At 52.7% G+C, this 128,510-nt stretch overlaps 8 protein-coding genes across 12 annotated transcripts; 2 read left to right on the forward strand and 6 right to left on the reverse strand.

Annotated features, from left to right (window-relative positions):
* Nucleotides 1-13,757: 13,757 nt before the first annotated feature.
* KAZALD1 (Kazal type serine peptidase inhibitor domain 1) lies at nt 13,758-20,340 on the reverse strand. The gene is made up of 5 exons (XM_058029186.1): nt 20,274-20,340; nt 18,188-18,788; nt 16,818-16,978; nt 15,696-15,843; nt 13,758-15,483 (listed from the first exon to the last, which is right to left on the reverse strand). Exons 2-5 carry the CDS (start codon nt 18,687-18,689, stop codon nt 15,398-15,400), a joined length of 897 nt encoding a protein of 298 aa, XP_057885169.1. The 5' UTR covers nt 18,690-18,788; nt 20,274-20,340; the 3' UTR covers nt 13,758-15,397.
* Nucleotides 20,341-26,185: 5,845 nt separating this feature from the next.
* On the reverse strand, nt 26,186-30,995 carry SFXN3 (sideroflexin 3). The gene is made up of 11 exons (XM_058028760.1): nt 30,976-30,995; nt 30,257-30,423; nt 29,865-30,035; nt 29,611-29,709; nt 29,275-29,350; nt 28,750-28,835; nt 28,307-28,434; nt 28,133-28,182; nt 27,928-27,977; nt 27,429-27,476; nt 26,186-27,178 (listed from the first exon to the last, which is right to left on the reverse strand). Exons 2-11 carry the CDS (start codon nt 30,418-30,420, stop codon nt 27,082-27,084), a joined length of 969 nt encoding a protein of 322 aa, XP_057884743.1. The 5' UTR covers nt 30,421-30,423; nt 30,976-30,995; the 3' UTR covers nt 26,186-27,081.
* Nucleotides 30,996-31,155: 160 nt separating this feature from the next.
* Nucleotides 31,156-40,872, forward strand: PDZD7 (PDZ domain containing 7). Of its 3 annotated transcripts, none has more exons than XM_058028756.1 (18): nt 31,156-31,174; nt 32,169-32,314; nt 32,955-33,362; nt 33,544-33,684; nt 34,048-34,222; nt 34,557-34,733; nt 34,954-35,101; nt 35,327-35,387; nt 35,840-36,265; nt 36,750-36,953; nt 37,138-37,179; nt 37,367-37,524; nt 37,701-37,792; nt 37,938-38,029; nt 38,126-38,197; nt 38,567-39,058; nt 39,364-39,464; nt 39,606-40,872. In XM_058028756.1, exons 3-18 carry the CDS (start codon nt 33,170-33,172, stop codon nt 39,753-39,755), a joined length of 2,724 nt encoding a protein of 907 aa, XP_057884739.1. In that variant the 5' UTR covers nt 31,156-31,174; nt 32,169-32,314; nt 32,955-33,169; the 3' UTR covers nt 39,756-40,872. The 3 variants fall into 3 exon arrangements, with proteins under 3 accessions (XP_057884739.1, XP_057884738.1, XP_057884741.1); XM_058028755.1 differs by having other exon boundaries at nt 31,159-31,174; nt 32,134-32,314; XM_058028758.1 differs by lacking the exons at nt 31,156-31,174; nt 37,138-37,179 and having other exon boundaries at nt 31,897-32,314.
* Nucleotides 40,873-40,913: 41 nt separating this feature from the next.
* On the reverse strand, nt 40,914-46,454 carry LZTS2 (leucine zipper tumor suppressor 2). The gene is made up of 7 exons (XM_058028759.1): nt 46,419-46,454; nt 45,361-45,537; nt 44,817-44,885; nt 43,355-43,795; nt 42,481-42,996; nt 41,685-41,954; nt 40,914-41,594 (listed from the first exon to the last, which is right to left on the reverse strand). The coding sequence occupies exons 4-7, from the start codon at nt 43,754-43,756 to the stop codon at nt 40,917-40,919; spliced, it is 1,866 nt and encodes a 621-aa protein (XP_057884742.1). The 5' UTR covers nt 43,757-43,795; nt 44,817-44,885; nt 45,361-45,537; nt 46,419-46,454; the 3' UTR covers nt 40,914-40,916.
* Nucleotides 46,455-47,504: 1,050 nt separating this feature from the next.
* TWNK (twinkle mtDNA helicase) lies at nt 47,505-52,477 on the reverse strand. The gene is made up of 5 exons (XM_058028932.1): nt 51,217-52,477; nt 50,473-50,713; nt 49,703-49,810; nt 49,218-49,359; nt 47,505-48,648 (listed from the first exon to the last, which is right to left on the reverse strand). The coding sequence occupies exons 1-5, from the start codon at nt 52,475-52,477 to the stop codon at nt 48,394-48,396; spliced, it is 2,007 nt and encodes a 668-aa protein (XP_057884915.1). The 3' UTR covers nt 47,505-48,393.
* A 195-nt stretch (nt 52,478-52,672) lies between these two features.
* On the forward strand, nt 52,673-53,717 carry MRPL43 (mitochondrial ribosomal protein L43). Its single transcript, XM_058028933.1, has 3 exons — nt 52,673-52,827; nt 53,165-53,277; nt 53,461-53,717. The coding sequence occupies exons 1-3, from the start codon at nt 52,697-52,699 to the stop codon at nt 53,673-53,675; spliced, it is 459 nt and encodes a 152-aa protein (XP_057884916.1). The 5' UTR covers nt 52,673-52,696; the 3' UTR covers nt 53,676-53,717.
* A 21-nt stretch (nt 53,718-53,738) lies between these two features.
* SEMA4G (semaphorin 4G) lies at nt 53,739-83,290 on the reverse strand. Of its 2 annotated transcripts, none has more exons than XM_058028931.1 (17): nt 83,126-83,290; nt 62,057-62,270; nt 60,768-60,916; nt 60,187-60,249; nt 60,009-60,107; nt 58,787-58,880; nt 58,483-58,596; nt 58,139-58,305; nt 57,821-57,990; nt 57,513-57,657; nt 57,213-57,435; nt 57,011-57,126; nt 56,535-56,686; nt 56,283-56,344; nt 54,939-56,186; nt 54,632-54,749; nt 53,739-54,549 (listed from the first exon to the last, which is right to left on the reverse strand). In XM_058028931.1, exons 2-15 carry the CDS (start codon nt 62,178-62,180, stop codon nt 55,345-55,347), a joined length of 2,520 nt encoding a protein of 839 aa, XP_057884914.1. In that variant the 5' UTR covers nt 62,181-62,270; nt 83,126-83,290; the 3' UTR covers nt 53,739-54,549; nt 54,632-54,749; nt 54,939-55,344. The 2 variants fall into 2 exon arrangements, with proteins under 2 accessions (XP_057884914.1, XP_057884913.1); XM_058028930.1 differs by having other exon boundaries at nt 53,740-54,549; nt 54,939-56,201; nt 83,126-83,289.
* Nucleotides 83,291-85,793: 2,503 nt separating this feature from the next.
* SLF2 (SMC5-SMC6 complex localization factor 2) lies at nt 85,794-115,296 on the reverse strand. 2 transcript variants are annotated; one of them, XM_058029532.1, is made up of 20 exons: nt 115,050-115,296; nt 109,017-109,060; nt 108,391-108,533; nt 107,198-107,255; nt 105,388-106,529; nt 102,937-103,019; nt 101,852-101,962; nt 101,412-101,579; nt 99,355-99,457; nt 97,910-97,985; nt 96,494-96,635; nt 95,945-96,053; nt 95,143-95,316; nt 94,479-94,576; nt 93,787-93,874; nt 93,163-93,288; nt 92,260-92,337; nt 90,585-90,671; nt 89,141-89,209; nt 85,794-87,985 (listed from the first exon to the last, which is right to left on the reverse strand). In XM_058029532.1, exons 1-20 carry the CDS (start codon nt 115,157-115,159, stop codon nt 87,953-87,955), a joined length of 3,042 nt encoding a protein of 1,013 aa, XP_057885515.1. In that variant the 5' UTR covers nt 115,160-115,296; the 3' UTR covers nt 85,794-87,952. The 2 variants fall into 2 exon arrangements, with proteins under 2 accessions (XP_057885515.1, XP_057885514.1); XM_058029531.1 differs by having other exon boundaries at nt 108,379-108,533.
* Between the last annotated feature and the right edge of the window lie 13,214 nt (nt 115,297-128,510).

Below are 128,510 nucleotides of genomic sequence, written 5' to 3' on the forward strand. Positions count from 1 at the left end.
ATTCACACCAATAACAGGAGTTGGGAATTGAAAGGAAGCATCTTAGATATTTGTGCAAACTTTGCTGTTTGTCTGGGAAGCAAAGGTGTTGAGTTTCACATGTGGGGAAAAGAAATAGAGGGAAATGCATGTCTTGTCTTCTTCTTGGGTGCCAGGGTCCCAGAGCACAGCCATGACAGGCTCTGGTAGCCTCCTGCCCTATCTACCCAGGCACCACTGGCAGAGGTAGAAGTGCCCCTGCCAGACCCTTGGAAGAAGCAAACATGCACCCAAGGCAGATGCCTCCCTTCCCTGTGCAGCCTCTCCAGTGCCATTCCAGGTGCTGCTGTACCTGAGCTGTGACCAGCCTGCAGGGATGGCCATTCCTTCACACGCTCCCACAGCTCTGCTCTCACAAACCATGGCCCTTCTCCAGCTTGGGTTGGGACCATCCTGTTAAACCTTCTGTTTTGTGGGATCCTGGAGCGCTGGGAGATGGCTCTGGTGGAGCACAGCAGGGCCACAAGGTTCCATCACTTCAGATCCTCTCCCCAGCTCAGCAGCTCCTTGCCTGCATGCAACAACCTGTGCTGGAGCCAGTTTCCCATAAGACTGCTGGACAAGCCTGAGATGACTCGATCCCCAGAGTTTGTCTTGCAGCCAGCCTGTGCTGCCATTTGTTGTGAAGGGACTGAGACCCCCCAGCAGCTCCCTCGCCATCCCCATGCTCAGCCAGGCTCAGCAGCAAGCAAGGAGCCCATGGTCCCACACCTGCATCGAGCAGCGCTGCCCCTCTCAGCATCCACATGGACTCGCAGCCCTGCACGATTCCCGAGTGATGAATAACCACCCTAATGAATGGAGGGAAATTGGATTAGTGCTGAACACCCATGTGCTTGAGCTGAGCCTGATTAAACCCCCATCTGTGCAGGGAAAGGCCGAGGCTTCCTGCTACTCAAGAGCCAGGGAGCTGGCAGCACTTGGGCACGGTCTCATCTGCAGCCTGGTGGGACATCTCAGGGCTCAGAAGCTTTTTCCCCTCCACCACTGGCAAACTGGGCCCTGAAGGCTGAGCTGGAAACTTTGGGACTGTTTTTCTTCACTGTGCTGACCTGCTCCCAGTGGATGCTTTTGCAGCTGGAAGAGGGAAGACCTACAAGACTTCTGAGCTGTCTCTGCACTTGCTACCAGGTCCTTCCCTCAGCTGGGAAAGTCAGTGTCATCCTCCTTGCCTCAGTTTCCCATTTCCAACTAATACAAACAACACCTTCCTACCTGCAAATACTGTGTTTTCTTTACAGTAGAGGGTCTTCCACTAGGAATTTGGCCCAAATGGCAGAAGCCACCTCTGTCTTTCTTGATGGTTTTGCATAGACCCCTTAGAAACAGTCTGGGGACACTGATGGGGCTGACAGTTTCTAAGACATGGGTGCCAGGACTCGGAGCAGGCAATCTGCCAGGACCAAGGCTGCAACTAGAAAATTCAAGGCTGGAAGAGATGCCAGGATCCTCTGTAGGTGTCTCAGAAATACTCAAGATGGATCATATCAACCTGTCTACAAATACTGGCAGCTTAACTTGGGTTTGCATAAAGAATCCCCATGTCAAAAACAGAAGGCAAAGGATCCCAGTTTGCTCTGCAGATCCCAAGAGCTGGCTAAACCACCTCTAACCTTAGTGGAAAGGCTTATTTCATCCCCTTTCATTGCTAAAACAAGTGAAAAACAAAATAGATTTTATTTTTAAGTGGTTTTCTCTTTGCTTTGGTCCCATTGACCCCCCAATCCAGCAGGCTCAAGCCCTTGGATGCCTGCACCTTTCTGCAGACCCTGGGAACAGCAGTGGGACCAGATACCAGGTTCCCACTGCTCCCAGTCCTGGGACAGCTTGGGGGTGTTTCTGGGCAGAAGCAGCAGCTCCAACCCATCTCATGGGCAAATAGGACATGCCAGTGACACCCCAAAGACATCCCAAGGAGTTCTTTCAGGTCTCCTCCCCACACACAGGACCTCCCATGTCCAGGCCATGGCAGAACATCCCGCGCCAGGATCTGGACCTATACCCAGCTCCCAGCTCTGCTCAGTGCTCTCCCCTCCTTCCCCAGCCTCTGCACATGCACATGAGGGACCAAGATGCACCACCAGCCTGACCATGAACCACTTTGGATCAGCACAACTTAAGGTCTGACTGCCAAGTGCTTTTGGCACTAATGTTTTCCTTGCTCTTGTATAAGTTGAGGCTGCAGCATCTGCTGAATGGTATCAGCATGTTATGAAACAGTCATTGCTCCAACTGACAGCACAGCAGTCCTGCAGAAGAACCAAGCCAGACACCAACCCTTGGATGCTTTTCCTGATTTCCATGAGGAGTTAGGCTGTTTTTGTCCATGGGCTCCATTGGATTTACAAGAACAACTGTTGCCTTTGGATCTCATGGAGCTTGGGCATTGATGCTGCTTTAATTGCGGGGCTCCTTTTTTCCAGGCCCCAATCAGGCAGGTGAGTGGCTGACATTTGTCAGCTGTGCAGTGTCACTGCTGTCCCAGCATTGCTGGGAGGTGGCTGTGAGGCCACTTGACCCTGAGAGTGCCAGGACAGGCATAAGCACCCATGGCAGAAGGGTGCAGGGACCAGGGGGATGTTCAGCACCAAGATGGCATTGTGGTCCAGCACAGCATCACAAGGGGATCCAAAAACCCCCAGCCCCTCTCTCCACTTCATGGCCCCATCAAGGAAACTTTCAGGTGTGGGACAAGGTTGACACCAGCGATCTGTCACATTTTCATAACACCTGGGGTCCTGCCCTAGATGTCTGGCACCTCCTGGAGCTCACCCTGGGGGTGGAATGACACAGCAGCTCTGTTTCTGCACATGTGTATTACACCCACACAAGAAACACCTTCAACTCCCAAATCCAACCCACACCTTGTGCCCACACCAAGGACTGAGCCATGAAAACCCCTGCTCAGCCTGCAAACACCCCAAATGAGTTTTCCCCTCCAGCTTTGCCAGGAAGGGTGGTGGGGAGCCCTCACTAATGCACCCATAAAGAAAGGCTGCGGGTGCCAGCAGCTCTTCAACCATAATGAAAGTCTCAGGTATCCCAGCCCGGCCAAATCACCTCCTACAGACGCAGAACGGCGCTGGAGCGGCAATAAAAGTGTCAGGGATGTCTCCTCGTGCATCACCAGGCTGCAGCATTTTGGGAACGGCCTGCACAGAGGTTAATTATTGCTTCCCTCTCTTCCCCTCTCGCTCCCAGTTTAAGATGGATCTGACTGTCAGGAGGGGTGACAGATGAAGACAAAGCACAGGTACGGCTCCGTGAACTCTGCGCCTGCCGTGTCCTCCTAGAGCAGCCGGGAGCGCGCGGGGTGGAGCTGGGGAGGGAGAGGAGGGGGAGAGTGGAGAAAGCAGCAGCCATACCAGTGCTGGAATGGATTTGCAGTGAGGGACGTGGGATGGCTGGACTGGGAGAAGAGAAATTACAGCTCCTTCTACCCCACTCTTGTGGAAGGAATTTATTTTCCTCCTCTGCTCTTCATACAGCTTCAAAACTTTGCTCCAGTTTGGCAGAGATCTTTTCCCAAATATCAAGGAAAGTATGAGAATGAGCTCATGGTCAGCTGCCTCCTGCTCCACAGAGCTCCTGTCACTGACAGTACACACATGTATTTGAGCATCTCCCCTTTGAGAGTTAATTTAAGAAAATCTGGATGAGGGTCCCAGCTCTGCAACAATCATGAGTCTCTGAAGTCCTGCTCCCTAAAGCAGCCTCTGGCTGGAGCAACACTCAAGTCTTTTGGGTGGAAGAAGCATTGCAGATGCTGTTACAAGCAGTCCCCAGCAGACAGATATCTCTGAGCATCCCTTCTCCATGTGCAAAAAGAGGTGACTCGTCCTTCACTTTCCTTCCTGGTCAGTGGCTGCAGTGCCAGCACAGTCATTGCCATTAAAGCCTTGTTTTGGCCTCTGAAGGTCAAAGAGATGACCATGACCTTTCTGTTTCCCAGGACATGTCCCTCTTCCTCTCTACAGAGCAGCTGGCCTGTTTTGACCCCCTCTGTCCTCCCAGTGACCAGACATGCTGCCCAGGGGGTGCCAGCCCTGCTGCCCCCAGCAGGGACAGGGCACAGCTGCTTTCAAAGTAGCTTCTTTCCAGCCAGCTGGGGAAAATCAGTTCCTATGCAGCGGACAGGAGAACATTGGTCTTTCCCAGGAACAGCCAGCTGCTTTGCCTCCCAGGCAGTTTTTTGGGGTTTGTTGTTGTTGTTTCTTTGGGGTTTTTGTAGTTAAGGGATGCTGTGACAGTGTAGCATGTGCCCCACTGTTGCTGTTTTTCCCCTCTGCCCCCACACAGAAATTCCCCAGGCACTGGTAGCAGCGGCCTTCCTCTTCCACTCCAAGAGGGTTTAAAGGTATTCATCAGGAAGATGGATTCATGCCCCCTCCCCTGGTACCCCCTGCAATCTGGTTTAGCTCTCACCTGCGTTCAGGGGCTGCCAAAGCACCTTCAGCGAGGCTGCAGGCTGGAAACAACAAGCTGGGGAGATGCACTGGTTCCTCAGGGCAGAGCAGCACCCACATCTCCATGTTTTGCCTTCCCCTTTCTCAAGGGCACAGAGAGGGATGTGGCTTTAGCCACTTGAGAGGGATGGAGCCACCACAGGCACCCAGGATGAGAAATTTTCCTGTTCCCAAAAGGGTTTGGATTTTATCCCATGCTAGGAGCTGAGGGATGGGAAATGACAGCACTGGCAGTTTTTATCCCTATGGGAAGGCCTTCAAGGCTGACCCTAATGGGAAGATCTGCCTTGAGCCATTCCCAAACAGTGCCTTCTCTTTCCAGGCTTTCCAGCCATTTCAGCCTGGCTTGATACCATTTAACTGCAGATGCTGAAGGAAACATCACTTCAAATTAAACCAAAGGGGAGCACTTCGGCTGGACAGCTTTGAAGTAGGAGGCTTTGATAAAAGAATGTATTTCCTCCCCCTCTTGATCTTTCCTTCTTCCCCCTCTCCTCTCCAAATGGTGAGTTTTGGCAAGGCTGCTCCTGCACAGCCACGGGAAAGGCTGTGACTCCCCCTCCAGGGGCATCTTCCATCACTCAGCCAAACAGCCTCTCCTCTACCAGCAGCTGAACCCAAGTTCAGCCTCTCCGAATCACCCAGCAGATTTAAAGCAAAACCAGATTTAAAGCACCCAGAGCTCTGTTGTCCCTCCATGTGCACCCTGAACAGAATAACTGTGCAGAGGCCAGAAGATATTTGCAAGGATATCAGTTCCTAGAGGAAAGGGGCTGCACAACTATCCCGACCCATTGCCAGCCTCACTCTATAAGTCATACTGTATATGACTTATACAGTAAGGTTATCACATTGAAACCAGGGTAGGATGATCTCTCCAGAGCCACAAATGTTCTGCCATGGGAATAAGCAAGGAGATACTTTTAAGCTGTCATTTCGTTACCCTGTGTCTTCCAGGCAGCTCCCGCAGCCCCAGGAGGCTCCCATCTCTCCAGGTGCTTTCCCGAGCCCCTTTGAACCCCAGTGCTCAGCCCTGAGCGGGCTGGGCTGTCAGAGCACCAAGCAAGCCCCCAGTGCTGACCTTGGATGAAGGCTCATCCCCATGTACTCCTCACCAGCCCTCCTGGAGGGCAGCAGGAGCTGCCAGGATGCAGGCAGCACGTGTGGAGGGTGTGTAGCGAGGGCTGAAGGGCTCGGAGCTCATCCCTCCCTGCGCGACAGCTAAACGAGCCGAGACAATTAAATGTGCTGTTTGATGGCTGCCTGGCAGAGTCACAGCCTCTCTCTCTTTTAATAAAAGGGCTCTTCCCCAGGATCGCTCAGGCTGCAGGGAGGGCTGCAGCTTGTGAAGTGTGAGAGCTCTTCACATTTAATTAAACAGGTCCAAGCCTGCCTCGTGTCGGCAGAGCTGCCAGAGATGCCCTGGCGCCTTGCTCCCACTGGGTGAAGCACCCCTGCCTCCTTCCATCCTCACCCCCAGCACGGACAGAGCTGTGTGCCAGCTTGCCTGGGCTGCCTGAGCCACCCCAAACCGCTGTGCCCCCAGACAGCAGTGCCCACAGGGTATTTAACCCTTACAGAGCCGATAACCCCCTTGATGTGAGCCAGGCTCTCCAGGGGGCTGAGCTCCAGCGGCTCACTCAGTGTGTGCTGCAGAAATGAGGAGCTGCTGCAGTACCCAGGGTGTGAGACAGCCAGGGATGGGGAATCTGCCAGGGATGCAGCCCCACGGTGACCCATAGCACCCCTCCCCATCTCTGCCCTGCAGCCACACAGGCCACCCCACGGCTGGGACACCACGGCCTCCCCGAGCCCCGCGCTCTCAGCCAGCTTCCGCCTGTCCCAGCTCTGCTCCTCGTCAGCCGAGCAGGGGAAATGCCCTGCTCTTGCCCAGGGCAGATAAGAGAGATGGATAAGGGTGGGGCCAGAGGGGAGGCCAGCATTTGGGTAGCTTGGCTGACTTTTCAGAGAGCACTTGTTTTGCTGAGCCCTGTGGCTTAACCCTTCCTTCCCCAAGGCCAGGGCAAGCTGGCAGTGGGAGAGACCTGGAGCTTTGGTCAACTCCTGATAACACCATCCTCGTGGGCTCAGTGCTGTTGGACCTTCTCCATGTTTAAAGCTCCCTGCTGAGCTGGCATCACTCATTTCTGGTTCCTCCATCCCTGGGCAGAGAAGGCAGCATCCTCCCTCCCAAAATGCTCGCAGGGGAAATCCCACTCCCATCCTGCAACACAGCAGCCTGGTGGCTGAGGGTTTGCTACCTACAGGCATGGAGGCCTTCACTCCACTGTCTGCAGCTGTGCTTGCAGGACATGCCAGACCAGGCTTCCCTGGACCTTCTTGGTCCCCTGACACCAGCTGAGAGGCAAACCCAGAATTTTTCTGTTTTATTCTCCCCATCTGAACTCTTCTGTGAGGGAAGAACTGGCTCCAGTAGGTGTCCTGGAGAAATGCTGAACAGCCACCCCAGCCCTTCACCACATACACCCACACATGGCTGCAAAGTGGGAAAGGTGGATGGGTGGAATGGGATATACAGGTTGCAGCTTCTGCCTCTCCTCACAGCCACAGCTGGGAGAGGGAGGGTATTAAAGGGGAGGGCTCAGACTGTGCTTTGAATGTGGACATCCAGCCAGGTGAATATTTGGGGTTTTCACAAGTAGCCCGAAGTTGCTGTCCCCTGCTCCCCTCCCACATTCTCGAACCAGCAGAGCAGCTGGGGGAAGCTGCTGACGGGTATGAACCCTTCCCAAGCCGCCGGGGCTCGGGGCTGCTCTGCACAGACCCCATCACTCACACTTTCAGGCCTGCCAAGCCAAAGGCACAGTAATTGCACGGCAGATCCCCCCCCCACTTCCGAGCAGTGTGCTCTGGAAGGGACCAGGCACGGGGGCTCCCATTTCCGCCTGCCTCCAGCTGTTAGGGAGCAGAGAAGTGACAGAGAGCAGCCCCGGGCAGAAAGGGCTGCGAGGAGAGACAGCAAGCAGCGCTGCGATAAGGCGGGTCCCTGCTGAGCACCGCCTGCCTGGGAGATAACGCACCCCGGGCGCTTCCTGAGGGATACCTGAGCTCCCTGAGGGATACCTGTGCTCCATGCAGGGGTACCTGTGCTCCCTGAGGGGTACTGTGCTCCCTGCAGGGGTACCTGTGCTCCCTGAAGGGTACCTGTGCTCCCTGCAGGGATACCTGTGCTCCCTGAGGGATACCTGTGCTCCCTGAGGGATACCTGAGCTCCCTGAGGGATACCTGTGCTCCCTGAGGGATACCTGTGCTTCATGCAGGGATACCTGTGCTCCCTGCAGGGATACCTGTGCTCCCTGCAGGGATACCTGTGCTCCCTGCAGGGATACCTGTGCTCCCTGCAGGGATACCTGTGCTCCATGCAGGGTACCTGTGCTCCCTGAGGGATACCTGTGCTCCCTGAGGGATACCTGTGCTCCCTGCAGGGATACCTGTGCTTCCTGAGGGGTACCTGTGCTCCCTGAGGGATACCTGTGCTCCCTGAGGGATACCTGTGCTCCCTGCAGGGTACCTGAGCTCCCTGAGGGATACCTGTGCTCCTTGAGGGATACCTGTGCTCCCTGAGGGATACCTGTGCTCCCTGCAGGGGTACCTGTGCTCCCTGAGGGATACCTGTGCTCCCTGAAGGGTACCTGTGCTCCCTGAGGGATACCTGTGCTCCCTGCAGGGATACCTGTGCTCCCTGAGGGACACCTGTGCTCCCTGAGGGATACCTGTGCTCCCTGAGGGATACCTGTGCTCCATGCAGGGATACCTGTGCTCCCTGAAGGGATACCTGTGCTCCCTGCAGGGTACCTGTGCTCCATGCAGGGTACCTGTGCTCCCTGAGGGATACCTGAGCTCCCTGAGGGATACCTGTGCTCCCTGCAGGGTACCTGTGCTCCATGCAGGGATACCTGTGCTCCCTGAAGGGATACCTGTGCTCCCTGCAGGGTACCTGTGCTCCATGCAGGGATACCTGTGCTCCATGCAGGGTACCTGTGCTCCCTGAGGGATACCTGAGCTCCCTGAGGGATACCTGTGCTCCATGCAGGGTACCTGTGCTCCCTGAAAGGTACCTGAGCTCCCTGAGGGACACCTGTGCTCCCTGCAGGGATACCTGTGCTCCCTGCAGGGATACCTGTGCTCCCTGAGGGATACCTGTGCTCCCTGAAGGGTACCTGAGCTCCCTGAAGGGTGTGCCCTCACATGGGTTATTGCCTGCTCCAGCTCAGCCCCCTCTCTCCGTGGAGTCAGCCCCCAGTCCCAAATTCCATGCCCATGAAGAGGGGAAAGCCCAGAGCACAGGGAGCAAACCTAGGACATCAGATGAGCACACAAGAGGAGATCCAACCGGGGCCATCCCCACACACTACTAAGGACAGGTTTTTCCCCCACCTGACCATACATGAAGGTCAAAGAGTCACCTGTAATGCAAGGAGAGTGTGGGGACCCTCCAGCCCTCCCCGGGCTGGTGCTGCTCCTGAGGAATCTGCACAGGGATCATCACCTCAAAGGGACAGGCAAGATACTCTGTCCCTTCACTGGTTCCAGATTCAACATCCCACTCACAGCCTCACTAATGGTCATGGGTACAGTCACATCAGCAGCTCTTGGGCTTTTCAAGCCAGAGGAAGTGGAGCTTTCAACAGACAGAGCAGAGAAAAAAAAAAGCAGTCTCAAGTTAAAACCTTTTACAGGCTCCAGCAGGCACCGGTGCTGGCAGAGGCAGAGGGTGTTACCCTGCATCAATCCCAGCATAAAAGCTCTGCTGTCAACACCAGCTAAAGAGTCCACAAAAGCTGCCCCATGCACAGCCCTGCCAGCACTTCAGCCAGGCTGGAGGACAGAGGCTGCTGCCATGGCTTTATCTGCCTGGAAAGCCCTCCTTAAGATAGGAGGAGGAGGCTGCTTGCCCTGCTGGAAGGAGCTGCAGGTGCCTGGAGCTGGTTCAGCCCCAGACTGTCATCTGGCTGCACTGGGACAAAGCTCCCCATCTCCCACAGCCTTGCTAGAGAAGGGACTGTCTGCTGTCTGATATTACACAAGCAAAGCTTGTGTCAGGGGAACTGCTTCTCCTTGAGACCACTCCCCAAACCAAAGCACAGGGCAGTCATAGATACCCATTTTCACAGGGAAACAGTATCTCACATCTCTTCCACCGCCTGTGCTGTTCTCTGCAGGAGTGGGTACTGGGGCTGGCAGGATTATTCCCAAACAGAAAGGGCACAGCTAGCATGCAAGACCAAGGAGAGGAGCAAAAAAAGCCACAGGGGGGAAGTGCCAGCATTCAAGTGTCCAGGTAGGCCTACACCAAGGACAGGGAGAAAGCAGCACCTGGATCCTGCTAAGTGGTGGATATGGCATGGTACAATATCCTTCAGCCCTCACCTCCACACAGAGGTGCCTCCAGACATAGCTGGACCTGTCGAGCCACCTCAGCTGAGCCACCTCCCTGACAAGCTGTCACTTTTCACCAGCCCTTGAACAAATCCATGTCTGGAGGGGCCACCCATGCAGCCCAGCAGACAGCACACAGGCTTGCTGCAGCACCAGGCACCAGCTGTTCCCCGTGCCTTGCACCATCTCACCTTGCAGAGCCTCTCTGCCTCCAGGAGGCTCAGCTTTCCCTCTACCTCCTCCTAAAGGCAGCCCAGGGCTGGTAAGGGCGGAGCAGAAAAGGGCTGCCCAGGCGCAGCTGACTTAGGAAGGGATGAGGGTGAGAAAGTTTTGCAGAGAGGGGTTGAACCCAAGGCTTTAACCTGACCTTGCAGGCAAGCTGTGATGCCAGGGCAGAGCTCTTCCCTGGATGGCCAGGCAGATGTACAGGGTGCAGCATTTCACACCTTACCCCTGTCCTGCAATAATCCCCATTTCCCTCACTCTGGCTCACATCCCCATGCCCTGCCCAGGATTCCTGCAGTGCCAGACTGAGGGGCACTGAGCAAAGCAAACCCAGCTCTGTGTCCCTGCAGCCAGCTTGCCCAGCCTCCCCCCACAGCCAGCACCCCGCCACTTGCTGTGACTGATACAGGGAACCTGGTGCTTTTATTAAACTCTTTGCTTCCTGTTTTAAGCTTAATAATAAATTGCATGTCACATTATGGCTGTGTTTATTAAAACCCATTGGCGTGGGCTCTGCTCTGCAACAGCATTTGAATTATTGAAAGCAACCCCCCATGGAGACCTATTTGCTGCAAACGCAGGAGGATTTATTTCCATTTTGTTTATCAGGCAGTATAAGTGCTGGGTGGAGGCAGGGAAGCCGCCTTGATGCTTTATTTTCTCTCTGAGCCACTACAGCAGGGGGAAGAGGTGCCGTGCAAAAGATGGGGGGAAAATGCCACTCCCAACAGAGGTGGGGACAGGCTGGGGACAGAAGCCCTGGGGGTAGCTGGTCACTCTGCTGTGAAGGTCTCTTTGGCTCTGGTTGAGTTTTCCATGCACAGTTGCTTTGTGCCTCAGTTTACCTGTTTGCAGAGCGAGGTTACAGCACTGCTTCCATCCAGGCATGACCAGTGATCGGCTCAGGCTCAATGAGCCTCTGCCAAAGTCACTGATGTCCCATGGGAGGTGCCCATGGCGTGGGGGGGTTGTCAGGGTGGCCACGAGGGGTGTTCACCCTTTTGCAGCCCTAGCTCAGCGCAGACACCCAAGGACTGCAGCCGGACATCTCCAGCTCTGCCTCACCCCAGCTCTGCGTGCATCAGCCACCCAAAGCCGGTGACAAGAGGATGCTCTGGCTCTGGGACCATCCCGAGGGACAGCTCATACTCGTGTCCCTTGTATCACCCCTCCCCAGCAGGGCAGAGGCTCTACCAGGGGCAGGCACGGATGGATCCGAGTGTGGGGTGCTCCGGGGGCGCCCAGCCCGGCCCGGCCCGGCCCGGGTGGCTGTGCCGGGAGGTGGCAGCACCGTTTAGCGGATAATCGCCGCCCTGGCCCGGCACGGACCGGCGGGAGGCGCGGGTGCGCCGCAGGAAGCACGGCCGGCAGGTTGGGATAGGCGATTCTGTCCCTCTGCTCTGCTTTGTGGCACCCTACCTGAGTGCCGTGTCCAGCTCGGGGGCTCCCAGCATTAGAAGGATGTGGATATGTTGGAGCGAGTCCTGAGGAGGGCTGTGAAGATGCCCAGAATGCTGGAGACAGGCTGAGAGAAGAGTAGGCTGGAGAAGAGAAGGCTCCAGGAGCACCTTAAAGCACATACCAGAACCTAAAGGGTCTAAAGAGACCTGGAGAAGGACTTTGGACAAGGGCATGTAGTGATAGAAAAAGGGTGAATAGCTTTAAACTGAAAGAGAGTAAGTTTAGGTCAGATATTAGAAAGAAATTCTTTTTTGTGAGGATGGTGAGGAACCGGCATAGGGTGCCCAGAGAAGTTGTGGGCTCCCCAGCCCCAGAAGTGTTCAAGACCAGGCTGGGTGGGGCCCTGAGCAACCTGGCCTAGTGGAAGGTGTCCCTGCCCATGGGAGGCATTGAAACTAAATTACCTCTGAGGTCCCTTCCAATCCAAACTATTCCATGATTCCATGTGCCTCTGGCCCAGGCCCATACAGGGAAGCACGGGGGCAGCATGTCTTTGTTACAGGGGTGTATTTACTGTCCAGACTAGGTGGGTTTTCCCTGCAGACCATGAAACCCTGTGATTGGCAGCTGCTCAGAGGGTGCATCTCCTGGGTCTTTCAGGTCCTGGCAGGACAAGCCACCTCTTCTTTGTACCCAGCTCTCAGTGACCTCTGGTGCCCTGGGAAGTACCCACACCCTGCTCCTCCCGGGTGGCCAGGAGGTGTGGGTGCTGTGCCTGGGCCAGTGGCCATGTCAACACTCCCCAGTCCAGCTCTCCTGGTCCCTGACATCAGCCTGACCTCTGGGCTCCCCTGAGCAGGTGCTCTGAGTGCTGGGCTGGCGGGAGCTGCTCAGCTCCCCCTGTCCCCAGAAAGCAACTGCACCAAATTTCAGCCAGGAAAGGAGTTTGGTGCTGCATGCATTGGGGCACAGCCTCTGAACCCACCGGGACACCAGGTTTGGTCAGGTCCCCGGGACCCTCTGCATGCCTGGAGCTGAGAACAGGATCTGCAGAGCCTGGGGTTCCCCTCCTTGGGGCTGCAGGAAACATGTGAGCAGGCAGCAGCAGAGGTGACCAAATGTTGTGAGAGCCAACAAATAACCTCAATTAAGTTCTGTGGCAGTGACCGATTCCAGCTGTGCAGCAATACTGGCTTCTTTAATTTTTAAGTGACTGGAAATGGCAAGGCTGGGAGCTGGGATGAGGAGACACCAGCCCTCTCTGTGCCCCTGGAGCCCTTTGCTGCCCTTCACCTTGGAGTGCAGCTCAGCTACTGGCTGAGCTCCATCCTGCCAGTCAGACAGTGGGATCTGAGGAGTCTGGGACCCACAGCCCTTGGTTTGGTTAATTTTGGCCAAGAGCTTTTGCTCAAATTCCCCCTCTCTCGGTCACCACATCCCCACTGCTTTTCCTGCCAGGCAGGAGCCACCAGCATTCCCTGCCAGCTCCCTACAGGGTGTGAAGGCACTGGGGGTGAGGCAGAGGGGGGCAAGGGCTGCCCCAAATGCAGATGCCCAGGCAGGGCATTGTCCTGCAGAGCACACGGAGAGCCAGGGATGGAGCTGTGACACATCCGACTCTCTCCAGCCAGACCAAAGCTGCACCCACAGCAGCACGACCTGGGTGTGTGCCAGCACAGGCAGGGCAGGCCTGGCCCTGAGGAGGGTTGGCATGGCAGCCCTGGCTGGGGGCCAGCCCCGGGCACCGGCAGGGAGCCCAGCAAGCAGCTCCTGACTGCCCAGGCTCCAGGAGGCTCTCGGATTTCCCCGTGGCAGCCTCAGCCTGAGTGTGGCCCACTTCCACCAGCTCATTTGTGTGCAAAACAGGAAGGGGATCGGGATGGATTAAAAAGGCCCAGCTTCTCTGAAAGAATGTTTTACACCCAAAAAAAGCAAAATAAAAGCCAATGGCACACTTCTGTCCCCGATCCCTCCTGAACACTCTCCAACTCTGATTGAGCAGCTCAGGAGGATTCTGTTGTGCTCTTAGATGGAAGGAGAAGCTGAGGCATCAATGGCTTTTGCATTTCTCTGCCTGAGAAGGGGTTTTCTGCCAGAAAGGGTAGGCACCCCAGCAGGCAGGGCAGCAGTGCCCCGTCAAGCTGTGGTGCAGGGGGCCAGAACTGGCCCAGCCTCACTGTCTGCAGGAATTTTGCTCTGCTGCCAGTTCCAGACAAATCCCTTTTATTTGCTTGTTCAGGTTTCAGTGCCGTAATTGTGTCATCTGAGCCAGCTCTCAAGAGAAAAAGGAAGAAAAGAAAAGAAAAAACATGTGAAGGAGAGTAGCACGGGATCCGAGCCACCATCCTTATTGCATCCTGCCTGCTCCTGACCGGGGTCTCCCAATTCCTCTCTCCCAGGGCCTGGCTCTCTGCCGCAGATCTGCACCTCCCCAGAGCTGGGACTGAGTAACTGGGCGGGGTTTGGTCCTTATGGAGCTTTTGAGCACCAGAAGTCCTGTAAATGCTGCTGCTTTGGGGGATAAAGCACCCCTTGAATGGAGCTCAGCCCCAGAATGCTCAGAGGAAGGGTCCTGACAGCCCTCTCTGGGCAGTGAGCAGCACAGTGCAGTTCTGAGCTTCCTTCCTGTGCCCCCAAATGAAAGTTTGCTCCAAATCACCAGCTCTGGGAGGTAGGTGTTTTGGGGTTTTTTTTAATATAATGTTTCCAGTAGAAACTGGAGCACCCCTTTACTTCACCAACTAGTCACAGAGCTGCTCCACACTTGACAGAGCTGTGGTCACCTGGGTGGAGACCCCAGTGTCACAGAACTCAGGACCCCAAGATGAAAATGGGCAGCAGTGGGATGGGATCCAAACACATGGGAGTGCAGTGGTTGGAGCTGATGCATCACCACTGCACAGGAGATTGTCTGCTGGGCACCCCCATCCCCAGGTGGGGTGGGAAGGGCAGGACCCACAGCAGGACCAGCTGTGAGCACTGGGATGTGCAGGAGGGCTCCTCAACTCAAGCACCCCACAATGGACAAGGCAGCATCCACAGTTTTTGCACCCTTCCTCACCCCCATAATCATCTTTGTGGATGCAGACAGTCAGCCAGCCTTGGCTTTGACCTACACGTATATTTTAAATAACATCAGCTGAAATGACAAAGGAAAGCATGAGGTCAGTCAAAGGCATGGAAGGGAAAAATTAAGTCAGTCAAAAAAAGGCCAAAGTGTTTCTGACCACAAGGGTGGTTCAGCTGGAGAAAAGACAGCTCTGAAAGCCACAAGTGCCTGGTTTCCTCAAATCACTACTTTTCTGGTTAAAAACAAAACAGAAGAGAAGGGTGTTTTGGCAGCAGGTTCCTCAGGTTCTGGGAGAAGCTGGGATGTCTCTGTGCTTGGGGGATACAGAGCAGATGGAGGGGGGCAGGGGACTGTGACATGCTGGTTATCACAGTCAGGTCCCAGCTCTCTGCTCGAGCTTCCCCAAAAATTATTCACACAGGACACAATGCTCCTGCCCTGGCCTCACTCTCCCAGAGGAGGCTGTCTCCATCTCCAGCACCAAGTCCTCATCACACACAGCACAGCTGTCCCCACAGTGTCCTACCTGCCATTGTGTCTTCACTCAGTGCCAGAGGACAAATCCAGCCTGACGTGTCCCTGGTCCCAGCCCTTGCCAGCAGCCAGTATCCCATCCCCCAGCACCCCAAAAGGTCGTGTCACCCTGTCCCCCACCCCAAAAACCAGGCTGTTGTGCCAGGATTGTTCAGAAAAGGAGTTGTGGGCCGGAGGAGGTTTGCTCCAGAGATGTCCCCAAGCCCAGGGAAGGGTCGCTGTGGGCAAGGTGGTCTCTGCAGCTGAACATGCCATCTCTGGGCTAGTAGTAGTCCTCCTCACTCTCCCTGTAGTCCTCAGGTGTCGTGTGGGGCTTCAGCAGGGAGAAGTCTGTCAGGTTGAGTTGGTCTGGAATGGCAGCATGGGGACAGTGTGACATTGCCACCCTGCTGTGCCTGTCCCCTTCCCCAGCAGGACCAAAGCCAAACCATGCACAGCAGCTCTCTGAGGCACCCCCAGCACAGCCCCACGTTCCAGCAGCTCCTGCCACACCGTGCACCGTGCCCAGACACCCCTTCCCACACCCCCAGGAGATCGGGGGACCAGGACGTGCTGCTCACCCGGAGTGAAGACAGTCAGGCTGGCCAGCGCCACCACCTCCCCGAGCCTGTTCCTGGCGAAGCAGCGGTACGTGCCCTCGTCCGTCACCCGCACGCCCTGGATCTGGAGCCAGCCTGTCACCTCGTATTTCTGGGGGCCGCCTCTGAACTGCGAGAAGGGAGGGTTTCTGTCAGCACTGGTGGCAGAGCAAGGGGGAGTCTGTGCCACAGAGCCCCGGGTCCCCTTCCCGCCGGCACTGAGGTCCCAGGATTGCTCTGGCAGCAGCCATGCTATTTTCTGTTTATCCCCAGGAATAAATAAGCTTGTCCTGACCCAGCTGGACTGCAGCTGTGTTTGCAAGCTGCTATTACGGTCTGGCAGCCAGGGGTGGAGGACAGTAGAGCTTCCTCCAACCAGGCAGGGTAGTCCTGCTTGGGGTGAAGATCCTCAGCCAGACCCTGCAACAAGCTGTGGGGAGGCTTGAAGGGCAGAAAGATGGAAGGGGGCCATGGTGCAGGTTCCACCTGCTCCTCTGGCTCCCTCAGTCCATCCCACAACAGTTCCTTCCTCATTGGTGCCTGGCTGAGGTGCATGCCCACACCCTCTAATAGCTAGGTACACTCAGCTGGGTGCTATATTTGGGGCTGGCCACAGGCAGGATGCTGCCCCCTGGGCCTGCCAGCTCTGGAGAGAAACCCTGCTGATGGGAAAAAAGGGCAGGAACTGCCTGAGTGTGCTGGTAGGACCAGAGGACAACCCAGGCTGTAAGGCACTAGGGAAGTCCTCTTTTCTCTTTGCCTCTCTCTTTCCAGCCCTGCCAGCAAGACTGCAAGTGAAGCACACACAGCAAACTAAAGGCAGCAAGTGGCAAACTCCCAGCTGCAGGACTCTATGAATAAGTTCAAAAATTACTAGAGGAAATCACAGGAGAGAGCTATGCTGATGGCTCCTACCACTGAAACACCAGCCCTGGCTCAGTCAGTCCTCGTGTTACTGAGCCTCCAGTGACCCCTTCCCATCCCCAGGCAGCCAGACTTGGCCATTCCCAGAGTATGGCCACTCTCAGGTCTGGTTGTCCATGAGCTCTGAGAAGCACTGGATCACTCTGGGGTTGTCTTCAATGCCCTGGGCACACCCCTCACCTGGACAGAGATGTGGGGGTCATCTCCAGGCAGCAGCATCTCCGTTCCATCCTTCCTCCACTCAATGGATGCCATGGGGTAGGCGAAGACCTCGCAGCCGAAGATGACATCCTGCCCGGTGATGTTCCATGTGTCATAGGGAGGAGAGGTGATCTGAGGCTCTGGGAGGGGGGAGAGGAAAGCAGGGTGGGCTCAGAAGAGGTCCCAGCCTTGGCATGTCCCACAGACTCTCTTGAGCTGCTCTCTGGAGCCTTTGGTTCACACAGAGATCCTGGGACCCTTCCCATGTCTGTCTCCTCTCCCTCCCATGGCAGACCCCCACATTTCCCAAGGACATGGTCCCTCCTCACAGCTGGGACTGGGAGCTCCCTCCCCGAGCCCCCCAGTCCATGGAGGGTTGCCATCCCTGCTGGCCTCAGTTTCCCTGCCTGTGCAGTGGTGCTCAAGCAACACACGCAGCAGGAAGAGTTGCAATGAGTTCTGTAACATTGCAATGACAGCAATGTTACAAACAAAGCTCTCCTGAGCCATTGGAGCACGCTCTCCTGTGGGGGAAAGGCCAAGGGGTGCTCATCCAGCCTGAGCTGGTGAGCATGGATGAGGTAGTTGAGCTTCCAGCCAAGTGAGGCCTCTGCTCTGACACAGGGCTGGTGCCAGCAATGAAGGGAGGCAGCAGGTCCCCATGTCCTGGATGGAGCCAACAGCTCCATGTTCCACATCCCTTCCCCGGAGGGACAGAGTGAGGATTGTCCTGCTCACACACTGCTCCATGACCTGGCCCATAGCATGAGCCAGAGCTCAAGGGAAGGTTTCCACCTCCAAATATACCTGGGAAAATAGATGATAATCTACAGAAGATAAGGTCAGCCTTGGCACCCCTCAGGCTGCAGTGACATCACTGGGTGACCTGTGCTGGGCTGGGCAGGATGGGGCATGGCCTTCCTGCTAGAATGTCCCCTCTCAACTCCCTCCTGAGTTTTGACTGGGAGGTGGAAATCACACAGCCAAGCCAAACCAACCCTGGTTTCTATTTGCAGGAGGCAGGCACATTTCTCGGGAGCAACAGGCCAATGTGAACCCAGCCCTGCCGCCAAGAATTCGCTAACAATTCCCTGGAACTTCCCCATCTGCTCCAGCAGGATTTGTTGCTTCCATAAACTCCACTCCCTCTTGGCAAAGCTGCTCCCAGATTTCTCCAAGCACTGGATCTGCAAGGGGCTCCCCCAGAGCAGCAGGATGGGGGCACTGGTGGGAACCTGGCACTGCAGGGAGCAGCCCCCAGCACAGTCCTGTCCCTGGTTTTGCTGCCAGGTGAAACAGTTAAGCCAGACCCCCTTGCTTGGCTCTTCCCACAGCTCTGGGGCCACTACCTGACTCGCAGGGACCTTCATGGGCCACGGTGAGGTTGGCATCGGGGTGGGCACGGGCAGCCTCCAGGAACCGGCAGATCTGGGCGTAGGTTTTGCCGTCAGAGCCGCAGAGGGCCAGGTGGGACAGGCAGGCGCACTGGGGCTCGGGCACCTCCCCGTGCCGCAGGTCCCCAGCATCCAGCCGGCACTCCAGGTGCTCCCCACACTTGCCGTAGAAGTGGTTGGTGTTGTCCAGGTCACAGATCTGTCCCTCCAGGTTGGCACATTCCCAGCAGCAGTCGCAGGCGTCCCGCACCGTGCCCGCCAGGCACCCGCGCGGCGTCGGGCACTCCTCGGGCTGGCACTCGGCGCAGCCCTCCCCTTCCTCCAGCAGCCGCTGCCAGCCCCGCTGCAGGTAGTCAGAGGTGCTGGGAAAAGCCTGGCCCAGCTGGAGCAAAGCCCAGGGCAGGGAGAGCAAGGAGAGCACGAGGCAAGAGATGCTGAGGGCCTTGGCTTCGGACATCCTCACGGCAGCTCCTCTATCCCAGCCCCACTGTCACTTGGATGGGGATTTCTGGCACTGCTCTGGTCTCCCTGTCTAGATCTGAGGAGCCATCCTGGCCTGTGAAGAGGGAGAAAGTGTGTTACTGGTGCAGGAAGTGTCTCCCACTCTGCCTCCTGGCTGGCTTGCTCTGAGCAGCAGCACTGCATGATGTGCAGGGCAGGGTTGGTCCCAGCCCCTCTCACCCCCAGCCCTGCAGTCACGGCCTGTGCACGCTGCAGCTCCCCAGCCAGCTCCTGCCCTGACACTGAGCATCTTCTGGAGAGATAGTGCTGATGACCCCAGCCCAGGAGGTTTCATCTTGATCCCTTGGCAGCCCAGCACACAAAGTCCAGCCTCCTCTGACCCCAGCATAGCCTGGGAAGCCACAGGGTGGCAGGGCACTGGACAGGCTGTTCTACAACATTGTGGTTCAGCTCCTGGTCTCCTGTCAGAAAGTTGCTCTCAAGCCCTTTTCCTTTCCCCACTGCTTTGCAAGAGTCACGAACAGTTTTTTCCTCCCTCACCATCCGTACGAGCACAATGGAGTGGCTGATCCTGCAGACAAGGTGCTCTTTCTGTGCTGGAGGCAGCCAAGCCAGGAGGATGCTCCCACTCATGCCTGGCTTTTGTTCTACTTCTCTCCCTCTGCTGTAACCCCTCTTTTTAGGCACCACCTATTTGAGCAGTGGAAAAAACGTCCACTGCCCAGAAGGTTTTGTGACCCCCTCAGTTATCACACAGGCAACTGAAGCTGAGCATGGAGGAGCTCAGTGCACAGGTGAGCAACCACTGGGCTGACAGCAGACCCAGTGTGGTCAGTGTGTACCAGCACGGCAGGGACCCTGCCCTCAAACGCCGAGCCTGCATTACCTACTCAGGGGAGGAAGAAGCTGATCTACTCCGGGCTTCCCATCTCTCCCTGGGGGGGAAAACGTGGCATCTCAGAGCCTGTCCCCAGAGAGGGTGACAGTGAACCAAATCCCTTTGCCAACATCCCTCCCTGCCCCTGTTACACCCTGGCTGCCTTCCCTGAAATGGGTGAAATTGTGGTCCTCCGCCCCGGAGCGACTCAGCATGAGCAAGCGGGGCTGGGGAAGGGACCTGGGGAGACAGACAGGCTGTCCCCTCCCCTCCCGCTGGGAACAGCAGCGAAGGGCAAGCTGCAGCCCCCCAGTTACACGGCCACTCTCGGGGCTAACACAGCCCAGAGACGGGGTGGGGATGGCCCGGATATTGGGTTACACATTTGCATCCCCCGGATAAAAAACCGTGAAGATTTGACCCCTTTACCAGAGACCAGCAGGCGCCCCAGGGGTGGAAAGGGGCAGAGGGTCCCAGTGCCGGAGCCCTCCCGCCGCTCACCCCACCGCAGTCCGTACGCAGCAGGGCTCCACGCCCCGATGGATGTGGGGGGCCGGAGAAAGGGTACGGGGGAACTGCAAAGTTGGTCTCTGGCTCCGCAAGCCTGGGGTGCAGGCGCTGGGGGTGCTGGAAGAGCTCTGGGAAGGGGCGCGACGTCCCTTGGGGTCCCCCCGGAGCCCCCCGCCGTCAGCCGCCACTTACCGGAGGCGCCGGTGCCGGGGGTGCGCGGCGGCCGTGGCTGCGGGGCTGCCGGCCCCCGGGGCTGCTGGCCCCCGGCCGCTCCTGCACCGCCGTGATGTCAGCGAAACGTGAATCCCCCCGCCCCTCTCCGGCGGCCCGGCCCTGGACCGGGACACGGGCTGGCTGCCTGGCACCCCTTCCCTGCCGCGGGCCCGCCACGCACCCAGCCTGGCCCCGGCAATCTGCCGCTCCGCTCCCCGGCACCGGCACCTCCCCGCTGGAATCACCCCGTGGTGTGCGGCACCTGGGCTGATGCTCCGCCCCGGAGTGGGGCAGGAAGGGACTGGGGTCCCCTCCTTTGCAGTCCAACTTGGCAGCAGTCCGTGGGGACAAGTGAATGGGAGAGGAGGGCATGGCTAAGGAAGCGGCCAGAAGCATCTCTTAGGCTGTAATTTGGTGAGGAAACACAGACTGAAAAGTTGAGCAGCTGCTGTAAGCAAATGGGGGGATAACTCCTGGGAATGTCTGCACTCGCCTCACACCAGGAGCCGAGTGTGAAGGGGGCATTGGGATGTGAACCACGGTGCCCCCTTGGCTGGAGTGGAGCCATTGGGAGCAATGGTGGGGCTGCTCCCTGCTACAGCAGTGCAAAACCTATGTGCACAGGGCTGGGGATCCACACCTTCCCAGCAAGCTGCCTCACTGCTCCCTGCCTCAGTTTCCCTCTGGAATTGGCACTGAGGAGTGGGGGAGCCAGCCTGCCTTTGCAGCACAAACATACACAGTGCCTTTGCATCTTGCTCTGGATGCCATGCCGGGAGGGATCACACAGCCCGCTCCTCTCCAGGCAAGGAATTTGTGGGATTTAGTTCCCCCATGAAGCTCAAGCAAAGCAGGACCCCTCTAAGGATCTGGTTTCCTTCACCACGCTGCAAAAATCTGCTTTTGCTTTCCAACACCCTCCTGCTAATTTGTTCTGGGTTCCAGGTTTTTGCTCGGTGACATTGTGAGTCCAGCCATGTCTAACGAACGGAAAATGCAGCAAACTTCAGCCCCCTTAAATCTGCCTCTGCTGGCCAAGCTCCCCTCCCCAGCCCCCTGCTGCAGAGTGGGGTTTCCTGCCAGCTCTGCCTTCAGCCTCACGTCCCACTCCCCCTCTGTGGCCCCCAGCCCCTTGGCTCAGGGCTGCCTCCTCCCCTGGCTCCCCTTGTCCAACCTATTGAGTTCAGTCCCCACATGCCACAAGTTTTCAGGTCCAGCATCCATGAATTGCTGAGCAGCTGGGGCTGCAGCTGTTTTGGGAGCAGGGAAAAAGTCAGGAAGGGCTGAGGTTTTCCTACATGCTGGGTCAGAGCCTGAGCAGAGAGGAGACAGACTGTAGTGCTGAGCCTCCTGGGCTATCCCTGCCACACCACCCTCTCTGCTTTGGGATGAAGGACTGCCTGCATGTTCTGGCATTCCTGCACACCCTCACTTGTCCCTGATCCACACAGGGGGCAAGGCAGTGAAGCAAGCCTGGCCCTGTATGCCTTCTCCTGCTCTCAAAGCTCCTTAGCCAGCACAGAAACAGAGCCAGCACTTAAATCCCAGGCACTGCTGAAAACAGTCCATCAATGTTTTGGGTTATTTCTGTGTCTTGCCTTTGGCAAGGGGGAACAGGCCCCATTGCCGCTGTCCTTTCCCACACGTGGTTCCTCCTCCCATGTGCCATGGCCCAAACACTTGGTGTGTCTTATCTCCATGGGATTATCATGGCCTCTGGGTGGCTGAATTCACCTGAGCATCACGGCAGCATCAGCCACTAACTGGGGAGAACCCCTGGCCAAAGGTGAAATCCAAACACAGGTCTGAGCAGGAGCAGCTCCGGTTGTGGAGGAATACAACCCAGCCTCAGAAAGCCAAGGGCAGCTTAGCTCAGCTCAACAAGATGGAGCTCAAACGTGGCAGTTAATTAAACCTCCCGCTTAATGAGACTATTGAATGTGTTAATAGACAGTAGCAGCTATGAATGAGAGGTGGAAGATCTAACCTGTGCTTAACAAGGACTTCTGCTCAATCACACCTGAAGTCAATCAACACAGCCATGGCTGCAAATGGGGTTTGTGGCTGCAAATGGGGTTTGTGGCTTAGGTTGCTTGACAGCTTTGTGGGGAAAAGGGTGATCGCAGCCCTGCATGGCCTGGCACTTGGGTAAATTGCATTCCTGGCTCCCTACCAGTGCTGGCTGGTTATCTCTCTTTCCTCACTTTTCATGAGCCCAGTGAAGCTCCTGGAACTGGGCTTTGAAAGCTGAGCCTAAAGCACCGAAGTCTCCTCCTCCCTTCCTGGTGGGCTGCTCCCCATCACTGTTTCCTCATGTTGTGATGGTCCCATAGAAGCCAGGAGTCCATGGGTGCTCCTGGCAGGCCCCCATCCTTGTCATCCCTCCAGAGCTCTGCCATCAGAATGAAACATATCTCATCCAGTCAGGGGTACCCCACTGCTCCTGGCCCCACTGACCCCCCTGCAGCTTTGGGCTGATCCCCCAGACACCCCATAGCAATCTGGGGTTTATGGCAGACAAAGCCAAGAGAAGAATCCACTCTGGAAAAAAAAAGCCCCAGGCCAAGTGACTCAACGTACGTCATGTCAGGCAGGGCTGGCGAGCAGCACTGGGGCTGGGCTGGCGGGGCTGGGAATGTGGGTCATGTCACAGCAGAAGCACGTGTCACCAGAGATCCTGGGACAATGCTGCCAGCACACCGCCTGGGCCATGGGGGTCTCCTTCTAGTAGTAAACCAAATCTCTCTCGTTTCACATCAAATACACTCTCTGCTTGCTGCTGTCTGACAGCCTGGAACAGCCCGGTTCTGGCCAGCCCAAGGCTGTGGTTCTCGAGGGGCCCAGCCACATTCCAGGGTTCCACTGTGGGGACAAGGCAGGGGAACAGGCAGGTCACCCCGCCTGCGTGCCAGGCCGGACCTGCTCTAGGAAGCAGCCAGGCTCAGGTTTCTCCAGGCTTTTCCAGACCAAATTCCTCCGAAGAACCAGCCCGTCAGCAAATTCTTGGGGAAGCGGTTGCAGCTGTGCGCAGGGTCACCCGGCCCCGAGGCGCGTCCCGAACGGTGAGGGACGCCCCGGTGTCCGGACTGCCCGGGGTCCCCGGCACGAGCCGCGGCTCAGCTCCATCCCGGCAGGAATCCTGAGGTTTTCCCACCAGCGCCATCCCAGCGCAAGTCCAATAACCCGGGGGCAGGAACCGAAAAGACGGCGGGGGCCGCATTCCCGGGATGTCCCCGCACTGGCACGACCGTGCCAATTTTGACACCGCGGTGCCGGGTGAGCACGGGTTCCGGGGCCCGAGACCCGCCCGGCTCCTCCCGCAGCCCGCGGCAATCGGGGCCCGGCGGTCCCGCCCGGCCCGCGGGGCTGCACGGCCCGGGGAGCGGTGGCGGCTGCGGGGTCTCTGCTGCCACCTCCAGGGCACCGCTGGCCTCGTCCCGGCCCCTCGCGGTGCCACTGACCCCGTACCTGGGGGCTGCAGAACCTGCAGTAATGCATGCACGCCTCAGCCCCACCACCCTTATCTTCCTGCTCGCTAAAAGCCCCACTGTGAGCCGAGCCTGGGAGCGATGTAATGTCCTGAGGGTCTTGGGCACATCCTCCTGTGACAGTGGGATCCTCTGTTCAGCCCGCCCTCGTGCTCAGGGCTGCACGGCCCCCCCAGACGGGGTGGGTGCTCCAGAGGGTGCTGCCAGCTCAGTGGCACCGCGCCCGCTGCCGCCTTTGCCACCCTCCCCTTCCCCAGGCTCCAGGAGCCCGGCAGGGCTGGGACACAGCCAGGGAAGGTGACCCGCTGCCAGCACCCCGGCACCCGCTGCCACTGGGGACGGGCGCTGGGGAGGGGGAGCCTGCCCGCTCCCCCCCGCAAGAGGCTGCCCATTTCCAGGCGTCATTAAAGAGCAATTAGCTGGAAATTAAGCTGAGAACAAGTATTGATTAGCTCATTAAGGCTGGGGGAGCCGGCTGAGGCGGTAGGAATTGCTGCTGCTCGCCCTCATTATGGGCAAGGTTAAAGCATGTGGTCGGGCAGCTCATTAAAAATGCCAGGGACCAATCGATGTCCCCAGCCCAGCGCCGCCCAGCACCCCCAGCACCCCTGGGGACATCCAGCTGCTCTTTCTGGGACTGGCCCTTGACCTCTGTGATGAGCCAGCTCGGGAGGGACTGAGCATCCTTGCTCCCCTGCTGCATCCTGGGCTCCCATGCAGAGGCAGCAGTGCCCCTTTGGGGCTTGTCAACAGCCCAAAACTCACCGGCCAAGTGAGATTTCTCTTCCCCAGTCAGGGGAATCCACGGTTCCCCCTAGTGCAGTGAAGTGGCTGAATCTGCACGGCTGCTGGCTCCAGGAGACAACAGACCCCATGGCTGAGCAGCCCAGAGCTGCAGTGCTCCACTACTGAGTTTTTCATGTCTCTGCCTAGTGGTGCCAGCTTGTGCAGGTGTGGGACAGACCAAAGGGGGTCTCAGGGATGGAATGAAAGAAGGTGACAGATGAAGGACACGCAGTGGCTCTGTGTGCCACACCACACTGCCCTGTATCCCAGCCTCACGGCTCTTGGGGTTAGCCCAGACTCAGCCTGGCCAGACCCATGCAGCCAGACCCAGCCATCCCAAGCATTTGTGTCTCTGGTCCCATGGCCCTCCCATTTCCATCTCTGCCTCTCGTGGCCACCAGCAGCTCAGGGCCAGCTCCCAGCTAGCACACACAGGGAGGGTGGCCCTGCAAAGCCGGGTGGTGTGTGTGGGAGGAGGCAGGTGTCATCATTATTTTTGTTTTCTTTACACTGCTCTGGAAATATATTGCATTCTCAGATAATCCCGTTCAATTATACCACAATAAAACACATAATAAAAACGTAATTCATTTTTCCTGAGCGCTCCATCTCCCTGTGCCTTGGCAAGCTATTAAAAATTTGTCTTCATTTTTCTGGCAAGAGCCTTGTACCTTTTCATCTTTAATTTATGAGAGCAGAATAGCTACTGACAAGCCCTTATTGCACGGCAAGGGGCTGCATTATTTATAAGCTGCCAATGGCTGGCTCAGGGGAGATATTTCCAATATTCTGGGGCCGGGAGAAGGAGGGGGACAGATCCCTGATGTGCCTGTCCCAATCCACTCCCTTGCCCACCCTGGGCAGGTGCTGGGTGCAGGTGTTTTTCTGGCTGTCCCTTGAGGGGAGCAGTTCCAGCCTGGCCTCTGCCAGCCCCTGCCAGCTGTGGAAGCTGTGGCACAGGGTGCCTTTGGGCTGCCTGGCCTTTGTCTCATCACTCTGTATCTGCCCATCTTGGCCTTTGCAGGGGTTTCACTCTGTCATTCAGCATGGGGCACTGCAGAGCACAGCTGCCTCCATCCCTCCTCTCCCTGGCTGGACATCCACTGCTCCTTCTGGCTGCCCTGTCAGACAGAAGGCTGAGGGGGAGCACTGCCAGGGTCCTGCGACAGCAGCGATGTGCTCTGCAATGTGCTCTCTGATAGCTGTGCATAGAAAGTGGGATAAAAATAGTCCTGCAGGGAAGGCACAGGAGCAGGGCCAGAGCTGTCCTGTGAGCAGGCTGCAAGAGGGGGTGTGAGTGTGGGCAGAGCCCGGGTGACACTCTGGCCTCTCCAAACCAGCAGCATCCAGGGCAGCAGCTTAGCAAAGCTCTCTGCGCAGCGGCGAGGTCCAAAGCCGACTGTACTAAAAAAAACCCTCCTGACAGCTGGATAAGCTTAAACACATGCCAGGCCAGCCAGAGCTGCTGCAAAGGCAGCGGGCTGGAAAGCAGAACCCAGCCCCAGGAGGTGCAGAGGCACCCCAAAAGCCAGCCTGCCCCTCTCTCCTGCTCCCATCCTCACCCCAATAGCAGTCCCTTTCCACCGTATACAAATTAGGGAGCAGCACACTTTGCTGTTGGTTTTGTATAAACAATCTGCCTTTATTGTTTGGTATATATAGGTACATTTATATGTATATCAAAAATACCTAGAGGAAACCACAGTGCACTTAAAGCTATTTGAGAAGGTCCACCTGAAAGCAAGCACTCCAGGAGGGGGTAGAGTAACCCCTCAGGGGAAGCCCAGCCCTGAACGCAGATGGCATTAAAATGAGAATAAAAACCAAGACTCTACTGGGATTAAAATGTGCCATTTGCTCTGGGGATGGAAGCAGCAGAAAGCCAGATTAAATCCCCAGAGCAGCCTGGAGGAGAGCAGAAGGTGAGCTGGGAGCACGTGCCTGGGCTGGGAAAGCCCCCCACTCCGAGTTCCAGCCACTACGTGCAATCAATCACTCACCCCCAGCTAGTTTGGGCATGGGGAGTTTTCCTCTCCAAAAGCTGCTCTGCCATCCCCAGGCACCAGCTGCTGAACTGCTGGGCTCTGTAGGGTGCCTGCAGAGGTTCTCTACCTTCAATTGCTGATTCTCTGCTGCCTCCTAAAGCTGGGGAGCACCATTGTCTTCCTCATCTCACTTTTATTTCTCCCTACACCACAGCTCACAAGGTCCCTGGTGTTGCTGCCCGCACTTCCCTGCGCACTGCACAGAGCCACAGGTACCCAGAGAGGAGGAGTGCACCGGGGTGCCACCAGGAGGTCCCCAGAGCAGGGCTGAGCCAGGCACAGGGACAGGGGTTGGTGTGGTGCTGCGTGGCTGCCGGCACCCCGGGAAGCAGGGCTGAGCACCTGGGACCTATGGACACACAACAGCCAAGGGAAAGCGGCAGCAGCCCCGAGGGGACCCAAGGGCAAAGCTCAGCAATGCGCTGGCCTGGCAGCTCTGTGGGGCACATCAGCCACCCCAGCAGCTGCTCAGAGCCCTTTGTTGAAGTACACAGTCTCCAGCCATGGATCTTTCTTCCGGATCTGATCTTGGACTTCAGGCTCCAGGCTGCTCACAGGCATTGAGCTGTAGAGGAAACACGGACACAGAGGATGGAGGGGTATAGCCACCAGTGGCCTCAGGTTGGAAACTACTGGCTGCACCCACGGGGAGGCTGTCCCCATGGCCCAGCACAGACCCTTGCCCGTGCACAGAGATGTGTGTGCACTGGCTTAAGCCCCCAACTGCCCAAAGAAGCAGAAGAATCTCTTGGGAGTCAGAGAGCACCCCTACCCCACACAGGAGCCACACGTGCAGGCAAAGGGCCTGTCTGTACCTTTTCTGTGGGAAGAGTGCGCAGCACAACGGGGTGGCAAACACCAAACTGCAAAGGAAAGACAGGGAAAGGTGAAGCTGGGCTGCATAAATCACCCACACCCACCCATGGCCTGATCCCAGAGCAGCAATGAGACAGGCCAGAGCTGTGCCGGGTGTCCAGCCAGGAAAGGGCTACAGAGATGCCCTCTCCAAGCTCCAGAGTCTGCATTTGGCTCCTGAGGAGGGGCAAAGTCTGTCCCCCGATGATGTGGGGGAACAGCAATGCTGAGTAGGAGCCCATGATGATGAAGCAAAACAACTCCTGGCCCCAGAACCTCATATCCCATCCCATCTGTCCGGGGTGCAACTAGCCTGGCCAAGCTCTTGCATCGCCCCAGGAAACTTTGGGGCAGTTCTCTCCCCCCACTGCCAAGCAGGGCTCCCAGCAGCACTGTACCATACACCTGGGCTTGGTATCTGCCCAGGGCAGTGATGCCCATCGGTGGAGGAGGACTTACCAGAGTCCCACCAGGCTGACCTGCAGGGGAGCATTCAGGTACGGGTACCGCTGCCAGGGACAGGGAGAGGATGTGTGTCAGTGCAGTGGACAGGGCAGGAAGGTGTCTATTCACCAACAGGGTGCCAGCCCTGAGGGGTGCCAACAATGTGCCAAGCTTGGTGAGCATCCCTACGCCCACCTGCCCAGCCCAGGTTCACTGGTACCTTCAGGAAAGCTCTCTTCTCCAGCATGTTCATGATCACCGGCGGAATGGCTGAGGCAGGGAGGAAGGAGATGAGCTCCCAGTGCTCACAGCCCCCTGCCAGCAGTGGGACCCCATCCCACGCTGCCAGGGATCAGCTGCAATCTCCCAGCACAGGTGGAGGAAGGGAACTCACCCATGGCGGGCGCTGCCATGCCAATGCGGGACACCACCACCTGGAAAATGGCCTTCTGGGCTGCTGCTGTGGATTCACCCAGGCGGTTCCCATTCTCATCCGTGACAGGGATCCCCAGCTTGAGCTCTCTGCAGGGACACAGGGGGCCACAGGGCACAATGGTGAGGGGATCAGGACACAGGACAGGGACATGTCTCCAAGGGAGGCTGGCATCCTCCAGTACCCCATCCACACAATAAATCAGAGGGGTCTCAGCTGGAGCCACATTCACATTTGGCAGCAGTTCCAACAGGGCTGTACAGGGACCAATAACCCCCTGGGTTGCAACCAGGCCCTTGTACCCTCAAGCCAACCCCCCATGCTAAGGATCAGCAAGGAAGTCCCTGCATTCCCCACCAGTGCCTACAAACCCTGAGGGCAGCCTGTCCCACCTCGGGGCTCACCTCTGCCTCATCAGCGGGATGTTGATGCAGTTGGCAGCTGCCACAGCCGCAAAAGGCACATACCGGCCGATGATGGCTGGCAGGTGCTGGGGGGAAAAGCAGGAGAATGTCACATAGAGGCTCTGGGGGCAGAGCTGGCTGTCCCTGGGTCAGTCTCTGTCTTCCTGCAAGACCCTGGGGTGTCCCAGCCCCACTGGGGAAAAAGCGTTTCCTCCTCGCCTGCAACCCTCAGCTGGTAAAAGCTGCACAGACCAAAGGGTCTGGGGGAACCCAGGTCCCCTGCCAGGCCTGGACAAAGGCTGAGGGATGGAAGAAGCCTGGAAATACATCCAAAGCCTGGAGGGACAGGCCATCTCCACAGCCATCACTGGGGAGAGCAGTTGCCTTGTGTGGGCAACCTCAGCAAACCCCTTTTCTTCATTTTCTCCCCCACCCCAGGTGAATCCCTTGCTCAGCTCAGAGCTCAGGGAGATCCCGTGGGGAGGGTCCACCTCCCCCGGCTGCGATGGCCAAGGATCAGCTTACCTTGGTGAGGGATTTGAGTCCCAGTGCTGTGACAACTGCCCCCGTGGTTGCACTCACATAGGCTGTCCCCAGCTGGCTGAAAGAGCAGGAAGTGACACCCTTAATCCAGGTTCTTCCCATTCCAGTTACCCATCCAAAGGAAGGAACAGCAAGCCCTTCAAGAGCATCAGGACATCTGGGTTCCTCTCTCAGCTCTACCACTAACCCTGACAGCCCCAATGGCATCCATCTCTGCCTTCACCAGGTCTCCATTGTCCCATCTCACAGTACCCTGCTATGCAAGGCACCCCCTGGTGTTTTGGGGTGCCTCGAGGACGTGGTCAGAGAGATGCTCACCTGGGGGTGATGGGTGCATCTCCGCTGCGGTTGGTGTAGTTGACAACGGCATTGAAGGACTGGTTCACCCACTGCCAGAACAGCACAGCTGGTGTGGTCCTGCCAGAAAGAGGAGGGTGCTGGAGACACTGGGGGATGTCACCCATGCTCCTACAGCACGAGTGGGGTACGGGACACGTGTCCCCTTCTCACCCCAGAGCCAGGAGGATCCTCCAGGCATCCTCTTGGTCCTGAGGTGAGGAGAGGACAGGTACCTGTAGAAGGTCAACATGCAACCAGTGATGGTCATGTTCATGGGGACCTGAGCAGACATGCGTCCCACAAGGATCATCTTCTCGCCCGTGTCAGGGTGGAAAGCCGAGTCATAGATGTACTTCGCCCGCCAAAGCTGGTCCTCGGTCAGCCCAGGGTGTACAGTGCCTGCCCTGCCAGGTAAGGGTAACACCTGTTGAAAGACCCCCTGCCAGCACACATGGCCAAACTGGTCCCCCACACCCTTTGGGGCAGCTGGGAGATGCCTTAGGGACCAGCCAGGCAGTTTTGGGGGCTTTGGCCGGGGGGGCCAGCATCGCTTCTATTCCCACTCCTGGGAATGGCTCCTGCCTGGGAGCAGTGCTGAGGGCACATCCACCCTCCCAGTGGGTACCTGTAGTCCTCCACCACCCGTCGGGCTTCCTCCAGCGTGGCCCCTGAGAGCAGCAGGTTTCGGGGGTCGGTCACCATGAAGAAGTGCTTGGCCCGGCCCTGAAAGGTGCTCTGGTCCCAGCGGGGCTCCCGGATGTTGATGGTGGCAGGCAAGGACGGTGGCATCTTCTGGCAGGGCAGGGGATGAAAGGGTTATATGGGATGTGGTGCCTGTGTGTCCCCCCCACATCCCTGCTGCAGCAGCTCTGTGCTCCCCCAGCCTGAGGGGACAAGGGGTGAACAGAAAGCCCCTTTGTACAGGAGCTCAGCAGCGACCCCTGAGCCCTCCCAGCACATGAAGCATTTTGTGGGGGGTGCGACCTGTAAATGGGACTGCACCTTGCAATGCGCCAAAGAGAAACCCCCGACCTTGCCCACACCAGCCACCAGAAATCAGGGAGCCCCCACCCCAGCAGAGCACCCCGGTCACACAGGAGGGGACGCGGACCCACCACGTAGGGGCCACAGCTGCTGCCAGCACCGGGAGAGCGGAGTGAGGAAGGGCACTGGAAGGAGGAACGTCCCTCCCGGCAAGGCACCGACACACCCGGCGCGGCTTTATTCCACACCCGCCCTGCCCCGAGGGAAGCGGGGCTCGGCTCCCTTCCGTCCCGCGCCGAGCATCCCTCCCGCCACGCGTGACCCCCCTGCACAGGGACCCGGGGCAGCCCCCGCACTCACGGCTCCCGCGACAGCGCCCGCCGTGCCCGCGCCGCCGCCGCCGCCACCGCCCCACTCCCGCCCCTGCGCGCGCTGACGTGCGGCCTCGTCACGGGTGGGCGGCCCCGCGCCGGGCGGGCGGGGCGGGGCGGGACGGGGAGGGCGGCGCGCGGGGGGCGGCGGGGACCACGCGTGACCGGGGCCGGCGGCGGGGGGAGCGGTACGTGCCGAGCCACACGCGGTGCCCGCGGCCCTCCCGCGCTTCTGTGGGCGTGCCCGTGGGAGTGCACGTGCCTGCCCGTGACCGCGCGCGTGTGCTCGCGCGTCGGCTCGGCCTCCGCTCGCTCGGGTGCTCGCGCGCGCGTGTGTTCGCACGTGGGTGTTCACGTGCGCGTTTCCGCGCGTCCCCGTGTCAGCCGCGCGCGTGTCCCCGGGGTCTCGATGCCCGCGCCACGAGCGCGCGCGTGTCCGTAGCGCCACGGTCGCGCGCGCCGCGTTGGCGTCCACGCGCGTCGCGGTTGTTGCGCCGGAGCGCGCGGGGCCCGCGCCTCCGCGGGAGCGGGCGCCGGCTCGAGCGTGGGGCGGCGCGTGCGGCACACGCGCGTGTGAGCGGGGCCGCGTCCGCGCGTGTGCGGCGCTCCGCGGGCGTCCGTGAGTGCGCGCAAGGGCACGGACACGCATGCCGTGGACGTGCGGGTGCATGGGGTGTGTGTGCATGTGGGTGCGTGTCCCCACGCCGGCCGTGCCCCCCCAGCCCCTCACCCCGGCGTTGTCGGGGCGGCCCCCCCGCGCCGGCCCCCGCCGCCCGTCCGCAGCCCCCCCGCAGTCCCCGCGGCCGCCGCGCATCACCTGAAACCGCCGCGGTGTCGGGTTCGCGCTGGCGGCGCCGGGCCCCGCCGGGGGGTCACGGCCGGCCCGCGCCGGAGGCGATGCCCCCCGGGAAGGGGGACACGGGGGGATACCGGCTCGCGTCCCCGGAGTGAGCGAAGCGGAGGGACGCGACACCCCTCCTCCCCTGACCGTGCCTCAGTTTCCCCCGTGTGCCCCCGGGATGCTCCGCGCTAAGGGAGGAGGTCAGGGGGGACGCCACATCCCTTGCCACACTCAGCCTCGCCGGGGGTCGCGCCCCCGGACCCCCTCGCGAGGGACACCCACGGGACTGTCCCCCCCCCCCGCCAGCTGCAAGGCCAGCCCCGGCCGCTCTCGATTGACAGCTCCCGCGCCCGATGGCCTCTCCGGTCCCACAGGGAAAGCCAATCCCCGCGGCCGGGGGGGCAGGAGGCGGTGCTGCCCCCCGGCCTCGCCTTCCCCCCCGCGCTGCTGCCAGGTGTCTCTTTCGCAGGTGGCACCATGGGGACAGGTGAGGAGGGCACGGGGCGGGGGCGAGGGAGGGACGGCGGTAGGGGGTCCCCTGCACCCCTTCGGGGAGGGGGCACCCGCGTCTGATGCTGGCGGGGGGTAATGGGTGGGCGCTGTGGGGGGCTGGCAGCGGCGGGGATACCGGCGTGTCCCCGCGGCCGGGGCCATCACTTATTTATTGAGGTCAGGCTGGGGCGAGCGGGGAATGAAGTGGGGGGGGCACCGTGGTGGCGTTTCACCCACGCCTGGAAAATCCCCGCGGGAACTGCCTTGGGGACTGGTGCACCCATCTCCAGCCGCATCGCGTTGGGAATTCAGAGGGGCTCCGGGGAGGACGGGAAATGGCCAGAGGGATCAGGTCCTGCTGTGTAGCATAAAGCTGATGTCCCCGTGTTCCCTCTCTGGAGCCTTTCCGGATTTGCGCTGTCAAGTAAAGCCCCTTTGCATCCCCTGTTCCAGATTTACGCTGCGAGGGAGAGCTCCTTTTCACCCCAGCATCCTTACCCCAGGGCAGGGCAGCCTGTGCCCACACCCCCATGGTAGTACCCAGGAGCTATGTGACAGTTTGATCCTTGGGACAGCATAGCACAGGACGGGATCAGGCTGGAGAGGGGGGATCACAAAGCTCCTTGTCCCTCCAGGCTGTGCTGCTGCGCCTGGGATCTCTCTTGCCAGCGGCGAGTGGCCAGGCCAGCTGCCCCCAGCATTGCACTGCTAAAAAAGAGCGGTGCCCAAGCCCGGGCATGTGCTTCTGGACTATGCCATGTCCCCTGCTGGCTGACGGGCAGCCCTGGCCCTGTGAGGACGCAGCCAGCCCTGAGGCAGACGCCAGGACGCCGGCGTGCCCAGCACCACCATGGCCCAGGACTGGGACGCGGTGCTGTCGGGGATGACGACAGGCAGCCGCTCACGGAGCTCCAGCAGCGAGGCCAGCCTGGCTCCCGGCTACCTCCTCAGCAAGCAGAGCCGCCTGCTCAATGGGACCACCCGGAGCAGCCGTGCCGCCTCCCCCATGGGCCGTGTCATCCTCATCAATGCCCCCATCGAAGGTGTGTGGGGTGTCCCGGCCCCCTGCCTGCCCCCGTGGCCAGGAGGGCCCCAATGGCTGAATTCCCTGGGTATAGGGGCAGGGAGGGCTGTCCTGGGCCTGGGGATGTTCCCAGGGAGAGAGACACCCCTTGCCATTGCACACACAGCGTGTGTGACTTGTCTACTCCCCTGTCCCCACAGCCAGCAGCAATGAGAGTGATGTCATCAATGCCATCACAGTGGAGAAGAGCGTGGACGGCAAACTGGGCTTCAGTGTCCGTGGCGGCTCCGAGCATGGGTTGGGCATCTTTGTCAGCAAAGTGGAGGAGGGGAGCACTGCCGGTAAGAGGGTCAGGGTGAGGGACACCAGGCACATGCCAGCAAGACCCTCTCAAGGAGCTCCCAGTGACATGGGATCACAGCAACAATGCCTCCCTTCATGGTGGAAAGCCACCATTTGCTCCCTGCTGCCTTTGGCCATGACATCTGCAGGCTGCCCAAAGTGAAGGGCAGGACATAGGAGTAGACAGCCTTGTGCCAATGACTCTGAGCTCCATCCCCAAGACACTCAGTGCAGTTGTCAGGCACCCCTGCCTCTGTTCCCAAGGGGTTCAGAGCAGGTTGAGGAGACATTGAGGGAGGGGATGTCAAACAAGGGCATCAGTACCAGGCCAGGTGCCCAGACGAGCCGTGTGTCCCCTGTAGAGCAGGCCGGGCTGTGTGTTGGTGACAAGATCACAGAGGTGAACAGTGTGAGTCTGGAGAACATCACGATGAGCAGCGCTGTCAAGGTCCTCACTGGCAACAATCGCCTCCGCATGGTGGTCCGGCGGATGGGCCGTGTGCCAGGAATCAAGTTCTCCAAGGAGAAGACGGCGTGGTGAGCAGGGCATCTCCCATGCCAGTACCCCAAAACCCAACCCCCTGGAAGGCATGCTGGAGGAGGTTGGTGAGGGATTCTAGGCAACAGGGAGGATCCATGGGGGACCCCCAGGGTGGAGTGGCATCAGAAATCTCTGGTAAAGATGGGGAGAGATGAGGTTGGGATACAGGATGGGATAGGAAGGTCTGGAGCAGGTAGGGTGGGTGCAAGCCCCATCCTAAACATCCCCCATCCCCATCACTTTCTTCTGCTGGGTGCCACCAATGGTCCCATCCTGCTGGAGGACAAGAGCCAAATCCCTGAGACTACCTACACTGTACCCATGCTCCAGGGTGGATGTGGTGAACAGGCGCCTGGTAGTAGAGAAAAGCGGTTCGACACCATCGGAGAGTGGCTCCGAGGACGGGCTGCGGCGCATCGTCCACCTCTACACCACCTCTGATGACTACTGCCTGGGCTTCAACATCCGCGGGGGCAGAGAGTTCGGCCTCGGCATCTACGTCTCCAAGTACGGCTGCCCCGGGGCATGAAGGGATTGTGACACCCCAATCTCTGCTGTGGCCATGCTGGGGCTCAGCCCCTCCTCTCTGGCTGAGCCACCCCACTATCACAACACTTTGGGCATTACCACTGTGGGTGCTGAGCCACGGGGCCACCAAGTGGAGGCGTGGGGCAGGAGCAGGATTCCAGCAAGGGCTCGGCCCCATCCTGCTCCCCTGCTTCCCTAGGGTGGACCCCGGAGGGCTGGCGGAGCAAAACGGCATTCGGGTAGGAGACCAAGTCCTTGCAGCCAATGGAGTCAAGTTTGAAGACATAAGCCATAGCAAGGCAGTGGAGGTGCTCAAGGGGCAGACCCACATCATGCTCACGATCAAGGTACCCACACCCTGCCCCATGGACCCTCGGGTGAGGCAGGGTTGGCACATCCCTTCACTGGCACTGCCCCTGCTCAGCCCAGTGCCGGGGGCTGGTGCAGCTGCTGGCTGGTTGGGTTTCAGGCGGGTGGGAGGGGGAGATGCATTATTCATGGCTGGCACCAGATCGAGTTCGCTGGGGCAGCCAGCACTCACTGACCCCCTTGTCCTCTCCCCCTGTGCCTAGGAGACAGGCCGGTTCCCTGCCTACAAGGAGTTGGTGGCCGAGTACTGCTGGCTCAGTCGCTGTAAGGGCAGTGCTGCGCGGGTGCTGGGTACTGGCAGGGGCGCTGGGCTGGGGCACGGTGAGGCTGGGACTCCCGTGCTTGTGATGTCTGACCACTGTAGGGAGGGAGAAGGTCTGCATGCCGTGGGGTCCCAAGGCCTTGGAGGGAGCAGGGAGCTCCCTGTGACACTGTTACCTTACCCACTGGCCTGATGGACTTGCAAGGTCCCAAATGTCCCCCGTCCTTGGAGGAGGCGTGAAGAGCCCCCTGCCATGGCCAGCAGCCTTGTGGTCCCCATGATCCCACAGCATCCTACATGTCTGCTTTCTTGGAGAGGACATGATGCAATGGCCAGTAGTCCACAGGTCCCCATGGCCCTGCAGGTTCCCGACATGTCTGCTGTCTTTGGGAGGGACGTGGAGCTCTGGGTGGCCCACAGTGTGTCACAACGTGTCCCTGCTGTGCCTTTGCAGTGACCAACGGGCAGCTGCAACAGCTGGCTCAGACCTCGGAAACCAGCTCCTCCATCTCCTCCTACTCCTCAGGACCAGCCCCAGGGGCGGTGAATGGGCTGGGGGCAGCTTCCCCAGTGCCCCCAGCCCGCACCGTGGATGTGGCCATCTCCACGGAGGACGGGCCACGGCGGGGCTGGGTGCGGGAACGTGCCGAGCGGGCCATGCAGACGGAGCCAGCCACGGAGGGGCTGCCAGAGACACGGCGCACTGTGCGGCCCCCCGAGCTGCTGCGGGACACGGCCATCCGGGGCCAGGGCACCCGCGAGGCCCCCGGCACCCACCCTCGCCGCACCTTCACCCACTCACCCAAGACGGCGCTTCTGCTGGCGCTGAGCCGGCCACGGCAGCCCATCACACGCTCCCAGAGTGACCTCACTGTCGCTGGTACGCACTGGGGCACAGCCCCACACATGGGACTGAGCCCTGGCTGAAGTCCCCTTCCAACCCTGCACACCCAGCCCTGGGAGTCCCACAGCTCAGGCCCTGCCCCATGTGGAGAGCCTGTCCCCCACTCAAGCATCCTATAGTCCCTGACACACATGGATACCTGCCTCCCACTCCTGGGCTTCCTATAGCGAATGTCTAGGTCCCTACCCTAGCACCCTATAGCCCATATGGCCCCCTGGCCACCAGTCCTGGGTATCCTATAATCCCACATTGCCCCAGCTCTGTCCCTGGGCATTCCCAGGCACCCCAAAGCCCAGCCCCATGGCCCCTGGTGATTAACTGCACCCCACAGATGGACTCTTTTCCAGTCAGCGTCTCCCAGTAGCCCCTCCAATCCCCCAAAGTTCTGTGTCCCCAGGCAAGATTTGGGATGGCATCCCCTCACCTCTCCACTCCAACAGCCCCTTCTCTCTGTCCACAGAGGAGAAGCGGAAGAAGGAGAAGCCAGAGGGACAAGGGGCACGGGGGGCTACCCCAGGATTGCACCGCTCCAAGACCCTTGTCAACCTCTTTTTCAAGGGGGGCCGTGCCACCAGCCAGAGCTGGGCCCCCCCCAGCCAGGAGGCCCCTGGCTCTGAACGCCGGGCACACTCCAAGTCCCCAGGGCGCTCTGACGGGGACAGAGGTATCAGCCTGGGTGACAGGGCAGAGAGGGACTCGAGCTGGGACTGTTCCCCCTTCTATGGGCCTTGTGGCATCCCTGGCATGAAGGGAGCACAGGGAGGGGTTCCCCAAGCAGGCAGTTTTAACAGTGGGCGGTGATGCTGCTGTCTGCCCTGGGCACTCACCGCTCTCCATCTCCCTTGCAGTAGGCGCTGTGCAGAAGTTTGTCATCCGGAGCCTGAGGCGGGGTAACGGGGGTGCCGTGTGCCTGGGGGGCTGTGGGGCAGGCTCTGCATGCGCCTGGCCCTGCGCTGCTTGTGTCTGTCCCGCTCTGGTGTGGAGTGAGCTGCTGGGGTAGTGGGGATGGGGAACTCCCTGGGCTGGCTGGGGCAGTCCTTGCCCCCCTGGCCACCCCTCCTTGTTGTGCCTCCCCAGAGAAAAGCCGGCGTGCCAGCATCCTGGGCCCCATGGGCATGGCCACCCTGCAGCCCAACGGCAGCGACCCTGAGGCCCGGCTCCCGCACATCCAGGACACTGCTAAACGTCTCCTCAGCCCCGACGAGGTGACAGCCGTGCTCCGCCACTGCTCCCGGGTATGCACCGAAGGCAGGGGACAGGCAGGGCACAGGCAGGCAGCACTGCCACCCTGGACTTGTCCCTGGGAAGCTCCTGCATCCTAGGGGCATGGTGCCCACTCTGTGCCCATGCTTAACTCTGGGAGGTAAACCAAGGAACAGGTGATCCACTGATCCCCCTCCTGTGCCCGCAGTACCTGCACGAGGGCAGCGTGGAGGATTTGGTGCGGCCACTGCTGGCCATCCTGGACCGGCCCGAGAAGGTCCTGCTGCTACGGGACGTGAGGCAAGTGCTGCTAGGAAATATCTGGGAAGCCCAGTGTTGCCCATCCTGGTGTGATTGAAGTGGAGCCTCACACATACTCCTCAGCCCTGATCACACTCCACCCCAGAGGCTGCTACAATCTGTCCTCACCTTTTTGCCTTGGCAGGAGCGTGGTGGCCCCCACAGACCTGGGCAGGTTTGATAGCATGGTGATGCCGCTGGAGCTGGAAGCCTTCGATGCCCTAAAGAGCCGCTCAGGTAGATTTCAGCCCCCCAGGGACCTTGACTGGGGGCTGGTAGTGGTCAAGGGTGGGTGCAGCTCAGGAGGTGACTGGGGGTTCTCCCTGACTGCAGTGCGCTCACCTGCCCTCCGCCCGGCCCACCATGACGCCCCCCCCAAGAGACACCTCATCACACCAGTGCCTGGTAAGTGCCACCTGTAGGGTCTGCCTGGACACCGGGCTGCAGGGTGGGGACAGAGTGGAGGGAGTCTGGGGGAAGAGAAGGGGGACTGGGAAGTGCAGGGGCTCCCAGGGAAGAAGGCATCTGGCATCTCTGGGTGTTGGGAAGACTGGGAGCAGCAAAATCTGTGGATCTTGGGTGCTAGGGTTCTTGGGGAGGAGAACATGGAGTGCTTGCAAACAACTGGGGTGTCCAGGGGTCTCTAGATGAGGGGGGCACAAGGTGGCAAAGGACCCAGGGCTTTGGGGTACTCATGGGAGGCCTGCATGGCAGGGGTCCCAGGGAGCAGGGATGTGGGTCCCTGGGGAGATCCCTGAACCCCTCTCATTGCAGACTATCGGGGCGGATTCCTGCTGAAGCCAGCAGGGAGCCCAGAGCTGGAGGAAGCGGGGGAGCAGCAGGCGAGCCCAGCCCGTCCAAGAGCCTCCCCCAGCCCCCGGCGGCCTCACCCCCGCACCTACACCCCGCTCCCTGACGTGCCAGTGGATGCCTATGCCTCCACCAGCCGGCCCCTGCCCACCCTCAGCCCTCAGCCCCCAAACTGGCTGCTGGCTGAGCCCTCCCCTGGCAAGGGCCATGGGCACTCTCGCAGCCCCCGGGCCACCTGGCGCAAGGAAGCCCCCAGGACAGCGCCCAGCAGACAAACCGAAGTGCTGGGGAAGCCCCAGCGGGCACGGCCTCCTCTGGCCCCTCTCTTTGGGGGGCCAGGGGGTGAGGCAAGGGTTGGGGCAGCCAATGGCCCTGAAGATGCTGGCAGGGAGGAAGAGGAGGAGGAAGAGTACCATCTGCTCACCGTCACCCTCTCCAAGCTGAAGCACTCACTGGGTGGGTGGCACATGTGTGGGTGGCACATGGGTGGGACTCCAAGGGTGGGGTGAGGACCCTTCTGCAACCAGCATCAGTGGGATGGGTGGCACCCTCTTGGCAAGAGGCAAACCCCAGAGCATTCCTCCAAAATGAGAATGGGAGGGAAGAGCTGTCCCTGCCCCAGTCCCTCATCTCTGTAGGACCTACCAAAATAGGGCAAGACAGAGGTGCAGCTCACCAGGGAAATGTGGTGCCATGCTTGGGAGTGAGTGGGTGGGGGTCCCAGCCTACCGAGGTGTGAGGGTCTCATGGCTCCCTTGCAGGGATCAGCATCTCTGGTGGTATTGAGTCACGGGCACAGCCAGTGGTGAAGATTGAGAAGATCTTCCCTGGTGGAGCTGCCTTCCTCAGTGGCATCCTCAAGGTATGGGGGTCCCAGCACATGCCAGGGGGTGGGCAGATATCCAGACACTCCCGTCCCCTGGTGCCACTGGCTTGCTGGCAGTACTCTGGCAGTCCAAAAGCAGCTGCACTTCACCCTGTGGCCTTCCCTTCTGGGACCCAGGCTGGGCAGGAGCTGGTGTCAGTGGACGGGGAGAGCCTGCAGAACGTCACGCACCAGAGGGCTGTGGACATCATCCGCCAGGCCTACCGCAACAAAGCCAAGGAGCCCATGGAGCTGGTGGTGCGGGTGCCTGGACCACCGCCGGAGTGATGCTGCAGCCCTTTTTCGAGGAGCCATGCTGTGTTCCAGAGGAGCCAGATGGCTCATTCCTGCACTGAGCTGTGGCTGGCCTCAGTGCAGCCAGAGGGTGAGAGCCAGACCTGCCCCAAGGGCATGGAGCAGCTGCCCACTGCAGGACCCAAGGGAGGGCAGCACTGGCGACACAGGGGAAGGACAGGTGGTCCCTGACCCTGCTCTGGACATGCAGACAGAGTCCTGAAAAAAACACAGCCAGGGGCTTGTTTTTAATTGCTGTTTCCGGGTGGTACACTGATGAGCCAGGCTCTGGGAACGAGACATGACTGAAATAAAGTACAAAAAATCCCCCCCTGGAGCCAGGGGTGACCAAGCCACAGCTGGGCACATCCAGACTTTTCCTTTGGTTTGACCCCCCCGGGGTGCCCAGCGGGGCCCCTCACCTCTGCCCATCCCTGGGGGTGTCCCCAGGGTGTCCCCAGCTGGCACATGGAGCACCATGCCCCTCTCCCCTGGCAGGCTGGGCATCACAGAGGCATGGGCTTTTCTGGGGGGGAAACAGAGGGATGCTGGGGGGCAAGAGCATGGGAAAGGCACTGAGGGCAAGCTGCCCTGTGGCAGGGGTGAGGGGGCATGGACTGGTGAAGTGTGAGCTGGAAGAGGGTGATATGTTTTGGTAGGTCCTATAAAAATAGAGTTATTTAAAATGGCACAGAAACGAATTCCCTGACAAACACACAAAAGGGCATGAGGGAGGCTGGCATGGGCAGAGACGGGGCACACGCCAAGTGACTGGGTGACAGTGCCAGCAGGGATGAGAGGGAGGGGACAAGTCAGCCCTCCCTCTGCCCAAGGTGACCCTGGCTGAAGCCAGTGCTGCTAATCCCCAGGAGCTAAGAGGATCAGCAGAAACCAGTTCCGGGCGGCCCCAAGGCCAGGACTCAGCGCCCACCTGACCCCACATCTCACGGGCAGCCCTCCCTGGGGGCACCGATACATCCTCGCCCCAAGACCTCAATGCTGGGGAGGAGCAGCACCTGTGGTCTCCCCTGCCCCTTCACAGTGGCTGCAGTTTGCAGAGCTGGGGGAGAGCAGGGACCCTCCCACAGCTCCCAAAATCACAGAGGCTGGAGGCCCCTTCAGCCCTCCAGGCATAGGGCGAGGGCAGGCAGCATCTCAGATCTCGGTGGCTGTTATCTCCTCAAAGGGCAGGTCCGGTGGGTCACAGGGCTCGGGCAGGGGGTCCTCGCCCTGAAGCCGGAGATGCTGGAGCCGCTGCTCGAGCCGCCGGTTGCGCCGGTACATCTGGATGTAGCTGTACTGCAGCTGCTTCTGGTAGCGGATGACGCGCTCCTTCTCGCCCTGCCACGTGCCGCGCTCCTGCTCGAAGGCATCCCGCTGCTCCTGCCCACGCCGCCGCTCCAGCGCCACCTCCGCCCGCAGCCGCTCCAGCTGCCGCCGCAGCCCGGCGCTGCCCCGGGGCTCCTCGCTGGCAGGGGGGCATCCTTCCCCAGGCGGGGGGCACCCTTCACCGGTGCCTGGTGGGCATCGCCCGCGGGCAGCTTCCCGCAGCCCCACCACCTCCTGCTCGAGCCGGCCGGCTTTGGCGCGGAAGAGGTCGGCCTCGCTCTTGCGGCGCTGCAGTTCATTGGCACAGACCTCCAGCTCCAGCGCCTTGAGGCGGGCGGCCTCCTGCAGCCCCTGCGCCCGCCGCTCGCCCGCCTGCAGCTGCGCCCGCGCCTCCCGCAGCTGAGCCCGCAGCCCCAGCAGCTCAGCACCCCGCTGCGCCAGCTCCGCCTGCGCTTCTTTCAGCTGCTGCTTCAGCAGAGAGATCTCCCCTGACTTCTGGCACACCTGTGGGGATGATGGGGTTCAGGCACCCGCCGGGACCCTCCAGCCACAGCCTGCGCCCCCTGACGCGCCTGGTGCTGCTGGGTGACTCACCTCCCATTTGGTCTCCTCCAGCCGGGGTGCCAGCTCAGTGCGCTCCCGCTGGAAGGAGGCACAGCGACGCTCCAGCAGTTCATGCTCCTGCAGCAGCTGGGTCAAGTCCTCCTGCAGCTGCTTCTTCTCCTGCTGCAACTGCAGCACCTGGAGCTGCAGGACCTGCTGCCCCCGATGTGCTGCGTGGGCCGCCTGCCGCGCCTGGGCCGCACAGCGCTGCCGCAGCCCCTCCAGCTCCTGCTCACACCGACGCTGCTTCTCCTCAAACACCTGGGCCAGGGGATGCACAGGTGCTGGGAGGGCAGAACAGCACCCTCCCACTTCACCTGCCATCTCCAAGACTGGCATCACAGGGAAGGGGCAGCACATCTACCCCAAACGGAGGAAGGGTCCAGGAAGAGTGCAGTGTGGTGGTACACACCTCCTTGTGCTCCCCTGTCCTTCTGCATAGGCCCCCCATGTTAGCACCCCCAGAGCTTATAGGGCTCCTTCAGCTCCATCACAAACAGGGAGAAGCCACAGGTCCCAGGTTCATTCAAAAAAGGGCATCCCAAGATAAGGCACCCCAGTCTCTACAACTGGTCCCATGGGTCATACAAGGCTCCCCCATGGACTACATCAGACCACCCAGCTGGTGGGAAAAATCCACATACCCAGACCCACAGGAAAATGTATCCCTCTGCAAGGATCTGTAATGGGTCCTTAAAGTAGGTCCCTACTCCCAACCAGGGGTTATGTCAACACCTGTGTCCAGGGAGAGGGACAAGTACGGGACATGAGGACACCAGGGACATACCTGGCAGATGGCCACCTCATTCTCATCCAGGCTGTCCCGCAGGAGCCGCAGCTCGGCCTCTCTCTCCCGCAGCTTGTCCTCCAGCTCCCGCACCAGCACGGCCTCCTCGCCAGGCAGGGGAGAGCGCCCGCAGGAGCCACTCTCTGAGGAGGGCCGGCCCCGGCCGCTCAGAGAGCCCGTGCTCTTGCTGGAGGATGAGCGCCCGCTGTCCGAGTTGGAGGGGCGGCAGCCCCCCGGAGGGTCAAGGGGGCCGTGGGGGGTGGTCGGCAGGGCACCCACCTCTGGGTGCTGGCTGCAGCCCGTGCTGTAAGTGGGCAGGCTGGAGAGGGAGTTGCGCCCCGAGTCCGAGAGGGTGCTGGCACGGCAGCTCAGAGAGCCAGGCTTCTCAGCAGCCAGCAAATGGGTGAGGCTCACCTGGCTCTCTGAGAGCCCTAGGCGTGTGCCTGGCTGGGCATTCCGAAGCTTGGATACCACTGGCTTGAAGGCCATGGGGCGGATCAGGGTCTTCTCCACACTCTGCCAGGAAAAGAGGGAAAAGCGAGGGGATGGGGAGGATCCATTAGCCCCAAAAAGGGCTGCCTAGGAACGTTACAGTGGGTGTGCTCAGCCCTGATGCCTTCACACTCCAAAGGACGCAGAGGCCAGTCACCACCCACTTCATTGCCCTTCCATGCGTGTTCAGGTGAATTCCCCAGACACCCTTGGCATGATGGAGGGGACATAAAGAGCATAGAGATTGCCACTTTTCCAGGGACACCAGAAGTGTGGCCATATGACCTCATTTCACACATCTGAGCCAACAGTCCCAGTGTGGCACAGGGTGGAAAGTCAAGACTGCAGCACACGCCCACCCACCCTGCTGCTGCTCCCCTACCTCTTCCAGCTTGCCAGAGACAGGTACAAGCTTGGGGGGCGGCCCCCGAAGGTGATCACTTGGTGCTTGGTCATCACGGAGATCATCTGAGTCGCTGCAGGGGCTGGCAGGAGAGGAGGCCTCAAGCCAGTCGCCACAGAAGCCCCCATTGGCGTAGGAGTGGGTGACACCAGGCACAGACACGCGGGGCTCCTCGGGAGTGGCTCGGAGTAGCCCCTCCTGCTTGCAGAAGGAGGTGGCGGAGGGGTCCCCGTCACTTGCGCAGTCATGGCGAGGCCGGACGGGCAGGAGGCTGCCCACGCTGCCCATGGCGGCAGGGGGTGAGCGGGCGGTGGCGCGGAGCTGTGTGGCCCCCTCAGACACGGCCTCAAGGGGCACTGGCAGCGTCTGCACGATGGCCATGGCGGGGGGGCCCCCGGCGGGCAGGGGCACGTGGGCAGCCTGCAGGCAAGGGAGACAGAGCATCAGAGCCATGGGCACTGACAACAGTGTCCCACCACCCACCCAGGTGGGCATGGGGGCATCCCCAGGTCCCCAGTCACCATCCCCAAGCTTTTAAGTGAAGGTTGGCCCAAGGGCAGCAGATGCCAAATGAATCAGAACAAAATCAGGATTAGCTGGGGGAAAGTGGTACTAGGAATCCCCATGCCAGCCTCAGCACTCCAATGGAGCAGCCTGGGGCTGCCAGGGGCTATTGGGTGCTGGTGGCACAGTAGGGCAGTGGCGATGCAGTCCTGCCTCGTGCCGTGCCCTGGCGTGACCCTGCCACGGGAAGTGTGCCAGGATTGGAGGCGAATCCCGAGAGGCCTGCAGAGAGCTGGCTCACAGGCAGCCTGCCCGCCTGTCTGCCTCATGGGCATCACAGAGGGCAGGGACAGCCCCGCACAGCAGGGTCATCCACCTCCTCTGCCCCATAGCCTCCATCTCTCAGCAGTGACCCCACAGAGCCTGCTTTCCACCTCCAACCATCCACAGTGGGGCACAGGGTTCCCTGGAGAAGGCCACCAAGGGGGAAGCTGCCAGGTGGGCACCAGGCTCTTTCCCAGCCCCAACACACGGAGGCCTGTTCCCACCCCCTCCAGCTGGGGGGGCTCTGCCGGTCTCTGCTGTGACTCCCCCTGCCCCAACCCACGCCATACGCCCGCGTGACGGGAGCCGGCCGACGGGCCGGATCCATCCCCTGCTGCCTCATCGCATCTCGCACATGGCTGCGGCTGGCACAGGGCGCGGGCGGGGGGGGGGGGCGCTGCCCGCACGGTCTCGCCCGCCGAGCTGTCACCTGAAATCAATCCGCCTGCCAGCGCCCGGGGAGGGGCGAGCAGGGCAGAGATGCCGGCGAGCCAACCCCCCCGCCACCGTCACCCCCACCGGCACGTGCCATCCGCAGGCACCGTGACCTCACTCCGTGCTCGTGATACCCCTTGGGGGGGCAGGTGGGGACCCCCCCCACAGCTCCGCTCACCTCGCCAGCCGCTGCCCATCCGTCCGGTCCTCTCGGCCCCCCGCACCGTGAACGCGGCTCCGCCGGCCCCTGAAGCGGGGAGGAGGAAGAGGAGGGGGTCAGGGGGCTGATCGGCAGCAGGGTCCCTCGCGCTGCCCGCTGCCCCCTCCCCCGCAAATGCCCCGGCCGGCAGGGCCAAGGCAGGTGGTGCCAGCGTGGCACTGAGGGTGGCACGGGAGCCCGGCGGCGGGTGCGCTGCTCCTGGCACCCAGGGTGGGCTGCAGTCAACCCTGGAAGTGTGGTGAGGACAAGAGCCCGCCACTGGGGACCTGCTGCTGCCAGAGGAAAGGGAATCGGGGATCAGGAACACCAAAGGGACATCTAATGGCTCCCCCAGCCCAGCCAGGCAAGGCACAGTACCCCATACCCCAGCGAAAGTCCCCAGGATGTGCAGGTCAAGGGGACAGACAGCCCTGGGGACAGGACAGTGGGTCCCTGCACAGCCTGCAGGGGACACGGTCACTTCTTGGGGCCCCGCCAGGCAGGCGGTGGGAACAGACTTTACCTTCTACCTCCCCCCAGCCCCCCGGCCTGCCGAGAGGGTCCCAGGGCCGCCCGCGGGGGGAGGGAGTGCCCAGCCCGGCCTCCAGCCACCCAGTAAAACCAGTCACCAACTGGGGTGGCGTCACCTCCAGCCACTCCGGCCGGAGCACAGCGCTGCCGGATCCCACCGTTCCGACCCCTAAATGGGAAGGGAACTGTCGGTCCCTGCTCTGCCAGACCCCCACCCTGAGCAGCTGCGGGGATTCGGGGCCCCCGGGACCCCCGTGCCTCGACGGCATCTCAGGGCCACCCCCAAGCAGACGGAATGAGGGTCAGCCCCCGTCCCTCCCCACACACCCCATATGTGGGACGGACACCATCTGTGCCCGGCTGTGCCCCTCTCCAGGCCTCCGGCATCCTGAGGTTCCCTCAGTGATGCTGCCCCCCTTGCCCGCCCTCCCACCCACCTTCCGCTGCCCCATTGAGCCCCAGAGCGCCGAGCCTGACCCGCGGTGCTTCCACCCATCCCAACCCCACAGCACCCTGAAATGCCCCACGGTGCCCGTGGGCCCCACTGCACTACAGCTCACCCACTCTGCACTAAACCATCCCCAAAGTTCCCCATGACACCCCTAAAATGCTTCACGGCGTTCCTGGGCCTTTGCTGCACCACCCCGCCCCTAAAGTGCTCCTAAACCACCCCAAAGTGCTCCAAAACACCCCCAAAGTGCCCCACGGCGCGCCTAGGCCTGCACTGCCCCATAGTTCGCCCCTCAAGCACCCCATAAGTGCCCCGCGACCCCCTCAACTACCTCACCGAGCCCCATGGTCTCTGCATTCGCAGGACCGTCCCGAAGTGCCCCGAAACGTCCCCAAAGCACCGCACAGAGCTCCAGGGCCGCCGCTGCTCCCCCAGCCCCCGGACCCCCCCAAACCGGCCCCGGGGGGCCCGGCCCCACAACACCCCAAGGGCCGGCAGCTCCCCCCGAAGCACCCCGCCAGCCAACTCCTCGGAGCGCCCCCGCGCCCCGCCGGCCCCACGGGACCCCCGGGCGCCCCCGGCCCGGCCCCCGCACTCACCGCGGCCCCGCCGCCGCCTCCCGCTCCGCGCCGCGCCCCGGCCCCGCCCCGAACAGGCCCCGCCCCCGACCACGCCCCCGATGCTCCGCCCCCTCACGAGGCCACGCCCCCCGGGCAGGGGCCGGGGCACGGGGGCACCGTGGGGGGCGCGGGGACCCCGCCCGGGACATTCTCGGTCACCTCCGTCCCGGGGGATTCCCGAAGCTCATCCCCTCTCTCCCTCAGCCAAGCCCCCCCTCTCAGGATTCTGTACCCCCAAAGTATCCCCGGGTCTCTGGGTTGATTATGTTCCCTCTCTAGACTGCGCCCCCTCCGCAATTATTTGGTGAGCCCAGCACTCTGCTAAGGGGCCGGAGGGCCTTTGCCGCGCTTGACATCACACTGTGCTTCCCCAAGAGTCGTTACAGCTATTGCCATCCTCTAGCCTTTCGTGGAGACCCAAACCGGGGCAAAAGGAGAATAAAATAAACCCTCAAGATACCACCTGCTCCCCAGGGTCTGGGAGCAGCCAGCATCTTCCCACAGGCTCAGCTTATTCACCCCCTCTAGGGCCCATGGAGGGACAGGTAGGAGATGGGGCCCTGGGCTATCCCACTGCCTTACTTCCACTCTAGTCCCCCATGACAGCACCTCACCTGAACCAGACTGGGTCAAATGGAAGCCAGCGAGAGGGAGGGAACCCTTGGGCAGAGAGGGGAAACCCACAGCCCCTACCCACACTGCCATGTGAACCCTGACCCAGCTCCACTCCCCCCTGCCTTACCTCTGCTTCCCCAGGACCCTCCTCTGCCACCACCCCTGTCTTGCCTCTGGGTGCTCACACCTGCACTGACAGCACCCAAGGGTGCTCTCCAGGTGAGCTGGTGCACCCCGGAAACCCAGGGCTGGGTGTGTACCACCTGCCTGCTCTGGGCCCTCATTATGGCTCAGGTTAAAACTATTCCCAGCATGGAAGCTGGTAATAATCCCGTGTGCCAGGGCTGGGGCAGGATGCTCAGTGCAGCAGGGACATCATCGGGGGGGCACCTCCTCCCTGGCCAGGGTACCCTCCCCAGACCAAGGGTACTCCAGTAACAGAGACAAAAAGACACTCATATTTATGCTTTAATAAAACTAGAAAGAGGGAAAAAATCAAAGGGATTAGACCAAGATCCAGCCATGGACACTCCCTACCATGGCAAGGACTAGTCAGGTCACAGTATTTGCTGCCCGCAGCCCTGAGGACAGGGGGGATGGCAGCTCCCCCAAACCCAGCAGAGCAAGGCAGGACTGTTCCCCACATGGTTTTATTGCTGGTGATGTCCCCCCAGAGAAAGGGGCTTGGGAGACCCTGAGCAAAGAGGGCCAGGTCAGGCACCAGCCCAGCAGGTAGAAACAGCAAGTTCCATGTAACACCTGCTCCCACCCTGGAGCATGAGCCACCCACAATCTCCCACACTTTCCTTCACCATCCTTCCCTTGCTGGCTCCATCCCATGCAGGATAGAGCCCACAGACCCCATCTGTGACAGGGAGATTTCTACTACGTGGCCCTCTGCATAGTTGCCTCCCACAATCCCCTCCCACTTTAGTGACAGCTCAGGATTTCAGCTTCATTTCAGACACAATTTAACGACCTGCTCCAGGTCCAGAGACACCCAAGTCTCTGACCTGCAGATCATCTCCATCATCATCCAGCTCACTCTGCCTCCACTCCCACCATGCTCCCAGCACTCAGCACCAACGTGGAGCAGCCAGTGTTTGTCAAAGCACCTTCCCCATCCACTCTTCACCAGGATGGGACCACTCTTCCTCTCATGGTGGTCCCCCATCTCAGACACTGTGCTGGTGGTCAAGAGGTTTGTTCATGCAGGAGAAATGGCCACAGAGCCCCATGGCAGAGGCTCCCAGGGAAGAGAAGCTGGCATATTCCAGCCTTGGGCTGCCAGAACTAGGATCTGTTCCCCCAGACAAGCTGAGGAAGAGACTTGCTGGGCTCATGGCTTCTTGGAGGCTCCTGAGCCTCCCTCCACGATTTTGTTGGCTAAAATCTCCTTCTCCTCCTTCATCTTCTTCAGCCTGACCTTGCTTTTGGAAGATGAGAAGGAGAGCGAGGCCTTGCTGAACTCCAGAGGGAAGATACCCACGTCCCCGTCAAAGCGATTCTTGGACACCTGCAGGTAGCGCTTCCCTGGCCCGGTCACCAGCTTACGGTCCTGCAGGATCAGGACGTTGTCAGCCTCCTGGCTGGCCTGGGGAGAGGAAAACATCTCCAGGAGGGTGCCAGGAATGCCGCCAGAGTCACAAACACTTTACCAGCTGCTTTAAACCCTTTTACAGGGCACCCCATGCCACAGCAACTCCAGCATTTCCCCAGTACCAACCCCTTGTGTTCCCCGGGAATGCCCAGTGACCCACCAAGTACATCCTGTGCCACAGCCCACCCTGGGGAAATGGAATCACTGGAGGGCTGTGCACAGAGAGCACCTCCTGCCCACAACTGCAGGGCTGGTCAGCATCACGGAAGAGACTGGAATACTCAGAGCCCGTCCCCACACCCTCCCTGCCTCCCTCTTTAATTATCTCCTACTACATTCCACCCACAGTCATTATTAATTAAATGCACCTAAAGCCCCAACAGAGCTTTAGCTGACAATGGGTTTGCTCTCTGCCTGCATCAGGACTCTGGGAGACATTCCACACCTTTTAAGTCCCCAGTGATGATCCAGGGCACTGATGGCAGCTGAGGACAACCGCTCAACACATCTTAGCCCCTTTCTGGGAATACACTGTGCCCAAGGGACAGGAAGGGCCAGCTCACCTTGGCAGAGCCGAAGATGGAGGCTGTCTGCAGCTCCTTCTCGTCATCCTCCTTGCGAGGATGGATGATCAGGGTGATGTGGCACGTGTTGTCCGTGGCAAACTTGCGGAAGGCACCAACGATGAAGTCCTGGGCAGCGAGCCTGCCACAGCAGCAAGAATGGGGTCAGGGGCTGGCACTGCTCAGTGGCAGGAGGCAGTGAGGTGCTGATCCCCACAGCAGAAACCACCCAGGAACGTGAGGCAAACAAGCCCACACAGGAAGAGGGATGTGGTATGGCAGGGATGGCTGGTGACCTCTCACCCCTTCCCACTTCTTCCTCCTTAGGGCACTGGTTGCCCTTTAATGAAACAGAGTGGCCAGAGAGAAGTAAAGGTGACACCCTGTGCAGAAACCCTGTGCAGGCTCTGCAGTGACAACTGACAGATACAGCTTCAGCAGTGAGGGTGACAGAGAAAGGAAGGGTCAGACTGAAGGAGGACTACCTGTCCACAGAGAGGTGCTCGTGTCCCATCATGAACTGGAGATTGTCAACAACCACGTGGGTGATGTCGTACATGTAGACTGCGTGCTGCATGGTGTCAATCACTGTCCTGAGCAGAGGAGATCAGGATCAGGGATTAGTGGAGGTAGGGATGGGAATGCTGAGCCAGGCAAAGGGATGCAGAGAAAAAGCTGGAAGGTACCAGGTCTTGATGGGATGTGAGTGCATCCCACCTCTGCACCTCCCCCACTGTATAGCAGGTGCAGCTCCATCCCCCAGGGAAAGGTAGCTGGGATCAGAAGGACCCAGCACTGCCCACACAGTCCCTGTCTACTGCCCTGCAATGCCCCCAGCCCACCGGGATCCTCAGGGCACACAGGGATGCATGCAGGTGAACAGTGCCTGATGAATAAAAGGGGTTAGAGGTGCCTGTTCTCCCTCTTCAGCAAACAACAGCACTGCAGGTAAGCAGGGTGTGACGGGACATGTCCTGCCATGGGCACAGGCTGGCTTCAGAGCAGCACGGGATCAAGTCCCCTCCTTCACCCCCACCCCAGAGAGAATCTGTGAGAGTCCCCATGACAGGAGGAACAAAGGTGGTTGGCCACACAGTCCCCACACACCAACCCTGGGACTTGAACAGTCCCAATGTGACTCCTGCCAGCCCCAAATCTGTGACTCACTGCGGGGGAAGAGCCCCAGCTCCCCAGGGCCCTGCAGCACATGCCGTGAGGGGTAAATGCCACTGGGAATGGAGGTGCAGGACCATACTTGATGTTCTGCTGGCCATGGAAGGTCATGAAGTAGAGTGGGAGCTCCTCGAAGCGATCAGCCCACTCATCATACAGCTCTAGCTGGTCCTCCAGGCGCCGGCCAGCAAACTGTGTCAGCATGATTTTGGCCAGACGGACGTTGTTGATCTCAAAGCTGCCCCACAGCGTGCACACGCCCTGCATGCACAGGTCCAGTGCATACTCGCTGATAAACGTGGTCTTCCCACTGCCCGTTGGGCCTGGTACAAGGACAACAACATGAGAATTAGCTGGGGGAGATGATCTGACCCTTCCTGACCGTGTTGGGGGGTTGTTTAGAGGTGGAAGCACCAGGGACTGGGGCAAGAGAAGACCATCTGAAGCACTCAGACTATAAACAAACTTCTCATGCCACACGACACACCTGGGTGCTTGGGCACGGCCTCCCACAGCTTATGGATCTCCACAGGTCCCTGTGAAGGGCTGGGCAGCCAGTACGGTGAGCACAGGGAGGGGAGCAGGGGTAAGGGACAGCCCAGAACTTCCTACACTGCCCCAAGCAGGGAGCCCTTCACCACATTGGCATGCATGGTCCCACAGAACTGAGGAATGCACCCCAGCCTCTCACACACCCGCAAGACAGGCTCAGCAAAAGCCTTGAGCAGAAAGAGACCTGGAAGACTCGTGAGGCACCACCCGCAGGAGGGTGAAGCCAGCAAACACCCCTCTGCTCGCCCTGTCCGCCAGTCGTTGTGCCCGTTACCTGTGAAGATGGTGAGCTCCCCTCTGCGGTGCCCTTTGAGGAGCTTGTTGAGCTCAGGGAAACGTGCCCACTTGACACCAGACACCTGTTCAGTGTTCACCAGCTCCCCGAACACCTCCTCGCGCAGCTGCCGGAAGGAGATGATGGATTTGTGGCTGGCAAGCAAGGCAGAACGCAGGATTTTGGTGACGTTCAGGCCCTGGTTCAGAGCCTCCAAGGGCCGGGGCTGCAGGTTGCCAGGGCGCACCAGAGAGCAGCGCTTGAGGCTCAGCTTGCGAGCAAAGAGCTTGGCAGCTTCCCAGGAGCGCAAGTCCTCGCCGAGCCACAGCGTGATGCGCTTGAACTGCTCCAGGTAGGGAAGAAGGGTGGGAGGCAGGGAGCTGGCACCCCGCGGCAGGGCCAGGCTGGCCACTCCTGCAGCTTGGTGCAGGGCCAGGGCATCCAGCTCCCAGCCGGTTAACACTAGCTCTGTGTCTCGGCGGCCTATCAGGGGCAGCCCAAAAAGATTGCGATAGGAATCGAAGCGGGGTAATGTCTCTTCCACGTAAGTTTTTGTGCCCCCCTTTTTCTCCACCCTCAGGAGCTTCAGGCCCTTCAGGGTCGCATCTTGAGGACTGAACCAGGGGAAGACGAGAGACCTGGCAGCCCTCAGATAACGCACACCGAAACGTTTCAAGGTGGCATCTGTCACCTGGGAGATACCAAACAAAGCCTTGGTTTCCCTGGTCTCCTTCTCATCCAGCAGCTCCCAGAGCGGCAGAGCCCGTTCCCAGATGCAGCGGGCATCCTCGCGAGCCTGTCGCATCTCCTCCTCCGTCTCCTCCGAGTTGGCGGGGGGAATGGGGGTAACGCCATGGTGCCGCATTTCCACGTTAGCCTGGAAGTCCTGCCAGGTGCCCTCGGCCAGGGTGGCAGTGCACAGGAAGCTGCCCGTGGTCTTGTCAATGAAAAGCGTGAACGGGGCATTGGCGGACAGCGGCTGGTCCCCGCGGTCGCCGGTGAAGAGGCTGGGGGTGTGCAGGCAGCTGTACCCATCGTGGAAGGGGATGTCCTGCGCCCGCAGGTACTGGCGGATCTCGGTGATGGAGACGGAGGGCGCGGGCCCGTCGGGGGAGGGCAGCACGCCCTTCTTGTAGCGCCGCTGGCCGAGGCGGCCCGGCGCGCCGGGGCTCAGCGAGGCTCCCTTGCTCCTGGCCCCCCCGCACAGCAGCGGCAGCAGGCGGCTGGCGGCTCTCCCGGGCCGCAGGGGCACCAGCGCCATCCTGACCGCCCCGGCACCCGCCCGCGTCGCCGCCGCTCTGCATGGGCGGCTGCCCCGCGGCCCCCGGCCCCGCCGAGCCGCTCAGGCCGCAGCCCCCACGTGGGTCCGCACGGACACCGCCATTGCCGCTCCCGCTCCCGGCGCGTCACTTCCCGGCGCGGTCGGGGCTGCCCCGTCCCGCCCCTGCCGCCGATTCCGGCTCCGGGTGAGCGCGGAGCCATGACGGGCCGCGGGTCTCCCAGCCGGTTCCTGACCGCCGTGCTGCACAACGGCGTGGGCCGGTACGTGCGGCAGCTCCAGCGCCTGCAGCTCCTCTTCAGCCCCACCGCGGCCGACGCCCGCGGCGCCAGGTACCGCCGGAGGCACCACCCGACTGCCGGGGATGGGGCGGGGGGAGCCTGCTGACCCCTTAAGCGGCAGGACGGGTCTTCCCCGGGCCTGTCAGCGTGGGGAAGGGACAGTGCTGCTGTCGCTGATCACACGGGGGGCAGCGGCGGGGTGGGACCCCCAGCCTCCTGCGAGACGGGACAGGAGCCGGAAGGCGGCACCGGGGACATCACCCCAAATTCTGCGCTGTGACCCCTCCCGTGGGCCCGGCACGGGCGGACGGTGACCCATGTCTGGCGGCTGTGGCGACTCGTCCCTTCTGTGGCCCGGCTGGGGCTGAGGGTCCCCTCTGGCCCCCAGGCAGTTCGTGGAGGAGGCGGCACAGGACTTCGCCCGGCAGCACCCCGATGTCGTCCTCTACGTGAGCCCCCACTCGGGCCCGGGCCCGGCCCCTGTGCTGCGGGCCGAGTACTGTGAGTGCTGGGGGGCTTGGGGAGGGGACGGGGGGGGGTCTCCCTGCCCTGCCCCGGCTCTGTACCACCTCTGCCCGGCGCAGATGGTGCCAGGGCAGCTGCTGTGGGATGGGGGAGCAGCAGCTGGCCCCCGGAGGCTGTGGAGTGGGGGGATCGCAGCCTGACCCCCTCACTCTGCTGCAGTGAACGGGACGGTGCGGGACGAGCTCATTGCCAGCAAGACGAGTGAGGAGATCGTGCAGCTGGCCACCAAGCTGGCCAACCAGTCCGGCCTGGACATCATCCGCATCCGCAAGCCCTTCCACACTGACAACCCCAGCGTCCAGGGCCAGTGGCACCCCTTCACCAACAAACCCTCCATCCTCACCGTCCAGGGCCCACGCCTGCAGCCCCAATAAAGCCTCCTCCACCCTTACGTCTCTGCATCCATTTCTCCTGCCTTTAGAAGAACACTGCTACACCACGTCCAGACAGAGCCATTTTTATTGCTGGGGGAATGTGGAGCTGTGCTTGAGGAGTGCCAGACACAGAGTGATGCTCCTCCTTGGAGGGTTGTGGGTGGTCCTTGGGGTAGTCCTTGGGGGTGGCTCACACCCCCCTTCTTGCAGCAAAAACAAGGGCTGGGGCAGGGTGACAGAGTGTGCAACTCTTGCCTTTTCCTGCTAAGCCTCACTGTCCTGGAATAGGAGGCCTGAGCTGCAGCTTGTGAGAGACCCTGGGGGTTGTCACCCATCTCCTGTTTCCCCTGCAGGGCTGAGCCCTTGGCCATGTCCTGATCATGGAGCTATGAGCAAGGAACATGGGGGAGGACATGGACCCCCACAGGTGTGTCCCTCCCCAGCTTCTCCAGTGTCACCACACTGTCCCTGGAGCATGAGATGCTTTTGTCACCCCCATCTCTCAGTCCCCAGGAGGTGGCAGTTGCAGAAACAGTTGGGAAGATTTAGGAACTGTGGCTGCTCCTGGAAAGTGCCATGAAGAGAAGGCTCCACAGGGAGGCAGGCCCTTGTCCAAGATTCTTCTTCCTCACCATGTGAGGACATTTCCCTGCCCACGCATTTTGCCATGGGTGGCAGGGCTGTGCCTGAACTCCAGTTCACCAACGGCTCTGCACAGGAGGGCAGAAATATGTTGTGCTTGGAGCCACAGGGGCACTGCAGACATCAGGGGCATGTGGATGATGTGCCGGTCCCTTCTCATGCTGTAGGGCACGGTGGTGGCTGCCAGTCCTGCTGCTAGTGCATCTTGCTGCCTGCTGCTGCATCCAGTGCCCTGGGAAAAGGGAGCAGAGCCCTGTCAGGGTTGGAGGCCCTGGGGGTGCCACCTCCCCAGTGCACCCAGCCCCGTATTTCACCTGTGGCCTCTGCAGTGGGCACATGTCCCTTCACCAGCTGCTCCACGGTATTCAGGACATCAGCTCCTTGCCCTGTCTCTTGTGCCTCGCCAAACCATCCTCTCCCAGAGAGGAAACCCTGAGGGGGCAGATGTAGAACAGCAGGTAGGGGCTGGAAGCCACTGAGACCACCCCTCACAATGTGAGATGTGTCCAGGGCCCCTCTCCTGCCTGAGGGCTGGCAGCTGGGAAAAACCCACCAGCCCTCTGTCAGCAAGGGATCCTGTGCCCTGTCAGCCCTCAGCCCCCCTCCATGCTCCTCACCCACCTCTCAGCAGCTATCCAGCTCCTGTGTGCCAAGGGACACCCAGCCAAGGCTGGCCAAGTCCACACATCCACAACAGCGTCTCTCTCACGCCTGGGTGAACAGACAAAAACTGTCCTTCCCCATGGTGTCCACCTTCCTGGAGCTCCTGTCTCCAGCTCGTGGCCACTGTCAGTGAGTTTTTATACATAAATAGAGCTCAAAATTTAAATAGGTACTTGTTCCTTTTTTTCTGTACAGCAAGTCTCAGAAGTGAATGAATGCCAAAGGAATGGCTGAGCCTGGGCCCAGCCCAGCTCTGCCATCAAGGAGGTAGTTTTGCCTGAGACTTGTAACACTGCTGGCAAAGGGTGGGAGAAGGGGCTGCAGGGGAGGAGGGCCCCACTGGCAGGACCCTCCTCCCCAGCCCCTACACAGAGCTCTCGTCCAGCTTTTCCACCAGTTGCGTGTGTTTTCGCTTCTCCAGGATTTTGCTGAGCTCCTCGGTGAAGGACGCGCTGTAGAGCGGGGAGGCCAGTGGCTCCTCCTGCTGCTGCAGCAACATGTAGCTGTTGCCGTTCATCTTGCGCAGGACGTTGGGCAGAGCCCCCACGCCGTTGGTGAGCTCAGCTGGCAGCGGGGGTGGCACTGGGGGCGTGGCAGCCGGCAGCTCCTTGGCTGGGGAGGTGGCAGCCGTGGGCGCCTCGCCGGGGATGATCCGCAGGCAGCCGTCGGGGTAGGTGAGCTCTTCCTCCTCCTCCTCCCGGTGGCCCTTGCGCAGGCAGTTGGCCGAGACGGTCTGCAGCTCCACGCTGGCTGGCCGCGGCTCCCCTAGCACATACTTGCCCTTGCGCTTCTCCAGGCAGGACATGTACAGGAGGATGATGCTGAGCACGGTGCAGAGCACCACCAAGGTGACGATGGCAGAAATGTAAGCCACCTTCATGTCGTTGGTCGTCTGGCTGGCGGCATGGGGTGATGGGGCAGCCGTAGGGCTGCGGGGCAGCTCGGGCAGCACGGAGAGACTGTAGGTAGCCAACAGTGTCCGGAGACCCTGCTCCTCGCCGTAGCAGCGGTACTCGCCGCTGTGCTGGGGCAGCGTGTCCGTCACCAGCAGCCCGTCCACCCCCACGCGCAGCCGGTCCTGCCCCGTGCCCAGCACTTCGCTGCCGTTCATCATCCACACGGCTCGGGCCAGGTTGGAGCGCTGGTCACAGGGCAGCAGCACATCGTCCCCCTGCAGCACCGTCCGGTTCTTCCACAGCACGGAGCCTGTGGGGACACGCACTGCCTTGCACCTCTCCCAGCTATTCTAAGGGAAGCTGGACACCAGCGTCCCCGTGGTCCCGAAGGGCAGGAGAGACTCACCCCGTCCAGAGCTGCTCCGGCATCCCTTGTTGCCACTTTGAATGTCCTGCACCAGCCCTGTGCTGCAAGGCATGGGGGGCTCAGCCATACAGCCTCAGCTGAGCCTCCCCTTATGGGGGTCATGGCCACCAGGAGACCCACTGTCAGATGCCAGACCTTTGGGGTTGGCTCTGGGGTGACGTGAAACAGCGTGGGATTGGGCAAGTGGAAGGTTCATGGGGACCCATCTGCAGATGGGCAGCCCATCCCTACCTGTCTGTGGTGGTGATGGTGCGGCATGCCCTGCCATCCCAGGCACAGTAGGGGTCCCGGGCGAGGATGCAGTCATAGCAAGAGGAGTACTTGGCACAGGAGGCCAGGGGCACCTGCACGATCCCGCTGGCTGCCCCCACGTACAGGCTCCTCTGAGGGGGAAAGGGCTGGCTCAATATGGATCTGGCATGGTGCTGCTGGGCTGTGGAGTGCCCTATGGTGCCCAGAGATCCTCCCCAGCCCCACAGCACAGCTCTCCCTTCATGGGTGTGCACGAGAAGGGCCCCCAGTTCCCAGTCAGTGCTGATGGCCAGGCTGGTTCATTTCCCCAAGCTACCCTCCGGGGCTCCAGCACATATCCTGAGCTGGTGTGACCCAGGAGTCATGTCCCCCCAAAACCCCAAACAGCACAATGGCAGCTTCACAGCACAAGCATGCCCCATGTGTAGTCTCCCCCTACTTGTTCCACCCCTCACCTGGATGTGGGAGATCACCAGGCTCTCCACAGGCTGCAGGTCCCTGAACACCTGCACCTCCTCCACAATGTGGATGCCAGAGTTCACCACCACAGCCTTGTGGATCCAGCCGTCGCCTGGAGAGCAGAGCAGGGGATTCAGGAGGGAATGTGAGATGTGGCCTTTGCCCAGCAGAGGCCCATCAAACTCATCTCACACTCACCTGTCCCCATGAAGAGCACATCGTAGGAGCGGCCATCCAGGGCCTGCACCCTGTCTACAGCCAGCTGGCTGTACACCACGTTCTTCTTCACCAGGAGCGGCTCCCCGCCAGCTGGCTTCACCTCCTCAAACATGAGTGGGTGCAGCTTGACAAAGTCCAGGACATTGTTGGGCAGGTCCTGCGAGGAGTTGTAGCCCTTCCTGCGGGAGTGGTCCGTGATGCACTGCCCAGGGGAAACAGGGGTCAGAGAGGAAGGCAGCTGCCCCATGCCACCCCTGCTCTGCACTCCTAGGCACTCACGGAGCCGGGCCGGGGCTCGGGCACTGCGCCGTCGTAGCGGGACCATTTGCGAGCCCAGTCCTGGTACTCCATGTAGGGGCCCTCGAATGCACGCTGCACCGCCGAGATGTCATAACGGCACACGGCCGAGGCCTCCATGGTCCTCCTGAGGAGCAGAACCTCACCTAAGCCTGGGCAGATACATGGGTGCTCCCAACCAGTGCACCCCCAGGTGCCCAGCACCCGCCTGCACATCCCCTCGCACATCTCTGGCTCCCCTGGTGCTGCAGACTTTTAGCCCTGATCCTTCTGGCTGCTGCCCCACTCACCACTGTGCCGAGAGTGTGAAGGCAGCATAGAAGACAGTGCTGGCCCAGCCGCCCCCGTCCAGGCTGCAGACACTGCGCAGCACCTCGTAGTAGGGGATGTAGCAGACCAGGCGTGCCTTCATGAAGGACGTCCACTTGCGCTGCAGAATCTTCTTCCCCCCCACATCGCTCTGGGAGGGTGCAGAGAGCATTTCTGCACAGGCTGGACAGTTGCTCATTCCCCTCTGCCTGTACCTCAGTCTTCCCACAGGCGGAGGCGTGCTGCCCCTGCACCAACAGGAGCAATGCTTGGCTCCCTGTGGCTGGGAGCATGCCTACCTTGCAAACACGGGCCACCCGGGCCACTCGGGCCACCTGACTCTTGTCAAAGAAGGATGTGGTCTCCTCTCCTGCCCTCTCCATGAAGAAGTAGTAGATTTTGTCATCGTCACCCACAGGGCTGTCCCTGCTCTCCCGGACCAGCACAGAGGTCACAAACTCAGCGTCTGGGGACATGGAGCAAGAGGTGGTGATTGGAGACCAACACAGAATGGGGAATCCCTGCCTGCCTCAGTTCCTTCTCAGAGCAAACCACACAGGATTCCAGAGCCATCCCCCACACCTGCTCCACTCTCCAGGGCAGTGCCACAGCCCACGAGATGGGAGGGACAGGGACATCTCACCATTCAGCCAGTGCAGTGGGGACTCCTCCGTTTTCAGTGGCCGCTGGTGCAGGTTCCTCCGAATGTCAGGCAGGCTCCGAAACTCGTAGCGTGTTGCTGTGTACAAGCCTCCATCTGTGCAGGGCAGGTGCCCATCAGCATGGCCCTGCAGCCTGAGGACAGCCCCACAGGCCACCAGCACCCCACTGCCCCAGGCAGAGGAGTGGGGGGAGGACCACTGGCACCCCCTGGAGAGGTGTTGGGATGGGGCCATGGTCAGTGGCATCCTGCATGTCCCCACCAGCCCCAGAAAGGTGCTGCTTACCCACAATGAGCCCAGTGTAGCCACGGGCAGGGTCATATGGACACTTCTCCTTGCCTTCTTCAAAGTGAGATGGCAACATGAACCTGTTGGCATCCTTGAGGGGGACAGGGAATCAGGTTAGACAAGAGGGGACAGATCCACCTCACCTGCCAGCCTCAGGTTCTCTGCTGAGGCTGCTAGCAGGGACAAAGTGATGCCCATAGCCATGCCCTTGTTCAAGTAAGAAGAACCCCCCTGGCACCCTCCAGCTGATCAGAAACCACACAGCCAGCCACAGCCCCCAGCCAAGAGTGGGTAGAGGGCTCTGGGAGGAAGAGGAGCCCAGCTGGGCTTCGCACGGGCACAGGGCAGGAGCCAGCCAGTGCAGCCAATATTCCCAGACAGTGCCTGGTTGGCAGATGTTGCTCAGCCAGCCTGGAGTCCCCCCAGGTGTTGTCCATGTCATAGCAGGAGTTACTTTCTTTGGGGTTTGCAGTTCAAAGCATGTTAAATAATGACAGGGCCCTTCCAGCTTGGCAGCTCCTCCACCCAATTTCCAGTGTGTGCGAGGGCCAAACCGGACCAGCAGCACAGCCATGGGAACAGGCACAGGCTCTCCAGGGCTCCCTGGCCACACTGCAGGCATGGTCACGGGGCCCCTTTGCCCCCCAGCTCAGGAAGGGAGGTGGGCAAATGGCAACTGAGTCTCCACTGACTCAAGGAGCTACACTGCCAATAAAACACGGCTGCTCTCGGACACATGAGTCACAGCCATGTGTGGACTTTCAGACTAGCACAGGAAATTCCTGGGGAGGGGCTGCTGAGTCAGTTCTGCCCCTGTCACCTTTCCCTGGGCATGCATACCACCTGCCATCAGCCACTCTGCAGCCCCTCCTCTGGGAGGGCATTCTGCAACAGCAGGCAGTGGAGACCAGGTCCAGGGCTGGTGCATCCTCTCCTGCTGAGCTCACATGTGTCCCCCATGGCACTGATCCATCCCCAGCCCTCTTGTTTGGGGTCAGAGTGCCAGGGTGGGGACTCATGGCATCTGCATCACGGTGGCCACATCCTCAAACCTACTCACCCCAGCCTGAGAGTCACTCACCTGGGAGTGAGCCAGGCAGGGACAGCAGTAGAAAGGGAGTGGGGCTGGGTGGAGATGGTGGGAGAGGACAGGGCTTGCACCTCTCCGGGGTGACACAGTGGCAGGGGACAGGGGCAGCTGTGGGTGACCCGTACTCACGATGGCGGCGCAGAGTGGGTGGAAGGCGTAGGTCCCGCAGGCGTAGAGGTGGGTGCTGTTCAGCCGCTGCAGGAACCGCACGTGGTTGAAGCACTCGGTCTGCAGAGGGGGAGGGCAGGTGTTACAAGCCAGGAAAAGTGGGGGCAGCCCCTCCCTGGCACCCACCCAGCGGCTCTACCTTGTTGTTTTTGCCCTTCTGTAGGCAGTCCATCCTCTTCTCTGGGGAGGCTTCCCAGTGGATCTGCAAGGGGAAGAGAGACTGCTACTGCATGACCCCCCATCACTGCATGGTCGCCCTGTCGCTGCAACCTCCAGCTTTCATCAGAGCCATCAGAGATGATAAAGTCCTTATTTATTTGTTTGGGAGGGATGGTTGCTCAGAACACAAGATGGCACCCTGCACACATCCCACCAGCCTGGGGCAAGAGTGGTCCCACACCCCAATTAGTGGACAGACATCCCAGGGCACTGCAGGAGCCTGGAGGATTTGGGGATATCCTTCCCTGGGGGAGAGTGTGGTTCCCTCCCTGCCCTTCATTCTGCTGGGGTGACCCTGAAACAGCAGCTCTGAGCTTGGGTATATCTCCCACTGCTGTCCCCATGCTGGGGAGAAGGACCAGGTGTCCACAGGGGACCTGGGGACTGATTTGGGGACATCACCTCCAGGCAGGACCTGAGATGGTGAGGGGGAGGTTGAGCAGGGATAGAGTGGCCACGATGTGGACGGGGATTGGGCAGCGTGGCAGAGGACAGGCTCACCGTGTGGTGGGAGCCGTCGGCCACGTCGCTGGAGTTGAGGGCGAAGATGGCTCCCCTGGCGCCCACGTAGAGGATGCCCCGCTCGTCCTCCAGCAGCAGCGTGCTGTAGTTGAGGGTGTGCGCCGTGAAGCGCCGGACTCCCGACAGCTCTGCAAAGGGAACAGGGGGCTGAGGGGGACACCGGGGCAGGCACAGCGCGAGCCACTGGGAAAAGACAAGAGAATGGAGCTGGAAGTGGGTGAGATGGCACTTGCTGAGGTTATCAGGCAGGCAGTGCTGGGTGACAGCAGTTACAGCAGGAGGAAAGGAAGGGAGAAGGTTTGGTAAAAGGTAAAAGGCACTAATTGGGCTCGGGCTCACAGAGGAAATTTCTCTCCGCTAATTAAAGCACAGCTCAGGGGTGGGAGCTGCAATGTCTGTGCTGGGCATGAACCTGCCATGTTGTTTGGGAAACTGCTGAAGAAAGCAGAAACATGCTGGCAGTGACTCTGTCTGTGAACTGAGCCCAGCCAGCCCAGGGAAGGATAAAAAACCTGAACCAAAACTGTCACACAAGGGGAGTGATTCTGATGTGAGGCTGAGTGCTCCTGTTCACCAAGCCAACGAAACCATCCAATTTGAGGTGCTGAGAAGTGTGAGGTAGGACTCAGTCCTGGCCAGCGGGACCAGCAGGAAGTGAAAAGTCTATGAGGCTTGGGATCCTGTAGACAGCTGGAAAAGGAATGACTCCCCATCTTTCCCAGAAAAGGGCACCCCACCTACTAATGAAACTCTCCCACCATCGATTGCTGAGTTGAGCCTCACTAATGAGGTCAATGATGTCCCCCAAGGGACAATGACATTGCTGGGCTCACTGACACCACAGAGGCTGGAGGTAAAGAGCTCAGGGGCAATTAGAGAAAATAATGGAAGAAAGTTTCGTGCTAACAATCTGGGCCATAAGATGCCAGCTCAGGTGTGATGCCCAGCTCAGAACACCCTCCAAGGGCTGCTGGGCAGGGCCAGGGGTTGGTCAGGGCTGACTCCCTGTACATCCTCATCCCCCTCCGGCTTTAGGGGAGATGATTTTGCCATGCTCATTTATTTGGGGCACTCAGTACCAGACAGCCATGTGGGCCCTGATTTCTGGAGCCCAGGGGATTAGAAGCCTCCATGTAGCCACTCTCCTCCCATGCTGAGCCCCCTGCTCCAGGTGGGTGGCAAAGCTTAGATGCAGTCACAATGCACCAAGGCCAGTGCCAGCAAAATCCCAAACCTCACTGCCACCACCAGGACCCACACCCCCTTACCATCAAAGGTGACTGTTGTCCTGGGGGTGGCATCCAGGTCGGAGGCAGAGCGCCGTGACGGGTAGCCCATGGCTGCCGCTGCCATGAAGAGAGTTGTCAGGAGATGTGCCGGCCCTGCGCTCATCTTCCCGCTCTCTCAGCCGCCGGGCCGGCACAGCCACTCCTCAGCACGGCCTCTCCAGCTCTCTGGGACAGGGCTGGCCACCAAACCCTCCTGAAACACAGAGCACTGGCTCAGACACGCCTGCTGTCCCAATGTCTCATGAGCAGGCAGGCTTGGGAAGGAGCCAGCTGCATACACGCATGGATGCTTGACCCAGCACGGCCTCAGACCAGGAATGGCTTCAGGGAAAAACAAACCCTCATTTGCTCAAGGGGAAAGCGAGGCATAGCACAAGGCACGGAGCCTGCAGCTGTCATGGAGCACGGAGGGGAGTTTGAGCACAGTGACCTTCTGCAGCATCCCCCTGGGTCAGCAACCGTTCTGTCACAGCAGGGAGCTGCTTGCTGAGCACTTGGGTCAGCTGCCTGGAGGTACATTTTCCCCCAGGTCTTCTCTGGGTTCATCCCTCATTCACCCCCAGCCTTTTGCTCCTGCAGATCCCCCTGACTGAAGGATATGTTTCAGCAGAGGCACCTGGTCCCCCATTGCATATCACACCAAAAAGCAGAAACATTTTTCCCTCAAAAGCAGAGAAAGAGAGCCCCTCTGTGGGTCTCTTGGCACACAGGGGTACCCCAAGTCCCACTGCAGCCCCAGAGTGGCTGCAGCAGGAATGGCAACAGTGAGGGTCCTGGGGAGCCCAAGGTCTCCTCTCCTTCCCAAAAGCCCAGCTGACCGTGTCCTGCTGTTCAAGGACATGGTCCTTGGTCCCAGCTTTGGCCCCTCTGAAGTGATGACACTCCAGAGGACCGAGGCATTGGAAAGGATGCTTCAGGCACACAGGGATGTAAGGTAAAGGAAAATCCATACAGGAACTGCTTGGAATCTTCGGCAAATCTTTTCAAGATGAAACAATTTTTCCCTACTGTGTTATTCCACAAGATTTCAGGTTCTCTTTCATCCCAAGCTGCCTTGAAGCTCCACATCTACTTCAGCTCTCACTTTCATGCATTCGAACCCCACAAATATCCCCCACCTCTCCCAGCTGCACTGAGCAAAGCCACTAGCTCATCTTGCAGGCACTAAGGAGGAAAAAGATGACTGGGTATCTCTGAGCTGGAGAGCTCCCAGTAAGCAACCAGCACCTAAGTATTTGCTTAGAGGTTTATAAATATATATATACACCCACATATAGATATATATATATGAAAAACCAAAATACCTGACCCTGTAGAGAAGCTGCTCAAACACGCTCACTGCAAATAATTTCCCTGAAGCAAATACTTTGCTGAGTCCCAAGAAGAAGGGAGGTAAAACCAAGGTGAAGAGGGCTTTGGGACTGAGAAGGAGAAGTGAGGGGCCAGATGTGGATTCAGCCCTAGTTCTGGAGCTTGCATCAAAGTTCTGGTTCCTTCAAGGGCTTTCAGACACAAACCTCACACCTGCACTGGCGGCTGCCCGAGAGCATTCTGGGAAGTGTGGGAACTCAGCACATCCCTCCGGATGTTCAGAGCTGCTGAGAACCCTCTCGGGGGGCTCGGAGACCCTGGCATGTTGCCCAGAACACCTGGTGGCTTGATTTTGGTCCTTCTAACGAAGTGCCACCTGTGTATGAGGACATGAGAGCCACACAAGTTTGAATGGTGCAAGAATGATGTGTTCACAGGGTGAAAATATAGATTTTAGAATTTTTGGTATAGGGGTTATGGGGACAAGATGGAGGAATCAGGGCGTGTCCAGTCCTCCTTCTTTCTTATTCTTGTTCTCCATTTTCTGCTGTGATGTTGGCACTTGGGGATTGGTTTAGAGTAGAAGTGCACTGTGTAACATAGCTGATAGGTATTTGGAATTAAAAGTAAATATGATATACGTAGTTTGTAGTATAAAAGATGACACTGCCTCGGGGGCAGTCAGAGTGCCTGTAGCTGCCTTGCTGAACAGATCTCAGCTGGGCAGAGAGAAAAATTTTGTAGATAAGAAATAATAAACAACCTGAAGACCAAAAAGTGAAGAGTCCAGACTCATTCTTTGGAGCGCGGGCTGCCTCAGAACCATCCCATGCATCTCAGGGCAGAGACCAAACAGCCAAACCCGAGAGGGAATGAGGCAGATGGGAAATATTTCTCCCTGCTGCCCCATTGTCCCCCCAGACCAGAACAGAGCACCCAAGAGCATCCAACCCCTGGGTTTAGGCAGGGTGCTGCATGCAGGGCTGAGCTCCCTGGGGAGCAGATCCCAGAGCAGGCGCATTCCAGGTTACTCCTGTTTCCAGGACAAGCCCTGTACAGACAGAGGGTCTGCCCATGAATGACAGCACAGCAATGCAAGGCAGGTGAGTGCAGACGGACATCAAGAAGAAACAATTTGCTTTGGTGGCACCATGTCTAGCACGAGCCAAACCCACCAAGCTTTGGGCAAAGCCAGTGGTGGGGTCACACCTGGAGCACCAAAGCACCCTGGCCAGCCCCATGCTGACACATCTCCATCCCACCAGTGGGAACAGGACCACTCTGGAAGTTACAGGGACCCTTCCCCAAGAGTCCACATGGGGACTCAAGTCTGGAATCATGCACAAGCCACAAGAGCTGCTGCACCTGGGATGGGGAAGCAGAGTAGAGGAAAAACCTCCTTACGACAAGGCAAACAATGATCTCTCATAAATGAGTAACAGCCCTGCATGCTGCTGGGCGTCCTCAGCTTATCTCCCCTGCACAAACAAACCCTGAACTTTGCCTGCTGCTTGGCTCCCGATGTGCCAGGGAGCGGAGCTGGGAGTGCGGCCGGCCAGGGTGGCAGGGATGGTGTCTATCACAGGCCCAGCGTGGTGCTGCGAGCCAGCCCCAGCTAACATTAACCATTATACACACCGAACCAGTACAGGGGGAAAACAAAAATATATTAAACTGGGAGGTTGCGCAGGGTTCCTGGCTGGGCAAGGGGGAGCAGCTTCCCATGCTGTCAGGGCTGGGCTCTTCTGCTTTTTCCCGTGAAGCAGCTACACCCATTTCCAAAGGTTCCTTTGACTGAGATCAGATGTAACTTTGTCCTACAGAACATTTAATCAGTTACGTTGTAAGAGCCAGTTAATATTTACTCAAAGAGAAGGGCTGTTCCAAGATTCTCTATTTTTTTTTTTTAATTTTCTAGTTCTTATTTTTCATACCTAGAGTGGGGGAGAAAAAGCAGGAAGGAACTGAAACAATCCTTTGCTCCCCTCAGGTCAATACCCTGGTGTGCAGCCACACCAAACACCCCCAAACCCATCACTTCCCCCTTGTCAGGATGCAAGCTCTAAGCTCAGGGTGAAGCTGAGGGCTCAGGCAGGAAGTAGAGGAGGTCTTGATCTGTGGGACTCACCACTAGGACTGGGGGCAGATGGATTACACAAGTCCAGCACTTCAATGAGAAATAGAAAAAAGCTGGGAATGGAAACGAACAGTTTTCTCTAGGGAAGGGAAACAAAAAGTGGAGATGGACAGGCTAGAAAGCAGCAGCAGCTCCAAGAAAGCTAGGAGTTTAAGAGAAAAACGTCCCAGAAAAGCCCACCCCATTCCCCAGGAATGAGCTCCCAAGTCCCGTGGCACCTCACCTACTTCCCAGCACCGGGGGCCGACATAGGACCTGATGGTCCGGCCTCAGCTCCCACTGAGGCTCCCGTCGCTGGCTGGCGACGCTGAAGAAGCAGGACGGCGGATGCAGGACCCAGGCACAGGACTGACGGACACCCCAAAAGGGGTGAAGCCAGGAACCAGCCGCTCTGCTCACAACGTGCAACATCCACAGAGGCAAAAACCCACCCTCCTACCACTGGCTATCAGTGCTCCTACGGGCTTCAGCCACAGCTCCCAGCACGGAGCCAGGTACCGCCTCTCACCGGTGGGATGTTTGCCGGTCCCTGGGGAATGCAGGAAAGCAGCGGGGCAGCAGAGGCGTGCAGGCGTGGGTGAGAGCACAGGGGAGCGAGCGAGCCCCGGTCAGGTCTGACTGGGTTTACTGGGTCACCACGGCAGCTGTGTGAGCATGACTGTGCTGGCCTCAGCCTCCCACCGGCAGCCAGGCACAGCACACCCAAACGGGCTGGCCCAGTCGGCACCTCCTTAAAATCCCCATGACCAGCGTCTCCGGAGGAGAAAAAAGCTTTTGATGAGTGAATTTCACACTCTCACCAACCTGAATCTGGCCAAAGAAACTCGCCAAAGAAACAAGCCAAAGCTGCCATACACCTCAACTGCAGCAGGACATTCTGTGGGCATAGGAGCTCCTTCCCAGAGCCCCATGGTCCTCAAAGTCACAAGGCAGCAAAACCCGGGAGCACAAGGTGTTTGCAAGCTGCACTCCAGGAAAGCTGTGGTGTCTGTGGGGCTGCCAAACATGGAGAGACCACAGACAGGGTCTCACAGGCCCCCCATAGACGTTTCCTCAAAAAAAAATTATGCCAGCTTTTTAATTTCAAAGGAACTCAGGAGAAAGAATGGAAGTGGTGCATGGGAGCAGCACTTCTCCAGCTTACCCTCAGCATCTATTCTGGATGGCAGGACAGATTTGCGGAGTGGGATAAGACACTTTCACATCCCACTCCTCCCTAGACAGCTTATAGTTGTTCCACCAAGATCTAGTAAAGCCCAAGCAGGCTCCCAGAGTGGCTGCTGGACATTCCCCCTCCCTCATGGGCTGCTCCCCTTGGCATCACAGACTACAAGCAAGCACTGCCGGTTTCCCAGTGAGAGACAGGGATTTACAGTGGGTCTTCTCTGGGTTATGGAGCTGCAAAACAGCCTTAACAAAATCTCCATCTGGCACTGCACCAGAAGACACCAATTGCACTTTGCTTTTTTTGGAGCCTGGGCACTCCCTTGCAGCCGATTCCACTCTACTCACTGATGCCCAGCCTGGCACAACCCCCTGCAGCCACTCGCATTCCCACTGTCACTGAACTGTCCCACCCCCTAGGAGACCCACTCAGGATGCTCTCAGGTTCAGCTGAAACAGCCTGGCCCGTTCCTGGGGCGGGCTGGGGGAAAGGCACCTGCCCCAGGGGATGGTGAGGTGGGGAGAGCTCCGGGTGTGGGAACAGCCAGTGAGTTATGGCAAGGGAGACAGGGCTGGCCCCAGCCTGATGGGAGCGTGGTGCATTTCGGGCCCCCCTTCCCTGGAGGCGGCAGGCCTTGGGTGGGAAATCCTGCGAGATGTGGGAAGAAGAGCCGGGATGGAGGTTGCCAGGCAACTTTAATTCAGCCCTTGACGAACTTCCAGCACTTCGCTTCTGCTGCAGATCCCAACCAGCAAATGATAAAACATCAGATCCACCCCAAGCCCATAGTGTCCATCCATTTGTTCGAGGAGTTTGCTCCTGGCCTCGTGCCCAGATTGCCCTGCAAGGACACGGGTCCCCCGTGGCAGCACCCCCAAAGGCCAGCCCAAAACAAGCCGCTGTTCCCGGCACAGATCTGCAGGGGCAGGATTTGACCCGTGGGACTGGGCTGGCGCTGCTGCACAGATATTTCTCAACCAGACAGGATTTTTGTCAACAACACAAGAAAAAAATGCAAACTTGCCAAATGCCCTCCAGGAAGAGGGGACCCGTGCTGGGTCAGGGAGAGAAGGAGCACAGTGACCTCCTGGGAGCCCCTCCCTGGGTTTATTTTTGCTTTCCTTAAACAAAACCATGCGTGACCCTGAGGTGCTTCAGCAGACACACACTCGAGCTTCCGCCATTCAGGAAGCAGATGTACTTCTCCTTTACCCAAATTTGGGATTTGGGCACAGAGAAGGGGAGGAAGAGCTGCAACATTAGCTCCTCTCACAGAGTATCCTGCCCTGCTCCCGATGCAAAGCCCCCACGCAGAGCACACCCATCGTGGAGCCAGGGAGGCGGGTGGGAGGCTCCTGCAGGCCATGGGAACAGGCTCCGAATTCCCACAGCAGTCCCCACCAGCCACCAGCAGAGGAGAGCACCCAGCTCTGATCCCAGAAATGTCACGGCAGGGAGTAGACATGTGAAGTAGCAAAGTGATGGATGGGAGAGAGAGTCGGGACAGTTGGGGATGTGGGACAGTTTAAGGGGCCCCAGTGCTGGAGGGAGCCAAACATCCGTGGAAAGACAAGCTGAGTAGTCAGCAATAAAACTAACAACAGCCCAGTTTCCAACACATTTGCCCCCCTCGCCCCCGCCAGCCCCACGCCTTTATCGACATCCCCCTGCTGCATTCCTGTGGGGAATGTTGCCCACCCCACAAGGGGCAGGGATACATGGTGTCATCCCTGCAGGGCTGCAGGGATCAGGGCGTGTTAGCTTCTCCCAAGCTCCCTGTTTTCACTAATCTCACAAGAACTCGTTCCTCTCCTCCATCAGGTCGGGTCTGATGTGAAGCAGGAGATTCAAAGGGGCTGCCGGGCAGCAACAGAGCTCAGTGCCAAGTCCCCATGAGAGCTCTCCAGCCATTCCCACCCAAACCCACCCAAAAAAGTCCGACTGAGAAAATAAGGAAAGCTGCTCTGCCCTGTGCCACGGCACAGGGACAGCTCTGCTCCAGCTGCTCATGAATCGACACAAGCAGACAGCAAGAGCACAGTGCCCATGACAGCAGAAGAGATCACTCCTCCACTGCCCACCCAAATGGAAAACCCACCAACACTGTCTGTTAGCTGAAACAGTTCCTTGCCTGGGTCCAGAGGCCTTGCCAGGAGATGGTCCAGAAGGGTGCAAGGAGGGGAGGCTGAAGGGCAAACCCTCGCAGCTCAGTGGCTGGACTGAGAGCACCAAGGGATGCCACAGCCAGTCCTGGACAGAGCAGCAAAACTCCCCCCACAGGAACAATTCCTCACACACTGGAGGCCATTAGCTCTTGCAGGACAGCAGTGAGGACGCAGTCCCTATGGCTCTTCCCTCTCACAGCACATCTGTCCCCTTTGGAAAGGCCACAGCAGCAGCCCTGGGCTGACCCCACAGCCTGGGAGCACCTGAGAGAGCAGCAGGGAGTCGTGCGACAGCCGGGAAGTGAAACCGGATGGTGCCGAGACTTTGTGGCTCGCTCTGACTCCACTCTCACGCCTCCAGCCCAGGACACGGGGGAGGCAGAGAGAGCCACCGAGCCCTGAGATACGGGATGCACGGCCCTGGGGCTCCCACCTCCCCCATCATTAGGCAACATCACCTCCAAACCCCAACAGGCTCCATGCTTTTTTCATTTGCAGCATGACAAGCTGCACCGCTGGCCGGCAGCCCCTCGGCAGCCTGGACAAACGAACAGACAGACAGCCCTCCACATCACAGCAAATTCTCCCAGCAAGGGGGCGTCTGCATCCAAGTGGCTCAGCACTGGATGTGATCTGCAATTCAGCCTTCAAAGGCTTTGTGGCTGAAGCACATTGTCTCCTCAGCAGAAGCAGCAAAATAATTGTAGAATTAAATTCCCAGGAACAATTAGAAAGAAAACAAGGAAAAAATCCCAACCCTAAATGTAAAAGGACATCTCAAAGCCAGCAGATTTCAGGGCTTTTTAAAGCATTTGAATCCATTTGCCCGTCCCTGTGGCTGCACTGTTTCATTTCACTGGGCTCATACAATGCAAGACACGGAATTAACTTGGGTGTTTGTTTAGAGCCGGTTTGTCTTCCAGTTATTTTCCAAAGCCAGGTTTGAGTTTCAAAGATGTTTCTTGGCAATGCCTGGGGTTCCCGCCGTCGGGACGGTGTGGGGCTTTCCCCAGGGGAAACAGAGGCTCAGAAATCCCACACAACCTGGGGTCCCCTTGGAAGCGGGGGCAAGAAGTGGAGCACAACCCAGCTTGTCGGCAGTGAACATGGGGCTTTCTGCTGCAAGCCTGTTCCTCTCCCTTTTATTTATTCCAAAGATAAACTGTTTTCTTTTCCAAAGTCCAGCAAAACCAGATGACGGGAGCAGTTTTGGGGCTTCCAGTTTCAACATCTTCTTGTTTCCTTTGCTTTCCCTCCAACAAAGCTTCAATTCGGGGTCAAACCTAATTTTGATATTTCACTTTGCATTCAAAACTGCACAGCACAAAGCAGTAACATCTGGCCTTTCCCACAGTTGTTTGCATACCGCCAGCTTTGTTGCCCCAAAATCAGATCTCCACATGATTTACATGGGCTGGGCTTTGCAACAGGCAAGCAATCTCCCTCTGTCAGGTAACGGAGGTGGGATTGTACCTGGAGGCAGCTTTTAAGCAACAAGAAAAGCAGCACCCAGAGCACACCCTGAACCACGAAGCTGCATCCCGGCCCCCACACAGGTTACCTGGAGCCTGAAACCCTGGGCCCCCTCGGTCTCTGGGCAGCAGAGCTCAGGCCCCAGGAGGAAGGAGGGGGTGGCTTTGGTGATGACCTTGCTGTGGCAGAGCCCTCATGCTTGTAAATCACAAGGAGCTGGTGGCAGAGCCGGCCAGGAATGGAGGAATGGAGATGGCAGCGTTTCCTCCTGAAGCAGCAGCCAGGCAGGAGCTCTCACCTTTGAACAGGAACAGGCACCCACCCAGCACCACTGTCGGGGGAGTTACATATAAAAGTCTGGGGGCATCACCTCTCCTCTCGGACGGGAAGCAGGTCCCCAGGACGGGCCCCCTCTCACGAAATCACCCATCACATGAGGTGCTTCCCAACAAGTCTCATCAGGATGCCAAGCAGAGCCGGCGGGCAAGTGCAAGGAAATTCCCCACACGCGGCCAGGCGAGGCTGGCACCACATCTCCCCTGCACAGCCCAGCAGAGGCCCCTCAGCAGCCTTGCTAAGCACACCTGCACCTTTATCCCAGCACATGACCTGCCAGATTTGCTGAATAAACCTCCCAGCTCCAGCAAACCCGCTGCATTCCTGGTGGGTAAAGTGGTGAAATGTTCAAATAGATGTTGGAAAAGGCAGGGGGGGAGAACAAAGCCTCGTCTGCAGCAGCTGAAAGGGTGGTTTGGATTTGTTGCCTTTTTTTTCCCCCCTCAGGTTGCAACACAAAAACAAAGTCCTGATAGGGATCTCTCCTGCTGGGGGGCAGCTCCCTGCCCCTCATTCCTCTGGGCACAGCAAGCCTGGCCAAACCGAGATGAAGCACAGACCTGTCCTGCAGGGCACACACGCAGCATCTGCGGCTGCCAGGGTCACCCTGCCCAGGGTTCAGGGGGGCCCAACCAGTGCCTGCCGCAGCGAAACAGCCAGAGCCCGCAGTGGCAGCCCAGCCAGCACCAAAAATGCCGCTGTTGTTATTAATAATTTCCCTGCATCTGAGCAGAACTGCACTCCTCATCCATTTTGGGAAGCCTCTTTGTCTGAGGAGACTGGGTTTTTTTGCACCTGAAGAGGCTTTTCATGGTTCCCCCTCCCATTTCACGCTCTTGGTTTAAAGGCCACGCACAAGTCACTGGCTCACCTGGGCACTACTAGAGAGAGCAAAGAGAGCCCCAAATTCCTGTGCTGCAGGTACTTTCTACCTTTGGATTGGCACGAAGAAGCAGAGAAGCTCCAGCACAAGCTGGTCTGCTCTGCCTGGGGGCCATCTGCAGCCCCCAGAGCAATGCAGCCCCAGGAGATGAATCTCGACGAGTCAAGGCTCAGACAAGCCACATTCCATGACCACCCTCTGATTTCCAAAGGGAAGGAGAGGGGGCAGGGATTGCACTGCACCACCTGCATCGGTTTAGTACCTCATCCCAGCTATCTGAAACACCAGCTGACCCCAGGTAATGCTCAGCCTTCCCAAACACCCCCAGCAGTTCTCATTCCCCCAGGCCTGCTGGGGAAGGACAGGGCAGGATCCAGCCCTCCCTGCCCAGAGCTGGTGCCCTGTCTGTCCGTAACTCCTAGAATCGTGTTCCCTCACACCCCCAGCATGTTCCCCCATTGCTCCTACCCAGGTCCCCCAGACCCACCTCACTCCACACCCCAAACCTGTCCCCAGAGAAAGTTCCTGCACTGCCACCACATCCAGCATATCCCACCTCCCCTTCGGTTCTTCACCCTCAAATCCTCACCTGCATCAGACCTACCCTAAATCCCTTTCCCTGTTTCCCCAAACGCATTATTCCCTGGATTTCAACCACAGCAGGTCAGAGCCCTGCTCCTCTTTCTCTGGACCGTTCCTGTGAGCAGCACCCACACCCAGCACCCCAGAACCTGCCTGTGGACTCAGCACCCGGATCCAGCACCCGAGCAGACAGAACCAGCATTCCAAACCTCGCTTGTGGACTCCAACCAAGACCCAGCACTCCAAATCCAACAACCCAACCCTTCCTGTGGACTCAGCAGCCGGACCCAGCACCCATAATCCTGCCTGCGGACTCAGCAGCTGGGATCCAGCACCCCAAGCCCTACCTGCAGAGCCATACCCGACCCTGAGCCAGCACCCCAGGACTTACCAAGCGATTCAACACCCGCACCCAGCGCTTCAGATCCTGCCCGTGGGCCGATCACCCGGCCCCAGCCGTGTGCGCGCAGTACCCGCACCCCGCGCACGACCGACCCAGCTCCCGGATCCTGCCCGCGGACGCGGCGCCCAAACCCGGCACCCCCCTGGCCCGCGGACCCGCGCCCGCCCCGAACGCCGCCGCTCGCGGCCCCTCGGTGCTTGCCTGGCGCGGTGGCGCAGCCGGTGCGGGCGGTACGGCGGGCGAGGGCAGCGTTCGGCCGGGCTCGGCTCGGCTCGGCTCGGCTCGCAGCGCAGCCCGGCTCGGCTGTCGCGGCCCCGCCGTGCGGAGCGAGCCGAGCCGGGCTCCGCAGCGCCCCCTGCCGGCAGCGCCGAGCGTGGGGGCTCGGCCCTCAGCGTGGGGCCGCGAGGAGGAGGAGGAGGAGGAAGAGGAGGGGAGGGGAGCAGGGCCGGCCCTGCCTGCGTTGCGTGGAAGCAGGTGGCAGCACGTCCCTCGGCAGAGTCGCGGCAGGCAGGGACGGGATGCTACCGTGCAGCCCCCAACACGTAGGGTGGGCCGGGGGCTCACTCAGCACAGGTGGTTTGTGTGATGCGGCCCCCAAAAGCCCGTGCGAATTCCCTTTGCAAAGTCAGAGAGGCAAAGGACTGATATTGTGGACTTAGTACTGTGAAAAAGCATGACTGAACACGGATAAGTGCCATCCTACTCTGCCAGCACAGCAAACACATGCTACCTGTACCATCACGCCAAAACCCCAGCCAGAGGCACCCATGTCAGCACAGCACAGCCCCCCGCCAGTGCCATGGTGCTCACTAAGGTGTCTTGCCCCTCAAAGTCACCCCAGCACCCTGCACTGCACGCCTGGGTCAGGCACTGTGCCCCATCTTCTCCCTGCTCTCAGCACGCCTCGCCATTCACGCATGGCGGAAGGTTGTTTGGAAACACAGGCAGGTAATGGTTTCTCTGGGGCCCTGTGTGGAGCCTTTTTATCCTGGGTGGCTTCTGCAGCTCCTCCCCATGTGGAGGAGCTGCCAAGTCCAGGCCTGTGTTTGCTTTCCTTTCGTAAGCTTCCAGCACCTGGCCAACCCTCCCTCCTCAACCCTCGCAGCAGCAGCAGGCCTCCCAAAGCCAAACCCTGAGCCAACATTGTGTGTAATCAGCAGGTTGGATCTAGGGCAGTTGGAAATCAGCTGAAGCAGGAGGTGGGGAAATGCTGTACCTGTGTATGCTGAACTGCAGCTCTCTTGGAGCTGGCAGGGTGGCCGGGTGATGCCAGCCTGTGGTCACAAAGCCATGTGGTGCCCAGTCCCAGCACCAGCGCCTCTGGATGCCAGTTCATCCCCTCCCCTCTGCTCCACACCATCCCATCCCAGAGGTAAGGTCTCCAGAAAGGGGACAAAGACCACCCCAACCCCACACCCTGCAGACCTGGAGCCAGACCCATAGCAGGGCATAGGGCTGAGCAGGTTGTGCTACAGCTGCTGAGCATTGTTTGGGGGTGAGGGTCAGCCCTAGCTGAGATTCCACCACCTTCTGGACCTCAAGGGTCAGTGAAGATGGCAGGGCCAAGGTGATCCTGTGGGGAGCCTGACTAACATGCCATTCCCAGGGCCTCTGACTGCCAGAATCCTGACTCCTACAAACACTGTAGGTGGGAGAGAGGGAAACAGAGGTTTGAATCCCCCAGCCCTCACCCACCAATGGGTCTCAGCTGAGGAGGGACTCATCCTGGTGTTCTTAATGACAGGTGGTTCTGTCACCCTTGCACACACTCCCCAAGCAGCCACCACCCGCTCTCCCAGCATGACATCCCAAGGCCCATTCCTTGTCCCCACTCTCAGAGCAGAGCTGCCCACCTCCTAGAGCACTCCCTGCCTCCCCGCCCTTGCCTCCTCTGTGCTCCAGAGGCTAATTACCATTTCCTCCTGTCCTCGGGCAAAACCCCAGCGTCTCCTCCGCGCCTCGCCTTGCCTCGCCCCTCTGCCCACCCTGCGGAAGTGGGAGGCCCACGCACCGGGAGCCAGGCAGGGACAGGAGCCAGGCAGGGACGTTCTTGGCCAGCCTGTCTTACCTAGGTATGGGGTGCTCAGGTGCTGCAAGGCAGCTGGTTCTCCACATCCTCTCCAAACCCCATTCCCTACCTCAGCAGAGGCACAGCTGGAGTCTGTGGGGCCACTTATGGGGAGAGCTGGTCCATGAGCGCTGGGGAAGGGGTGCCAGGGCTGGGACAGCACTGCCCAAAGCTCCCCCTTGCCCAGGGCACTGTACCCATCCCATCCTGCAGCAGCACTCCCTGCCTCCCACATGGCTGGAAGCCGAAGCCAGCGCAAATTGGAGCTTCGTTAGCTGCTGGCCTTGCAGCAGGATAATTAGTGCGTGAGTGCAGAGCAAGCTGAGCCTGGCGCGACCAGCACTGGGCTTTTAAAGGCCCGAGCTTGCAAGGCTTTAATTAATTAACACGAGTCATTGGCAGCTGGAAACAGATCTATTTTCAGAGCTTTGGTAGCTCTGCTGCCCCCATGAGATTAACTGAAGGAATTTAGGGCTCCAAGAAGTTGAAGGCCAGGACCTTCCCCTTCTTTGCATGGTTTTCCCAAGAGTCAGAGAGGCACTTTTCCAGGCAGCAGGAGCCCAAACAGACCCAACCGTCTCCTATGCTTGTATCCCTCATATTAATGGATTGGTTCTGCTTAGCAGGAAGGTCTGGCTCTGCTTCAACCCTAGCCCAAAGCCAGGAAGGTGCTGGAAGGGGAATTTCCTATCAAGGCAGCTCTAGAATCGCAGAATCATGAAAGTTGGAAGCGATCTCCAAGATCATTGAGTCCAACCTTTGACCCAAAAAGACCTGATCAACAAAACCACAGCACTAAGTGCCATGTCCAGTCAATTCTTGAACATCTTCTGGGATGTTGACCCCACCACTTCCCTGTGCAGTCCATTCCAATACTTAACAACACTTAGAGAGAATAAATTCTTCATGATGTCCAACTTGAACCTCTGCTGGTGCAGCTTGAGGCCTTTTCCTCTTGTCCTATCAATTGTTACTTGGGAGAAAATGCTGACCCTCACCTTGCTACAACCTCCTTTCAGGCAATTGTAGGGAGTGACACGGTCTCTCCAGAACATCCTTTTCTCCAGGTTAAACAACCCCAGCTCCATCATCTGCTCCTGATAGGATTTACAGCCCTACAACTCCTATCCCACCCCAAAGCAGGGGACCCTTTGAGTCACGACATGGTGCCTTGGGAAACCCCCCTCCCCAAAACCATGCCAGATTTTGTCTGTAGTGCTCTCTCCCTGTTACTCCAAACAGCCTTTAGGAAAAGGAAATGTTTTGTGCCCTCATCACCAGCCCAGAGACTGGTTACTGTTTAATTTCTTATTGTTGTCACTTAAACACCGTGCCCCACAGAGAGAGGACCGAGTAGAGCAGGCTCTGCCGTGTCACAGCCCCACCCGTGCAGGGGCCAGCTGCCCAGCACAGCACAGCCCCACCACTCCAGCACACAGCAGAACCAGGCAGATGCCAAGAGCCAGCATTTCTGAGTTCATCTGTTTCTGCCACACCACTCTACCTGTGGCAGCCAGCAGAAAAGCTCACAGACAACCCCTCTCACCCCCCAGATGCCCAGGGAGCCAGGGCAAAGCCATGGCAGCTCTCATGTTTCACTTGGCACCACACCCCCATCCCAGCCGGCATCCCAAATGATGCGAGGAATTATAACAGGGCCAGGACACCGTGAAATATTGATGGGATTAGCGCGGATCAGCTCTCCCAGCACGCAGGCTGCGCTCGCCCCGAGCAGGGAGATGCGACCTGCCCGCACTCAGGTTGCAGCTCAGCTCCCAGGGCAGCAGCACTGCCAGCTGCTCCCTGCCAGAGACACTTCCCCAGCCAGCACAGCCTTCAGCCTTCCTGCAGGGCCGTGCAGACCCCTCAGAGCACACAGCGATGTGATTCAGGGTGCTTAATGCATGACACTGCTGTGCCTCAAGTGCCTCAAGGCTGCTGGGGATGAGCCACTGTCTGGCTTGGCTGTAGCTCAGCACCAACACTCACCCTGGGCCCCAAGGGACCCTCACCCTGCCTGCAGTCCCAAAATGTGCCAGCCCCCAGCCCTCTTGCCCCCTCTCAGGCTTATCCTGCACAACCAAGATCTTATGGATGTCCCACACACAGGGGTGTCCAGGGTGGCTGCCAGAAGACCCCCACACTCCCCACTGATCTGTGTCCCCTCTCCCACGACTGGAAACCAGGTTTGGTCAGACAGAGGATTTCATTATGGATCAGAGAGGTGTAAAGACAAACAACTTAACAGGATCAAATAGCAGCCAGGATTACATTAGAAATACACTGGCAGGGTGCAGACCATGGCAGCAGTAAGTCACAAAGGGTTCTCTTTTGGGATTGCAGCACTAACAGGGCATTGGTGCTTATCAGACCCATGGGTTGACCAGGATCCCCAGCATTTGGTAGGACACTGCTTCCTAAGGCAGGCCTGGCTTCTGCTCAGCAGTACCTGCAGCCTGTCTTTGCCTTGCCCCAGGTAAGAAACTGAGATAAAGCTCCAGATCTGGGATTTGGTTTGCCTGCCTCTGTAGTCCGAGAGGCAACAGGCATCCAACCATTTCAAGCTCCTCTCCAGACTGGTTTAAAAGCCAGCTGGGAGTTACAAAATCACGGTGCTCCAGCCGCTGGGGTTTATGAAACCCACAGAGGAGTTGCGAAACTCAGGCTAGGGCCGTGCCAGCCCACACCGCAGCGAGAGGCTTGTTATAAAGGCAAAACCACCAGCGGAAAAACGGGTACTTTCCCCTTCTGACATGAGAAAGTAACAAGCAAAACAGCCTTTCTCCAGGCCCCTCCATCCTTCAGCTACGCTGTGAGACCTGCACTGCTGCTTTACCTGCCTCCGTGGAAAAAAAGCCCCATGGGGAGCACACCAGCCCTGTGCCACAGGGGAGTGGGGAAACCTCATCAGTCTCCTTTGTCCCCCACAGGAGCAGCCTGCCCAGATTCCAGGCCCACAGATCTGTGTGGAGCAGAGGAACAGAAAAGACCGCATGGTGTTGCCTGGACTCTGACAGCAGCACTTGGGGCTTCCCAGCAGCTGAGTACACACTCACCAGGCTTGGCTTTGTTTCTTGAGAGCGTCACGGACTCATCAAGCCAAGTGTGATGCTCCACAAATTAGCCCCGGGAAAAAAAATATTCCAATGGGCACAGAGCATGAAAGGCTCAGGAGTCTCTTCCCTTCAAGTCATTGAGCAAACTTAACAAACCACTGTTTCTTCAGGCTGAGAGCCAGCGGGGAAAATTACAATTGCAGAAGAATTTGTCTGAGAAAGTTATAAGGAGATGGAAAAAGGCAGGGGCAGACCAGAAGAGCCAGCCTGTGCTGCAGCCCCTCCAGCCCAAGGCTCAGCTTCAGGGAGGGAGGGGACATTTTCCCCCAGCTCAGTACAGAGCAGAGTTGCTGCCTCCACTTCCTGCAAGATCACATGCAGCGTTTCTCCTCCCATAAATGCTTGGCAGTGGAAATTGGGATGTTCTGCCCAAGGCCATTTGTTGATGAAGGCTGCCAGGTGCCGGCAGCCCCAGCCGCAGAGCCAAGCACCGTGCCAGGGCAGATTTTCTCAAGGGAGAAGCAGCTGAGTCACAGCAGCTCCGATCCGTTCCCACAAGCCCGGCTGCAAGAGGCGCACGGGAGTTCACGGGGGACGGCGCTCCACAGCGAGCTGGCAGGCTCGGCTTGGTTTGCTTGTCTGCAAACCTCTCTAAGCCAGCGGAAAGCATCTCCCTGGCTCCGGATCTGTCGGCAGCGTGCCCTCAGGGAAGGGCTGGTGAGACTGCGGGAGGGCAGGGTCCTGACCTGCCTTTCAACCAGGCAGAGCTGCTTTGGGATGCTCCTGCAGCATGGAGGGGGAAATGCCAGCAGGCACTGGGAGTTCCATTAGAAAAGGGAGTTTTGAAGCTCATTGTGGGGTCTTGTCCCAGCTCTGGGGCAGGAGCAGGACAAAGGTGGCTGCACACAGGGAAGAGACAGAGGCATAGCACCAGGAGAAGTGATTTGCTGGGCTGGACATTGACAACCCCTCTGCCCATGATCCCAGCTGCTCCCAGTAAAAGCAGGCAGGCTCCAGCCTGGCCAGGGAGCACAGGGGTGTCTCTCTCTGTTTCTGCAGTGGGGCACAGACCCTGTGTTTCCCCTGCATGGCAGGTCAGGTCCCTGCCACACACTGCCTAGAGCAGTAGCACAAATACCTGGGGCTGCACGAGGGATGGGATAAGACTGGTGGCTATTAAAAGCTGCCCTTTTGGGTGAGCCAACCTGCACCCCCCAGAGCTGGAGTCAGGAAGGTGTTGTGGCCCCCAACATCCACCCCTTGGGCCAAGCCCCCAGACAGGATCCATGTCCTCATGGCTTCACCTTTTTGCTCTCGGTGTCACTGTGCCCAAGCAACCTCTGTCCCAGCCCTGCCTCCTCCAGCCAAATGCTTGGATGGTCCGTGGGCATCCCACCCCTCCTTCCCAGGCACCGAACCCCTACACTGCTGTCTCTGTCACCAAAGAAGAAACAACCCCAGCAGTGCAGTAAATAACCCCCCCACACAGCAGAGCACTGGCAAGCAGAGCTGGGCACATCCATCACTCTCGCAGTTTTTCTTCAGCTCTGACACTTTGATAGGGGCGAGGGGGTGGGGAAGGAAAGGAGCTTCCAAAATTTATGAGCTAGGATTTAAAAATACAGTCTCCCAGAAGCACTGCAAAACCCAGAGATGGTGAAGGCAAGTGACTTAGAGGTTGCTTTTGGAAACGAATGCAAAAGCTGTGCCTGCCTTGGAAAGAGGGACTGGAGAGACCTGCATGGCTGATGTCACAAACCACGGCCTCAGTGGGATCATTTTGCAAGTCACAGCTCTCCGTGCTGTGCATTACAAGTAAAGTGCAAGGTAGAGGTAACAAATGATGGGCTAAAATCCCTGCAGCCCAAAGGGTAATGTCACCCTCAGTGCAGACAGGATTTGGACTGTCACCTTCAATCTCCCGAAGTTTCTCCTCTACAGCCCTGACCTTCCACTGGTACATGCATAGCCAGCCTTCCAGCCCTTTTGGAAGCAGATCCCCTTCATGCAAAGAAAAGAGCTTGTAGCTGTAAATTTAGCTGAAAACATCTCTGCCACAGGGAATCACGAATCAAATAATAAAGCTAAATGAATGTCAGTAAGAACAACCACAATATTGGAGTCCTTGGTCTTTACAGATGGACTGTCCCTCAGCAGGGTGCTGCAGAATTAACAGCTGAAAAACGTTACCCAGTCATTAAAAACATCTAAAAGTAATTTAGGCTGAGTGACAATGATGCTCAAAGCAAGTTGTTTGTGGAGATAAAATGAGCTATTTCAAGCTTGCCTTTTGTTGAAGTTTTTCTGTTGAAGTGGGAAAGGACTGAAAAACGCTGAGCTGACAGCCTTGCCAGCAGAGCCCTGGTGCTATGGCAGCGCTGTGAGGAGCATCACCATGAGCTGCTCTGATCCCCCCTGCCATCACTCTCCCATATTCCTTGGAAGGATGCTCAGAAAGGTCCGGGAAGATGGTCCCCGGGGCCACCACAGCATCTCTGCTGCATCACAGTGCCATTTATGATGATGGTTTTGCTATGGAAACATCTCCTCCTAACAACAGATCTGTCAGCACATGTCCCAAAAGCAGACCAGCATTCATTACATGGTAATTTCTGCTTCCCTGTGATGGAGGCGAGGGACTTACCCTTCCCATGCTTTTCTTAAGAAAAAACAGAACAAAAAAACAACCAAAAAACCAACAAAAACCCAACAAAACTGATCAATGTGAAAATCTGGGTTCACCCATCAACAGCATGGCATGAGCCCAGGGTTCCTCTAAAATCTTCTCATAAGCATATTTTTGGTGGGCTCTTTGGACACACAGAGCACTTCAATGCCCAGTGTTAAATATTTCAGGTGAAACATAACTCCTCTAAGTGCAGCCAGCCTTACTCTGAAGCTTCAATTCAGTGAGATTTCCCAGCAGCCTTCAGGAATTGATTTGCTTCTTGCTGGTACTTTCTCTCTGTGCTGTTCAGCTAAGTTAATGTATTCCAAAACCTGTTTTTTTTTTTTTTCCTCCCCCTACATAATCAGATTTTTGGAGGCTGCAGTGAGATTTTTTGTCCTTAGGTGTTTTCTGAGCAGGCTGCATCCATCACGTCCTGGTGCTTTAGCACATCTCTGTACGAACGGTTCATTCGAGAGTCAGCTGAATTCCTTTGATTCATGTTCCTGCATATCCATATAGCTAATTTACCTTTATTAAAAGAAAAAAAAAAAAAAAAAAAGGGGGAGCTATTAAGAAGGACAGTGTCAAGGCCAGCAGAGCAAGTGCTGGAGGGCTGGGTTAATGAGCGGCGTGGTTGCTGCTGTCCAAGTGCCCAGGCTGGCTGGAGCCAGGAGCTGCTGCCCCAGCAAGGCTGACTCAGTCCCTCACTGGGCAGACACAGGCTGCAGGCCCTTTGGAGTAGACTACTCCCCCTTTGGAGTGGTCCCTATGCTTTGGGGTCCATGGTGAACCTCACTTGCTCCAGCTCCTCCCTGGTATGTTCCAGAGGACGGGCCCTGTGTGTGTTCAGCTTGGGCCAAGCCCCATGCCCAGCCCAAGCTGCATCCCTGTGCTTTGGGGAGAAGGTGAAACACAACTATGGATAAATGGATTTGCCCTCACAGGAAGATCACTCTGTTCAGTCCCATGGGCCAGACAAGGATGCTGTCCCTCTGCTGCCTGTGCCAGCAAGGTCACTGAGCTGTGCCCTGGCAAGGACACTTCCAAGGAGAGGGATTTGCAAGACGCTCATCACAATCATTTATTCTTGTCATTTCTGACCCTCAGGGTAGGAAGAACATCAGAGCACTGCAGGCACAAAACAACAAGCTTTGTAGGTCATATCAGCATGTAAAGTACCATTAGGAACCACAGCACGAAGCATGAATAATACTTCCTTTATTCCATCATATACCTCAACGCCCTTTAAATAAATGCAAATGGTTTTTTGTGGACAAGGTTTGTATGAGATGCCTGCTCAGGAACTCAGGGCTGAAATGGAGCTGGAGCAGTAATTTTTGCTCTCCCCCTGACAAGTCAGAGTGTCCTCAGCACTATCTGATAGGCTTAGTGACAGTCCAAGCCAACCCAGGCAGAAGAGCCAGGAGAACACTGTAAATCTTCCTTGCAGAGATTTATGCTCTACCCATTAAACCAGAACCACAAAAGACATGTCCTTCCATACTACCCTCCTCTCTCTGAAGGACACCAAGGCAGGAAAAAACTTTGAAGGACTCCAAGCCTGGAAAGGGACCTTCAAGAGCCAATCACATCGTTTCTGAAAAGCCACCAACAGTCACAGCCTCGACGGCTTAAATCCTAAAATCCTTTCAGCAAATTATGACCTCGATTACTAAAAATGATCAGATAACGCAAAGGCAGAGAGAGATGCGCAGTGAGTCATCGCCCCCAAGCACTTGAGCTCCCTTTGGTCCCAGCCGGAGTGGGGTGAGGTTGCCCCCAAGAGGCAAATCTGACACAGCAAGTAGAGAGGAAAATGCTGAATTGTGCTCTAGTGGTACCACATAGGAAAGATTCTTTAAAAAAAAAATCTCCTCATCTGCTCTTATTTGTACTTCTCTCTACATCTTTGGACAGGGTGGGAGGGGAGAGGAAGGAGGTCAACTCTGGCATGTGGCTGGCTGTGTTCTGCTGGAGTTCCTGAACCACACAACTCGTTTTCCTAGTCTGGCTCACAGGGTCATTAGAAAGATCAAAAAATGTCACTGAGTTTTCTTCAGCCAAATGAAACATTTGACCCCATACACCTCAATAGGCTCCTCCAGAGCAAGGGCTGGCACCACCTTCAACAGCAACTTCTGTCTCAGGAGTGGATGGAGAGACAGAATGGTGGACACGATGGACTGAGAGATGACATGAAATCCCTCAGCTGTTCACATAAAGCATACAGGCATTAACAGCACACTGGACCAAATCCTAGCACCTTGCAGGGGGTGAAGGAATGGGACAGACATCTGGGATATCTCCCCAGCACATGCTCCACCCTCCAGGGATCAGCAGCCTGAGCTTTCTCAGCCAGGGAGAACGGCTTTCATTTCACAGACCCCTGCTGCATTTTTCTGCCATAAAATGCTCTTTGAACCTCTAATCTTTTAGCATCCACATCCTGAGGCAAGCAGATCCCCAGCTCCTGTCTCCTTTTGTTTGCTTTGAGCTTTCCTGCTAATAAAAGAACTATGGAGTCTGAAGCCATATGACAGAGCGCCATTGAATGGCTTCTCCTTATTTGCCCTTTTTCAGGCCGATTGTTGAGCTCTCCATCTTACTTTCCAACATTACAACTATTTCAGAGAGATGCAGCCGACTTAGGGCCACTGCAATTTATTCCTGTCCTTTACACACACACAGAGACACCCTCACAAAGGGCTAAACCTGTGACATAACCACAGATTTAACCATTCCTGCAGCTGCTTTTCAAGAGGACACAGATCAAACACCCAAGCACCCGGGGTACTCACTGCTCCTGCAGCAGGCTCCTTGTGGGTCCCCCTGTCCTGCTCAGCCGGAGAACATTCCTGCATCCCCAGCAGCAGCGCCTGCTGCAGCACCTCAGCTCCCTGTCAGCTCCAAACTGGAAGCGTCATCTCCAAAATTACTGTTGCGCTGCCTCCTGCCAGACTCTTAATTAGAGGAAGGCTGACACAGTTTCTCAGCGAACGGCGTTCGCATACTGCGGGAAAAACAGAATGAGGGCAAGAGGAAAAATGGGCTAATCAGAGAAAATCAACTGGAGGGAAAAACACGTTGCATTGTGCAAGCCTTGCCATAACAATGCTGGAGCACAAAATATTGAGGGGGAAAAATGGGTTAGTACACAGGGGAGGCAGGCAGTGCTTCACAAAGGTGAAGGAGAGCTGACATGCAGTGCAGCAGCTCAGCATCCTCACCTGGCAGGCCTCTCCCCACAGCCTGCTCAGGGCAAAGGGACACGCTCAGTTTCCAGCATGCAGATCAATGTGTCTGAGAGCCTGAGCGATGCTGTCTGCAGAGCCCACGGCTGCTCTGCATGATTTACACTGCCTTTATAAAAGCCTGCAGTGTGAATAAAGCATGAAACTGGATGCCTTGCCCCGCTCTCCCCACCACTGCCCCTGGCAGCTTGAAGCTATTGTTTTTATTTCAGCTGCAGTCCAGAGAGGAAGGGGACCCTCTGCTCCTGCATCTGCTCCGAGAGCCAGGAGTTCCAGCCTCGGGAGGGGAGAGCCTGAAACCCAGAGGCAAAGCCCCGGAGCCTGTGTGCCCACCCCAGCCCAGAGCACTCACTGCTCCGGTGAAGGAGCCCCCGCAGCACAAAAGCTGCACAAATGCATTTACCCTTTGTGCTCCTCTCTGTGAGAGGGAAGGAGCATCACTCGCCCGGCTTCAGGCAGCTTCAGCCGCAAATGCAAACCCAAAGGGAAGCACTGGGACAAGGGTGTGTGAAAATGGCCCCTTTATCCACCCCCACACACCATGTGGGCCAAACCTGCCTTGAAAAGTTTTGGGTTTCCCCCCAGGCTGATGGCAAAGGAGCTTTGATGACAATGAAGGGAACAATTCCAGTGGAGTTTCCATCCCCTCCCCTGTGACCTCCCTAAAGGGAACTGGGAGGTGGCAGGGAAGCTGAAGGAGGTGAAACATTTGCAGCATCTCAGCATGCAGAGACAAGGGAGGCATTCAAAAAAGTACTACATATCCAAACGCCACTTAAAAGCAGCCTTAAAGCATAGGACTGACTTTCTCCAAACAGATCAAAATATCAAGATGGAAGATGCAAATGTTTTTCTTCACTCATCACCCAGCCTTGCTTTTGCTACCAGATAAAATACTCCCTTTCAAATTCCTGACTGCAAAGGCGAGGAAGCACTGGCTGACAAAAGCATCAGCAGGCAAAACTAAAAGCCTCTCTGCAAAGAGAAGCCCTTCAAGGAATTCACTTTTCCTAGGATCCTTCCCACCAGCAGCCCACGCCATTCCCCAGCACTGAAAGCCCTTTTCAACACGTGATAAGAAGGGGCCCTGCCAGTAAAGCTGGCAAAATATCCACAAGGCAAAACATGAAGGTATTTCACAGCCTGGGGGGAATATGGGGAAAAGGGCAATTAAAGGAATTTTGATAAGTTAAACCACAAGGAATAAGCTAAATCCACTAATGATTGTCTGACCCCTCTGGGCAGCTCCTTTGGAGCTCCTCAGCAGCTGCTTAGGCTCCTACAAGCTCATCAAACCTTTTCCCTGCTCAAAGTCAGCCGGTCCCAAGAGCCTTTTCTCTCTTTCTGGACGCAGAAAGAAGCTCTAATATGCCAGTGCAAACAGCTGCCCCTCGGGCAGAGGGCAGTGTTTCCCACTGGGGAACTTTAGGCAAGGAGCAGTTTTCCAAAAGCTCACAAACCCAAGGAATAGGACCCCAGAAAAATTAGGAGGGTCATCTCCAGCAGAAGCCTTTCTGATTTGCCTTTAGAAGACCAGCATTAGTACTGGAGCTCCAGTATTCCTGCTAGGGACAGGATGGGCAGAGGAACCCAGCTACCTGGAAGTACTTGCCTGAATCTCCACAGCACCAGAGTCTGTTGCAGCCCCTGTGCCCAAATGCTGGCCCCAGGACTGGTCCTGGGCAGTGCTGAGCACAGACACCTCTCATGGAGACAGACCTGGCTTTCTGTGCTCAGAAAACCAGCACAGCAATTTTATTCTGAAACACTTGCCAGTTTCCCATATGTGAATGAACCCTCAGTATTAAGTCTTTTTCCACACTGAAATCCTACCTCTAAAATGCCTTTGCAGCAATCTAACCAGATCCTCCACCAATAACAACAACACACTTCAAATATTCCAGTCACGTGCTTTTCCCAAAGACATCCTCAACTAAATCATTATCTTGGGGACTTCAGAGAGTTCCTGCAGCTGCTGCATCAATGAAATGTCCTACTGACCTTCAGCCAGACCTACCTGCATATCATTAATCACTTCTGAAATCCCCATCCATTACCAAGTTCCATAACAGGAACAGTTATGGAATATGAGATGCACAAATAGTTTCACTGCCAGGTTTCTTCAACTTTAAAACCAGAAGTGTTTGGGTTATTTTAAGCCATAGAGAGGGTTGTCAGAAAATTAAAGAAAAAAAAAAGGCAAGAAGCTACAAACATATTTTACAACCAGACTTTAATTTTTTTTCCTGTTATTACTGCAATAAAGTGCACCTATTTTCACATGAAATGTGATAATTGGGCTCTTAATATAGCCAAGCCAGTATCAAAAGATAGACCTCAAGTGCAAAATGCTTCTCTGAAGACATCCAAAGCAGTTAAGACCTTTAGTGTGCAACAACCTTTTGCAGGAAAAGGAAACAGCCTTTTCCAATGCATGTAAGTCCTGGCTGAGGAACAGCAAATGAGTTGGCAAAACACAAGGACAGCAGGTTTGCTATTTCACTGCCAGGACCCTCTTGTAAAGACCCTGTAGTGATGCTTGGGAATCATCTCTGTAAGGATTCTGATGAGCACCAATTTAACCCACACCTAGACTTCAGCTCTTGAGGAATTACTGCTCAGCTACAGAACAGATGGAAGAGAAATCCAGACCAAGCAGCAGTGGGGGAAGAGGGAAAGTGCTGGAACAGGCATTAAACATGAAAACACAGGAGTGGCTGAGCTGAGAATGATTTCAAGACTGTCTCCATCTATAATGAGCTAATCAGCTGTGAAACCAAGAATTGTAATATGTGCCATAAGAATAAAATAGGACCTGTGGCCATTTGTTTTTTGTGAAACAGAGCCCATTTTCTCCGGGGACATTTAACTAGAAAGGAGTGTCTGGTTTTATTTTTTCATTGTTCTGTTAAATGAAAGTAAATATCAAAGTGGCTGTTTTGTGTGGAAAAACCCTCAGCAGCTTCAACATGCTTTGAACTGCAGTACAAAAGCTGTTCATCTAAACTCCTCCCCTTTTTGTCTTCAAAATATACAGGCCAGCAATGTCAACTTTACACTGTAAGAAAATATATACACATTAAATACAGTAAACATTCCACATTTTTTTACCTTTATACAATATTAGTGAAAAAATAAAAACATTAATAAAATGACATACAATATATTCAACAAAGTAAACAACTGTTACAAGAGGGAAGGCAGATGAGCTATCAAAGAGCAAAAGATGACATTGACATAGCAGTGTGACACTTGAAAAAAAATAACATTTAGTAGGAATTTGCAAATCTAATAGATTTCCTCTAAGATGTGTCCATTCTATACCAGTTCTTCTATATGTAATACACATAATTAAATTTGAAAGTCTTGTAGTTGGCAGATTTTTTAAGCCTTATTTTACATTCTTATCATACAGAATTCCATACAAGACAGCAATCTACAAGAATTAAAACAGTATTCTAAAATACACATGTTGACATTATTAAAAATTTCTTATTGTGGGAATCCCCATTGGTGTTTCTACCCAATAACTGAACTTTTTCTTCCTATTACATCCATTCCACAGACAAACCATAGTGTAAGATTTAAGTGATAGCATTTGTACAGAGAGCAAAAAGGAGAGCACATCTTCCTCTGCTTATTTCATAAACAGCTCCTGGAGCTTTGAGCACATATTGTCTGTGCAGCAGGACTTCACACCAAGGAATTCAGTCGTCATATGGCTTTCACAGTCTTACAAAGGTGAGCCAAATGCTGTTCTCTAATCTCCACTGAGATGATATTTTATTCTCCATTTAAAGAAGGTGCAACTGCTGTATTTTGTATTTTTAAGAGACACTGGATGTTGATACCAATTCTGCTTTGCAGATTACCATGATTCAGCCCACATCTGAATGAATTCAGCCCACACTTCCTCACCTGCTCACAACAGGGGAGGTCTAACACTCCTCCTAAACTCAGATTTCATGTCACAGGGTAGTTCTTTCTCAGCCAACCTAAACAATGCTTGCAGGTATGTGCTGGCAAGAAAATAAATACTTACTGTTATCAAATAGGTCTTGTGACTAACAAGGGAAACAAGAAAACTTCCCTCAGCTTTCAATATAGTAAAATATTTCTAGCCAGTTCTGATAGGGCTGTAGGAACAGCTGGGTTTTTTTCAGTTGATCCACTTCAATTTTTCAGAAGTAGAGTACTTGTAGTAAAAAACAATGTCAAATCAGATTCTCGTGTGTCTAGAGCTTGTCTGAATCAAGCTCAAGTTCTTACTCAGGTGACTGATTTCTTCTGTTCCAAACAAGGTGAAGCTCCATTCATTCTACATCCCCCTTGATTTCAGTTTCTGCTATTTTCCCTTAACTAGGCAAGATTTCATTAATCTGGCATCCAGAAGTCATGCAGTTTTCCCTAGAGAATAAAAACAAATTAGTATACAAGTCAGAAATTCAGTGTCAGAAGAAATTAGTAGAGTAGGCAAGTGCTTAGCTTGGGAGCACCACAATGTGCTGGAAAAAGTCCCTGGAATTTTATTCTGAAACACTTGCCAGTTTCCCATACATGAATCAACCCCAAATACCTCCAAAAAAACAATACTGAAAGAGCCACCTCGTTACCAACTTTCATTAATTTCTAAGCAGATTCTGTAGCCATGTGTTACATGTGTCACTTCTTGCTCTGGAGTGCTCAGAACATAAAATATCACACACACTACACAGAACTTTTTCTGCACATTGTTGGGAGGAATCAATAGTCCTTACTAATGGTTACTGACAGTTTTTAACTGGAATCAATACTAGGCATAATGTATAATTTAAATTTTATGTAAATGATACTCTGCAGTACTGGAAAGCTAAGCTTTTCCAAGAGAGATTGCTTTATGTTCCAAGACAGGACTCACACAGGTGGTCTGAACAACACATTACAACTGAACCCTTACAAGCCAAGGCTGGAAGAAGGAGCTCTGAACTTTGTGTATCAGCAGAAATTATCCACCTATTCTACCAAGGCCAGCTAGATGCCACAAAGGCAAATATTTCTGAGACTTAGCAAGGCATTATTTACTACTGCATACTTTTACAAACATGAGAGGCTTTGCCTCATCATGCCATGAAATTTGACACATTTGAAGGGGGAAGAGTTGTTGAGAGCCCTTAACATATGTGAATAAAGCCCTGGACTTGAGAAGTCTCAAAGCCACATGGTGCCAGACCACAGCAGGATGTGCCTCACTGCATTCCTGCCCCAATTTCCTTTTGGATGCATCTGCTAATAGCTGTAATCAGAGACAGGCCCAGTGAGTCGACTCAGGACTGGGATTTCAGTGTATTACACACACCTTTACAAAAACAGAGCTTTTAACAATGGAGAGGAGATCCTGCTTTTATTGAAGCCAGCCAAGTAAGAATTTTAATTCAAATCCATTCTAACACACCTAAATGTATTCCACAGCCATGCCATTCATATAGAAAAAGAAAATCTCTTGAGAGGATTTGCCATTTTCAAGTGCTAAAAAAAAAGTTAAATGCACCCTGCAATGAGGGAAGAGAAGTTTCATTACAGTACCTGAGTAAGCCGAGTGGTTTGTATCACATCCTGCCATTTCTCAAATATCCTGGCAGCCAAGCAGCTTACCTGCAAATTCACACTGATTCATTTAGCCATTTTTGTTAAAAATTACAAAATAATACCCTGTGCTCCCCCTCACAGCTCCAAACTCAAAAATAAACAGATAACCCAACATACAAGGTTTACACTGGAAAGGAACAATTTTATTGTCAGGAAGTATCATGATCTCAACTTCAGGTCCCTGTAACTCATTACTCTGAATTGAAAGTCACGCACTCCACAAACATTAGAGGCACATGACTCCCCAGGTTGAATGTTTGGAATCACCATGCAAACCTCTGCCCTCCAAACACCACCTCATCTCTGGGAAATGAGGTTTGTCACAAGTCTAATTGTACCTAGAACAGATGCAACTGCAGCCACAAAAGCCAACAATGCAGCACTGGCTGCTTCTGAAACAAATTCCTTGCACATAAACTCTGCTTTTTCATAACCAAGCACAAGCAGGTGTTTAATCCAAGCCATTCACACTGAGATTTGCTTCATCTGCTGTGTTAAAACCCAGCACAGTGGCATCCTCTAGAAGTTACTGCAGTATTACACAAACGAAGCAATGAAGAATCCAGAGTAAGATTTTTCCCCTCTCAGTGCAAAGACAAATAGAAACAGAAGTGGAAGGAACCAGTGATACAACACTCCAAGGCAAGAGTAATTAACTTGTTAAAAGGATCCATGCTCCACTAATCTGAGTAAGAAAAGAAGAATGTTTTTGAGAGGTAAGGAAGCACACAACTGCAAATATCTGATTTAAGCTGAAGAAGCCAAGGCTTTTCAAAGCTGGGGCTGGTGACTTTTTCACTGAGCTGACTTGGTTTGTAGCATGCAAAGCCTGAAGGTCACAAAATTAGGACTATCAGATGTAAGGCTTACAGACAAAGCAAACAAAAGGCAGCTGTCCGAGCTTGATGCTACATCACATACAGCTGGCTTAAATACAAAGCACTTTTAATCAATTCATTTATTTGAAAAATAAAATGGAGACTCGTGCAAGACAGGCAAGTTTCTCAGTCCTCTGTACCTGCCCTGCAGGTAGGCTCTGTTCTTACAACTGGAGTCAGCTACCAGTGACTGCCACAAAGAGAAACAGAGCAACTCTGTGGGCCTAAACGTGGAGATGCCTGGCTAAAGGCATGACCAGTCACATTTCAGAGCTGCTAAGAGTCCCTTTGTTAGCATTAGGAGGATTTTCAGTGAATTAAAATGGGCATGTATTTATTCCCACGCAAAGACATGATGCAGATAGAAAAAAAGAGGAAAAACCCCCAGGCCCATGAGGGACTCCTAGAAAATCTAGGGCTGAGATGAGGGAACAACATGCATCACAAACACAAAAACCACCCCAAAACCAAAACAAAACACAAAATCAAGTTCTGCATCTTACCTTAGACCGATAAAACATTCTTGCATCTTCCCTAATATCACCTTTCACGTGCTTAACTAAGGCACGACAAAGCTTCACTAAGTGTTGCTAAATAAAGACAAAAGTGTACAGTTATTAACCCTCTATGTCAAAACTACAGGCTTTATTTAAATATTATATCAATTTAAAAATGACATGCTTCAGTTTGAATTTTTCTCAGAAATACATAGTTAAGAAAGGGAAAAGAAAGAAAACAAGGTCACATTGCAAGATCCTCTATCTGTTGCTGGCATGCTCCTGGTAAAGCAGGCCCAAGAGTTTTTAAAAGCAGCTTCAAAGTATAGCAGAGCTATACAACACAAATTCTCAAGTTCTGCTAACTAATTTGCAAATCTTTTCTGCCCCCAAAACAGCAAACACAGTGCAGTGCCATTCACATCTTTTACCAGCAGAAAAATTCTGAAGCTACAATAGCTGAAAATAACCTTTTCAGTAATGATGACTCAGGTAATTTCTTTTGTAGGAATTGGCTGAGCAGGTAAATTATATCCAAGGTTTTATGTGCTGATCTTTTATTTTCTCTAAATTTCTGATTACTTTTTATTAAAGCAGTTTTGCACTTCAGGATCTCTTGATAATGACTCCCAAGGTCTTTCACATTCTGTTAATTTCTTCATAAAATTCCTGTTTTCAATCTCTCACTGAACAGCTGCCAAGAGGCTCCACGCTGCAGAACAGGTGAGACATGCTGAAATTCTATTTATAAACATTTGCTGGTGTCTCAAGGCCACCACAATTTATCCTCTCTAACTGGAAGAGGGGCAGAAATGAAATAGTTAAGATTGATTTTGCACAAGTTCAGCCTGCACAATATTCAGCCATACCTCTCTTGCCACTTGATGGCTAATAGGTCACTGAATTATAAAGTTTTTCTTCCTTAAGAAATTGAGACACTAAAAAAATAATTGAAAACATCAAATTCTCCACCAATCTAAGTAATACTGAGACACCTAAGCTTCCAAATGTAGCCAAACATTACTGATTTATGTCTCTCAAACAGTTCCTGTGACAGATTTCTTAAAAGCCAAGAGTGATTTTACAGGGCAGAAGGTTTACACAGACACCTTGCAGCAAGCAACTCCCAGCAAATGTCACAGAAATCTGAACAGAAATACTGAAAGGCTAAGCAGACAGAATTACTTAGATGTTCACATCACATGGCAAAAAGGAACTACCACTACAGAGAAGAGCTACAGTCCTGCTTTCACTTCCTTGCACTCCAGCACAGGAAACTGAAATGTGCTTGAAAATATTTTACTGGATATCTTTGAAGTGATTTTCTCCTAGATTGAAAAATTTCAAACCGACTTCCAAAGTTGACACAATCATTTGACTTAGAATTTCTGTGTTAAGTTTACCTCCAGATACCTTCTGAGAAAGATTAACACAACAAATGCCTGCTCTTTCACAGCCTTATGTCTGGAGGTAGCTCCATTCACAGAAACACAGAAGAGTTTTCTCGGCAGTAAACACACAGAAGTTCTTCTGCATTTGCCTTGCCCAGAACAAAAGCCTCCCCCAGTGCTCTTATGCACTGGTGATCTTCCATCACATGATAGCTCTTACCAAAACACACTAAATGTGCACGATAAACAACATTTTAAAATCGAAAGGTCTAGCCACTAAAGGTACTTACCCTTTGACTAGAATTTACAACATCCAGGAAACTGGCTTCACTGACTAGATGCAGGAGGACATAGACCAGGTAGTATACCTGGAGAGAAATCAAAAGACCTTTAGCAGTGACAGCACCATTATTTTAACTCTTCACATCTAGACATGGAACCATCTCTGCTTTCTGGAATGAATCCTCCAACAGCCAGGCCAATGGACAAGTATATCAACATATCTGCCTAAATAACTAATTTGAAACAGTATATTCACATATTACAAACATTTTAAACCAGTATTATTATACTGGTTTAAATAACCTAAGTAATCCATAAAAATGTGGTTTTACTAACTGAAAATTAAATTCAGCAGTTGGCTTTATTTTCCCTTCATCTACCCCCAGATCAAAACACTTGCTGAGAGATTCCATGACAACCACTTAAATAACCAAACCAATATTCAATTTTTGGATGGATGGAAATACCAAATCTTTTTAACACTTGTTTGAGAGAAGATATTAATAAAATATTCACAAATATTTTCTGAAACCTGAAGTTAAAGTTTTGGCTCAGCACTGAACAGTTTTCACTGATTACATCAGAAGGGAGGGAAGAATGTCCTCTGATTACAGAAGTAGAGACTCAAGACTTCCCTGTGACTTCAGAAAATCTGACCATTTCCCTGTTTGCGAAACAACCCAATACAGGTTCCTCCAACACATACTCCTTTCCTTCCCCCATGACTATAACCAAAATTAGTAATATTTTAAAGATGAACAGTAACTAAACAGTGTATTTACAGTTCCACATAGAGAACCGTAAAAAGTAAAAGAAATATTCCCCAAATAGTATTGTAATATATAATATTATATATAAAATATTAAAAAGATGCATAAAAAACAAAAGCAAAAAAGCACTTGACTATATACCTCATGTTCTAGTTCTGCATCAACTTCATCATCTTTAAGCTCTTTCTGCCCTTTTCTCATCTCTCTCATCTTCCTCAGTAGATAAGAAGGTTTCATGCGCACCAGAAACTGACGCAGAAGAAACATCTACAGATACAAGCATTAACAAATTGGACTGACTTACTAACAACACAAAATTGGAAACTGAGTGCCCCTGCAATATTACTTATCCATTGGAACAGGAACAGAAAAGGGATTTTTAATTAAAAAAGAAGTTTTCATGCTTTGACTAACTTTTGACTATTCACAGACTTCAGTGTTTGTACACTTTCTCAATAAAAGATCAAACCTATGAAAACAGTGTCTCCACCTGATTACAAAAGGAAGACTCAAAGAAGTGTAGACTTCTTTCTAATGACTAAAACTAATGTCTAGGCATATAAACAAGCACAAGCTGCAGAACATGCAGATTACACACATGTGCAAATGCACTTTTAACACTAATATAAACAGAAAATTATTAATTGGTCATTTGGCAAAGTTCTTGAAAACCAGCGTACAATATTAAAACATAAAACACAAGCATACAATATTAATGTTTTCTGAACTTTCAAATTCTACAAAGACAATACATGTAAGCAGTACCTGCTTGTCACTGTCATGAGGTATTTCTACATGCTTCTTATGAACAAATTTTGCAATTATCACTAGGCTAAGGTGCCTTTTTACTTCCCTGAAAAACAATTAAAAATTATTTCCATTAAAATTTTTTAAACCCACAGTTTCTACAAAGTATGTGAGGCTATGACATAAACTTGCTTGCAAATATTAAACTGGATTTTCTGAATATAGGTGCTATATAAACCAGTAAGTTATCTAGTAAAACAGAAGCATCCTTAATCTCATTGCAGCTCAGCTTCTGCACAAGTAAACAATGCTAGATACTTGTCTCCAAGCCTGAAGGTAACGACCTAACTAATTCTGCTCACTCACTCACATTATAGTTTATTAATTTCAAAGATACACAACTCAGAATAATACTTAGAAGCAGACATAAATCACCCAAAGAAAATTTAAATCTTGGTCACTCAGACAAGAATAAGAGTGATGGATTTCAGAACCTGAAGCTAAGCCTTCCTTTGCTACAGTGCACCAAGAACCCACAGCCCAGAAACTACATAAAGGATTTAACAACCCTTTTTCACAGCAGAGGTGATCAGGAAGCTATACATGCACACCAAGGGCTGCACATACATCTGTAACATATGAGAAAACAAATCCCTTTTGTTTTTTAAGTGTGAATGATGTAGGCATTTCTGACACGACAGCGTCATTACCGTCCGCGCACGATGCAGCTGGGCACCAGCTGAACGAGCCACAGGAGGTTGTGGGGATTGCTGGAGAGCTCACTCACTGACAGGCACAGCTCAGGCATCTTCAAAAGAACAACAAAACATCCTGAAACTGAAGAAGGGCTGTTTGCTTTAGTTGCAAAGGAGCACACGCCTACTCCCCAGAAACACAGGCGGCATAACTGATACAAGGAACTGATCTAACAAGAGATGACGTACATAAAAATGTCTGTGCTGCACCAGCAGGTGAGTCTGCTAAACACAACTTAAAGCAGGGTAGTTGAGATCAGAATGCTTTTAATGACAGCTTACCAGCATAGAGCAATAATTTCTTCATTCTTTCAGACTGCCATTTTAAACATACAGCTATTTTAGCACACATAATCTTAAGATAAACAAACTTGTAGAAGAGGACAGGCAACTCAATGTAATGCAACAAAAACCCTCTCAGTGTACCCACCCACCCACTTCCTAAATCTCACACAAACACAAAGCTTTGAATTTTTCATATTATTATTTGTACTATTATTGAAAATTCTGCATTACGTCTTCAGCCAGTACTTTTCTGATACGTCAAAAAAGAAAAAAAGAAAACTTCAAACAGAAATTGCAGTTTCACAAATCTAGTACAATAAATTTATGACGTTACCTTTGTATCCCAGTCTTTTATATTCATCAGAAGCTTGAAAAAAAGGCACTGAAAATCTGTCAGAAAAGGTTTTAACTGTTTCTCCAAGCTTATTTTAAATAGCAATATAAGCAGCAGCCATATTTCTTGGTCAGTATATCCATCGTGAATTACTGATGTACAGAAAACTAGAAACTTTAAAAGAAATACATAGCATTAAAATATGGAATTATTTTAGCTTATTTTGAAGCATGATGAGAACTTAAGTTTTCCACACTCACAGTAAAATGTACCTCAAACGATGTACTGTTTTGGCAACACTTGTCTACTAACATGTCCCTCTCTCCCAGTAACACCACACTTTTATTTTAATAACTGCTGGAGACTCATTTTTTTGAGCAATGGCAATATTGCCTAGATACTACTGGAGCAGGAAAGATCTTTCTTTGCTACATAGATAATCCTCCTTTAATTGAAGGAAAGGCCAAAATATTTTCTAAATACTTCAGTAATACTGAAAACTGAAATCAGTGGATAGTTTCTTCTATGTGAGGGAGACAAGATATTGTATGAAGTGCCACAGCTGTATAAGGAAAGCAGAAAAACTCTGCAGTTGGGAGTGAAGCCAATGGAAGACAAGAAACTGAAGTTTGCAAAATGCCTGCAATTAATTCTGCTGAATGTGAAGCTGAAGTCTCAGGAGAGCATCTACTCAAACACATGCTCAGGACTAGATGGCAAACCCTATCCCTCCCTCCCAAAAATAAACACACACATACACAAAAAAGAAACCCAACCCACAAAAACCTTGGAGTCTTCTCACCTTAATCACATTAATTAAATTGTTTTCAAGTAGATTGGGGAACACTGGACTGGCAGTGGCTTCATCTCCTCTTGGCTGTTGTTGACTCGCTGATTCTTGCACCTGACTTCTAATAGAAGAAAGACAATCTGAGCAAAAAATGAACAATTCAAAAGCCCTCAAAGGTTTATTGACATCAAACTGAAGGAAAAAAAATCCTGCATGTGTCAAAATGCCTTGAAATCAAAATACTCCTCAGTTCCAGAGCACCCAACACACACATCTAACTCCACTTGCAGACAATCACTTTGCCCAGCTATTTAGCCAGTATTCCTGCAAACCCTCACTAGGAAGATGCAGGACAAGGACAATGCTCTGGTTTGCTGAATCCTTACCTAGAAGGCATTGCTTGAATTCCAGAGTTATTTATTCTCACTAAGATCTGAGCCAAGAACTTATAGAGTATGGGAAAGGAAATAAAGAAGAAACTTCTGATTCTAGATTCTGAGAAAAAAAAACAACCTTGTTTTCACAGTATCTAGGAAAATAAATCAAAAGGAAAACACTTACAAAATATCATGCTCATTGAAGGGGGGTTGAAGATGTTGCAATGGAAAGAGAGATCTGAATCCAACACCCATATTGACAAAAACAGTTGATATATCAGCTATTGAAGGAATCCATGGTTTAAGCTGCTCATCACTGATGGAAGCTACAAATAAAAGACATGGAATGGATTAGTTTAAATTTAGTTCTTAGCATTAGTTCCTTTTAAGGCAAACAAGCTTAGCAGTTTGCATCAATTCTACCAGCTCTCATCTCAGAGCAGTCAGTACATTAAACAGTAAGCTTATTTTCAGAACAAGGAGGGAGGAAAAAAGTCTAATACAGTATCTTACACTAGGGACACATCTTGCCTACATAACAAGTCAATTGCTTTCAAGTTCCACCCATTTTCTGTCATAGTTCTCTTTCATCACAAACAGCATAACAAGCAACAAAGCAGTATTTTTGTCTAAGAACACAAATTACTGCCTGTGTAGGCAAAGGTGAGGGTGTTATCACAGTGGGACTAGAAGAGAAGCTAAGGAAGATTTGAAAACAGGCAAGGTTTCTGGAACAGAAGTGATAAACAAGGAACTCCCAGCCTTAATTATTTGAATGCTCATCCATTATCTTGAATTGTTCATTCAGAATCAAGCCTAATGCCAGCAAGGCATAAAATAAAGGAGGCTACATTGCCTCTGATACCAGCTCTGATTTCAAACAAGAATTAAAATACAGGATACAGTTTGGACAGGCCTGAGCAAATACTTCAAGAGAACCACATTACTTTAACAATGTCAACTGGTAGTCTTAAATGAATATCACTTTTGATGGATCTGAATGAAGACATGGGGAACATACAAAGGAACTTGTAGTGGAGAAATATTTGAGTACAGACAAAGGAAGAAGACAAAACACAGAAGACATTAGAAGCACTGTGGGCTGAAGCAGATCCTTCAAAGTGTTTCTGTGCAGGTGTATGATTCACTTCATTTTTGTCATTTATCTGGAAAAGAAATCATGAAGTGCTACATACTGGGAATGACAATGAGAAAAACATCTTGTAATCCTTAAGCTACAAATGTCTGCATCATCCAAAGTAAAAGATGGAAAGGAAGGTAAACTTTTGAGCAGACTGAGCTTCTCTTCAGGTTAATTCTATTTGTGAAACACCAGGAGTGAGTTTAAAAGGCTCTGTACTGGATGCACTACTTTGGAGGTATGTGCCAGGACCATACACTGTGATACAGGTTGCACACACTCAGTGAAGGTCAGCCCCCACCATTTCTGCATTACATTAGTAAAACTAGAGCCTAAATTCAAGCCAAAATCACCCAACAGAATTAGTGCCTTTTAATTCCTCACTAACACTTTTCTAAGCTGATGAGAGGAAAAGTCCTTTCACTCAGGTGGTCAGTTTTCCATCCTTCAAATGCTTACAGTTTTTTAGTGATAACTCCATCAATCTGTCCAAGATCTTGGTGGAAACACAATGGTCAGGATGAATAGACATCATCTGTGAACAGAGAAGCTATGCATCAAAAACCAAGCTGCACGATGGCATCAATTTCTTTTAATTACAAAAAAACCCCCACATTAAACCAGAACAAAATCAACACCAAACTTCCCAGCAGAGTAAAATGAGTAACAGATTAAAAAACAAACAAACAAAAAACCTAACTCCTCTAAAGGAAGAATCAAAAATTAATTATTTACAGTATCAGAATGCTGTAACCCCACATTGGTTTATAAACAAGTTCTGAGGGTTAAGAGAATAGAAAGTATCGCATTCCCCTTTGGAGCCCATTTGTATCTGTGATCAAACTGAGCTCCCTGAGCAGGAGTGAAGGCAACAGAGTTAACTACACCCTTTTCCAGTCACAGACAAGTTGGACACATGCAATACTAAACCCAAACAATGAATTCTCAGTTTTTCATATAACTCTTAACTACAAAAGCATGACCACGAAGTACAGTTCAGATTTCCTGGAGCACTTCACTGGCCTAACAAAAACTTCTTTTTCTCCCCCAGGTGCTGGAAAGTTTCCTGCTCTGCAAGTGATCTCAATTGGCTCACACTTCTTCCTTATTAGTGGAACACCAGAGCTCACAGAAAGGAGGAAAGCAATTTTTTAACTGGCTGGAGGGAAGGACATGGAAAAGCAGAATGTTTGCTTTTGGCAAATGTAGAAAGTCAGTCAACAGACTGAAGCTGCAATTTCCCAGGTGGTCCAGATTTCTTTTTTGTTTCAGGTGCAGTTAGAATGTGGCAATTAATAACAGAATGGAGACTGGAGGGAGGCATTTTTGTGAGTAACAGCACTGTGTAAATTCCTGGTGATTCAGAGACTGACACAGATATCTTGAAAGGAGAGAGTCACCACATTTCCTTTGAAAATGACTCCAGGCATTCTTCCTGAGCCATAAGGTACCTTTTCCAAATGAAAATTTTCTGACAATGCTGGCATCACTGATGATTTAGAAGATTGTATATATGTAGAAAATGGTACTTCTGCACTTTTGCATACTGCAGCATGTATTGTTTTTCTAAGAGTGAAAGGAAATAAGATTAGCATTTGCTCATGATGTGGACCACAGCACCTTTCCTCATTTACTGTGTCCTTTGTCAATGCAGTAGCATATATGAACATGGACATGTAGTTTTGCATTCACTCAGAGTGTGGAGAAAAGGCTCTCAATTGTTTCACTCCTAGTGACAATCAAAGTGCTTCAGATGGGAGAACAAATCAGAACCCAGGAGAGAAAATAATATCCAATTTAAAAGTTGTTAATGGAACAGATTCACAAAGTTCTTCAACTGGCTTCCAGGAAAAACATTGCACACGCACAGAGTTATGATATCTGCATGAATAGCACAGACTTACCTGGAACAGCCACTTCAGAACTGGTATGGGACAAGGTGTATCATGGTAAGCAGAACTTAGAATGCCATTAACAACTAAAAAAAGCTGCTGTGATATACTAGAACTGTAAGAGAAAAACAGGAGCAAGGAAGAGGATAAAAATTGATTAGCGGTTGCATCATCACTTTCACAAAAACATAAGAAATTCCTCATCCCTCAGATCATCATCAACAGCAAAGAAAGATCTGAATATGCAAAACAGGTGTTATGCTATTACTTATATAAAATGTCATAGTAATCAAGCCTTGATTTTTTAATAGCAATCAACTTTACAAATGTCCTTTAGAACAACTATCTTTCTCTCTATAAAGCCATACTATACACTCTGGAAACATCTGCATTATTAGGGAATAATAGTTTCAAACAAACATTGATTTACACTATTGTACTATGAACCACTATGCCTGACTACACAGACAGCCTGCTATGCTCAATGAGACTATTAAATGACTAAAAAACTATTAAACTATCCAATGACCTCTACCAACAGAATAAGAGAAAAAAAAATATTGTTTTCAAAATTTTTAAAATTCCCTTTTAAATAAAGGGACTGGAGGGCAAACTAATGCAATTAAAATCCCACAGCATAATCTCACTGTGTAAATTTGTGGGGTGCAAACAGTAGCTGTTGGGATAACAGAAAGTGTGCCACTGCTGCTACTGAATTATTGGAGCTTTAGTCACCAGGATGAGCTCAGCTGGTCAGAGCAGGGGGCTGGTAACACCAATTTCATGGGTTCAAATCCCAAATGGAGCACTCCCTTAAGAGTTGGACTTGATGATCCTTGTGGGTCCCTTCCAACTCAGGATACTCTATGATTCTTCATTAGAAAGTCAGGGATGTCATAAGCAGCTGAATTAAAGACATCCTGTTTCCCCCACACCCTTCTTTAGTCTCCTCTATTCTCTCTGTCTACTAAATCAGGTAACTGTGTCCTAACTCCCACATATACCCTCTACCTGCCTGACTGGTAAGACCTCCCTGTGCCAACTGGGCAGCCAGTTTGTGCCAGCCCTGCCAACCGGGCTGAATGCATAAGCAATTAAATCATAATTGCCTTCTGCAAGGGATGATCAGTTTAATCCTCATTCCTCTAGTCACTGATTTACAAGATGCTTTTGAAGCTCATACCCTTGTGATCTTCAAAACATTAATAGAAAGGCCTGAAGCCAAAGGAGTGTATCACAACCACCACTTCCTCAAGAGATGAGAAGTCACTCTCCACCTCTTCACACCCACCACCACACATACTCATGTACATAAAAATCCTTGAAGAGTAACTGAACTCTCTCAGTTCCCCCAGTGCATGTTTGGAATAAAATACCAAATTAAATACCCAGAAATTTTCAGGATTTTCACTTGTGGCATTAGGCAAGTATTTGTCCAGCTATTTGTAGTGTGACAGCCCCATAAATATAGAGCAGCAATGCCTGTGGGTTGCAGAGCAGTTGTTTATGCACACAGAGACACACCAGTGGCTCAGTGACTGAATCTAACAGATGTGAGAGATCCTGACCCTCTGCAATCCTCATCAGAGGGAGCCCCAAGTGCCAGGCCCATCCAGCATGGAAGCACCAAAAGTCTTTCAGCAGACATAATGAAACACTAGAAGGTCACAAACAGGTAACCACAAAGGTCTTTCAGTCTGCACATGGTTAAGCTTGTGTTCATTATAACATTTCACTTCTGCTTTTGTCTGCCACAAAGTGGTAAGGTTATCAACGACAGCCCAGTGTGGTAGAAATATGGAAGTGGCCAGAACAGCTGATTTTCCTCATGTCTCATTTAAGAGGTTTTTCAAGAAGGTAGGAGGAGGAAAGAAGGTAGCTTCAAATTACAATTTACTCTTCTGTATAGCTAACCCAGAAAGGAAAATTCCAGGGAAAGGGAACCAGTCTTGCCTATTTAGTAAGACAGAGATCATTTGCATGGAAAGATTAAACAGTACCTTAAAACTGCTAAAAATAACAAGAAAATTGTACAAGTAAACACAGCAAAGTGAAGAGCAGATTCTTACTTCACAAGCAGATATTCTATACGATTTTGAGGGACAAAGTGAAAATTCCTCAAGTCAAGGTTATGTTGAGTGAAGATCTTCCCAGCAGCTGATAAATCAAATAAATCTTCTCCAGGGTGTTTATCAGGTATGACATAAGTTGCTACTGAAAATCTCTTCATAAAGGCCCTGTAAAATTCAAAATTGCTTTTATCAACTCAAACACTGAGAAGCTATTTCCTGCTTGAGAAAGTTATTTGTAGATTATGAACACATTAGTCTTACGTGAAAACTGAATTGTTAAAATACAGTTGCACCCAAGGAAATCAACCCAACCCCAAAAGATTTTAAAATGGTTCTCATTAAACATATTAACAATTGTTGGAAACAGAGAGAGGTAAGGGAAAAAATGGCTAGAAAAGCAAAGATCAATATTTCATTGGTTTTGGAGTTGCAAGGACCTGTGTTCTTCTGGGAGATCATCTCCATTGGCATTGTCCTCTTTTTCTCCATCTGAAGCATTTTCCTCTCTTTCTATGTCTTCCTGTAACCGCTTCACTATTTCCTCTAACCTGAAATAACAGCAGCAGAGCATACATCACCATTTAATATTTACAGCACAATCAACAAAACCCAAGCTCTGAATGTGAGCCCTGGAGTCAGGAGCCATTTACACACAGCAAAACCATGTGAAGCATTGCATCTGTGTAAAACTCAAGCATCTTGCTATTCCAAGACACAAAGTATTTTTTCCAAAAACCTAATGAATTCCCAACAGCACAACCAATCAATCAATTACTGGCCTGTCAGACACAAATACTCAACGAACCTCTGATAAAGTTTTTGTAATTACACAAAACTTTTTATCTTATGGCTGAATGTTTACTTTTTTCTAAGCACCAAACAAGTATTTTATTTGGTAAACACTGTTAGTTACAGGAGTATCTGCTACTCCATTGGCAGGAAGCCCATAGTTACCAGGGTCAAATTCTTTAATCAAAACAGTTAATCACATAAGCAGTTAAACACATACTCATAACCACCACTTGCCATTAACACATAAACCACATTTCACTTCCTACCCAAAAGATCTCTGGTAAGAATACTCATTAGTTCTGTTCACTGACCTGTGTAACTAGTCAAGACACCCATAGCCTGCAAAATCTGGCAACCAATACTGAGCTGCAAATGCCTTTGAAAAAACTACTACAGTCAGTCTACATAAATATTTCTATTTCATGCCTGACCAGCAGCTGCTAGCTGGCTCAGTGACCTAAAACGAAGGCATCAGTAAATTTAGCCTGGCTCTGCAGGGATAAACAGATGTAGCACAAATCATTCCTTGTTGCTTGGAGAGAGCCTGTCATTCAGCTTTTACCATTTGAGCAACACTTGTAGGTCCTGTCATTCAGTTGTATGTTGGTGGCATCAGCAGGCAAAGCTTAGCCTGCTGCTAATCAAACTCCATCAGTTCTGGGGAGACCAGGCAAATCCAAGCTTCTACAACACCATCCCACATTTTTCAAACCAGCTTTAAGAAACAAACCTTCCATCTTCTTCATCCTCCTCAAAGAGATGATCTAAGCTGTTCACGTAGGACACCTTGCTTATAACAGGAGCCTTAGAAAGCTGTAAATAAAATAGCAAGACATTTAAAAAATACCTTAAGCCATCAATTCATTATTAGACAATAATCAAAACAGAAACCTCTTCTAATTTTAATGGCATTTTACATGCAGATATAAACCTAAAGGAGATCCTGCAAAACAGGATGATTATCAGTTTAGGTTTCTCAGTCCCTTGACAATTTTACATGAACATTATCATCAGAAGCCTTTTACCTCACAACTCTACCATCATTATCATCCACTGAGATGCTGGGAACCCCCATTCTTGTGCATGAGACAAGAACCTCCAAAAATTACTGAGTTCTTTTACTTTCAGAGTCCCTAGAGTGCAAAATTCCAGTGTTTGCTAAATGATCTCTAAATAAATCAAACAAAAGAAAACTTCCAATCAAAATCCCAATATAAAACCAAAGTAAGGCACTAATAAACAGAACACACAAAAAGTTTTAACAAATGTTGCTAGCGGCTTGTTTTTCAGTAGCCAGTCGTTCATTCAGCTTGTAGCAGACAACAGATTTGAAAACTTTCATGGCCATGATTCCATTCTTCGGACAAGCACATCTCTTTTGATGCCACCCTGGTATTCAGTCATCTCTTAAATGTAACAAGCAGCATGTCTTTGTGTGGGAAATCTGCAAGACTTCTTAGCTTACTTTATATTTGGTCAATATTTGCCAAGTAAAGTGTTGAAAAAACAGGGAATCAAACCTTTATTCCAATGTACACATACATCTTTTCTTACAAGAGAAGAATGTGGATATATGCAAAAATCATGGTCATGGCAATGTTAGGACTGTTCTTAACTGTTCTATCTTACTTGGCCATTAATTTTATCAGGAACAGGCCAGCCAGATGTTGTGGTCACACACATGTCCCACAGGCATTTGCTGCATGTGTTTATCAGGCTTAACCATTAATCAGGTAGTCATGTTGGCTGAGATTGTGAAATACATATGAAACTACACAAGTCTGATCTATAACACTCTTGATTACAGACTCATAAAGACAGATTAAATAATTATGGCTGCTCAACATCTGCCCATGGAGACAGTAACTCAGTCAACAAATAAACACTATCAGAGATTGAAAAGCATGAGGAGAGGGGAAGGCAGAAGAGAGAATTTATACAGGTATTCTGCTGTTTGTTTTCCACTCTAGAAACTCGTGATGGGCTGACCCCAGCCAGCAGCTAAGCACCACAACACAGCTGTGTCACCTCCCCAGCCAGTGGTGCAGGGCAGTGAAAAGAAAAGCAAGAAAAGCAAAGACAAGAGAATTAATTCATCACCATAATATCCTGTACACAGGGATTTAAAGACATCATCTATCCCCTGTGATCAGAATTCATTCAGCTTTTTGAAATACTAAAATACTTGCAATTTCCATGAACTACAACCTCAAAGAAAACACTACACTTACACTCAGATCTCTGACAATCACAGACTGTGGCAAGGATATATGACTGGAGTCTAGCACACAGATCTCTAAATGTCTGTATCAATTTCATCCAGTTAACTTCAGCTCATCAAAATCATACCTGACTAGGAAAACAAAAACATTAGACTGCACACATTTTCTAAATGTACCCTCCTAACTCTGGGGGGGAAAGAGCAAAAACAGAACTCCTAAAAACAAGCAGAAGGGACAGAGCTAAATCAATCTGGCTGCACAAACCATCCTTCAGGCATTCCCAGGACAAGCACAGTAACATCCCTGCTCCAACTACACTGTAACTGCACAGCAGCACAGGACCCTTAAGCCAAGTAAGCAGCTTTGCAGGCAAATAATTCTGAATTATCATGCATTATGAATAAGGGAGAAAATCATATAAAAACACAACATAGAGCTGATTATCTGCTATCTCATTATACTCTGCTATAGCTTTAATGGCATAATGAGAATCAGCAAGAGGTAGCTGAGGGTTGGTACATTTTTGACTAAAATTAATGTAAAGTAACTATTACCAATTAGTCACACACATCCTGACTGAATAGGTACTAGAAGACCACTGGACATCTTAGCTGCTCAAGTAGCTTGCTATTGTTTATAAAACTGAGCTAAATAGTATAAATTAGTTCTGTGGCACACCTAAACAAGCTGCTGTCTGTATGTGCCAGATGAACAGGTGAGGTTGGAGCAATTTTATTTTTGAGTATGAGATGTCTCCATTCACCTGGGCATCTGTCTGTGTTTTGGTGGTATATCCTCACTATATAAAATTTCATTCTCCTAAAATTTGAAATATGGGGTAATAACTTAGCACCCACTGGGCCCTGCACTGTGCTAAAATCTCTATTACTTTTCTTAAACATAACATCTGTAAAAGGATACTTGAAAGAATGTGTTTTTCTGGTTTTTAGCCAACTTACATGAAGCTTCAGTAATGGAGTTAGAGTGTCCTGAGAAACACTGTCAAAGGAGTCCTCCAGGGTTCTTTCCTGTGGTTTGAGACTTAAATTAAGCATTTTGTGCAGTGGCATTAATGCTTCTTCTTCTTTTTCTTCTTCATCATCATCTAGAATGCATTCCAAAACATCATCTTCACTCTCAGAGCTGCTTTGCCATTTTCTGCTCAGCTTGGACTTGTGTGTAAAGTTCCTTTTAACTTCCACTTCTCCCGAGGGTTGTGAAGACTCATGGCTGCTGTCCATAAAAGACTCTTCCAAAGGCAATGAAGGGGGAACACTTTTGCCAGTCTCTGGGGACAGTCCAAGTTTGGCAGAGATTTCCATTCTACAGCAATCAGGAGTATTTTCAGAAATCTCCTGGACTGTATTTGAAAAACTGTTGCTGGGTTGAATACTGTGTCCTTTATTCCATTCATGTCTTTCTGGTCTTTTATCTTGCTCTTTCCTAACATCCAATACCTGAGGTAAGCCAGCAGCCTGGAGAGGGGATTTCATGCTTTTTGTTTGTGTGAAGTGGTGGGGAGAAGGCAACACAGTACTTTTTTCCTGAAAAAAGGGAAGTGACTTTTCCACAAAAAAGCATGAGTTAGCCAGCTGCAATTGATTCTCTTTGGTATCCACAACAGAAATGTGGTTAATTTTAGCAGGACTGTGTGCAGAATATGAAGATGACAAACCTACAGTGGAGTAATTACTTTTCTCCTTTTCATTGCTTGAGTTGAGGAATTCCTCTGAAAGAGTCAAATCATGTCCAGACAGGGCAGCAGGCTCCTTGAGCTGCAGAACATCATCATGAGGAGACTTTAAAAAGATATTTTTTACAAAATCACACCTCCAATTCTTGCATTTTGGTGATCTACTAAAAGCAGGGTCGTTCACTTCACATTGATCTGACCCATCTACATCCACACTCATGGCAGAGTGTTTTCTCTTCACAGGAGAGTCTCTTGGTTTGGATAGCCCAAAGGATGCCTTAAGGAAGTGCGAAGAAACAGCTGGGCTCTTTGGTGCCCCAGAGGCCATCTCAGATGATGGTCTAAATGCCTGTGGAGAAGATGCCTCATGTTCTAAAATCTGAGTTAGCCTTGTTTGAGATGGGTCATCTATGATGTATTGGAGAAAAAAGATAAAACATCATTATCATGTTTAAAAAAATCAAAACTGTAACAATAATTGTCTTAAAAAACAAATATGCAACAGCTTTCCATTTTAGAAACTGATTTCTGTTTTTAAGTCAACTAGGACTACAGCAGCAAAGAGTCTGATGAGTTTCCACAGCCATAGATCCTCTTTTTAAAGTTCATCTTCCTACTGACCTACCTCAAGCTTTTTAGATTCCACTTTACCACACATAGAACAAAATTATGTGGTTAAAAAGGTCAAAAAGCAAAAACAAAACACCAGCTCAACTTTAGTGTTTGGTTCAACAAGAATATTCTTTCTGGATTAAGCTAAAAGGCACAATTTATTAACCACCACAGAAAATGTGGATTATCCAAAACATAAGAGAAACCATAAAAAAATCTGGAATCAAGGTTTTAAGGCAATGAAATATAACAAATTCTAATTAACGTGTTTTACACTAAAATCCTAAATTACTTTTAAAACTCTTCAAACTTGCCATATATGAGAAATAATATTGACTATTCAGTAGCGATTACTGTTTAAGTGAAAGAAAATAGAAAACAATTTCAAAGAAAAATGCTGTTAAAAATAGACATGAAGTGATGAATTCAATTAATTAATTCTATATTAACAGCAATGCTCATACCTGAGGCAATCTCCCTTGAACCAAAAGGCATTCTTTTTCTTACAGGACATCCATTTCCCTAAAAAAAAAGATAGAGGGAGAAAAAAAAATTAATTGTATACTTTTAAAAACCAATGTTGAACCTAGCAAAGACTTAGTTCTACACACCTCCAGACATATGTTAATGGACCTATTTTCAAGACAAATTTAAAACACAGATGCAAAGATCTCCCCATTTGTAATAGGACCCCTCCCATCTCTATCTAAATACTGTGGCTTAAATGTATAAATCTGAACTGCTCTTAACTGCAACTTCTAAATAGCAGAAATTTGCCAGTCTGCTCCCTACGCTACATTGAAAGAACACACAAGACAAGGTATTTAAGATAAAGGCATCTTTTCCTACAAAATACAATTTCAAGTTACAATTTCTGTTGCATTTCCATGCTTGCATCTAGCCCAGAATATTTCCCCTGCTTTTTCATTGATTGTAAAATTATTAAGAACCAGCTTACCCAAGCATGACCTAAAACTTAAAAAGGAATAGGAAAAGGAAAAGAACATAAACTGGTGTTACATTTGAAAAAGGCAGCACCAAGAATCTGATCTTGCTGTGTAAAATTTTAAAAATCTAAAAATTTAAAAATTCATATGCACAATGGGTCAGTGATTTCCACCTTTAATAACTCCTTTAAAAACATCTGATACAAAACATTTGTTCCTTATAATGGTTTTACAGGATATGGCTTAGATTGTTTCAATTTCTGTTTCTCCCATTCCCTTTCTCTGCAGAGAGCTTCCAGTGACAACCTAAATGCAGGATCAGTGGGAGAGCAGGGCAGTGGAGAAGTCTGGCTTGAGCACAGAGATGTGGTGCTCACAGTGCCATTTTTCCAGCCCAGGCTTTACAAATATCAGCTTCTGCAGGTGAAACCCATTTGTCAGAGTCTGAGATCCATGGAGTCACTCTTCTCAACTATTTCCATAAGACAATGGTGCTCTCCTTTCACCCAGGCACTTCTCATTTCTTCCCTGTTCTGGCTAGGCAATCCTTTTCTTTTTGGTCAAGGAATGCCCCTGAGACCCTGAAGCAACAAGGAGCTTCTGAATCACAACTTTTGCCTACAACAAACCCAGGGCCCTGCACACTCTGCCATGTTTGCACTGTCCTTTTCCTCCATTCTTCTCCAAAAGACACCTACCACAGGACTCACTTGGTGTTTGGTCTGGCATCTTTTTCTTCTGACCTTCTTTGGAGAAGATGAACTCCTTTCAAAACCTTCAGTGCATAAGACAGACAGTCCCATTCCTTCATCTTTTACATTTCCTTTGTCTGGTGAGGACAGCACAGTTCTGTCTTTATGGACATGGTGTAGCAGAAAAAAAGACCATTTACTCACAAAAACTATATTGGGAAAAAAACAAACCTAACCAAAAACAAAACAACAAACCCTATTATACTGTATTACTTGATATTTTCTCTCACACACAAATATAATCCAAAATTAATTAACTTAATCATCCAGTTTTGCTACTGCCATGCAAAGAATCACATGACCTATGATGCAGCTTCAGTTGTTATAAACAATCTGCCTTAAGCATGGGACAGAACTTGAATAATAATTACATCACTATTTAAAGAAATTAATTAAAACAGGAAATGGATATTTTCAGTTACATTATTAGAAAAAAAATTTATATGTGCTCATTTTGACACATTTGGTAAGCTATACTCATTATATTGCTGCTCCACTACAGAATGAAATTGGATTATCATTCTGCATGCTTACATAATTAAAATTCATATAAATATCTTCCACTAAGAAAAAAACATATTTACCTGGACTTAAAACTGGCTTGAAGAACTCCGTAATCAACTGGTTTCTGAAGAGAAAACATAATTTCATCTTTATAAAAGAACAATAAATAAATGCCCATTCAGTGAATGTTACATAATTAAAATACTATAAATTACTTCTACAGATTTTCTTTAGTGCCAGCAGCTCTTATTTCTGATAAATCAGAAAAAGCATCATCATTGTCTTCACCTTCCAGCCTGCGCTCTGCTTGGCTAATGAAGTCAAACCTGTCAGGTTCCTCACTCCAACTGTTTTCTTTATAATCCTGGTAAATCTTAACCACCTTTCCACCTTAAACTAAAGCTGTCCTGCATGGGACTGACCTCACCTGCAGCCAGATCCTAGGTGAGACCTCACCAGCACATTATGTGATGACATGATGTCATTTAACATGTCCACCATTACTCTGAGCTGATAGCCCAAGCTGGCATCTATCTCACCCAGCTTCCAACAGAGAGCAGCCCACAGCCACCTACAAGGTAATTACTAGCTTGAAATCAGAGGTTTTATCTCTGGCAAGAACAAGTGGGGCATGAGAACACCAGGGCATTCTCCACTGAAGAACATCACTTCTAAAAACAGGCAGGTTGGCTGAACAAGGTGCACTTTGAGCAACCAAACACATCAGAATCTGTGAATTTGGTATCTTCACCTTCCTCCATGCAGCTTGCAAAGACTTTAACGCTATACTGAGTGCCTGCTTTGGAAATGCCTGGAAGTTCAAACAAAGTATTGACGAGAACACGTTGCTGCAAGAACAGCAGAGGTTTGTTCCAAGTTTCATTGTCTTTCTGTGCCTTCCAAGGCAAAGTTACATTGTTGTTGCCTGAGTAACAGTGATAACAAAGGCAAAATCTACTTACTGCAGAAACTAAGCTAACATATACAAGTATCCATACATGACTGTGGCCCCAAAGATTCAGTAACCATATTCGAAGTTTAGGCCAGAAGAACCAACTGTGGTTATTTTTAATCAGGACTGTGCGCAGAATACGAAGATGACAAACTTCAAAAAATGAAATTAATTTGGATCACATTTTGAATCTTTCTTTAAGATTGTAACAATCAATTTTTCATTTTCTGACACAGCTTTTGCATTGTTAGCACCGACAGAAATACAAAAAGCTGTTCATAATGCAGTGATACTTCTTAAATCAGGACACTGGCAAGCACTGATATTTGAAGATACTGTAACTGAGTCAAAAGTAACCTGTAATCTGAATCTGTCGGTGCACAGAACTGGGTTTGGCTTACCAAAGAAAGCAGAGAAACTACTTGTCAAAGACTGACTGCCTCCAGCTTATCTCAGCTCAGTTTGACATAGGACAAAATATGTGTGTTCTTCCCACATGCTACAGCAACAGTGTTACATTTTGGACACAAGGCTCTCAACTCCATTAGACAGGTTTAGTGGCACAAATCAGTTACCTGGTGGTGCCTCAAAAGAAGGACCACAAACAGAAATCCCTGGGCAACCTAAAGTACCCACCAGTCCAGACCAATAGTGATTTCACAGTCTGGGGTCTTTTCAGTCTTCATTGGCTCACTGTTTTGCTACCCAGTGCTGCTCTGTGCTCATATTCACACCCTCCTAGGTTGTTTCAGGGGGAATTTCAGTTGGTTCTGTGGTCCATGTTGTAAATATGGTTGTTACTGGTCATGCACCACTATTCATGGGCCATCCACTCCTGCTATTAATTTTAAAGTAATATTTAAGCCACTAACATTGTCTAGTCCAACAACTGTTAATGTTCAGGTTGTTAGCCCCAGGTTTTGCTATAATCCATCTTTGACTTACTCAGCAGAGCCTTGTAGTTCAAGTAGAGTTCAACTTCCAGCCTAACAACTCCTGCTGCTTATATCACTCAGTTACTTTCAAATAAGAGAAAAATTCCAGCACACAGGATTCCTGTATTTCAGTTCAGCAGAAGAACCAAAGACTTAAATGCAGGTTTATTCACTGTTACTGCTGACTTATTTTCCTGCCATAGACATCCCTGCACTCCACACTGGCCTCAGCTGCTCACAGCAAAGCCCTCTCCACCTCGCATTCCTCAGGACACACCTGGTGCTTGCTTGGGCTGCTCTCAAGCTGCGAAATCATCCGGTGCCCAGAGCTTTCCACACTGCCCATCCTTCCAAACCCTTCCTCTTTTCCTAACTGAGCTACTGTACACTTCTTTCTCCCCCACTGAAGCCTCAGCTGCACATGAAGCACTGCTGGCAGGCCACATCTCATCTTCAGTTACCACCCACACTCCTCTCTGCACCTAAACCTTGCAGACAAACAGTGAGGGACAGAAATGTTAGATGTCCCTGACTCAAACCAGCAATACTGCTGAGGCCCAGGTTTGCAGCCCCAATGGAAGGGGGCGAGGAGAGGGTTTTTGTGTGTGGTGTTGAAACCTCTGATGTGCCCAAGACAGAAGAGGGTGCACACCCACATCCGGAGCATGACCACGACAAAACAAGCCGGGGCTTGAGCCAGACAAGGGAGATAAGGCACAGACCTTGTGGGGGTAGGAAAGTGCTTTTTATCACACCAATGTCCTCCCTTACACAACTGGCTCAAGTGTAAAAGAGCACTCCCCACCCAGGGAGAGGTACTGGCATATTCAGACTTAGGCTGAAGGTATTTATCCCTTCTGATAAGGCATAATGTGAGAAAACATTATGTGAGAAACATTGGTCTAAGATGGGGTCATAAACCATCAAAGACCCCCAAAGTGCCCCCAGACTCATTTCTGGGGCCTTGCAACAGACAGTGTTAAATTCACCCTCTCCAAGGGAGGTACCTGGGCATTCCCACCTGAACATCCATTAACCCACTGAACTCTGTTTTGGGGCCTTCCCAAATCCCTGACTGATCAAGACTGTGAGTTCCACTTTGCCCACAGACACTGGAACTGCAACAATCAAATCTCATCACTGGGTCCATGGTGGTGATATTTCTGCAATCCACTCCTATCCTTGCTTTTTCTTTCTTTTCCTTATATATTTCCTTAAGTGGTATCTTAATATTTTTATATTGTTTTATATTGTCATATTACTAGAGATAACAACCAAAACGGCTACATACCTAATTTCCATTGCAACCAAATTATCCTAAAATAAACCCTATGTGGGCATATATACACACACACATATATATATATATATATATATATATATACATATATATATACATACCTACATATATATATATAAACACCAGGTATTCAGTTTTCTTTCCCTCTAATCTGCCCCAAGGGACCGATTAACAAGAACCTCAGTTACTCCAGCCTCCAGGTGCAGCTTATAACAAAACCAAAACCCAAGGCCTTCTGCCATCTCTGTCCTTGTTTCCACAGCCACTGATTCCAAATGACTGCTTATGTCCTTCCCATATTGTTCTTTTTGCTGTCTTTTATTATAAATCCAAGAGCTTTGTAACAGAATTTCTGGTTATCCCATAATTATCAAAACAACAGGGAATGAAGGCACTTCCCTTCTCCCTCAAATTTAATTTGAATGAAGATATGGCGAGTGATTTGTCTGAGGCAGCTTGTTTGGAAGTGCTAATCCACCAATATTTTCTCCTTTGGGTTTGTAACTCTGCTTTTTGGAGTGCAAGGAACTGTCCAGCCAAAGTTCTGTACTGTGTCTCAGACAAGGAAGTGTACTAGAAACTCCAGACAAAAGAAAGGGTGGGGAAAAGAAAAAAAGAAAGAATTCAATACAGTACAAGGAAGAACTGAAAAAGTTGTCATTCAACTTGCCTTTCACATATATGTGAAAGTACAGAGAGAAATGTGATTTTCTATGTGAATGGAGCCATAACTGTTCACAAACCTTTCACAGGAGAATCTCCACCCTTTAGCAAAAGGCTACTGTGTTTCACTCTTTTGCTAACATGAAAATCACAGTTGTTTAATGTATCTTCCTGAACCACTGTGCAGCTCTGGTTAACACTTCAGCGATATATATAAATTCAGCAAGATCTTTTATCCCAAATAAAAATTATCACACCATATTTTGTGAAATCTCAACTCGACTAAGACACCAAGGAGACCACTCAAAATCCAAAAGAAAATGCAAAATCCATAAATACATTATCTGACCCAAGAACAGAAAAAAGCTGCATAACCAGGAGATGAACCTAACAGACCTCCAGGCCTTTCAAAATCAATGGAAGAGGGAAGGAGGAAATACTTTCACTTGTCTTAAAAAACAACTCCCTAAGCATTCGTAAAAGCTGTTACTGTTTACAGCCATATTCGTGGTTATCTCTGGCTGGATAAAAACAATCCTTTTAAAAAGCTGCATTGGAAACACTAGCAATAGCCCCGAGATAGCACAAACTACAAAAAGCTACAACATCTTTGATAACATAGAGCATCTTGAAAAGCTCTGTAAAAACAGCAAAAAAAAAACAAACACAAAAAAAAAACAAAAACAAAGAAAAATACAACAAAACCAGCCAAAACAGAAACTCATATAGGAAAATTCAGTCTTTCAGACAACTGCAACAAAACCAAAATTGCAGTTTCGATTCACTTTCTTAGGCAAAAAGTAAGATTGAAACAGTGAACGTTTGTGGTGTCGTGTGTTTTAAAATGTTTATATGAGTTCGGTTGAAAAGTTGGTTACCCCTTTTATAAGTTAAAACTATGGTTTGGCCCTCAATTCCCCCATGTACTCCCCTCACAATGGTGTCTCTCTAAGTTGTTTGCCCTTGTTTTCCCACCAATGGCTTGTCCCTCAAGGTGACTGACCCCTTGATCCTTCCCTTTATGCCCTTATAAGTTTATCTCCTCCCTCCTGGTGCTGCCCACTTCCCCTGTATCATTTATTACCACCCCCCTTTATTTTTCACGAGAATTTTCGGTGTCAATCATCCCTTACTGATGTATGATTTGCCTCCAGAGCCTCTTCCCTCCCCTATGTGATCGTCATTGGTTCGGCTGCGTCCCGCGTTCCTCCCGTGAGCTTCGTTTATATCTCACCTCGTGTCTCCTCCTCTCACACCCACTCCCTTTATCAGTGCCTCCCCAAGCCTTCCTCCTCTGACACCCGTCCCTGGTCCTGCCTGGGAAATGGAGCGCCTTGGCATCCACACGAGTGTCCACTCTCTCCTTCCTTTATCTCGGGACTTCGTAGCCACGCTCGCCGCAGACGGCCCCAGTGCCCGAGGGTTTCCGAGGAGAACCCGGGAGTGGCGGATCTTGCGGCCCCGCCGGCCACACGCCGGGAGCGGCTCACCGGCGTTCGTCCGGCTCCCGTGGCCGCAGAGCAGGCTGCACACGTTTACCCTGTCCCCTTCATTTAAATGACAGCGCCATCAAAACACGGGATCTGAACAAAGTAAGGTGCTACTAACAGCATAAGAAAATTATGACTCGTCGCATTCTACAAGAAACAGCACAGCAGCCTCTGAAAAACCTCAAATCTTTGGCAGAATTTGAAACTAGCTAATTGTTAGTTAGCAGACAAGTCTGTCAAGTCTATAAACACACTATTTAAGGCTGTCACTGACAGCCCGTGTTTTCCCGGGGCAGTGTCCCCCAGCACCGTTAGGAGCAGGTTCGGGAGCTGAACCGACAGCCCAAGTTCTCGGTTAGACCGAACCGCTGGAGCCGCCGGGCTGCGCAGGTGGGCTGGGTAACGCCCGGGCAGGGCTGCGAGGGCACACGGGGGGCGGCCCCGGCATCCTGAAGGATGCGCTGGAAATGCCAGCCTGAACTCCGCTGGACACTCCCTTCTCACTCCTGGACGCTGCCAGAACCCCCCGGCCAACGAACAGCGGCACTACGAGCCGGTTCCCATGGGGAGGCCCCGGCCGGGCCCCTCGGCGGCTGCAACACCGGGGCAGGCTCCTGGCGATGCTCCCGGGGAGCTCCCGGTAACCCCCGCCGAGCCGACCCCCGCCACCCGCCCTGGGAGCGCAGGGCACACCGGCAGCCGGGGGGCCCCCCTAGGCGGGCTCGGTGCCCGGCGACGACCGCGACCGCTCCTCTCCCGCGCCCCGCCCGTACCTGCAGTCTTGGGCCGCCTCTCTGCCCGCGGCCGCCGGCATAACATGGCGGCGGGACATGGCGAAGGGCGGGCCCGGAGACGGCAGCCCCTCGCCGAGCGGTCGGGTCATGGCACGGGCGGCACGGCGGGGCCCGAACGGAGGAGGGGAGCGGCTGCCGCCGGTAGCATCGCCAGGAGCGCGGCTCGAACGCCCCACACGGCCGGAACGCCCAGCGCGGCCGCAGGTCACGGACGGGAGCTAACGGGCTCCGCTCTTCCTTTTTCAATGGGCTCGGGCGCTGATTGGCTGAGCGGCTGCAGCAGCTGCGTCTCCCATTGGTTTCTTTCCGGCGGAGGGCGGGACGGGCAGCCGGATCGTGGCTGTGATTGGCTGCTGCGGAGCGCAGGGCGGCGGCGTCCGAGGGAGGAAGGGTTGTTTGGCGCCTTGATCTCGTGCTGGTCCCTGGCCCGCGCTGCCGCTCTCTGATTGGTGCGCTCGGGACGGGCTCCGCCCCCCCGCGAGGCCCCGCCCCCGCCGCTCCCGGGGCACTCCCGGTGTCCCGGGCGGGACGCGACATTCCGGGCGGGGACATCCCGTGGGTTTCGGTCACAAGCAGAAGCGTCCTGCGAGCAAAGCGCCCCGGACCGCCACCGAGCCGCAGCCTGTGCGGCTTGCACTGCGTCTGGAAGGAGATCCAGGCTGCGCATCCACCTCTGGAGCCGCGAGACGAGGTGGGTAGGCTAAAAAGTTGGAATGGGAGTAACTTCTTCAAAATCACCACTAAACCCTGCGCCTGCCCGTCCTCAGCCTGCTGGGCAAGATTCCCTCTGTGCCTGGACTTCACCCGGGAAAGGCATCCCGAGTGGAATCCTGTGTCCTGCACCACCACCTGGCAAATATTTTGGACAAAATCTTGGACCAGGCAACTAAAGAAGCAGACCTGCCAGCTTAGAGAATGCCAGTACTGCTATCTGTAATATTCTGTGTAAATTTACATATTTAGTCTGTAGAAACCAGCAGTATCAAAAAGTTGCTTTAGCAGTTCAAAGCAGGCACTGCACAGATAGGAGATATTCCCTATACGTATGTATTGGGTTTTTTGTTGGAGGTTTTGTTTAGCACTTTGCCTAAGAGTGGAGATGACCAAAGCCACTGTTTTCCTGGTGTTTTTCTTAGATTCAGAAACACCAGGAGACAGCTGACTGAAATGTAAAGGAGTGAGCCACTCCATGCCTCTTCTCGCACACTACCTTAGGCTGGCCTAAGGAAGGGCTGCAAAGCAGAAGTAACAGTAACACAGAAGGGGAAGCACAGGACCAAATAAGAAAATGTTTTTTGAACACTCAGATATCTGAGTCTGCCCCGTGCTATGCAACCCACCTCCCTTCATCACGCCCATCCTTCAGTTTCTGTTTTTCAAAAGCTTTGAGCCATGTAATTTCTGATCTCTTAAACCCAGCCCCAAAAGCATGAAACACTGGCTGCCATCACAGCATGCACCTTGCTTCTTCCTTCCTTGAGCCCCTCCTACACAAATCCTGCCCTCAGCTGCAAGCTCTGTGCCCAGGGACCACCTATGACTATTTTGTTTTCTGGAGTGGATCCCACTGTTTGACAACACACTTCTAGACCCACTATGCACAACACTACAATAAATCACAATAAATCCATGTTTATGCTGAGTGTAACTTCCTTGAGCAACAACTGAAGAACAGTTTGACTTGCTGTCATATAGATTTGTTTGAAAAGACAGTAGTGTGTATATGAAGTACCATTAATAAAGTGTTAAAGTTTCATGCCCACTGTTATCCAGAAATATTTTTATAACACATTGAAGGAGCAGATGAAATTGAAATCCTATAAACATTTGCTTTGTCATACAAGTTTAATACTTTAACCATGAAAAATGGCAATAGACATAGAGGCATTTCTACAGTTGAGTCACCTTAAAGAGTTTCTAAAAACCAACCAAGGAGTTGGATACAGAGCAGCTTCAACAGAACATCCAATTCCAGCACTGGTGATGGCAAGGTGAAGCTGTTTATCATGGGAAGTAAGGAAGAATTTCTGAAGTGGCAGAGGAACTGTGCAACTCTCCTATAACTGTAAGTACAAGAATAAAAGCAAACACAATCAGAGAGGCTAGAAAAGGAAGATTTTGCTAAGGAACCACAGGGAGTGGCAGGTAAGAGCAAAGACTGGTATTGTCATAAGTTACCCCCTTGAGATTAAGTGTTGTAAATTGCTTTTTCCCCAATACAGGACCCAGTCAGTGTGGAAACAGATCAACCACTATTTATTAGCATACCTTTTATTAAATTGTTGTAGTCTGCCTACTAATAGCACATCATTATCCAGACAGTAAATTCAGTTATTCTATCAAGAGTCACACACAGAATCACAGAATCACAGAATTTTCAAGACTGGAAGAGACCTATAAGATCATCTAGTCCAGCCGATGTTCTAAGTGTTCAACTAGATCATGGCAGCAAGTGCCACATCCAGTCTTTTTTTAAATTCTTCAAGGGATGATGCCTCCACCACCTCACTAGGTAAATGATTCCAGTTTCTGACCACTCTTTCTGTGAAGTATTTTCTTCTTACTTCTAACTTACATCTACCTTGACGCAACTTGAGACTGTGTCCTCTTGTTCTATCTGTTGTCGCCCGGAGAAAGAGGCCGACCCCCAGCTCACTACAGCCACCCTTCAGGAAGTTGTAGAGAGTGATGAGGTCGCCCCTTAGTCTCCTTTTCTCCAGGCTGAACAACCCCAGCTCCCTCAGTCGCTCTTCATATGGCTTGTGTTCCAAGCCCTTTATTAGTTTCGTTGCTCTCCTCTGGACACGCTCAAGTAACTCGACGTCCCTCCTGAAGTGAGGGGCCCAGAACTGGATGCAATACTCTAAGTGAGGCCTCACCAGTGCCGAGTACAGGGGAAGAATGACCTCCCTGCTCCTGCTGGCCACTCCATTCCTGATACTGGCCAGGATGGCATTGGCCCTCTTGGCTACCTGGGCACACTGCTGGCTCATATTCAATCGACTGTCAACCAGCACCCCCAGGTCCCTTTCCACCTGGGCACTATCCAGCCACTCCATCCCCAGCTTGTATCGGTACAGGGGATTATTATGGCCGAAGTGCAATACTCGGCACTTGGACTTATTGAAGCTCATCCCGTTTGATTCTGTCCATATGTCCAGCCTTTCCAAGTCCCTCTGAAGAATCCTACACCCCTCTAATTGATCTACACTCATTCCCAATTTGGTATCGTCGGCGAAACTACTAATAAAAGACTCTAAGCCCTCATCCATATCATCAATAAAAATATTGAACAAAACTGGTCCCAACACAGACCCCTGAGGGACACCACTGGTGACTGGTTGCCAGCCAGATGTGACACCATTCACCAACACTCTCTGGGCCCGGCCATCCAGCCAGTTCTGAACCCAGCAAAGGGTATTCCTATCCAGACCACGGCCAGCTAGCTTGTGTAGGAGTATGCTATGGGATACAGTGTCGAAGGCCTTGCTGAAATCCAGAAAAACAACATCTACAGCCTTCCCTGCATCCACTAGCCGGGTTACCTGGTCATAAAAAGTGATCAGGTTAGTTAGACATGATTTACCCCTCCTAAATCCGTGCTGGCTGGGTCTGATACCCTGGCCATCCTGCAAATTTTGCATGATGGCACGTAATATGAACTGTTCCATTATTTTGCCAGGTATAGATGTTAGACTGACTGGTCTATAATTGCCAGGATCATCCTTTGCACCCTTTTTGTGAATGGGTATCACATTGGCCAGCTTCCAGTCATCCGGAACCTCACCAGTAATCCATGACTGTTGGTAAATGATAGAGAGTGGCTTTGCAATCTCATTTGCCAACTCTCTCATCACCCTGGGGTGGATCCCGTCTGGTCCCATAGATTTGTGAATGTCCAAACTTTTCAATAGTTCCATAACTGCCTCTTCTTGGATAGTGTGGGGACCATTCTGTTCCCTAAAACCATCTACCAGTCCAGACGGACGGGAGTCTTGAGGGCAAGTCATCTTCTCTTTAAAAACCGAGGTAAAATAGGCATTGAACACTTCTGCCTTCTCCTCGTCTGTAAATACTAAATTCCCACCTGTGTCCATTAAGGAACAAAGGCTGGTCCTACCTTTTTTCCTACTATTAATATATTTATAAAAACATTTTTTGTTGTCCTTAACAGCGGTCGCTATCCTGAGTTCAAACTGGGCTTTGGCCTCCCTAATTTTTTTCCTGCATACTCTAGCAGCCCTCTTGAATACATCCTTGGAGACCTGACCCTTTTTCCAACTCTGATACATCCTCTTTTTATTCCTAAGCTCTTCCAAGATCTCCTTACCCAGCCAGGCTGGACGTTTGGCCCGTTGACTGATCTTTCGGGATACAGGAATGGTTTGTTCCTGCGCCTTCAAGATCTCTGCCTTGAAGTAAGCCCACCCTTCCTGAACTCCTTTATTTTTAAGGGCGGCTTCCCAAGGGACACTCTGAATTAATCTCTTAAACAGGCCAAAGTCCGCCCTCCGGAAGTCCAATGTACGAGTTTTACTCGTGCTCCTCCTAACATCGCCAAGTATTGAAAACTCTATTATTTCATGATCGCTCTGCCCTAAACGACCTCCAACCATCACGTCCCCCACCAGCCCATCCCTGTTTGTAAATAACAAATCTAATGTAGTCCCTTCCCTGGTGGGTTCATCTACCAGCTGTAACAAAAAGTTATCTTCCATAGTTTCTAAGAATTTTCTTGATTGCCTCTTGATTGCTGTGTTAAATTCCCAGCAGATATCTGGTAGATTAAAGTCACCAACAAGAACAAGGGTTGATGCTCTTGAAACGTTGCACAACTGCTTATAAAATAAATCGTCGACATGCCATCACTCATCCTTAGCCAGTAGGGAAGGAAAAGCTGATCACAGTGGTTTTCTCAGATACACACTGATGTGCCACTGGCTTCAGGGTCAATGCTCAGAAAGAGAAAGGAAATGTTTAAAGATTTTCATTGTTTTTCCTGGAAGAACACAGATACTGAAAAAAGTCGTGGGACTGATGGAAGGGATGAAGCCCGGTGTCATGTGGAAGTGCTCTGATATAGGCAGCCATTATTCTTTGTGCTGCACATGTAAAGGGGACTGCTGAGCACTATGCAGGCTGTTTTTAAGTAGAAAAATGCTTATTTTGAAACCAGAATAATAATGTTTTCTTTAGACATAGGCTGATTTCCTCTGACTGAATCATACACCTGAGCACAGAGCCAGGAGCATGGCAGCACCTCCCATGAACAGGTCTGAGCCAAGCCTGTGTAAACTCATCAGGGTGATGTGCTTTTCCAGGCACCTCCACACTCGGCCTCCTGCCTGGGGTTGCCTCAGCTGCTCTTTGTTCCCTTCATCTCCAATTTGCTGTGTGGTTTCAGCACAGCCACAAATTACAGCAGAGTTCAGATACAGACATTTATTTCTTGGCATCCCTGGTTTCCTTTCCTTCCATCTTTCTAGAGAAAAGATTCCCTTTCTCACTAATTCCCAGATGTTTTCAGATCAGACACTCCCTGCTGTGCATTGCAGGAACCAATTTACACCTCCTTTACCAAGCAGACACTGATACCTTGACATGCAGCTCATGGAGCAGACTAAACTTGGCTTTAGGTAAACATCTGGAGGGAATATTTATGGTACCACTTTCAATTGCAATAACAATTTAATCAGGGGAGAGGGTTTGTATCTCAAGGTTGTGAAGTATATGTGTTTTTCAGAGCCTGCTTCACCCAGGGAATTGTAATGTGGAACTCAACTAGCACACCAGTTCCTTTTTTTGACTGGACAAGCTGGCAGCACTGCACTGATATGTCAAGGGGACTCAGTGTGTAGAAAATATCCATCTGTACATAATAATTCTACTACATTAATATACATTTACTAATCAGTACATGGTTTGCTCACTTTAACACTAATGATTCTCCTGACACACATACCTATTCCCACAACCATTTTCAAATCAGCCTTGGTCAGTTAAATTCCATCTATTCTATTCCCTACCTTTTATTTATTCAACTATTTCAAAGTTGTGAATTCCAGGTCTCTGAATACTTAAAGTTTCATTGGCAATAGCCATGTAACCACACACACAAAATTCCTTTGTTATGACTACAAGGAAAAGTCTGGTTTATAGCTTAAGCAAATTAAAAATGGAAATGGCCTTCACCTGTGGCTTTTTAAGCAGACATCCATGATATTAACACATTCACCAAAGACAATTCCTGTCCTTGATGCTCCCTTTCCATGGAGGCTGTCTCTGGGTAAACTTCCTGTTAATCACTAATTGTTTCTGTAAAGATTAATCGTTCTTGACACAAAGGTCAAACACAAAAAGAAAAGATGAGGGACAATCCACTGCTAGCAGGCAATGAAAAGGGCTTTCCTTCAGCAGCTTACCACTGTTTATCTGGCCTTTCCTCCACAACATGAACATGTTGCTCTCTGCTTAAAAAGCAAAAAAATTTTAGTTGGTAGGTTCAGTTAGCTAACGAAGTTGCCAGACCTCTCTTATCTTCTTCCACTTCCATGTTATGCTGTGACCAAGCTCTTTCAAATCTATTTCTTTTGCAAAGATTGAGGGGATTCCTGAACCAGCCTTAAATATTATAATTCTTTCACAATCAGAGCTCTGATGAAGCTAGGGACTGCTCAGCTTTCAGAATAATTAACAGGGAAATGCCTGCTGGGACAGGGGAATAGGAGTCACAGCCTCCATCAGAGGTAAGCAGACAGGACGTGTGATATCTGGCCAAAATGAGGAAACTCTGTTATATTTCAAAAGCTAGACATGCAATCACTCAGTAAACCCCCTTACACTGACTTTCTACTACTTTTAATCTAAGTTCCATGTCTGTGAGTGAACAAATGGAAGACTATATATCAAAAGTGGCACACACTAGCAAATCTTCTTTAAAGGGCTTTTTATTTAGTAACTAGATACATCTGCAGGACCAGCCAATTCACCTAGAAGCCAGGGAACCTCACAGCTGTTACTTCAGTGAGGAAAAGGCATCATCACAGCTTGGTGAGAGGGGAACAGGCTTTGTAAAAGCAGAAGAGAGTTAGATGTTAGTAGGAAAAGTTGTGGCTACCTTGTCTAAGACCTATGGGGGAAGAAGCAAGATTTTTAGGGAGACAAATTCACTGCAATAACTTGGATTTCTTAAGTAAATTACACGCTAAAAATTGGTTCAAACTAGCTCAAAAACTAGATCTAGCATCATCAAGAGGAAGCCAAAATATGTAACAAGGATTTGAAAGCCAGCATTACATCCTTAGTGTTATGCAAACAGTCCTCATGGCTTTTGACACGTGTCTTGGAATCCACAAGCATGAGAGTGTGAAAACTTGAGTAAAACATGTGACAGGGAGTGAGGAAAATAAGTTCTCTTTAAACTAAACTTCCCTTTTCATTAAGAAACATACTGAATCTTGTTACATTAATTTTTTTACAGGCATAGGTCAGCAAGTGTAGCACACATTTCATCTTCCCAGAGCCTTACATGCTTTAGAACACCCTGCCAGTCTAGCACTCCAACCAGCTCCTCCATCCTGGCCCATATCAGATGGCAGGGATGAGTCCTAGCCTCTTCCTTGGATGTCTAAAGCCAAATCACTGCTAGAAATGCACAAAACTGGACAGCACAGGGTGTTGGCCAGAACTTTTTCCACTTAAAAAGATCAAGTATTGCTGCAGCCCACCACTAATTGCTCTCCTCTAAATTCCCTCGAGAAATTCAGTTTTCCTGAAGAACAAAGTGCAAACCCTTTCACCACAGGAGCCCCACTACAACAGAAATATCTGTCCCCATACCCACAGGACAAACTTCTGCTCACACAGGAAGAAGAGGGGGTTCCCCCTCACATACAGTTCAGATGTGATGTGACCTGCAGATCATTTCTGGCAGAGCTGTTGCTGAACAGTCGCACTCCATCTGACAATCTTGCAGTGCATTGTGTTAACTCACTGCAATTCTCTGTGAGTTCATCAATGCATTCCTGAGACCATTCCTCAAGATAACTTTTAACCCTGACTGTTTTCCAGGGCTCACCATCCCTCCCAAATTCACAACAGTTTAACAAACATACTCCACATAGTTTCAGGCCCCTGTCTGGACTCTGGATGAAACATTTGAATGCCCTTGAACACTGGACAGGCTCCTGGAAAAAATTAGGCAATAAATCCTGCTCTTCTGGCAACATGCCCTCAGGAACTCACCTTAAGAGGAGTGAGCACAGGGGAGGTAGAGATGGCCACTTGAGGTGCACAAACTGCTGCAAAACACTCTCATGTCAATTTTGCAGGCTACAAATAGACAGACAGGTACCTCAATGTACATGGCACATGCACAAATAGGCAAATATACCTTGCCTAATTCTGCTCCACAGGGCCACACTGTTAGGGGTTTCTGAGCTTGTAGCTTCAAAGTGGTTTCAGGTGTACTCATGTCAGTTGGAGTTGCACTTCATGGTGATTATGTGTAAATACAGTGTAGTGACCAAGTCCCAGGGTAATCAGGCAGCAAAATGCAGCACAGCATTTGAAGAAATAAACCTGCTTTTTTGCAAATGTTGGATTAGCAGAACATAGTGACAACTAAGTTAAATTGGTAAATCAAATAGCAGAAGAACAGAAGCACACTTAAGTCTCAAGTGACACCTGTCAGAGAGAAAACTGAGGCAACACTCTTTATGCCAATTATTATCCCACTATTGAATCTTATCACTAGATGTACATACAATCAGTATCTGCAGCTTGACTAAAAAGGAGATCATTCCCCCCATGCTTTACTTCATGTTTTCATCATTCTGAGCATTGCTAAAACAGGCTCTCTCCACCACAGCCTCCTGCTTCCAACCAAACCTTCCAGAGTGACTCTGCAGAACAGCCCTGGGACACCCTTAGGCCTTTTTATCAGTGTCTTCCTTTTCACTCAGTGATGAACTGTTGACTCTGGCATCTACATAAACACCCTGTGATGATCCAGAGGTCAAACCCTGAGCTAAGACAAACTGGCACAGTTTTAAAATAAGTGTTGGGAAATAAGAGTGACCTTCCAAAACATGCATTGGCATTTTAATCCTTAGAAACTCCATTTGTAGGTACAAGGTCAGTATTTGCAAAAGGTTAGCTGAGTCTGATTATCTGAATATCATCTCTGATAAAGAAATGGTTTGGAGCTCAGCTATGCCTTTAATTTTATATTGTGCAACAGGCACAGTTTATAATTAACTTGTAATTATTAACATTTATTCATCTTGTTTATAAAAAACCCGACACTCTTTAAAATCTGTTTTCGTGTAATAGCCTAGAGGAAATTGAGGCTTTTTACAAAATACACAAAACATGATGCAGCATAAACTCACTTTAAAAGCATTTCTTCTGTTAAAACTGTGACATGGTAGAGTTGAGTCACACAAAGCAGGAATCATTTACAGCTTCATTAAATGGGCCACAAAAATATAAAGGTTATAGCCTGGCATATTCCTACACTTCCCTCAACTGTGCCAAAGGAATTTCCTTTAATTCCTTCTTAGGGAAGAATTTAACTTTTAACAAGAAGAATATAATCAATCCAATCATTAGTTTCATCCCTGTTCCTTATCAGTCACAGCTGTGCAAGACAGCTCATTGCTCTCTGCCTCTGCTAAAGGTTGCCACTTCCTCAGCTCTCCTTCCTGCTACTGTAAGCACACCTTCCCCATTTCCAGTAAAGTCATTTTCCCTGGTTTATTAAATAGATCTTTTTGCTAATGCAGATTGTGTTGACTGAAATGAGCATACGTGCTTAGAAACAAAATCTTCCTGCATTTTCCCACCAATAGCTCCAGCTCATATGGGCTTTCAATTAACTGAGTTTCTCTAAGTTAATTCACCTTTGCCTTAGCTGGGTTGATCCTGCTAGAAACATTTATCTCTAATGGTCTGTCCATGTTCCCTCTCCCTGGCAGCCAACCCCTCCAAGAGGATCAGGGTGTACATTTGCAGTACATGCTTGCTCTTCCTATATTTCTGCCCTCAGAGTGAGCAGCTGTGGCTTTTCAAAGGGAAGGAAGCAAGGAAAGCATTTTTCACTTTCATACACTCAAAAAAGCTGGATTGCTTCATTATCATCTGTAACTGTTCTGGTTTTGTTTCTTAAGCAGCCCTGCACACAAGGCTGGCTGTGCTTGGCACTGGTCAGACACAGTGGCCTTTTGCTTTTACCTTGGGGACTGGAAAAGTGTCCTGAACAAAAGTCTTTGGTGGCAGTTTGGTCCCTGAAAGTGGGCTCTGCTGCAAAAACATCCCACCTGGAACTCTTCCAGCCTCCTCTTCACCATGCTGGGCTAAGCCCCACACCACCAGACATCTTTGCAACCCTGTGGTGAGAGACTGAAAACTCCAAATAACCCCAAGGCAACAAAAGGTTTATATATTTCAACAGAACCAGTTCCCTGCCCTGCTGCATTACAGGGTGTGAGGAGGAAGGCACAAACCAGCTAAGAGAGAAGAATGGTATTTGCTTTTTCCCAGCAGCAATAGCACTAAACCCCAGCCTTCTGTAAAGCCAAGACAAATTGAAGAGACTTAATTACCATATCCCACATTCCTAAAAGAAGCAGATACTGTTTTAGAGGGCATTTTGATTTATTCCTGATATCTATAACACAAACTAATGTTTAGCATCAGAAACCAGACAGACTGAAATGAAAAATAAGAAACAGGAAAAGAGTGACAGTGGTTAACTAGTAGAACAAATTATCAGGGGATATGTTGGTTTTCTCATTTCCCAATGTCTTCAGATCTGTCTTTTTTTGAAAAAATATGTACTTTACTTCAGCATAAATCAGTGGGCTGATGTCAAGAGAAACAGGAAGAAATTGCAAGGCTTGTGAAAGATGGGAGGTCACTCAATGGGGTCTAATGGTCCCTGCCTGTTCTGCAGAGCTGAACTCCAGAACAGGAAATAAAGGATTTCTTTTGCATCCACATGCACACAGATCCTGCACCCACAGTTCCTGCAGGCAGGAACTAAACCCTGCGGGTTTAGTCCCACACAGGGTGTTCCCCTGCTGACCACTGCACCCACCCTGCTGCTGGTTCACAGCCTCGTGCCTGCTTTGCCACATGCAATTCCCAGCCCTTCTGGATTTCTCATTCCAGGGCAGGAGACAAATTCATGTCCTTTTCCCTTCTGCTTCACTCACAAAACAGATCCTGGGTGTCCTACACACATTATCTCTCTTTATTATCCCATTATCCCTTTTAGGACAATACAAGTTTTGTGTAGTTTCTTCTATACTTTGACAGTCAGATTAAACAAGGAACCCACAAGTACCTGTCACTTTTTGGGGCCCACTTAGATAACCACACTAAGAATGTTTAATTCAGCATAAAAATACTGTCTATTCCTCTTGTTTCCCACTAGAACCAGTAAGGTGCTTTTACAAAGCAAATCCTGACTAGTAACTCTCACAGCCCTCCAGCTGTTCTCTGATCACTCAGCTGCTGGGACAAGGTAACCAACAGGCAGCACAGCACACACAGGCAACTTGGGAAAGGTCTGAGCAGCCTTGTGACAAACCTGTGGTTTGTTTTCTGAATCCCAGTGTGCCTAAAGTCACATTCCTCTACAGCCCCCCATAGCAATCTTTCCAGCTCTGGTTAAGCTTCCATTATACTTGACTGTTATCAGTCTCTTTGGGACTACAGTATTTTTCATGTCTTAGTAAAATACTCTCATCACAAAAATTGTTAGAACTTCATCCACTTCAATTATTTCATACTAATTTAGGCAACAAATCTGAGTTTTTACCTAGAAAAATCAAATGGCTTCTGTACTAAAGGACAATTGTGTCTCATGTCACTCCCATTACCTTTATATCTGCTAGCTCATTTACCAGAAAGTTTGCCATTGGGAAGGGATTTGTGTTAGCAGAATCTCTGCTCACCTCCTGCCCGCCAACACCAGTATTGTGAATAAGTACAGTCACCATGTCACAGGAAAACAGAGGTCAAGTACTTCTATAAAGGCACATCACAATTCATCTACCAAGCAGTAAAAAAATACCAGTCCTAAATACCTCCCACCTAACCCTGCTACATTCTCCCTGGACTCTCCCAGCAGGAGCAACTGCAGCAGGTTGGTTTTTACCTCCTCTCCCAAGCAAGTTCTGGCTTTTTCCTTCCTTATCTCTGCACTTTATCAGTGCCCTGAGCAATACCTGCAGACATTCCCTCATCCCCACATATTCCTGCAGTTCTTTCCTCACACTCCATTTATATGAGACTTCTGAGGACAAAACCAGTCATATTTTCCTTTCCCTCCCACTTTGGTGGTTATTCCAAGGTAGGATGAGGCAGGACTCAGCCTGATGAGCTCATGTGGAGACCATCTCTGACAAATGCCTTCCTTCCACATGATTTTCACCTTTGAGGACAGGGGTTTTACTTTATCCACTCTGTCAGTGTACAGACATCTACAGAGTGCATCAGTTCATGCTGTCCTGCTGTGTACTTCAGGATAGCCTCTGCCTCTCATGAGGGAATATTTATCCTTGTGCTATTTACAAAACACGTAAATTATACATGTTCCTTTTCCAGATTAAGTATAGGTGACCCATTCACTTTAGTCAAAACCAGTGGTTTATGCCTCAAATTCATGTTACAGGTGTCACACTGTGCTTAAGAGCCCCTTAGCATCCCTACATCCCACCAGTCCCTTATGGAAACTGGCTTGTGATGGCAAATGTACCCAGGGCAATTTAGCACAACACTGGGCAGGACATCTCTAGCCAACCCACACTTGATAATATATTTCAAGTTTTAAGTATAAGGTGTTACAATAAAAATATTAAAGGCAAGCAAGATGTTACACTGCTATGCAACTTGGTAGCAACTGCATGTGTTCACTCTCTCAAAGGTCCTGTGAGGCACAGGCAGCTTTACAGGGGGTAACCAGTCTGCAACAGCTCTTCCATACACTTCCATAGTGGGAATTCCATTCCCCTTCTGCATGCAGTTCAATGGCAGCAACATTTCCCATTCCAGGTCCCTCCTCTTCTTTCTCACTGGGCTCTTATATAATACCTTTTTTTGCCATTTATCTGTTTCATGGATTTTGATGGAATATACTCCCCAATCAACTTGTTTAAGTTTTTTCTCCCCTCATACTGCTCATCCAGATTTTCCTCCTTGGTCCCATATTTCCAACACACACTTTGTGCAGATCTTTTTTTGGGGTGGGAGGCAGCGATCCACTCAATATTCCTGCTAATGGGTGGACCAGGCCAATTTTAATTTTGAATCCTTTTCCACATACCTCACAAATCCATCTCTCTGCAGGAATGCTTTCTGAATCCCCTTGTGCCATGGGACATGTCAGGAAACACTGTTAATGTTTCACCATTATCTTTCCACATTTGGCACACA

This window comes from Melospiza georgiana, chromosome 8 (assembly GCF_028018845.1).
Source record: "Melospiza georgiana isolate bMelGeo1 chromosome 8, bMelGeo1.pri, whole genome shotgun sequence".
Classification (NCBI taxonomy): Eukaryota; Metazoa; Chordata; class Aves; order Passeriformes; family Passerellidae; genus Melospiza; species Melospiza georgiana.

Excerpts from the sequence above, each read along its gene's own strand:
- KAZALD1 (XM_058029186.1), bottom strand. The coding sequence starts at position 18,689 with ATGTCCGAAGCCAAGGCCCTCAGCATCTCTTGCCTCGTGCTCTCCTTG. Across the intron at positions 16,979-18,187 it reads TGAAGGTCCCTGCGAGTCAG|AGCCTCAGATCACCTCTCCT; the intron begins GTAGTGGCCCCA and ends CCCCCCTCCCAG. Across the intron at positions 15,844-16,817 it reads ACCCCCACATCTCTGTCCAG|TTCAGAGGCGGCCCCCAGAA; the intron begins GTGAGGGGTGTG and ends CCCTTCTCGCAG.
- SFXN3 (XM_058028760.1), bottom strand. The coding sequence starts at position 30,420 with ATGCCACCGTCCTTGCCTGCCACCATCAACATCCGGGAGCCCCGCTGG. Across the intron at positions 29,710-29,864 it reads TGCATGTTGACCTTCTACAG|GACCACACCAGCTGTGCTGT; the intron begins GTACCTGTCCTC and ends TCTTTCTGGCAG. Across the intron at positions 28,836-29,274 it reads GACTCAAATCCCTCACCAAG|CACCTGCCAGCCATCATCGG; the intron begins GTAAGCTGATCC and ends TTTTCCCCCCAG.
- PDZD7 (XM_058028756.1), top strand. The coding sequence starts at position 33,170 with ATGGCCCAGGACTGGGACGCGGTGCTGTCGGGGATGACGACAGGCAGC. Across the intron at positions 33,685-34,047 it reads GGAGGAGGGGAGCACTGCCG|AGCAGGCCGGGCTGTGTGTT; the intron begins GTAAGAGGGTCA and ends TGTCCCCTGTAG. Across the intron at positions 39,465-39,605 it reads TCCTCAGTGGCATCCTCAAG|GCTGGGCAGGAGCTGGTGTC; the intron begins GTATGGGGGTCC and ends TCTGGGACCCAG.
- LZTS2 (XM_058028759.1), bottom strand. The coding sequence starts at position 43,756 with ATGGCCATCGTGCAGACGCTGCCAGTGCCCCTTGAGGCCGTGTCTGAG. Across the intron at positions 42,997-43,354 it reads TCTCTGGCAAGCTGGAAGAG|AGTGTGGAGAAGACCCTGAT; the intron begins GTAGGGGAGCAG and ends TTTTCCTGGCAG. Across the intron at positions 41,595-41,684 it reads TGGAGGAGACCAAATGGGAG|GTGTGCCAGAAGTCAGGGGA; the intron begins GTGAGTCACCCA and ends TCATCCCCACAG.
- TWNK (XM_058028932.1), bottom strand. The coding sequence starts at position 52,477 with ATGGCGCTGGTGCCCCTGCGGCCCGGGAGAGCCGCCAGCCGCCTGCTG. Across the intron at positions 50,714-51,216 it reads GGAGCTCACCATCTTCACAG|GCCCAACGGGCAGTGGGAAG; the intron begins GTAACGGGCACA and ends TCCTTGTACCAG. Across the intron at positions 49,811-50,472 it reads CATGGCCAGCAGAACATCAA|GACAGTGATTGACACCATGC; the intron begins GTATGGTCCTGC and ends TCCTCTGCTCAG.
- MRPL43 (XM_058028933.1), top strand. The coding sequence starts at position 52,697 with ATGACGGGCCGCGGGTCTCCCAGCCGGTTCCTGACCGCCGTGCTGCAC. Across the intron at positions 52,828-53,164 it reads GCCGACGCCCGCGGCGCCAG|GCAGTTCGTGGAGGAGGCGG; the intron begins GTACCGCCGGAG and ends TCTGGCCCCCAG. Across the intron at positions 53,278-53,460 it reads TGTGCTGCGGGCCGAGTACT|TGAACGGGACGGTGCGGGAC; the intron begins GTGAGTGCTGGG and ends ACTCTGCTGCAG.
- SEMA4G (XM_058028930.1), bottom strand. The coding sequence starts at position 62,180 with ATGAGCGCAGGGCCGGCACATCTCCTGACAACTCTCTTCATGGCAGCG. Across the intron at positions 60,917-62,056 it reads GACAACAGTCACCTTTGATG|AGCTGTCGGGAGTCCGGCGC; the intron begins GTAAGGGGGTGT and ends TTCCCTTTGCAG. Across the intron at positions 57,991-58,138 it reads GGGTGGCCCGTGTTTGCAAG|AGCGATGTGGGGGGGAAGAA; the intron begins GTAGGCATGCTC and ends GCACCCTCCCAG.
- SLF2 (XM_058029531.1), bottom strand. The coding sequence starts at position 115,159 with ATGACCCGACCGCTCGGCGAGGGGCTGCCGTCTCCGGGCCCGCCCTTC. Across the intron at positions 103,020-105,387 it reads CTCCATTACTGAAGCTTCAT|CTTTCTAAGGCTCCTGTTAT; the intron begins GTAAGTTGGCTA and ends TTTTATTTACAG. Across the intron at positions 93,289-93,786 it reads CTCATGACAGTGACAAGCAG|ATGTTTCTTCTGCGTCAGTT; the intron begins GTACTGCTTACA and ends TTGTATCTGTAG.